Source organism: Narcine bancroftii, chromosome 4, assembly GCF_036971445.1.
Source record: "Narcine bancroftii isolate sNarBan1 chromosome 4, sNarBan1.hap1, whole genome shotgun sequence".
Lineage (NCBI taxonomy): Eukaryota > Metazoa > Chordata > Chondrichthyes > Torpediniformes > Narcinidae > Narcine > Narcine bancroftii.
Genome location: NC_091472.1, coordinates 91,290,016 through 91,434,194, shown reverse-complemented (window position 1 = coordinate 91,434,194; position 144,179 = coordinate 91,290,016). Strand labels below are relative to the sequence as shown.

The 144,179-nt window shown below is 44.5% G+C and overlaps 1 protein-coding gene across 6 annotated transcripts; it reads left to right on the top strand.

Moving 5' to 3' along the window:
* Window positions 1–25,760: 25,760 nt before the first annotated feature.
* Window positions 25,761–141,321, top strand: LOC138760821 (ribosome-binding protein 1-like). Of its 6 annotated transcripts, none has more exons than XM_069931989.1 (25): window positions 25,762–25,977; window positions 41,232–41,364; window positions 52,434–53,165; window positions 84,409–84,566; window positions 88,248–88,370; window positions 90,571–90,723; window positions 95,238–95,356; window positions 95,709–95,862; window positions 97,133–97,283; window positions 105,533–105,720; window positions 109,099–109,136; window positions 109,243–109,333; window positions 119,112–119,204; window positions 122,611–122,703; window positions 125,775–125,849; window positions 126,272–126,361; window positions 126,448–126,540; window positions 127,927–127,998; window positions 128,876–128,971; window positions 129,769–129,852; window positions 130,834–130,926; window positions 131,245–131,319; window positions 134,423–134,512; window positions 136,509–136,658; window positions 141,010–141,321. In XM_069931989.1, the coding sequence occupies exons 3-25, from the start codon at window positions 52,463–52,465 to the stop codon at window positions 141,106–141,108; spliced, it is 3,081 nt and encodes a 1,026-aa protein (XP_069788090.1). In that variant the 5' UTR covers window positions 25,762–25,977; window positions 41,232–41,364; window positions 52,434–52,462; the 3' UTR covers window positions 141,109–141,321. The 6 variants fall into 6 exon arrangements, with proteins under 6 accessions (XP_069788094.1, XP_069788090.1, XP_069788091.1 ...); XM_069931990.1 differs by lacking the exon at window positions 41,232–41,364 and adding an exon at window positions 40,125–40,162; XM_069931988.1 differs by lacking the exon at window positions 41,232–41,364.
* Window positions 141,322–144,179: the final 2,858 nt, after the last annotated feature.

The following is a 144,179-nucleotide window of genomic DNA, read 5'->3' as shown; positions in this document are numbered from 1 at the left end:
GGCAGAGCAGTTAATACTGCTGCCTTACATCCCCAGAGACTAAGATTTGTTCTGGGTGCTCTACTTTTCTCCAACATCTTGATGACATGCTGGTAGGTTAATTGGCTTTTGTAAATTAGTGTAGGTAAGAGTTAAAAGAATGAAGGGCATGGGAGAGAGAATAAGTTGCAATGGTACAGGAGAAAGAGAATGGAGAGATGGGAATGCTTCCCTCGAAGTTATTATTGTTGTCCTTCGAATCGAAGAAGAAACGTTGTTGTGCAGTTCACCTTTGGACACGAAAGTCACTCTGCAGACCCAGTCTGGAAGCGCAGCATCTCGCACAATGGGGGCACTGGAAGTCTGTTGTTGTAATAGCTGTGGCTGCTGCTTTGTAATGCTGTTCATGGTTTTCCAGCAGTTTTTGGCAATGCCTGACTTCAAAACTGGTGTAGGCTTCATGGCACAGGGCTCACCAGTGGGTTCTGTCAGCAGCCCCAGCTTCTAGTTCTCTTGGCTGGATGTCACAGTAGCGTAGGGTTTCCTTCACAGTGTCTTTATAGCACTTACGTGGATGACCTTGAGGCTCCTTCCAGTCTCCAGTTCACCACAGAACAGCTGGCAAGGCAAATGATGTTCATCCATTCTGATGACATGTCCTTGGAAGCTAGTAAGGACCTAATAGGCTGAATGACCACCTCCTGTCTCTTAATAGATCATGTTTCTTTAGTTCAGTGAGGAGATGGAGGTCTACAACTGTGTTAAAATGATAACCAAAGGATGTATTTTAATTAAAGGCTGCCTTGCAGTAGTTCTTTAAACTATTCTCAAGTTGTCTCGTTGCTTTTGCTTTGGTATTGAACGAGAACAGGATACATGTCAATACTGCAAGATATTCACAGAACGTAATTTTTAAAACTAGTGTTATTTGCTTTGGTTGGTGGTGTTCTGCATAAAGTGATCCTCACTTTATAAATATATATTGTGTGTGTGTGTGTGTGTGTGTGTGTGTGTGTGTGTGTGTGTGTGTGTGTGTGTGTGTGTGTGTGTGTGTGTGTGTGTGTGTGTGTGTGTGTGTGTGTGTGTGTGTGTGTTCCTCAATCAAGTTCATTGAGTTCTCAATGCATTTCCTGGAGTCGTGAATCCTCGGTCTGAAGCATTGAATCAACAAGATAATGAGTTATGTTTTTTGCTGTCGTCATTCAGATTAAAACTTGGGGGCCTTTGCAACAATATATCTCAGTGAGTTGGATGTAGAAACCAATTGTACCATCGCCAGATTTGCTGATGATACAAGCTTTGAGGATGACACTGAGCCAGCCGAAAGGTAGTGAGAAGTTGGAAGTTGGTTTATAACATGAGAAAACTACTTTGGAAGAAAGAACAAATCTCAAATTATTATTGAGAGTGAGACAAAAATTTTTGTACATACAGATTTGGTAATCTTAGTACCTGAAACACAAAAAGAAATAGTGTTCAGGTACAAGAAGTTATTGGGAAAGCGAATGGAACATTTGTCTTCATTACATGGCCTATAGAGTATATAAAGTAGGGACGTGCTAATGCAGGGGTTGGCCCACTTAGTGTAGCAGTTAGGGGAATGATATTACAGTGTGAACAATCAAGATTCAACTCCACCTCTGTCTGTAAGAAGTTTGTAAGTTCTCCCTATAACCAGGTGGTCTAGTTTTCTCCAATGTTCCCAAGACGTATGGGTTAGTATGGGTTAGTATGGGTTAGTATGGATTAGTATGGGTTAGTATGGGTTAGTAGGGTTAGTATGGGTTTGTATGGGTTAGTATGGGTTAGTATGGGTTAGTATGGGTTAGTATGGGTTAGTAGGGTTAGTATGGGTTAGTAGGGTTAGTGTGGGTTAGTGTGGGTTAGTGTGGGTTAGTATGGGTTAGTATGGGTTAGTATGGATTAGTATGGGTTAGTATGGGTTAGTATGGGTTAGTAGGGTTAGTATGGGTTAGTATGGGTTAGTATGGGCTAGTATGGATTAGTATGGATTAGATGGGTTAGTATGGGTTAGTATGGGTTAGTAGGGTTAGTATAGGTTAGTATGGGTTAGTATGGGTTAGTAGGGTTAGTATGGGTTAGTATGGGTTAGTATGGATTAGATGGGTTAGTATGGGTTAGTATGGGTTAGTATGGGTTAGTATGGATTTGTATGGGTTAGTATGGGTTAGTATGGGTTAGTATGGATTAGTATTCATTAGTATGGGTTAGTATGGATTAGTATGGGTTAGTATGGGTTAGTATGGATTAGTATGGGTTAGTATGGATTAGTATGGGTTAGTATGGGTTAGTATGGATTAGTATGGGTTAGTATGGGTTAGTATGGGTTAGTAGGGTTAGTATGGGTTAGTGTGGGTTAGTGTGGGTTAATGTGGGTTAGAATGGATAAGTATGGGTTAGTATGGATTAGTATGGGTTAGTATGGTTTAGTATGGGTTAGTATGGGTTAGTATGGGTTAGTATGGATTAATATGGGTTAGTAGGGTTAGTATGGGTTAGTATGGGTTAGTATGGGTTAGTATGGGTTAGTATGGGTTAGTAGGGTTAGTATGGGTTAGTATGGGTTAGTATGGGTTAGTATGGGTTAGTAGGGTTAGTATGGGTTAGTATGGGTTAGTATGGATTAATATGGGTTAGTAGGGTTAGTATGGGTTAGTATGGGTTAGTATGGGTTAGTAGGGTTAGTATGGGTTAGTAGGGTTAGTATGACTTAGTATGGGTTAGTAGGTGCACGTGGGTGTAATTCGGCACCATAGGTTTGTGGGCTGGAAGGGCCTGTTACTGTGCTGTATCTCTCAATTTCAATTAAAACAAAATTAAACCTTACAGGATAATATGAGATTGCACCTGGAGCATTCTGTACAATTCTGGTTTTAGTATTTAAGAAAGGATATACTTGTATTTGAGGCATTGCAGAGAATGTTGGCTCTGTTGATTCATGGAAAGAAAGGGAACAGAAGGGCTTTGTGGAGCAAAATGACTTTAGATTCCCTGAAACGAACTGCCTCATCTTCATGATGGATGTCCAATCCCTTTATACCTCTATCCCCCACACAGAAGATCTGAAAGCACTTCGCTTCTCTCTGGACCAAAGACCATCCAGTCACCCTCTACCACCACCCTCCTCCACCTGGAAGAACTTGTCCTCACTCTAAGAAACTTCTTCTTTAACTCATCTCGCTTCTTCCAAATTAAAGGAGTAACCATGGGTTCCCTCAGGGGCCCCAGCTACACCTGCCTGTTTTTGTAGGCTTTGTGGACCAATCCATGCAGCAAGTTTACGCAGGCAAAGCCCCTCAACTCTTTCTCTGGTATATTGATGACTACATTGCCTCATACTCCCATGATGAGCTTGTCAACTTCATCTACTTTGCAGCCAGCTTCCACTCTGATCTCAAACTCACCTGGTCCATCTCCAACAACACTTCCTGGATCTCTCTGTCTCCATCTTGGGAGACAAGCTGGCCACCAACATATACTACAAACCCTCCAACTCCCAAAACTACCTGGACTACACTTCCTCACACCCTGTCCCCTCCAAGGATTCCATCCCCTTCTTTCAATTTATCTGTCTTCACTACATCTGTTCCTAAGATGAGGTCTTCCAGTCCAGATCTTCCAAAATGCCTGCCTTCTTTCACAAACATGGCTTCCCCTCCACCACTATTGACAGCCTTCACCCACATCTCCTCCATTTTCCGCTCATCTCCCCTGCCCCTCTGCCCCCAGATGCAACAAACATAGAATTCCCCTCATCCTCACCTACCACCCCACCATCCTCAGCACCCAACACATTATCCGCTGGATTTCCAGCACTTACTACAGGATCCCACCACCAAACACATTTTTCCCTCTCCTCCCCTTTCGCCTTCCACAGGAACCACTCCCTCTATGATTCCCTTGTGCAATCATCCCTCCCCACCCATCACACCTCTGGCACCTTCCCCTGTCCCCGCAGGAGGTGCAACACTTATGTCCATACCTCCTCCCTCACCACATCCCAGAGCCCGATCAGGCCTTTCACGTGAAGCAGCACTTCACTTGTACATCCAGAGGACTTATTTATTACATCTGGTGCACCCTTTGTGGCATTCTCTACATCAGAGAAACCGTTCGCAGATTGGATTACTTTGCTCAACACCTCCGGTCCGTTTGCAACCACAGCAACCTCCCAGTGGCCAAACATTTCAATTCCAAGGCACATTCCCACACTCACATGTCTGTCCATGGCCTTGTGTACTATTCCAGCCTGACCACCCTCAGATTGGTGGAACAATACCTGGAACCAAGACTATTTCGGATTACAAGTCAACCTTGCGATTAAGGAATATGACGCCTCCCCTCCTAACAGACTGAATACCTTCTATACATAGTTTGATGAGAAGACAGGATGACATCAGTGTCCCCCTGATGAATGGGTGCCCTGCTTAGTCATGGCTGAGGTGAGAAGAACCCACACAAGTCAGTGAGACCAGACAAGATACTTGGTCGGGTACTGAGGGACTGCTCAAATCAATTGGCAGATATTTTCATGGACATTTTCAACACTTCACTGCAGCAGTCTATTGTTCCCAAAGGGTTCAAGATGACCACCATCATCCCAGTACCCAAAAGGGTGAAATTAACAGGCCTCAATGACTACCACCCAGTGGCACTGATCTCCACCATTATGAAATGCTTCGAGCGCCTGGGGATGGAACACATGAAATCACACCTCCCAGAGACACTGGACCCATTTCATTTCATTTATAGAAGAAACTGTTCCACAGACGGTGCCATAGCCTTGTTGTTTCACCTGCCCCACCTGAAAAATAATGCCTCATATGCCAGGTTGCTGTTCATTGATATCAACTCAGTGTTTAATATGATCATTTTCCAGAGGCTGGTGGAGAAGCTGTCCTCGCTGGGATTCAACACCCCTCTTTGTAACTGGATCCTGGTCTTCCTAACAGAAAGACCACAGATTGTGTGTGTCGGTAGCAGAATATCGAACAATGTCATGCTGACCACGGGTGCATCTCTGGGCCATATGCTCAGTTCACTCCTGTTTACACTACTGACATGACTGCATCGCCAGATCCAGTTCCAACTGTGTCAACAAGTTTGCAGATGACACAACAGTAGTTGGTCTCATCAGCAACAACAATGAGCCACACTACAGAGAAGAGGTGGAAAATCTTGTGATATGGTGCAAGAGTAACAACCTGAGTCTCAATATGGATAAGATAAAGGAGGTGATCATGGACTTCACAAGGACCAGGAATGACCACTTTACACATCAACAACTCTATAGTAATCAGAGTGAACACCACCAGATTGCTTGGAGTTCACTTAACTAGTGACTTATGGTGGACACTCAACATCTCCTCATTTGTCAGGAAGGCGCAACAGTGGCTGCACTTCCTGAGATGACTGAAGCAGGCAAGTATAGCAGCTACCATTATGTCAACCTTCTATAGGAGCTCTATGGAGAGCATCCTGGCCGGCTGCATTGCATTGTGGTACAGCTGCTGCAGAGAAATGGATTGGACGTCAAACCACAGAAACATAAGAGTGGCAGAGAGGATCACAGGAATCTCCTTCCCCCACATCAATGTAATCTACTGGGGTTGTTGACTGAAAAGAGTGTGCAAAATCATTGAGAACCCCTTCTCTACTGCACACAGCATCTTTCAGCTGCTCCCGTCAGGGAAGGGATACAGGAATATCAGAGCCGGCACCACCAGGCTAAGGAGCAACTTCTTCCCACAGGCAGTGAGAATGCTGAGCAACCAAAGGAACGGCTCACACTAACCACCAGAGACTCTCATATGTATAAAACAAAATATTTATTTGCATAGATAAAATACTTGTCCTGCATATATATTATTTGTCTCTATGTGTGTTATATCTGGTTGTGTGTCTGCGTGATTTTGCACTGAGGACCAGAAAATGCTGTTGCATTGAATTGTACTTATACAATCAGATGATAATAAATTTGACTTGATAATGTTTGGACAAAGACAGTTTTTTTCCTTTATTTGCCCCTGTGCTCTACAGTTTTAAATTTGTAATCAAACAATTTGCTTGTGATTAAAGTGCAAATTCCAGATTTTATTCAGGGGTGTTTGTATACATTTTAGTTTGACCAGGTAGAAATTACAGCACTTTTCATACAAAGTCTCCTCATTTCATGGCACCATAATGTTTGCAACATTTTGCTTCATAGGTGTTTCTGAGAACTCAGGTCTATTCAATTGCTCCATTTTTGCAGGTATAAGAGAGCTAGTCTTGCTTCTAAGCTTTTGGAGTCAGTAGTTGCCATTTTTCAACATGAGGGTCAGAGTTGTGCCAATTAAAGTCAAAGAAGCCATTATGAGGCTGAAAACAAGAATAAAACACTAAGATACATCGCCCAAACCTTAGGATTACAAAAACCAAATGTTTGGAATATTATTAAGAAGAGCATACTGGTGAACTCAGTCATCACAAAGGGACTGGTATTCCAAGGAGGACCCCCACTGCTAATCATAGAATAATTCTCATCATGAAAAACAGATCATTATGATGAGAAACACTCTTCGGGAGGAAGCTGTGGATATATCAATGATTACTGATCGCAGGCGATTTCATTAGCAGAAATACAGAGGCTACTCTGCAAGATGCAAACCACTACTTAGTCACAGAAACAGGATGGGCAGATTACAGTTTGCCAACAAGTATTTAAAAGACCGTGTAGGTCTTGTGGACAGATGAAACCAAGATTAACGTATCAGAGTGATGGCAAGAGCAAAGTGTGGAGGCGTAAAGGAACAGCTGTGAAACATGGTGGTGGGAGTGTTACAGCCTGGGCCTGTATGGCTGCCACAGGTACTGGCACACTTATCTTCATTGATAATTTAACTGCTGATGGCAGTAGCAAAATGAGTTCTAGGGTGTGTAGAAACATCTTATCTGCTCAAGTTCGAGCAAATGCCTCCAAACTCATTGGACATTGCTTCATCCTACAGCAAGACAATTTTCCCAAACAAATTGCTAAAATACAAAGGAATTTTTCTAAGCTAGGAACTGGAAAATTCTTGAAAGGCCAAGTCAGTCACCTGATATAAATCTATTTGAGCATGAAGAGAAAACTTAAGGGGACAATCCCCTGAAATAAGCAGGAGTTGAAGATGGCTGCAGCAGAGGCCTGGCAGAGAAAAATATTCAGCACCTGGTGATGTCTATGAATCACAGACTTCAAGCAGTCATTGCATGCAAGGGATATGCAACAAATTATTAAACATGACAGGAAGTAATTGAGGCTGGTTCCTTGTCATTATTTAAGAGTAAGTTAGATTTGGCCCTTATGGCTAAGGGAATCAAGGGGTATGGGGAGAAGGCAGGAACTGGGTACTGATCAGCCATGATCATATTGAATGGTGGTGTAGGCTTGAAGGGTTAAATGGCCTACTCCTGCACCTATTTTTCTATGTTTCTATGCTTTAATATACATACCATTGCTTTGTCCCAAATACCTGAAATGAGGTAATTATGTATAAAAAGTGCTCCAATTCCTACATGGTCAAATGAAAATGTACACATTTGGCCTTTAATGAAGGTCCACTTTAATCACATGTGAATTGTTTGATTACTAATTTATAACTGTGGAGCACAGGAGCAAATGAAGGAAAAAAGCGTCATTGTCCCAAAGATTATGGAGGGCACTGTATATTTTATGGTGCTATGGTTTTATAATTGCTCCAACTAGAAATAGTTACAGCTCTGCTTTGGAGGAATTCATAAAAAGTCGCTTGAGGATTATGAGTATCAACACAATTTTATGATCTAATTACTGCATTTCTCTGCATTGTGTTGAAGCATTATTCTGTTATTTCAGCCCCAGACAGCAGAGAGAAATACAGGTATACTCTGCTTAATGAATACTCACTTTACAAAAATTCGCTTTTATGAAGAAACCCGCGTTCGGTTTTATGAAAGGATTTGAATGGGTTTTGAAAGGGGATTTTGTTTTTACGAAAAGAGCCTTCAATAGTACTAAATGGTTCTTTGCTTTACACCATTTCATCTCGCGAAAGGTTTCATAAAGTGAGGTTTGCCTGATTCCAATGTGATCACTTCTGGGGACTAACATAATACTGATGATTATTGAGACATGAGGGAATATATGGGGATATATTTTTTGTTAGTGGATTTTTTAATCAATCAAAATTAATGAATTTGCTGTGCTTAGCAATCAATTTGCCAGCTTTGGTGCTGATATTATTTGCTTTTAAGAATCAATGACAAAAGAGGGAGAGGACACATTGATGCTGATGTAAATAGAGCCAATCCATTTGCCTAATCCTTGTAACCTTGGTGAGTACACAGGAAAAAAGTTTTATCAAGAATGCTGGTGCTGCTCCAGGGGTTTAAACTAGTTTGGCAAGGAGATGGGAACCAGGAGATGGAGCATACGGTGGAAAGGTTAATGCAATGTGAGGAAGGACAGGCCATGTAGGGAGCATTAATGTAATCAGTTGGAGAGTTTGAAATACATGTATCAACGTAAAAAGTATTTGCAATAAGGTCGATGAACTGAGAGCGTGGGTCATTTTGCGGAATTACAATGTTGTGGCCTTTACAAAGAATTGGAATACATAAGGGCAGGATAGGCTGCTGCAGGTTTCTGGGTTGAGTTATGTTAAAAGGAATAGGATGGGAGGGGGAGGTAAAGAGGGGGAGTGGCATGACTAATCAGGGTTAGTGTTACTGGCTGCAGAAAGGAGAATGATGTGGAGAGATTGTTTATTGTGTCAGTATGGGTGGAAGTCAAAAACAGGAAGGGCATCATTACTGTATTGGGAGTAGTCTATAGGTCACCAATTAGCCTTCAGGACTCTGAAGATTTTGTAATGGTGCAGAAATAACAGGGTAGTTGTTATGGAAGACTTCAATTTCCAAATTATTGACTGATACCTCCTTGCTGCAAGAAGTCTGGTGTGTCCAAGGAAGATTCTTAACACAGTATATGGACAAGACGATCAAGGACTGGGTAACGAACCTCATCAGATGTTCAACTTCTCACTGGGGGAGCATTTTGGAGATAGTGACCACAAATCTCTGAGCTTTAGCATTACTAAGAACAAGGATAGGAGTAGGCCAATAGTAAAGTGTTTAACTGGGATGGGATTAGGCAGGAATTGGGGAAAGTAAATTGGAAATCGATGATTTAGGGAGAAAAACACGGAAGTAACGTGGAGAATATTTAGGGACCATCTGTGTGGGGTTCTGGATCAACTTGTCCCACTGAGACAGGAGTAAACTGGAAGGATAAGATAACTGTGTTCGGCAAAAGAGGTGAGACAGCTAGTTAAGAGGAAGAAGGAAGCATAAAGAAGGTTTAGGAAGCAAAAGAAAGGAAAGGCTCATGAGAATTATACTGTAGCCAGGAAGCAATTTAAGAAAGGACTTAGATGAGCTAGAAGAGGGCACAAGAAGGTCTCAGCAAGTAGGATTAAGGAAAACCTAAGGTGTCTATATACATGAAGAGCAAAAGGATGATGGGAGGGAAGATAGGGCTATTTAAGAATAAAGGAGGCAACATGTGCCTGGAGGTATAGGTGGTGGGAGAGGTCCTAAATGAATACTTTGCTTCAGAGTTCACCAGAGAGAGGGACCTTGGTCAATGTGAGGTCAGTATAGAACAAGCTTGTGCGCTGGACCATGTTGTGGTTAAGAAAGAGAAACTGCTGGATCTTCTTAATAACATGAGGGTTGATAAGTGCCCAGGCCCAGATGAGATATACAAACATTGTGTGAGTTAAATATGTGTGAGGAGTGGGATCAGTACACAGGAGGATGCTTCCTTACCAGCACAGTCACAGTCTTAAAAACTAGCATTATTCAAAAGAACAAGCCATTTTCTTGTCAGAAAAACAAATTCCGCAGTTTCAATGTGTTCTGTTTTTATCTATTCACTCTTTCAACCATTCCCTCCTTATTATCCACTTTATTTTTCCATCCTGTTACAAATTCATGGCATAATTTTTTTTTTTAATTATTCCTGGCAGTTCTGTGAGTTGCTTGGGAAGAGTTTTCATGTTTCTGATTCAGTTGATTGTTTTCTTCATCTTCAAACAATAAACTTTATTCTCAATAAGTTATTCACAAAAAAGAAAACTCTTTTCACATTCTTAGTGTCATATCCATGTATCTTCATCAATGTACATGGTTATAAACGCACTCTATTTACACAATTGTCACCACTGTGGCACCTTTTCATTACTCCCCCTTCTGTTTTTATGAGGGACTTCCCCTTGGTCTCAACCCCGCAATGCATGGTAATGGAAGGACTCTAGACTGTAGTCCTGACCCATAGGTTCATCGTGTTGGCTGCGCCAACCCTCAGCATATACTCCTGCAGCCTGAAATGTGACAGTCAACAGCATTCCCATACCAACATCTCAATGTGCTGGAAGACCAATAGGATTCAGGTAGACCAAAGTGTCTTTCACCAAGTTGATGATCCTCTTGTAGCTCTGGATGTTTGACTCTGTGCCCGGGAACAGCCCTTAAATCAGAGAGTTCTCTGTCATACTGCAGCTGGGGATGAACTGTGACAAGAACCCTTGCATCATTCCCCACACACTCTTCGCAAAATATGCATTCTGCATTCTGCGAAGAGGTGGATAACTGTCTCCACTTCATCACAGTCATCTCGGGGATAATTTCCATTCCTATTGAACAGGGAGGATGTGACTGGAAGGGTTCCTCTCACCACCAGCTTGGCCAAGTCCTGGTACTTGTTCATGAGCATTGGTGAAGAGGCATTCTGCCAGATGACCTGGACAGTCTGCTTAGGGAACCACCCCACGATGTCCATTGTGTCCTTGACCCTCAGTGTCTACAGAATGTTTTGTGCTGACTACTGCCTGATGGACTTGTGGTCAAAGGTGTTTGACTGGGAAAACTTTTCCACATAGGATAGGTGGTATGGCAAAGTCCAGCTGACTGGGACATTGCACGGCAGCAGAGCCAGGCTCATCCTTTGCAACACCTGGGACAGGTAGAAGCTTAGCACACAGCAACCCTCTTAATTTGGTTTCGCACAGAGCTGATGCAGCCACACATGAAGGTGGTCATTACGATGAAAGACATGATGAGTACACCCTTTCCCCCTTTGTCTGGTGACTTGTACATGGCAATTCTTCAGACCCTTTTCAATTTGGATACGCTTACAAACCGGAAGACTACTCTGGTGACTGCCAGGGTGGAGGTGCAGGGGATGGGCCACACCTGGTACAGCATTTCTGAGAACACTTTGTACCTGATGACCAGGTTCTTTTCAGTTATTTAGAGGTAGCCACATAGCCACAGACCAAAATTTCTGGTGGACCTCTTCTGGTGGAAGAGGTGACTAGGAATGAAGATGAGGGTAGCGCAGTGGATGTTGTCCATATGGACTTCAGTAAGGCCTTCGATAAGGTACCACATGGAAGGTTAGTTAGGAAGGTGCAGTCTTTAGGTATAAATTTTGAGATAGTCAAATGGATTGAACATTGGCTGAAAGGGAGAGGCCAGAGAGTGGTAGTGGAAAATTGTCTATCAGGTTGGAGGCCAGTGATCAGTGGTGTGCCTCAGGGATCAGGGCCCATTGTTGTTCGTTATATACATTAATGATCTAGATGATGGGGTGGTGAATTGGATTAGTAAATATGCAGACGATACTAAGATAGGTTGAATAGTGGATAATGAAGAAGGTTTTCAAGGATTGCAGAGGGATTTGGGTTGCTTAGAAAAGTGGGCTGAAAAATGGCAGATGGAATTTAATGCTGATAAGTGTGAGATGCTTAATTTTGGTAAGAAGAATCAGAACAGGACATACGTAGTAAATGAGAGAGCATTGATGAATACAGAAGAGCAGAAGGATTTAGGAGTAACGGTACATCGTTCCCTGAAGGTAGAAACTCATGTGAATAGGGTGGTGAAGAAGGCTTTTAGTATGCTGGCCTTTATCAATCATTACATGGAATATAGGAGTTGGGAAGTGATGTTGAGATTGTATAAGGCGTTGGTGCGGCCTAATTTAGGAAGTTCTGGTCGCCTAATTATAGGAAGGATATAAACAGAGTGGAGAGAGTGCAGAGAAGATTTACCAGAATGTTACCTGGGTTTAAGCATCTAGAGTACAGGGAGAGATTGGGCAGATTAGGTCTTTATTCTTTGGAGCGTAGAAGATTGAGAGGGGATTTGATAGAGGTATTTAAGATTATGAAAGGGATGTGGATGTGGATAGACTATTTCCGTTAAGAGTAGGAGAGATTGAAACAAGAGGACATGAGTTAAGAGTTAAGGGGCAGAGGTTTAGAGGTAACATGAGGGGGAACTTCTTTACTCAGAGAGTGGTAGCGGTGTGGAATGAGCTTCCGGGAGAAATAGTGGCGGCAGAGTCAATTTTATTAATTAAGAAAAAGCTGGACAGGTATATGGATGAGAAGAAGGTGGAGGGTTATGGTCATTGTGCAGGTAGGTGGGACTAGAGAGGAAGGTTTGGTTCGGTGCGGACTAGAAGGGCCTAATGGCCTGTTTCCGTGCTGTAATTGTTATGTTATGTTACGTTATGTTATCTGCCCCGACCGATTTTTGTTGCATGACTCAGCCCCTTCAAACCAGATCCTCAATAGCTTCAGGTAGATCTGTCTGTGAAGGGGTTGGTGGACCTGTCAAACCAGTTACTGAAGAGAATTGCCTTGTTCTTTTTTCGGTTTACCCTGGCTCCCAATGGCAACTCAAATTGGCCGCAGATGATGAGTAGTGGAGACCGATCATGTGTCAGAGCAGAATAGGGTGACACTGACCACGTATTGGGAGGCTTTGACCTGAGTACCTCCACTGCCTCGCAACAGCACTCCCTCTTACACCCTCAACATTCCTAATGGATTCAGCAAAGGGCTCTATGGAACACACAAATAAGACTGGAGAGGGCAGCCAACCTTGCCTGACTCCAAACCTGATAGGGAAGTTATCTGTTTCCCACCCATTGATTTGAACTGCACCACGGTTGTCCATGTAGACCAATTTAATCCAATTTTGGATTCCCTCCCCAAAGTCCAATTTGGAAAGCACATCCATCATGTACCGTATGTGTGCAATATCTGGTCAAAAGCCTTCTCCTGGTCTAAGCTGACCAGGCAGGTGTCCACCTTACGTCTTGCACATTGACGATAGTATCTCTGAGCAGCATGAGGCTGTCAAAGATTTTGCTGCCCAGAACTGTGCAGGTTTAGTCTGGGTGGATCACCTGCCCTCAATTAGTGATGGTCTGGACAGGATCTTGTAATCAATGTTTAACAATGATGTGGGCCTCCAATTCCTGTTATCTTCTTCTTCCCCTTTTGTTGGAAGATGAGGGTAATGATGGGCTTTCTCATGCTATCTGACATGCTGCTTGCCAGGAGCAGGAGTTTTACTCAACCAAAAGGAATGGATGGAGTCTGTCAACTCCCCCAGGGACCAGACTGACTCACTTACTGACGTCGAAGTTGTGGGAAGTTATTCTGTCTGTGGCCTTTTAACAGCACTGAGTTACCCCAGTTTACAAACAAATAATGAATACACTTACTCTTTTCTTTCAACACACTATAGAGTCGACTTTCTTTATTCTCTGTAGATACAACATTGCATTCTTCAACTCCCCAAACACCACCCAGCCAAACCCCTCTCACCTGCCACATGGGTAATCCTGACGCTCTCACTCTCCTCCTCCTATGTCCAAGATCCATCACTCATATACTGAAACTTAACAAACCCACACATGCGCACTATTACTTCTACATGTCGCTTCGCTTGCATCATCAGTGGTGACCAATGAAGGCAGGTTATGCGACCATGACAGCCTTATTGTTCAACAGTCACAGACCAGCATAAAAGGAACTATTGAACCTCTTCATTAAGGCAGTAGATCACAGTACTCCCTCTGTGAACTTTTTGGAAGTAGCAGTATGATCACATCTCATCCTCTTCCACTGTGTGGGCTCTGGATCAGAAAATGATCTTGGAGGACTCCGAGGTGAATAGTGTGGCTTGCCAGCTCTTCAACTTCCAGAGTTCCTCTCTCACATCCACCCTTCTTGACAGCAAAAGGAAGAGTTTCTGGAGGTTAGTCTGGAGTTGGCACCGTTCTCTCTGCCTCTGTCTTGCTCTCCAAATACCTTCATCGCTTCCTACCACTTCACTGGGGAACCAAAGAAGGGCTTCACAGTTCTCCAGTCTGGTGATCCTCTTTAGTTCCTCGATGTTCTCTGGGGTCAGCAGCTTCACGTTGAGTTTCCACATTCCCCTCCGCACTTTCTGGTCCTTCTGTAGGTGGCAGAAGGTGCAAAGGAGACAGTGGTCAAAGAAGAACACCAGCATAATGTCAGTAGTTCTGACCATGATGGTCATCGACTTGAAAATGAAGTCTATCCGAGACTGGGTTGAGCCATCCGATCCTGACCAGGTGGGCTGCTGCTGTATTCCATCTGCAGGGTTGCTAAAGTTGTCGCAAGGCTGTGTGACCCTTACCTCTTCCATCAGGTGTCTGGAGGAGATGTCCAGTCTGCTGTCGGCACTGCCAGATTATCCAGCCGCATCTTTGATGCAGTTTAAGTCACCAGCCAGAATGTTGCCAGCAATGGTGGAAGTTGCTGGAAGACGGCCAGCCTCTTGTGCTGCATGTGCGAGGCATACACATTTATCAGCTGGAGCGGGGTGTTGCGGTACATTAGATCCAACACAACTAGACACTCCCCCAACCACCTCCTTAATCTCGGTGATTACAAAGTTGCCTTCCCGCAGCAAGGTACTCAGACTGGAGACTTAACAATCTCCTCCCCCTCCAACCCCCCGTCCCCACTCCCCCACCCCAACCATACCAGCAAGCCAAAGGGCCATTTTTGCAAACACCTCCGATAATTTCTGAGGTGTGGTAGCCACACTTCTTTGTGGGTATCACATCTACCTTGACTTTGGCAAGGTATTGCAGGACGCTTTAAACATTGTGCAGTGCATATGACAGTGTACACATTGAAGGTTGCTATTTTAATCCCCATTGTGGTTTATTGGAATCTCCAGTTCACAATCCTACAGTCCAGTGTCAATCAGCCTGAACCCTTTTGGCCACCACTTTGGTGAACTGCAGCATTGATTTCAGACTCAGGAACAGGGAGTGATCTTCTTCTGAGAGTGGGGTCTCCTCAGATGTTCTCAGGAGCTAATGCAGATATTGCAAGTTTTCTCAAAAAAACCTTGACCATCTCCTTGAAATTTTTCCTCTGTCCACTCAGTGATCTCTTTCTGTGGTGAAGACCAGGTATTGTTGAATTATTAGAAGTCAGTTGGAATGTAGCACCTCACATGTAACCCTACCTCACCTTATATTGACGTGGAAAGGACTGATCTTTTCATTGCAAAGGAAAGAACATTTTGTAAATAGAAGAATAAGCCACATTGCCCTAAGGCTGCCCCACTATTCACTTTGATCATGATTGATCTATCCCAAGACTCAACTCCTCATCTGTGCCAGTTCCCTAAAGCCCTCACTTACTTAATCATTTAAGAAAATATCTACCTCCTCTTTAAATACATCTGATTTTCTAACCTTCACAACTCTCATGGGTAGAGAATTCCAGAATTTGACCACCTTCTGTCAAAATGTGCTCCGTGATCGGTTAGCATGGCAGGTAGTGCAAAGAGTTACAGCGGCAGTGACCAGGACTTTGATTCGAATCCAGCGCTCTCTGAAAGGAGTTTGTATGTTTTTCCCATGTCTACAAGGTTTCCCTTTGGGTGCTTCAGTTTCCTCCCACCATTCAAAACGTACTGGGGGTTTGAAGGTCATTTGGGTATAATGTTGTAGGTCAATTTGTAGGCCATGGGGGCATAGGCTCATGGACCAAAGGGGCCTCATACTGTGCTGTATGTCTACATTTAAACATTTAACACATTCTGTGGATCCCATACTTCCAAGGATCTGGTTGATCTCATCCTATGGCCACCCAATGCTCTGCCTCACACCCATCTTATTGGTTGTCTGATGCATTCATCCATATAAAGGTAAAGGTAAAGCTTCCATTATTGTAACATAATACTAAATTCAGAATGTAACATACATTAAATTCTGTCTACCACAAGTAAGGACGACAGAGAGAGACGTCATTTTGTCCAGCGCCACTCACAGAAATCTACAGCACCTAGTGTTCCAAGGCAGTCACTCCTCCCAGTACTGACCAGCCCTGAGCCTGCTTAGGTTCTGAGATCAGACAATCTTAGGCAGATTATGCCCATGTCTTAACTGATCGGACAGGTCCTAATAGCTAATTGAATGGCTTTTCTTCTCCAACATCAATATGCTTTAATGACAAAAGAGTCCAAAAGCAGCAAAAAAACACTTTTTCTACATTTTTTTCTACTGGTTCCTTGTGACACACTTGGATGGATTAATCTTTATTCTTGGAGACTGCTGTCCCCAAATACCTCAGTAGAAGCCTAAGAAAACAAGGGTTTTCCACATCCCTTTCAGGATATTGCAAGGCCAATGATCCGAGATGTAATTGCTGTGGAAAAATGACAGTCAATTTGCACTCTGCAACTCCTACAAAAACCAATGTGGCAATGAATGGATAATCTCATTTGAGGGATAAATATTGTCCAATACAAGAGGAGTAACTACTTTGTTCGGCTTCATGTAATTTCAGCAATTTGTTTTGCTTGAGAAAATTGGTGAGGCCTCAGATTACCATAATCATCAATTAATTCAGCATGGAAACAACCCCTATGGTCCAACTTGTCCATGCTGATGAAGTTGTTTACCTAAGTTAGTCCATTGCCTGTGTTTGGCCCCTATCCCTCTGAACAGTTCCTCTGTAAATGTCTTAAATATTACAATTATGCCCACATCTCCTGCTTATTTTGGAGCATCTCATTTGGAAAGTGGAGTCTTCAACACTTCCTCTAAAGTCAAACTAAGTAAGTGTGTTCCAGTCTCTGGAGTGGGATATAAGTCTTCAAAAACAAGACCATCTCAGAAGTAGCAGAAGATGCTCTAAAATGGATCTTTAAAACTATGAAAGTTTTTCAAGGGATGATATGAGAAAAATGGTGCCCAAGGATATAAATACAAGATAGTTAATAAAAGGCTAAGTTTTCAGGGGCATTACTCCCAGAAATTCATTGAACATGCTACCCTTTTTCATCAATCAGTTAAAGCTGCCAGCACTGATGAATGCAAGTGGGATCTCTAAGCATAATAAGAGGAAAGGAAATAGAGATATCAAAGCAAACTGGGAAGAGTGAATTGTTCAATATAAACAGTGTCCTTGATTGTGGATAGAGTGACCAATTTATGTGCTGAATATTGCCTGAATAGAGCAGACACAGAGAACGTGTTTTCAGTAGTGAGAGAGTCTCGGACCAGATGGCAAGGCTTCAGAATAAAAGGACATCCCTTCAGAGGAAACATTTCTTCAACCAAAGGGTGGTGAATCTGTGGAATTCGTTGTCGCGGACAACTGTGAAGGCCAAGTTATTAGGTACATTTAAAGCAGAGGTTCATAGTTTTTTGATGAATAAGGAGCGTCAAAGATTATGGGAAAAAAGCAGGAGAAAGTGGTCGAGGGAAAAGTAGCCTGATTTGAATGGCGGAGCAGACTCAATGGGCTGAATTGCCCAATTCTGTTTTTCATTTTAAAATATTTTTATTGAGTTTAACATATAATTCCTACATACATAGTCTTTAATAAAACAAATAAAAGGTCATATCATATACATATGGATAGAAAATAAGTAAAACTACATTAGACAATCCCTTGATCTAAACAAAGAGTAAATTCTGTCTGATGTAATGATATGATCTATGACAACCATATTAAACCCATATTTAACAAGTTCATCTAAAAAAGGATGAAAAAAAAGCATTGCCCAATTCTGCTCTGATGTTTTAGGCCTCATCATCTCATGTGCTGTAGGTACATAATTCCATGTATTTGTTTAGTACACAGTATATTCCTGGGGCATTGATTCCACTGGCAAGACTGCCATTGATCCTCAAAATAAAGTGGCCCATTTTTAAGCTGTATTGATGTGAAACTGGTGAGATATTTGGAAGACCAGATTCTCTTCCTCAAAGGACCATTTGGATTATCATTTTGGTCACTTGCAGTGATTAATTTCTTTTACTTCAAAAAATTACCCCCTAAATTGAAGAACAAGTGTTCTCACTGCCCACTTTGGCAGTTCTTCAAGCTCTCCCACTGCTGGGCACAGTTTCTCCTTTCTAAGTTTTTGACTGATGAATTAATGTGAGGAATCCAAATAAAGTATTGAGTACAAGAGTTGGGATGTAATGGTGAAGAGATGTCACATGTAGATAGGGTTGTAAAGAGAATTTTGGCACATCAGACTCCATAAATCAAAGTATTGAACAGGAATTAGGATGTTATAGTGAAGTTGTATAAGACCTGGTTAAGGCCAATTTTGGAGTATTGTGTGCAGTATTTGTCACCTACCTAAGAGCAAGATATCAATAAGATTGAATGAGTTCAGAGAAGATTTTCAGGACTTGGGGAAAAACACACTGAAAGGCTGGAGGAACTCAGCTAGTCTTTTCAGTGATTATAGGAGACAAAGATATCTTGCCAATGTTTCGGGCCTGAACCTTTACTTAAGGAATAAGCAGAATGAGCCAGGACGAGGAAATCTCAGAAAGTCTCAGAATTCAAACAATGCTGGTTGGGGGAGGAATCAAAACCAACAAAAGGTGTTAATTGGACATGATAAAGGATGAAGTAAGAATTGATCATGTCTGTGCAAAAGTAGATGGAAGGGATAGACAAAGCTGGGGGAAAGTGATGGGGAAAGAAGCGAGGGGGGTCTTAACGAAAGTCAGATAGGTCGATATTACCGGAATGACATCCAGTGTAGGATGCCCAGTAGGAAGTGGAGGTGTTGTTCATCCAATTTGCAGGTTATCTCAATCTGGCAGTGTATGACACCATGGACAGACATGTCAGCAAGGAAATGGGATGGGGAATTGAAATGGCAATAGCAGCGGACAGAGCCAGATGCTCAACAAGGCGATCTCCCAGTCTGCGTTCATTCTCTCCGATGTAGAGGAGATCTGAATGTGGAATCAGGCCACTTCTACAGGGCCTACCCAAAATGTGTAGCTACTTATGCACAGGCAACAAGGGGGAAAATGGACAACACCACCACCCCAATGAAGTCAACACCCCCTCAATCTCAGCTGTGACCGAAACTCACAGAGTTTCACAGACTGTGAAAGAGATCAAGATTGGGGAAGAGAGGAGACCTCAAGTATATCCAACCCTCAAACCCAAACCACGCCTGGAGGCCCCTCCTGAGGACCAGAGGCAATGGAGGATGGAGCTGTGAGGGAAAATGGTGGATAGTAGGAAAAAGAAAGAAAATGCAAGATACCTGCAACGGACATTGCTAGCAGGGGGAAGAAAAGGGTCAAGGCCAAGCAGAAGCCAGCAGCCTTTTGGCATCGGAGGAGGAAGCCAGTACAAATGCTGGATGCAAACACAGGATGTGTAAGGACGGAGAGGAAAGAAAGGAAGAAAACAGATTATAATTAAGCCTGACGGTGGGTGATTCAGCACTCAGCGACCCCCAGCTTCAGGAGGTCATGAGCAAGGCAGAGTCCTGTGACTCCTGACTCTGGGAGACCAGGAGCAGTGCAGAAGCAGTCACACCACCCCCCCCCCCAGCTCCGGGAGAGACCAGGGGCAATGGAGAGGTGGTCGCTCCCAGCTCCGTGAGACCAAGAGCAGACTAGATGCCGTGGCTCCCCAGCTACGGGAGAAGAATACAAACCAGCCAAGAGACGGAGGAGCAGAAGCCTGGTCAGATTTTCCCCCAATGACACCACCAGCGTTGCCTGAGGAGACTCTGCTCCCAGAGAAGAATTACCCCCTGTTCTTGAACCCACAATCAGTACAGAAGCTCACAAAAGTGGTGGGCATGTGGATTCAGGCTGTTGGACACTGACTGGACTGAAAGAATTACGAACTGGGGACTCTTATGAACAAAATTGGAGATTAAATTCGAAAATCTAAATGTGCGCAGTGTTAAACGCACTATGCGATGTGTTAATGCTTTACCATACCTTGGTAAAGTCAAAGCTGATGCAATTTTCTTACAGGAGTGTGGGTCGCCACATGTCTGAAACTATCAGGAGTTGCTGTGGTGGTGGCCCCATGGATTGTCGTATGGTTGGGTTGGAAACGATTGTCACACCTCCGGTCTGGGCATCTTGCTGTGGAGAGGCAACTTTGCAATCACCGAGATTAATGAGGTGGACCTGAAGTATCTTGACACCCTGCTCCAGCTGATCAATGTGTATGCCTTGCCTGTGTGGAGCGAGAGGCTGGCCATCTTCCAGCAGCTCCCACCATTAACTGGCAATGTTCAGGCTGGTGACTTCAATTGATTCATCGATGCAGCCAGACAATCTGGCGGGCCCGACAGCAGACTGGACAGCTCCTTTAGACTCCTGATGGAGACAGTAAAGAATGCACAGCTGTGCGATGCTTTCAGCAACCCTGCAGGTGGAACACAGCCACAAGCCACCTGGCCAAGATCGGAAGGCTCACCCAGTCCTGGAAAGACTTGTCTTCGTATTGATGACTGTCACAGTCAGAACCGCTGACATTCTTCCCTGGCCACTTCCTCCTTTGTGCCTCCTGTCACCTTTTGGAGGACCAGAAGACAGGCAGGGGAACATGGAACCTGAAAGTAAAGTTTCTGACCCCGGAGAATATACAGGAACTAAAGAAGGAGTACACTGGTTGGAGAACCGTGAAACCCTTCTTTGACTCTCCAGTGACCTGGTGGGAAGCAACCAAAGAGAACATCAAAGTATTTTTTTATCTTCAGAGGGCAAAACAGAGACAGCGGGAACTGAGCCAGCTCCAGACTGACCTGCAGCAACTCCTCCTTCTGCAGTCTAGAGGGGTGAATGAGAGGGAGGAACTTCAAACGATGAAGAGTTGGCAAGCCTTGCTATTCACCTCGGAGCCTCCAAGATCATCTTCCGATCCAGAGGCTGCACAGTGGAGCAGAATGAGATGTGCTCATGTTTCCTCTTCCAAAAGGTTCACAGAGGGAGCTCTGTGATCTACAGCTTTAAGGAAGAGGATGGCTCAGTCACATCCTCTCAGATGGGCATTTAGAGGATCATCAGATCCTTTTATGCCAGTCTGTATGACACTAAGACTACAGACAGAATAGCCTCCCAAAACGTTCTGTCCTCCATCACAGAGGTCTTAGATGACAGCAAGAGGGAATGTCTGGATCAGCCAATTACTCTGAGGGAGCTGACGGACTCTCCTTTGGGTTGAGTAAGACACCTGGAAGTGATGGCCTACCAACTGAGTTGTACACAGCTCTGTAGCACTGGGTGCACCTGGACCTGCTGGAAGTGTTCAACACTATGCTCCTGTCAGGAAGCATGTCAGACTCCATGAGGAAGAGCATCATCTCCCTTATCTCCAAACAGAAGGGGAAGATGGAGGATACCAGGAATTGGAGACACATTTCATTGCTAAACATTGACAAGAAAATTCTGTCCAAGGCCATTGTCAATTGAGTCAGGTCTGCCCTGGGGCAGGCGATTCACCCAGAACAGACCTGCTTGGTTCTGGGCAGGAAGCTCTTTAACAGCCTCATGCTGATCAGAGATACCATCACCTATGTGCAGGACAGGGGGGTGGACACTTGCCTGGTCACCTTAGACCAGGAGAAGACTTTCGACTGGATATCACACACGTACATGATGGATGTGCTCTCCAAAATGGATTTTGGGGAGAGAATCTGAAATTGGATTAAACTGCTCTATACAGACATCTGTAGTGAAGTCCAAATCATGGGTTGGAAACAGATAGCTTCCTCATGAAGTCTGGAGTCAGCAAGGCTGCCCACCACCTCCAATCTTATTTGTGTGCTACATAGAGCTCTTTGCCGAATCCATCAGGAAGGACGAGGGCATAAGAGGAGTGTTATTGCCAGGCAGCAGAGGCACTCAGATCAAACCCAATCTGTACATGGACAACATTGCCATTTTTGGAGAATGACCACCATATGCGGACATTTTGAGTCAACGAGAAGAAGAGTGAGGCATTGTTCTTCGGTAACTGGCCCAACCAGTTCACCATCCTTTTTACAGTCAGATTTGACTACCTGAAGTTGGTGGGGATCTGGTTTGGAGGAGCTGAGGCATACAACAAGAAATGGTCGGAGTGGATCGCAAAAGTCCATGAAAAATTGGGATGGGGAGCATGGTGGCTCCTCTCGAAAATGGGGAATAATCTGATCATCAGGTGCAAGATACTCTCGGTGCTGCTATACGTGGCACAGGTGTGGCTCATCCCCCGCACCTCTGCCCTGGCGGTTAGCAGAGCAGTTTTCAGATTCATTTTGGAGTTCCAAAATAGATAGGGACTGAATGTACCATTTGCCAGAAAATGGGGGCAAGGGCATACGCAACATGGCCCTCATCCTGATGATCACCTTCGTGTTTGGCTGCATCAGGCTAGATGCATGGAACCAAAGTACAAGGGCACCAAGTGCTGCTACATACTGAGGTGCTACCCATCCCAGGTGTTGCAAAGGTTAGGCCTGGTCCCATTGCCGCACGATGTCCCAGTTAGCTGGACTTCACGCCTATCCTTCATTGAAATGTTTTTCCAGTACACCTTTGACCATGACCATCAGGCAATGGTCAGCATGGAATGTCCTGCATAAACTGAGGATGATTCTCTGGACAGACCATCCAGGTCATCTGGCAAAGTGCCTCATCACCAGGGCTCACAAGCACAAGGACTTGGCCTGGCTGGCAGTGAGAGGTCCCTCCCAGTGAGATCCTTCTTGCACAACTGAAACATCATTCTCCACATCCATTGTCATTGGATGGTTGCAGTGGAGTGGAGACTGTTGCCCACTTCTTTGCTGAATTTAGATTTTCAAAAAGTGTGTGGAGAAGGATGCATGGGGTGGTTCTGACAGTGAGCGATGGCCAATACCATATGGGGGATTCAGCACTTCACTTGGGGGTGGGGGGGGGGAAATGCCTGCAGATGCCACCCTTGGTGCTGATCCTGTCCACTCCTCCATTCCCACCAATTGTCTCCTTTGCACCTACCCCGTGACCACAGAAGATGCTCCACCTGTGCCCACACCTCCTCCCTCACCACCATTCAGGGTCCCTTAAAAGTGAAGCAACTCTTCTCTTGTGAGTCTTCAGGGACCCTCTACTTGCTGCATCTGGTCCTCTAGTTGTTGTCTCCTCTAGATCAGAGAAACTGGACACAGACTGGGAGATCATTTTGTTGAGTACCTTGTCTTTGTTCGGCAGGTTTTTCAATGCAGTAAAGTAAATGGAGTTTAGTTTCCTAATAGCCCGGAATACGAGCCCGGGACTGAATGACATATCACTGGGGATCTCCCAGTGGCCACCCATTTCAATTCCCCATCCTATTACCTTACTGACATGTCTATCCATGCTCTGCCAGAATGGCCACCTGCAAATTGGGGGAACGACATCTCATCTTCCGATCTGCACCCTCCCACCAGATGGCATCAACGTTGACTTTTCTGATTTCTGTTAAAAATCCCAAATCCCACCTTCCTCCCCATGTCTCCTTTCCTCTAGTTCTGTCTCCCCTTTTCCTTCAGTTTCCTTTCATAGACCCCAAATCAATCCTCATCTTTCCTCTTATCACATCCAATTAACTTTTGTTTGTTGGCTGGACTCCCACCACTCCTATTCGTCCACCTTTCTCTCCCAGTCTTGAGACAACTGCATGCTTTTTGTTAATACTTTGAAGAAGGGCTCAGACCCGAAGCGTCTTTACCTCCTCTGGACGCCGCGAGACCAGCTCAGATCCTCCCAGCATTTACTGTGGTTACAACAATCACACTGTCTGCAGACTTCCGTGTGTCACTCCTGGTTAACACGCACCTCTGATTTCTGATACCGACAAAGATCCTTTTTCAGCAGCTTTGCTGTTTGTAAGGGTTATTAGCCATTGAAAATATTGCAAGCAGACTGACCAAAGCTGTAACCGACTGCGATTTAAAAAAAGGCACTTTGCATATGGGTTTAATATTAAGCAACATAGAGAAATGTCAAATTAGAACTTTCAGATGCTAAGAATAGTACACGTAATTAAAAAGGGAGAATCGTGTTGTTGAATAAGGTGCAGTATGAAAAATACTTGGGGATGCCTGTTAGCTGTGTGTTAACATTTTTTAGCATTAGTGCCCACCAGTTATTGCCAAGGCAAATGGAATACACGAGTATGTCGTTGTCAATTGGGATATATATTCAAAGAGTAAATTGTGATCCAATTTTGATCTGCTGCAAAGTTACATTGTATATTTAATATTTAAAAATCACATAAAACGAATGCATTCTTTCTTGGTCTAATAGGACAAAGGATTGTAGGTTCTCGCGAAAAGGGCAAGTGGTTTGTGTAGATAAAGAAAAATCTAGGTGCAGTCTTCGGTTCGCGACAATTATTCTTTCAAATGATGTTTTGGCTTTGGAAGTCATAGGGGACAAATTAATTGGACAGGCTATCAAATGATTTGAAGCTAACAGTTGCTTCTACATTAACTGCACTCCCCTGAAGCGAGAAGGTTGCGTTGCGCTCTGATCAAGCGATATAAAGCGATACAGCTTTTAACAGATACTCCCTTCCCCAATAATGTCATCAGAAGCCTTCCTGACAGAGATTTGTAGATTTTTGTTCGGCAGGTTTATCAATGCAGTAAAGTAAATGGAGTTTAGTTTCCTAATAGCCCGGAATACGAGCCCGGGACTGAATGACATATCAGTGCATCAATTGACATTGTGTAATCCGGATCTACCTTTACACAAATATTTATGTGCAATCGTCCTTTCATTGATACACCATGGCTGTTAAATTATTTCACTCTACTTGCGCCAAAGCTATCTACGATAAATTGCAGTAATTCATTTTGATGAAACTGTATTTCCCACTTCAGTCACAACGATTCATTATCCCAGCACCAAGCCAAGAATGATCGTGATTCAAACTTAATATTGCTTTTTTTTTGCAACTGAAATGTTTGCACGAGTAAAATTAGCCACTACACCTAGTCGGAACCACTCGCTAATTTTAGCCAGTAGTCAGTATCAGATTAATATGTTGCAAGCGGCTGCAACCCTTTAAGAAAATCTGTAGAGATGTCAATTGTTGGTAAACATTAGGGCCAACGCTTATGATCAACAGGAGATTAAATTTGTCTGCACTGCCATTAAAAAAAACCCGAGATGTGTTTGAGAGCCATGCATTCATTCACAACTCGAGATTCTTAAACCTGGGCAGCCATCCGTCATTCCGTCCGAGTGACAGTTTCAAAGTCTGGCTCTGAATTTTGCCTATTCATTTTGGACAGAATATATCAATACCAGAATAGTTAAAGGCTGAACATGACACGTAAGATCCTTGGTATCGGTTGTTATTTGCCCCTTTTTTGCCTGCTGCTGGAGAGGTTCCAAGCTCCGAGCTGGGAAATGTAGTATAGCAGCGTGCGGCGCGCGAGTGAATCCGGGCTGCGTTCCATTCCTGGAGCTGGACGACCGGAAACTACATCTCCCATGATGCAAAGAGACACATTGCCTCCTTCTGGCCTTCTATTGGCCAAGACTTCATTTCAGGGCCCGGTAGGACCAATAGTAGATGGCGATGGATCGGCGGGTTGGGCTACAATCGGCCGGCTGCCAGCGTTGGGGAGAGAAGTGCCACGACTCCAAGGCGTAGGGGCTCACTTCGTTCTGTGCATCGGCGGGGAGGGCGAACAGCTGGAAGAGGAAAGGGGCAAGAAGGACACCAACTAGGAAAGCATTTGTTGCACGGTCTGTGCTGCACAACAGTTGCATTTAACTCCCCCGAGAGAGGCAGAGGGAGATCCAAGCTTTGGCTCACGTTTGAGGTAAGGAGGCTCCATTGAGAATAATGCAGGGCATTGTGCCCTCACCACGGGGTTAGAGCGTTTAGCTTCCATGGGGCACTGTTGCCCCCCCCCCCCAACCACCTCTCTCTTCACACCTATTGCCTTGTTACTGGCTGTATTCATTATGATTATGACACCCCCCCCCCCCCTTTCGTTCAAGTAAAATACGATGCATACGTGTTCAACTCGAGGAAAGGTAGGCAGAGTAAAGTGTGCCTGAGTGTTGGGAGGGGAAATTTAAAATGAAAAAGTCTTTATTTTTATGGGGGGGGGGGGAAACTTGGCTTAAATGTGTTGGTAAGGGGGAGACTTGTCAGATGATTGGATTAACTGTGAGGCAGTTTTAAGTAACTGTTTTTTTTGTAGTGGTGGGAAATTCTGGGCAGATTTTTTTTAAATTGAGCTGATTATTTGTCAAAACGGGGCTTTGATTCTTTTATTAATACAAAATAAACAAACATGTTTGTGAGGATTTGTATTGCAGTTCTTTATATTGAAGAATTTAAAACGAGACTTTTCAGAACAAGTAAAACTTACCCTTTGAAGTTGTGATTTTGATACAGGACTTTTCTTCCATTCAGGCCATTAGTTAGTGTTTACGTTGCAAAAAGGTACTTGTGCAATGTGACGTTCTGCATATGTATTACAGAGAAATGCTATGAAGCACGATTGAAAATTTCAGTTTCAATTTATTTTTAGGCTGGCATAAATATTTAGTAATATAGTTAAATATCTAGAGGAGAATATTGGGGTGATGGGGAAGAGGTTTGAAAACGCAAGCAACTTTTACTGACAAAGATCTCTTTTGAGAAAATCTGTCAAAAGTTGAGAGATTGCATTGGCCAGAGCTTTTCACTGTAATAAAAATGGTTATCCATCTAGAAAATGTAGAGGGATTGAGGCTGAACATGGAGTCTAAAAGCATACATCTGTCTGACATTCCTAAAAATAACCTATTGAAAATAGTATTTTATTTCTGTTGCCTCGTTTAAAAAGTATTTTTGTTATTCCCCTTCCCTTGCACTATGCATTTGGATTTTGCTAAATGATCTCCTTATTCTTTTTTAAAAAAGGGCAGATTGAGCAGAGATTATTTTCAGCAGCTAACGGTTTGCGAGGGGCAGATTGAGGAATGTGTGTACACGTTGGCCCTGTGAAATACGGAGGATCTGGCACTGAAATCTGACCACTCATGAACTGCCTCATATTACTTAATACAGTGTCACCAGGATCTGACGGATGAAGGAAGGGAGGGGGAAAAAGAGGGGGAGGGTGGGTATTTGAAGCTTTAAAGATATGTTTATTGATGGATATTTTGCATAATTTGAACAGATTACTGCTAAATTTAACTTGCTCAAATTTCAATTCTTTGGATACTTGCAAGTCTGGCATTTTCTTGAATTGTGTCTCTAATTTTCCCAAGAGAATCTGAATCAAATGTTGTAGATGAGTTTTTTTAGCTTCATTCTTTCTTGTAAAGATCTAATTATTTATGAGAAATTTTGCAAGTTAAAATCAAAAATGCTTGGGAACAGGATTTAAATTTGACTGTCAGATGTGGATTGGGACACAATTCTTGTTGGATAATAGCTCTTTGTCTATTACAATTCAAAGTAGTACATGGAGCACATAGGCTAAATTGTCTTGTTTTATTCTGATATGACTCCCTGATGTGACAGGTGTAAGAGTGGAGGAGAGTCATTAATTCATATGTTCTGGACATCCTAGTCTTAAAAAAAACCGGAGAGAGGTTTTCCACAATTTATCAAAAATTTTCACCGAATCCTTTGTTAGCCCTCTTTGGCACAATGGGAGTGAACGATTCTTCTTTATCTCTGGTTCAGAGTTGTGCTATTCCTTTTGCCTCTCTTTTAGTGAGGTGTGCGATTTTACTTAAAAGGGAGGATGTTGCCCCACCTACTCATGATCAGTATTTGTGTGACATCATGTCTTGTTTGAACATGGAAAAGATTTGTTTTTCAATTAATAGTTCAGATATAAGATTCCAGAAGTTATGGGGGTCATTTATGACTCACTATCTTTCTTTATCATTTTACTCCAATGTAATTAAATTGTCTGACTTGTGTCCTCTACTATTTTCTTTTTAAAAATATTATTAGTTTATTTCCCCCCAAAAAAGGATATATACTATTTATGAATTATGGATATTTGCAATTTATGTATGTTCGTGATGATACAGAATATCTTATTTAGTTTATGTAACTGTCCATAGTATCCTATTGAATTGTACCCTTTTTGTTTGTATAAGTTCTTTATTAAAATAAATAAAAATATTTTAAAAAGAAAGCTATATCAGCATTTAACTCAGAATGTGCTTCCTGGTTGAGTTACTGGAGAGTATTCTCGTCTATTCTCACAAGTATTAGCATGGAATCACGCCCTTCAGCTCTGAACCTGTGCTGATCTTCAACCATTCAGTTACACTTAACTCACTTTAGTTCCCTAACATTCTTGTCTATGCTGCCGGCTTGTGCCTTTGAGGCCATTTTTAAAATTTAATTAATTTTTAAAAAAATGTAAAATTTAGACATACAACACGGGTAAAGACTACAAGAGTTTGCAAACTCCACACAGAGCACCAGAGGTTGAGATTGAACCTCAGTCACTGAAGCTGTGAGAAAACTGCACCAATTGCTGTGCCACTATATCCTGTTTGATAACAGACAGACGAGACTGAGAATAACTCCTCCCTCATCTTGGCTACTTTAGAAAATGGCAGTTAAGATTTTCTCCTTCCTGGTTCAGATTCATGCTATTTCATATTGAATGGTGGTGTAGGCTTGAAGGGCCAAATGGCCTACTCCTGCACCTAATTTCTATGTTTCTATGATCTTGTGCTGAATAACGTAGTTCAAAAATTAAATCTGTCCCCTTGTTCATTAAAGTTTATAAAGAACCCCTTTCTGGCATTTCCAGGCCATTTTTCAGGCCATCAGATATTTTTGAAATGAAGTTGCTGTTGTGAAGAAAGAAAATATTTTCTCTTCCCTTCCCCCAATCTCATTCTAAACCTGCACTGAAAAGAAACCTAGAGTCAATGCAGTGGGGACAGAGGAGTGAGATAGGTGACTGGGTGGAGTTACTGCAACTGGTAGCCCTGTGGTCAGAGTATAGTTTAGCTGGCAACTGCTTGATAGTCAAAGCCTAAACTGCTCCCCGTGCCGTGGAGTGGAGGAAAGGGCCTTCTTGCAAAAGCTCTGTGAAACCACTGCTGTATTTTCCAGACTGGAGCATTCCTCTGGGAATTCTGCTTGCATTACAAAATAACAAATCTGTGTGGCAGTCAAATCTCCAGACAGATTTTGTAGAACTTGCAAAATGTCTTTGGAACTTGAAAAGTAAGTTCTCTGCTTCACATGGAAAACTTCACTGAATGGTGTACGAACAACAACCTCACACTCAATCCCACCAAAATCAAGGAGCTGATTGAGGACTTTAGGAAGGGAAAACTAGAGGTGTACAATCCAGTGATCGTTGTGGAATCAGAGCAGGAGAGGGTGAGCAAATTTAAATTCCTGGGTGTCACTATCCCAGAGGACCTTTACTGGACCCAAACCATGAACATCATCATGAAGAAAACACATCAGGGCTGTAACTTCCTCAGGAGTTTGCAGAAGTTTGGTATGACATTGGAAATCTTGGCATACTTCTCTAGGTGTGTAGAGGAAAGTGTGCCGTCTGGCTGCATCACAACCTGAATGGTGGCATCAAAGCCCTCCATCTAGCCTTCACCCACGTGGAAAACAAGGACTCATATGTTTGAATGCTGTTTATTGACTTTAGTTCAGCATTCAACACTATCTCACCTCAGTACCTGATAAGGAAGTTGGGCCTGCTGGATCTAAAGCCCTCCTTCTGCATTTGGATTCTCGACTTCATATCGGTGACGCGCCCGACCCAGGGCTGCTTGCGGAGTCCACTGCTGTTCACTCTGCTGACCCATGATTGTGCAGCAAAACACAGCTTGAACCACATCACCAAGTTCAATGAAGGCACGAGCATGGTGGGCCTTGTTAGTCAGAATGAGGAGTCAGTGTACAGAGATGAGGTGCAGGCACTAACAGACTGGTGCAGAGCCAACAACCTGTATCTGAATGTTAAGAAAACAAAAGAGATGGTTGTCAACTTCAGGAGGGCCCCGGGGGAACCATGCTTCACTGATCATTGATGACTCGACCACTGAGGTCATCAAGAGTATAAATTCCTTGGAGTGCACTTGGCTGAGAATCTCACCTGGTCCCTTAACACCAGCTCCATAGTCAAGAAATCTCCGAACCTCCTCTACTTCCTGCAAAGGCTGAGGAAAGTTCATCTCCCACCCTCACTACATTCTATAGAGGATGTATTGAGGGCATCCTGTGCATCTGCATCACCGCCTGGTTTGGAAGCTGTTCCAACTTGGACTGCAAGACTCCTGAAGAGGATAATGAAGTCAGCGGAAAAGATCGTTGGGGACTCTCATCCTACCATGAAGGACACCTACAACACTCAATGCAGGTGAAAGGCAATAGACATTGTGAAAGACTCCACACACCCCTCATGTAAACTGTTCTCCCTTCTGCCATCTGGTAGGAGGTACTGTAGCACGTGGGCTCTGTGTCCAGAACAGTTTTTTTTCCCCCCCAAAGCCAACTTGCTTCTGAATTCCCAGAACACATACTTTTACTGTATGTCTTAATATTTTAAAGTGTTTAACTTGTATTTATGTAAATATCCTAGAGAAAAGCTATATTTATTGTGTCAGCAAGGGATGAACGATAAATAAAGGTGACTTGAGTGGAAAGCCCTGCAAATGGTAGTACATCATATGAAAAGCTCTCTCCACCATTGTGGAAATGTATATGGAATACTGACATCAGAGAGCAGCAGCAATCATCAGTGATCCTCACTACCTAGGACATGCTCTGTTCTTGCTGTTGCCATCAGGAAAGAGGTATAGGTGCCACAGGACTTGCACCACCAGGTTTAGGAACAGTTGTTACCCTTCCACCATCAGACTCCTCAACAGCAAATTAAATCATAGACTTGTTTAAGGACTCTTACTTTGTACATTATTTATTATTTTCTGTATTGCAGTCAATTTGTTTGTATTTCTTTCTTTGTTAACATTCCTCTCCATTGTTCACATACCTATACTTGAGCACTGTTTTGTTTTGCACTACTAATAAGTAGAAATTCTGCCTGGTTCGCAGGAAAAAGGGAATCTCGGGGTTGTACGTGATGTGATGTATGTACTCTGACAATAAATCTGAACTTTGAATACTTGGATTTGAATGAAGTAATTTGGGTTCTTTGGACTTTGAATTGAAATTTCAGACAAGAAGTATTTTTGTAATTCAGTACTGATGTCGTGCATGGAAACACAGCAAACTTCCATAAAGGGCGATATGATGATGTGGTTTGAAAAGTTGATGCTGAGACACTAGGTGGAAATCCTCTGTTCAGTAGTGTTGTGCCTATAATTTGCGGGCAGAGTTGGGGACAGGGGGTGGGGGGGTTATGCTGAGGACTACTGGTTCATCCTCCAGCAGTGTGGCACTACTTCGACACTACAGCCTGGATGCCTGTGAACTCTGCAGCAGGTACTGTATACGGAAAGGTTGTCCAAAACTCTGATAATGCTTCTGTATCATTAACAGACTGGGACAAATATTGCAGGTCTATCTACACTTCCCCACGTCAGTTTAAAAGTGGTTGCAGTTGGCTGGAAGCCAAATTGTGCAACTCCGCTATCAGCTTGTTTGACCAAATAAATTTCAAAGTTACTTTATGCCCGTTTGCTAAACCACAGCAATGGTGTCTGCAACTTAATATAGTAGATTTTAAATTAAAAGCTAATTGCAATCATGGCTGGGTATTTAGAAACCAGGGGTCACCATCTCAACAGTAATGAGTTGTTCATTTGGATGGAAGTGAGAAGAAATGTCTTCACTCAGAGGGCCTTTTCACACTGCATTGTAAAATGTAGATTTCCCAGAAATTTTCCCAGGAACCCTCCTGTGAGTCTGTGGTGTGAAAAGGTTGGCCTGGGAATTTTGAACAGGTCCATGGCCCTTCCTCAAAGGTAGGGCTGTGGCCCCAAGAAATTTTCCCAGACCACCCTCTCCCTGTGGTGTGTAATGCCAAATGGCCAAGCAGGGAAGCCTCATGACATTAGTGCTTGCCTGCTGCGTCACATAGGTGGTTAAAATTAAAAGAAACCTACCACTAGAGAACAGTGGGCTGCTTCGGCCCGTTGCACAATGAGGGATGAATAACCATCTTTGTTAACCATAATCCCTCCTGTATTTCCCAGAGCGGTTCTAGCTGCGTGAGGGATTATGGGAAACTAAGTCGGCCATTCATTTCACTTTGTGTTGTCTTCGCAACATGCTGAAGAATGGGTTGGGGCCTGGGGGAGGGTGGGAGTTGCAGGCGATGGGAGGCAGGTGGGGGGGGGGGGGAAGAGCGACCAACAGACAGGGGGAGAACTTGCATAACGAGTTATTGGTTGGGGGTGGGACCTCCCTAAATTGCCGGGGAGGACAAATTCCTGGAAGTTTCACCGGGATGAAGTAAGGTCACCTCTGTGGTATGAAAATGGCTAGAAACTGGTGAATATTTAGAATTGTCTCTTTCTAGTCACTGAGTACAAGCAGGATAGAAATTGCTAGGTTTTGGAAATCTAGGGAATTGGGGTTAGTAAGGAAAAGTGACACAGAGCCATGATCTGTGGAATGGTGCAGCAGTCGAGAGGGGCTACTATTTGCGGACTTCTCATTTACTAGCTTGTTTAGTGTTTGCAGTTTGAAATTAATGGTTTGGTTGAATATCTGTTGCATCAACTTCCATCAGAAATAAATGCACAAGAGAGCATTGGGCATAATAGGAGGCAATTCAGATCCTTGCACTGGTTCACTCTTTTGGTTGCATAACGGATCTGTTCTTAAGAGCTGTTCATGAGCTGATTTCTCCGTAAAATGGAAATGTCCATTTTTTTCATCTAACCGTGTCCTATCACTCTACGTGCACTTGCTAAAATCTTCCATTTCATTTCACTACCCATAATTAAACTGATAGAAAATGTACTATATCCAGCCATTACTAAATATAGTTAACATTATTACTCTCTTTAAATATGTTTTAAAAATGTGAGAATTTTCATAAAGTTGCATTTCTAGAAATCACATTATTTGTTACACTGGGAGCCTCTGTGCTTATGATTCCTTACTCCTTAATATTGTATCTTGTTTAACCAAATTTTCATCATTCTCTATTTTAGAGTATTGGACTTGCACAGTTGCAACAGATTTTGGGAGGAAATCCCACAAATTGGTTGCAGCGCATCCTAAAATTATCCTTGAGTAATTTAAAGTTTGCGCCTCTTAGTACTGGGCTTCTTGATGCTCCACAAAGAGCAGATACGACCTACGAGAAGCCATCTCCAGGGTGAAGTGGAGATACCAGATGAGCTGACAGCTGTAGCAGGGCCTAAATAACGTAACCTGCAACAAATGCAAATCCGGTGCAGTAGAAGACAGCAAAGCTTCACTCCCAGATAGACTCAATGCCTTCTATGCCTGATTTGAGCACCACAGCAAGGAAGAACCACTGCGCACTCCTATGTTCCCTGATGATCCTCTAATGTTAGTGTCCAAGGATGAAGTGCAGGCTGCCATCAGGTGAATTTTTTTTTTAGACCATTGACCCCCTTCATGGAATAATTGATTCCTCATCAACCCCCCAGGCATGGAATCCCAATGCTGGACAACTCCCTTTTTATCCCCTGGCATTTATCAACCCCTTGGGTAGTTCCATTGACCCCTAGGGTTGATATTGACTACTTTATTGACTACTGGTCTAACCTATTAGCATCTTTGAACATTTTAACCAACACCCTTGGACTAATCTTGAAGCTTCTAAACTTGAAAAATTCTCAAATCAAAATTGTATTCATCTGATTGAACAAGTACAACCTGACGAAACAACATTCTCAGTGCAAAACATATAGATGTACAACCAGACTTAACACAAATATAGACAAACAATACACATACAGGACAAGTATTTTATCTGTAAAAATAAATAAATTAAATTTTGTTTTGTTTAAATGAGCATCTCGGATGATTACCACACTGTGATGCAGTTGGCCAGGATGCTATTGATAGAGGCCCTATAGAAGGTTGACATGATGGTGGCCGGTAGCTTTGCCTGCTTCATTGTTCTCAGGAAGTGCAGTCGCACTTGCACTTTCTTGACAAGTGAGGAGATGTTGAGTGTCCACGATAGGTCACCAATTGAGTGAACTCCAAGGAACTTGGTGCTCTCCACTCTACTACAGAATTGATGTAGTGTAGTGGAGGATGGTTTTTCCTGGTCCTCCTGAAGTCCACAATCATCTCCTTCATCTTGTCCTCTTTAAGTCGCGAGTTGTTACTTCCACACCATTTCATGAGATTTTTCATCTCTTCTCTGTAGTGCGACTTTTGTTTCATCTGCAAACTTGATGACACTGTTGGAACTGGATCTGGCGAACAGCAGTGGGCTGAGCACACAGCCCTGAGGTGCACCAGTGCTCAGCATGATGGTGCTTGATATTCTGTTGCCAACCCAGATGGACTGTGGTCATTCCATTAGGAAGTCCAGGATCCAATTACAGAGAGGGTGGTTGAGTCCCAGTGAGGATCGCTTCTCCACCAGCCTCTGGGGAATGATTGTATCAAACGCTGAGCTGAAGTTGATGAATAGCAGCCTGACATATGAGGCATTGTTCTAAAGTGGGCCAGGACCAAATGAAGCGATGAGGCAAAAACAGTTTCTTCTATAGGTGAATTGAAATGGGTTCAGCATCTCTAGGAGGGTGCTCTTTGATGCATTCCATCACCAGGAGCTCAAAGCATTTCATAATGGTGGATGTCAATGCCAAAGGTCATTGAGGCCGTCTTGAACCCTGCTGGAATGATGGACTGCTGGAGTGAGATGTCTGTGAAGACCTCTGCCATTTAGTCTGCGTAGCCTTTCAGTACCCAACCATGTATGTTGTCTGGTCCTGCCGCTTTGTGTGGGTACACTTTGGATAGGGTTCTCCTTAGTTAATCTTGCAAGGCAACTCTTTTTTTCTCAGAATGGAGTTCCAAATTAATATAAAATTTGGGAGCAAGAGGAGAGCACTTGATTCTTCAGTTGTGCTTTGCCGTTCAATAAGATCATGGCTGGTTTGATTGCAATTGTCTAGCCCAGCGTTTTATTTTGAAACAAACTGCTTTAAGAGAATGCCTTAAACTGTTTGTGATCAAGAGTCTTGAGAGAAGCCAATACAAACTGGGGGTCAGAGAACCTTGCGGCAAAATTCAATTTTTTTGAAGAATTTTCAATGTTGTAATGTAGAGATTGTGGTGTATTCCATTCTCGTGTATTCCTGAGTGAATCATAGGAAGAACTCCCATCCACTCAAGGGGACCAGATGAAGTCTCTGCTTCAGTAAATTGCCGAAAAGATGCCACCTCTGGGTTATGGTTTCTTGATTATCCTGCACACAATATTATTTTGTTTGTAAAGACACACAAAGAAGTGCCTCTAGTCACAGTGGTTCTCAGCCTTTTTCTTTCCACTCACATACCACTTTAAGTATTCCCTATACCATCGGAGCTTTGTGATTAGTAAGAGATTACTTAAAAGTGATATGTGGGTGGAAAGAAAAAGTTCGAAAACCACTATTTTAATCGTACCTAATTGACTCGTTATTTGGACGAATTCAGAACTCTAAAGGAAATGGACCAGTGAGAATTTTTCTCAAGCAAAATATTTCTATATCAATTGGATCTAGAGCAGTGATTCTCAACCTTCCTTCTCACTCACATGCCACCTTGAGCAATACCTTACAGAGCACCGATAGCATAAGGAATACTTAAAGTGATATGTGAGTGGAAAGAAAAAGGTTGAGAACCACTGCTTTAGTCCGACTCCCCATCAAGAAAGGAAAAGGAGAGCCCATTCAGAGATAATGAGTGTCCGTTGATCCCACCATTTCCTTTGATGCTGTCACCTCCTGTGCCCCCTCAACCTCCGTATTCCAGTGGTGAACCTGAGCTCCAGGTATCTGAGGCACTCTTCTTGGCCCTGGTTCTGAGCTGAAGCTGTTAACACCTGAGGTACTTTGGGAGCCCTGATCAACATCAGAATCCTCATAAATCTTGGTCCCAAGGTCTGTTTCCCACAGGCTAGTGCCTTGGCCTGATGCATATCCTTTGGCCACCGAGCCCTTCGCTGGGATCTCCTTCCAATAGGGTCCTCTGCCAGGCTTCTCCTTTGGAGTGAGGATGTCCTGCTCTGGTCCTTCAGAGCTCCATCAGTTCTGCACTGGCACATTAGCCAAGGTTATGTGTACATTCCCATGATGTGAATTTAACTGGGTGATAGTAACTGAATGAAACAAGAAATTCTGCAGACACTGGGTTGAATGCAATGGACAAAAGTGCTGGAGATATTCAGATACTGTGTGACCTTTTATTGGAAGTAGCAGAGCGTTTCGGTGCTCAGCCCTTCGTCAAAGTATGAGCTGAAAGTAAGCAGGTGGAGGGAGGAAGTGGCAGCGGGTGGAGCACAAGCTAACAGGTGAGAGGTCATGGATGGAGACTGATGGGAGGGTAAATTTAAACATACAGCATGGTAACAGGGCCTTTCAGCCCACGAGCCAGTGCTGCCCAATTACACCCAATTGACCTACAACCCCAGTACATTTTGACACCATGGGAGGACACTGGAGCCCCTGGGGAAAATCCAAGCAAAGATTGGAGGAACGTACGAACTCCTTACAGACAGTATGGGATTCGAACCCTTATCCCAATCACTGGGTGCTGTTACAGTGTTGTGCTAACTGCTACACTAACCATGCTGCCTGAGAAGAGAAAAATACTGAGAAGTGATGGAGGGAGGGGATAGCTCCCTGATTGAAGAGGAAACGGGGTAGAGAGCTGGAGGAAATGAGTAGGGAAAGAGAGGGACTCTGGGGAAGGTTTTAATAGAAATTGGAGGTCGACATTAATGCCATCTGATTGGAAGATGTAACTGGTTCAGTTGTATCACTAATGGTGGAGAGTTAAATAATTTGTTCATGCTGTGCCACCTATTTACTTCTGTGCTGAACTAGTCCAGACAGGCTCTTTTCACCTCTGGACTTTGACTTCAATGTTATAATCTATTGGTGAGTTACTGTCATTGAACCAAAGTGCTCACTTCAGTCAGCTGAGATAGCTGTGATTGTTTGGACTCCAACTCTTAGATCTGCAGATACCTCAGGGGTGGGGGTGGGGGGGGTGATGCAACAGGGTAGATGGCAATGTCAGAGGGTCTTGGCTGATGGGTTTATCACTAATTACTGAGAAGCTGGAGAGGCTCAGCAGATCGGGGATTGGGAAAGTGGACAGTGAACATTTTGGTGGCATCCTTTTCTTGAGAGTAGGATGGGAAGGGGAGATTACCTGACCTGCTGAGTCCTTGCAGGTTTGCATTGTTTGCTGAAGATTCCAGCATCTGCAGTTCTTGAATCACCTCTAAAACAGCCTTCAACACTATTATTCCCTCAGTGCTGGTCAAGAAGTTTCAAACACTGGGCCTCTGCAACCCCATCAGCAACTGGACCCTTGACTTCCTCATTGGAAGGCCACAGTCAGTATGAATTGGAAACAACATCTCATCACTGACTCTCAACACAGGTGCACCTCAAGGATGTGTGCTTAGCCCACTGTGGCCAGGCACAATTCCAGTGCTATCAATTTGCCGATGGCAATGAGGAAGTGTACAGAAGGAAGATAGATCAGCTCATTGAGTGGTGTCACTCCATCAATACTAGAAAAACCAAGGAAATGATTGTGAACTTCAGGAGAAAATCAGGAGAACACCACCCAGTCCTCATTGAGGATATGGTAGCAGAGGGAGTCAAGAACTTCAAATTCCTGGGTGTCAACATCTCCGAGAATCTGTCCTAGAGCCTGCATGTTGATGCATCATTAAGAAGGCTCGCCAACGGCTATACTTGGTGAGTGTTTGAGGAGATTTGGTATGTAACTGAAGTCTCTTGATATCTACAAGGGTACTTTGGAGAACATTCTGGCTGGTTGCGTCATAGTCTGGTATGGAAGTGCCAATGTCCAGAACAAGAAAATACTCCAGAAGGTTGTTAACTCGTCCTCCAACATCACAGGCACCAGACTTCACTCCATTGAGGACATCTATATGAGGCGGTGTCTTAAGAAAGCGGTCTCTCAACTTAAGGATCCCCACCACCCAGGCCATGCCCTCTTCACTCTGCTACCATCGAGAAAAAAGTACAGGAGCCTAAAGTCATGCACTCAGTGGCACAAGGACAGCTTCTTTCCCACTGCCATCAGATTCCTGAATGATCAATGAACCAAAGACATTGCTTCACTTTGATTTTTCGTGCACTATTTTTATTTATTTTTTTGTAAGTTGGTTTATACAAATATTTGGACTGTGATGCTGCAAAACAACCAATTTTATGACTCGTTCACGTCAATAAATTTTGATTCTGATAGTGTTTCTCTAGTTTAATTTAAATTGGAAACATCTTAACATGTGGAACAGTGTCTAGTAACTGGAAAAGAGGTCTGGCCTAAAGTTGTTTATGCTTCTAGGCATAAAGGTGGTTAGTTAACAGCAGAAGGGGTTGAAAAAGGTTTGGATTTGCACCAGGCATTGCACAATCCCAGGATTTCCCAAAGCACTTCCTAGCAAATAAAGCCCGACTGTGGGGGTGCATCAGTGGACGTCTGAACTGTGTGTGTGTGTGTGTGTGTGTGTGTGTGTGTGTGTGTGTGTGTGTGTGTGTGTGTGTGTGTGTGTGTGTGTGTGTGTGTGTGTGTGTGTGTGTGTGTGTGTGTGTGTGTGTGTGTGTGTGTGTGTGTGTGTGTGAGAGAGAGAGAGAGGAGGGATGTTTTTCACCAGCACCCCTGACCAAGCAAGAACTAAACACATTATGCTACCAATAATAAATCCAGCAAGCTTCATGTGTGACCACACCTCTCTATTTAACGTATTGTAAGCAAGGGGCCATCACCAGCTTGGTCTCTGACAAATCACTGTTGATGTAGATAAAAGGGCTTGCATTTGTATTATAATTTGTCGCCCAGAAGCCTCAAAATGCTATGCAACGTTTGGAAGTGTAGTTGCAAGTTGTACTACAGCAGTCAATTGCGCCACAGATGGCTACTACAAACACCAGTGGGATTATGCCCTTTGATTTTTAGTGGTGTAGACTGAAGGGAAAGCTTTGGCCTGGAATCTGAGTGCCTTACAATCAGACAGTGTCATTTCTGTCCAGCTGGGGAAGTAGAGGGAGCTGTGGTTTGCAATCCCATCCCAATGTGAAGTAATGAAGGAGGAGTTTCCTTTCACTGTAAACTCTGCAATTAGTGGGTGCTTATGCAAGATCTCAAGTTCAATGCAAGCAGAGTATGGGCAGCCATTTGAGAATAATGACAAGAGTATTCACTGGTTCAGCGTACCAATGTGTAAGTCACTGATAAAATCAGAACAAATTATTTAAATTGACAACATTAATGATACAACTGTATCCAGTAAGAAGTCCATCTGTGGATTTTAAAAATTAGACGTACAGCACGGTAACAGGCCTTTTTAGCCCACAAACCCATGTCGTCCAATTACACCCAATTGACCTACAGCCCCCAATACATTTTGGAGGGTGGGAGGAAACTGGAGCACTTGGTAGAAACCCACACAGACACAGTAGAATTACCAACTCCTTACAGACAGCGCTGGACTCAAACCCTGGTCGCTAACACTGTAACAGCATTGTGTGAACCATGCCGCATATCAACTGTTCACAGATGCTGCCTGACCTGCTGAGTTCTTCCAGCAGCTAGTCTTTCCGAGAGAAATACAGAGTGGAAGAATAGAAGCAATAAGCGTGGGAACAATTAATGGGAGGGTGTTACTGCAGGTCATTAGTCTCTGGTTTCCCGAGCCTACAAAATTAATGTGCACCTACTTTGCTGACCTTTATAAATGTTAATCTGAGGCTGTACAACGATTGTATGAAATCATCCCAGGACACACTTGCTCTTTATCTACTTGCTTAACTTTTGCAGGTTATTTCTGTAACTTCAACCAATTTGGAATCTTTCAGGTAAGAAGCTTCTGGATTTGCATTTTGATGAGGTAACTGGTAAATATACAAAGACCTTTAGTTGTTAATTTTAGCAATTCCTGCTGTATTAGAGCAGCTCATTCATTGGCTGAAGTTAAAGTAATCAGAAACTGTAGGTACCTTGTCCAGAATTCCAGTGTTTTAAATCAATTTAAAACTGATGTTGTGCAATCTCCACTTTTGTGATGTGTATAAACTTGTCTCGAAGTTTATAGAGAAAGGGAAAATTTTGCAATTTTTAATAGTGTACTGCCCTGAAATTGTTTTTAAACTCCCAAGGCTTCAGAAAAAGCTAGGATGCATATTACTTGTGCTTAGTTGGTCTGTGATGGCAATGGTACTCATTGCAGTCCAGCAACCTAATGAGTACGGTGTGACTTGATCATTTGCTTGAGGAGAGTTGAGAGTTAACCTACTCGGATCAGACAGGCTGAGGAATGGGAAAGGGTCTGGTAGATTGAGTACAATGTTGGAAAATTAGTACAGTGGTAGTTGAGACTAGAATTAAGATTCAGGGGAGTAGATAAGATGAAGATGAGGAAGTACAGCTGTCTTCAAAGATTAATGAAGCTGAGGAATTATTTTCCAAGAAAGCAGTGAGTCTGCCCCATTAAATGTATTTAAGGCACAGATTTTTGCACAGAAGGGGATTTAGGGGTTGTGAGGAAAAGGCAGGTAGGTGGATAGCCCACATCCGGATCAGCCCTGATCTTACAAATAACGGAGCAGGCTTGGCAGGCCTTAGTGGCTGACTCCTGCTCCTCTTTCTTTTGTTTTTGTGGAACTGAAGTTTTCTTAAGGTTCAGGACAAACGTACTGATTAAGAGCAAGAGTAGGCTCTTGAGGTTGCTGCATCACCCAACTAAGCTGATCTGATTGAAGCCTCAAATCTTTTCCCCTTGTTCAGCATGAATCCATCTACCTCTGACAAATTCAAAAACTCTATTTCCACATCCTTTTAAGGAAGATGTGACCTTCAAAGATGAACCAAGATAGCTTGTCACTATCTTAAATGGATGACCCCTTACTTTGAAACCCATTTTTCTAGATTCTTACAAGAGGGATTATCTCCATATCTGCCCTGAATGCAGCTCACAACATCGGCATGGTTGATGTAGCAGTTAACACAATGCTGTTACAACGCCAGTGATCGGGACTTGGATTCGAATCCCACGCTGTCTGTAAGGAGTTTGTATGTTCTCCCCATGTCTGTGTTAGTTTTTCCTGGGGACGCTGGTTTCCTCCCACCCTTCAAAATGTTCTGGGGGTTGGACGTCAATTGGGTGTAAATTGGGCTGCACGGGCTCATGAGCTGAAAGAGCCTGTTACTGTGCTACATGTCTAAATTTTTTTTTAAAATCGCACAAACCTCCCTCTCCCTTCATCCATCCCATCCCCCATTACCTAGGAAAGGCAACCAATGTACTGAAGGACCAATCCTCCCATCATGGAGAGGTTCCAAAGTGTGAAATTACATACCAGTTAAAGTGTTTCTTCTCCGAAGTCATCAGGTTCCTGAGTGAACCCCAAAACAGTGTTATTGTGTTGCCCTTGCTATGTACTAATTGATCTTTTTAACTGTCTACATTTGTGCTCTTGCTCCTCTACTTTGTATGGCTGTATGAATGTTGGAGTTTACCTGTTAAATTGAAGAGCCCTTCTCACTCTACCAGGTATAGTCCAACAATAAATTTGTAGTCGACCTGAGGTCACTCAGGATCACTGGGCACCCAGTTGGATTTTTTTACAGCAACTTGCAAGCTTAGCATTTACTTTAAACCCCTTGCTGGAAATCGTTGGAATATTTGACATGGGAAGGTGTGGGTTTGAACACCATATCCATTGGAATGTGCACTGATGTGTGGTGAAGGAGCACTGACAGGTGGCTGAGAGATGTAATTATGTCCAGGCCCTCTGGTTGCTCAGACCTGTGTTGGGACGAGGGGGAAATGAAGGGTTGGAAAGGTCAAGAATGTTAAGGAGCTGAGGATCCCCACCAAAGACCAGTTTCCATGATGTTCACCTACCCCATGACATTCAATCCTATAACCACGGCCAAGTCCTCAACCATTGACAATCTTGTGAGGGGGTGGGGGGTGGGGGGGGGGAGGGGGCGGAAGGAACGGTTTCACCATTGATCAGAAACTCAACTGGTCCAAACACGTGTACCATGGCACGAGAGCAGATCAGAGACTGATACATGGCTATAAGTTGTGCCTCATATCCTGCTCAGCTGCTAGAAGTGCGTCACCAATATATGGCAGCACTATTTGCAAATTAGTTTTATTCCACTTGTGGAGTATTGTATTTAATTTGTATTTCTTGTTTGTTCTGTATCTTCAGCAAACAGAAATTTCATTGCATCTGTGCATCGTCCTTGTGTGTAAGATAATAAACTCTCATCTCCTAACCCAAAGCCCTTCCACCATCCACAAGGTACAGAGAAGGAATATAATGGATGTTCTCCACTTTACTGCATGTATACAACTCCCAACAATTCACATGAAGCTCGGTGCCTTCCAAAACAAAGCAATCTGCTTGGTTGCTTCTATACCCCCCGCCCCCTACTGCTCACCCTTCACCATCAGTGCACGTTGGTTGCCCAGACCCTTTTAGACAACACCTCCAAAGCCCATGGGCCTTATGCCTGGAGGCAGAGGGCCCAAGGAACACCACCATCTGCAGGTTCCCCTTCAAGTCGTTCACCATCCTGACTTGAAAATGTATTGCCACCCCCTTGTCGCTGAGTGGAAATCTTGGAACTTGGCCCAGTAACCCCATGGGATTGGCTTCAGCAGAAGGTCTGCAATGATTCATGCAAGCAGCTCCCCACCACGTTCTGGAGGACAAGTTGGTAAGGCAATAAATGTTGGCCTTCCTCATATTAGTGACCAGTAATTTATGAATACCCCTTTTACCCAAATGGTGGTAAAGTCTGAAGCTCTGCACATAAGTAATTGAATTTGGCTCAGCAAGGCAAGAAGGGTAAAGCTAGAGATATGTGTTGATGGAATAGATAGAGGTTTTTGAAGCATATAAAGAACAGCAGAGATGTAGGACAAGTACAATCTTGCAGTACATTCCATGTAATAGAGAAAGAAATCTGGGGCTGACATTCTTACCACAACATGGGTGGAATTTGCCATGCTACTAGCAAATGCTCAATCATTGGAGAATAAAATTGATGACCTCAGGGCAAGCATGGCTGCTTTATCAGAGACTGGTGAGACAAATCTCAGTTGTTTGCTGCACTGACACAATGTAGACACCGAACACGGTGATCTGACCAGAGGGTTTCACATTTCACAGACTGGATCGGAACTCAGATTCTAGCGAAGAGAGGGGCAATGTGTGCCTTTTAGTTAATACTGGGTGGTGCATGAATATTGGGGTCATGCCAACTTCCTGTTCCACTATCTTAGAGCAAATCTCGATTAAATGAAGACCCTCTATCTACCTCAAGAATTCTCTTCAGTGATACTCAACAGAGTTTATATTCCCTCCTGATGCCAATTACAAACAGGCACTTGCAGAATTGCATGATGTCAGTAGACAAGAGACTGTCCCCCCCAATGCACTACAAATATATTTGGTGATGTTAACCATGCCCATCTTAAGAAAACCCTGCTCAACTATCACCAGCATGTAACCTACTGTCCCAGAGGTCCCAGCATACTTGCTCCCTGCTACACCAAGATAAAGAAGGGCAACCATTCTTTTCGTAGACTGCATTTTGTCAAGTCTGATCACCTGGCTCTGCCCCTTCTGCCTGCATATAGACAGGGTTTAAAAATAGAGGCTCTAATGATCAAGACAGTGGGCACAGGAGGCTGAAGAACGGTCGCAGGATTGCCTCAAGTCAGTGGATTGGGCAGTGTTCAAGAACCCAGCTACAGATCTGAATGATTGCACCAGGGCTGCTATGGACTTTATCAAAGCAACAGTGGATGAGTGTGTTCCCACTGAACCTTTTGGAGTTTTCCTCAACTAGATGCCCTGGATCAACAATGAAATCCAGAACCTGCTGAGAGCCAGATCACAGACATTTAGTCTGGAGATCCAGATCAGTATGGCAGGAGCAGGTATGACCTATAAAAAGCCATTTCCTTGGTGAATCGTACCTGCGCTCAAGAAGAGTCTGGTAACTTGGCTCAATGTCTATTGACCAGTGGGACTTGCATCCACAATAATGAAGAGTTTTGAGAGGCTGGTGATGAAGCATATCTGCTCCTGTCTGAGTGGTGACATGGAACCATTCCAGTTCACCAATCGTAGCAACAGGCCTATGGCAGTTTCTATCCCACTGACTACACAATGTCCTGCAGTACCTAGGTAGCAAAGACAGACATCAGGATGATATATTTTGTCTCTAGTTTGCCATTCAACACCATCATCCCCCTCAAAATTAATCCGCAAACTCCAAGCCCTGAGCCTCAACACCCCACTGTGTAATTGGATCCTGGTTTTCTCATCTCCAGTCCACAATCCATGCATATTGGCAAGAACATCTCCTCCTCAATCTCCATAAGCACCAGAGCACCACTGGGGCTGAGTTCTTAGCCCCTGCTCTACTCACTTTACACCTATGACTGTGTGGCTTGGTATGACAATAACACCATCTACAAATTTGCTGACAATACCATGCTAGTGGGTTCTATTAAAAAATGGGCAATGAGTCAGCATGCAGGAGGGAGATTGATAATTTGGTTGAATGGTGCACCAACCTTGCACTCATTGTCACCAAAACCAAGAAGCTGACTTTAGGTAGGGAAAACCAGAGGTGTAGGATCCAGTGATTGTTGGGAGATCAGAGGTGGAAAGGGTGAGCACATTTAAATTCCTGGGAGTCACTGTTTCGGAGAACCTTTCATGGCCCCAACATACAAATGTGATCGTGAAGAAAGCACATTAGGGCCTCTACTTCCTCAGGAAATTATGGATGTGCAGTATGACATCAGAAACCTTGGCGGATTCCACAGATGCCTAGTGGAAGGTGTGCTGAATGGCTACATATGGCCTAATATGGGGCATCAATACCTCTGAGCAGAAACCCCTGCAAAAGGTAATGGACACAGTCTAGTACATCACAGGCAAAACTCTCCCCACCATCTACAGGGAACACTGCCATTGGAGAGGAACTGCACCACACTACTCGTCTCTCTGCTGCCATCAGGAAGGAGGTATAGGTGTCATAAGACTTGTACCATCAGGTTCAGGAACAGTTGCTACCTCCCCACCATCAGACTCCCAAACAACAAACTCGATTAGAGATTCATTTAAAGACTCTTATTTTGCATGTTATTTATTACTGAACATTTCTCTTTTTTTCTGTATTGCACAGTCAGTTTTTTATATTTCTTTCTTTATGACATTTCTCTCTTTTACATACTTATCTATTTTCTTGAGGACAGTCTACAGTTACTGATAAGTGGAAATTCTGCTTGGCCTATAGGAAAAGGAATCTCAGGGTTGTATGTGATGTCTTGCATGCACTCTGACAATAAATCTGGAGATTATAGATGGTAGAATCTGGAGCAAAAAAATAATCTATAGGAGGAACTTGATGGGGCGAGTATCAGAAAGAAAGAAGTTGAAGCAATGGACCCCTTCATGAAGACTAACTGTATTGTATTATCTGTTTTCATTATAATGTTATCTTTGTAAACATTAGCCATGTGACATGGTGTCAGTATCTCTGATCACCAAATGTTAAGCAGTTACGTTTCCAGTCTGTCTAGCACTTTGAGTGCTGTTGACAGAATTTATTCTGTTGCTCATATGTTATGATATAGGACAACTGATGTATGTGAGGAGCGTCCTCCTGTATTAAACCTGTAACTGCATTGCCACATAAAATGTGCATTAACAATAAAACAACATGTCAGCAAATATGAGAAAAGGAGTTAATGAATGTTTATACAGCTTCTTCAATGTGAAAAGCATGGTGTGGCAGTTCAGAGCCAAGTGATCACAAAATGGAAGAGATGTTGGCATGAATTATGAAATGCTTGGATAAAGACATGGGCCTCAAGGAGAAATGCACCATTGGAAGAGAGCTTTCAGACTTGACGCTGCATGACAGTTCCCTTAATAGATTTCAGTAAAGTGTAAACGTAAGGATAAGTGACAGCACACATATGGCCAAAGACTGGCAAAATAGTCAGGTTTGTGGGCAGGAAATGTGTGCCCCGCACAAGGTGTAAAGTGTGCTTCCTGTTTATTAAATGTGGTGCCCCATATTTCAAAGCAGACTGAGGGTCCCTGCACAGGGACACAGCTCTTTGTTGGGCTCTAACTGCACCAACAGATCAGCTCTGAGCATTCAGCCGTTTATCCAGATGGCTTCGATCAGGTGCTGTTCCCCTGCTGCTCTTACCCAGCCAGGTTACCAGTGGTGTTTTCCACCTGGAGATTTGATTTGTGACATGCAAAGTAACTCTCAGTGCCATCTGAGTGGAACGCAGATACTTGTTGGTGAGGGAATGGGAGAGACGAGGGATGGGGGCATTAGCCTGTGATTGATGATTTTTGTGGGGCTGTGGATTTTAATTGGGGAGAAGGAAGTGATAGAGCACAGAACCTGGCATTTATTGGGGGGTGGGGGTAGGGTGTTGTATCAGAAGGTGGAACCTGTTTGGAGTGGGCCATTAGGGGAGAGACTCAGCAAAACAGGCAGCATCCATGGATAGAAATAGTCAACGTTTCGGGTCCAGACCCTTGCATTGGGACTGATGTTGGAAGGCAGAGCAAGCTTTTTGTTTGGACAGGGGAATGGTGCTGTAGAATTATTTTGAGGAGGATGAATAATATGAAGTTAAAATCTGAAGCTAGCTTGTATCATGTTGATAGCCAGATGAGCAATTTTAATGAAATTGAAAGGTAAATCTTCACCTACTCGTGCCCAGTGGTCACATGAAGTAATGTACTATATAAGCTTGGAGAAAATTGGATACAACATTAAAACTGGAAAGTTTCAATTTGAAAAGATGTGGGGATAATGATTGGCAGATTTCATTAATTTAGATGCTCTAGCGATTCTCTTTCTGGTTTCTGAAAGTCGCTATTCGATCCATATTTTTATTTTCTACAAGGTAACCTTGATTAGCGGGAGGGGGTAGATTAGATTTAGTTTTAGTGTTTTATTCCTGTTTTAGGTTAACCAATTTATATATGGGTTTAATTATGGTTGTCCTCGATCATATTATCACATTAGACAGATATTACTCTGTGTTATGACCAAGGCTTGGTATAATGTAACTCGATTGGTTTCTATTCAGAATTATTTGTATCAATTTGTATATGATATGACATGCTTTTTGTTAGTATACTTTGCATGGAGGATTAATATGTTACAATCAATAAAAATATTTAAAAAAAAAGAGACAATCTAAAGCTAACCCAACTTCAGGACGTGTAATATTTCTCACACCCATCCATAATTATGACCTCCAATTGCTTTGCCAGGAAACCCATTCTGGGCCCACAGCCCATACATAGCCGACCCAGCTCTCTGCAGCCTCTTGTGTCTCCCTGTGTTAAAGCTTTGTCCCCGCTGGACTTTAATTTCTCTTACTCAACATGGAGCAGAGCTATCTAGGGATTAGCAAATAGGACCACTCCTTCATTGTCCCAGAGGTGGTCGCACGCAATTCTGCAGGTTGGGGAGAGGTGGGTGAAACACCAGAAGTGAAGCTGGAATGTTGAACAAAGAGAAGTTGGAGGAACTCAACGGGTCAGGCAGCATCCGTGGAGAAAGATGAAACGGTCCACATTTCAAGACTGGAAAAAGGGTCCCGACTTGAAATGTTGACCCTCCATTTCTCTCTGTGGATGCTGCTCAACTTCAATACCCTCTCTCCGCTCAAGTGAAGCTGACTGTTCCTCGATTCAACATTGGGTGAACCTCCCACCACAGAAGCCTGAGCAAAAGGAGGGATTCTCTTTACAGACAGTTGATTGCTTTTGGAACTGTTCTGGACGTTGGAAAGTTTGTGTGGGGCTGACCCAATAAACCTTCTCGAACCCTTTTCCCCACTCTTGCTATTTATCCAGCATTAATGACTGTCTTCCCCACTGGCTTGGGCCTGTGGTCTGGAACTCCCTTCTGCAAGCTCTGCTTAAACCACGCCACTGAAGCCGACCTTCTCAGAGACCAAATGTTCACTCAGTCTGAATGTTGCCAGGCGACCTTTGCTGGAATGGCATTGTGCACAGTCATCTTCTCGGCTGTTTGATTGTGATCCAGCATTGGTAGTGTTGACACATGGTGCTGTCAGTGACTGACCCAGCCAGTTCTACTCTTCCCCTCTGAAGTGGTAGGATTGCTGTACTAGACGCTCTCCAAAGCAGTTAGTTGCCTCGGGTATGAGGTGGATGGTGAGGGTCGGATTGCTCAGCTAGTTTGATTTCTCTCCTAATTGAGGTATGAAGAGAGCAGTACAAGCTAGAGAGATAAATCAGAACCATCGATGGTGGCATCAAGTTGAAGGAACTGTGTGTGCGATAGTGATTCAGGCAGTGAAGCTGGGGATTTTGTCAGTTTTTGGATCTACCTCATGTATTTAATGATCTATTTTGCAATATGTCAGGTGTACTTAAAACAAAGCTGCTTAAATAGCAAACAATGTGTTCACTGTAGGGAGAAGCTTCTCGTGCTCCGATTTACCACATGGGTTGAGCTACACATGGTCAACTGTGGGCCCCAATCTGGGAGTACTTCTCTTCCCTCCTTCCTATCCCTGCAGTCAGGGAGAGTCCTTCTTTCCCTCCCACCTTACTGACAAGGGGAGTGTCATCCCTCTCCTTTCCCTCCCTGCAGACCACATTCAGGGAATGGTCTCCTCCTCCTTTTCCTCCCTGTGGACCCTAGTGGGGAGCATGTGCACGCCCCTTGTTGTCCCTGTGGAACCAGGTCAGGGAGCACCCGCTGCCCTTCCTGTTGCCATAGACTTCTGTCAGAGAGCTCCCCTTTGACACCCACTGCCCAGATCCTGGGTGGGGAACGCTATCCCCGTGTACTCATCTCCATGGTGATGCAATGACAGCAGTCGCCAGGTCACCAATTCTCTGCAGACTTACCAGAATTGATAATTGTTCTTGGCTGAAAAGCCTGGAAATCCAACACCCTCTGCACTGACAGCCTAGGACAGGAAATTAAAAATAAGAGCTCTTTTGAAAACTGGGCTCTGGTAGCATGTTCTTCTTCATCTGCAGTCACGCAATAAAAAGAGCTTTGTGTCTTCATTGCTGTTGCAATTTCTGCCGCCACCTCCAGTTTGACTCCTCACAGGAGCCGGGCAAGGGGGTAACCCATCACGCTGGCAAAGTGGTGTGACACTCATGGTCTCTCTTGATCAATCGTTGGAAGTTGGGGTCAGTGTGAACTGGAATATCCTCTGCAGTGTTCCCAGGCAGATGTCCAACTCTATGCCTGAAGATCTTGGACTTCAGGGAAGATCTTGTGTTAAGGGGACTAGGTTAGAAGGGAAGCGGAGATTGTCTTGCGGGGAGAATGAGATTTAATGCGGGCATTCAGACCTGTTAAGGAGGTCTTTGGTAAAGGAGACAGAGGAGCTGCTTCCCCCTGTCAGGTTTTTGGCTGACAGAAGGTGAGCCAGCAGAGAATTAAGGGGAGTTTGTTCACCTGGGTAATTCTGTTTGCAGATTGAGAATGATGCAATAACTTTCAAAAGGGAATGTGATTTCTCAATGGAAATAGTATCAGCCGAATGGAAATAGCAGAGAAGCAGTACGAGTTGGATGGCACTTTCATAGAGCCAGCACCATCTGTAAGCTGATTCTGTTTGGTACAACATTGTTTGATCACTCCCAGAGATGGTACATTTCCTGCAGCCTTGGCCATCACACCCTGTGGGTACATTTGACCCTTTGAAAATGTACCTCGTGTTCAGGCTCAGGCTTAAAACGCTGGTTACACTTTACTTCCTATGGGTGCTGTGTGACCTGCTGAGTCTCTCCAATACAGTTGTGTATTTTAAATGATTGTGTGCGCCAGAGAGAGAGAGAGAGAGAGCGAGCGATACTGCACAAAATATTGAACGGAGACTACTGAAAAGCAGTCATTTGGTCAAAAAGTTGAAAGTAAAGTTTAAAAACCCACTGGCCCTGCTTCCAAGAGAGGCCCACTCCCAGATCTTCTGTAGAAACCTCACGATGCTGTGCTGTAAGTAGCCAGTTAGCTCTTGTTTCCTTTTGCAAAACTTAATCAGTTTCATAAACACATTCACCATTTTTCATTCCTTATTGAGATCTTGTATTTCTGAGGCAATAGAGTTTGTGGGGGACTTGTCCTGTGTTTCTTCACTGAATGCAACAAGAGCTTAAAATTCCAGACTCCTGTGATCAGGTCTGGGAGCTTTAGGTCAGCTTGGCTCTGGCAAGAATAAATATTTACTTTGTTAGCTGTGGGGACAGAGGGTTGTTGAAATGAGTGGAGAAGTGGAGCCTATATGCCAACACTTCGTTAGTGTTTTGAGATGGGAGATTGTGAGGGTTTTTATTTAATAATTTTACCGGATTTCTTCTTCCCAACCCACAACTCTCCCCTCCCTCCCCCCTTTGAAAATGATTCTCTCTTATTGTACAGTGAGAATAATTCCACATCAGCAGAACAGCTTTATATTCAATCAAATTGAAGACTCTTGCGAATTGAAGTCTCACCCACACCCACACACCACCCCTCTTTTTTTTCTTTGGCTTGGCTTCGCGGACGAAGATTTACGGAGGGGGTAAAAAGTCCACGTCAGCTGCAGGCTCGTTTGTGGCTGACAAGTCCGATGCGGGACAGGCAGACACGGTTGCAGCGGCTGCAGGGGAAAATTGGTGGGTTGGGGTTGGGTGTTGGCTTTTTCCTCCTTTGCCTTTTGTCACCCCTCTAAAGGATAGATAAATGACTACGTACAGTTGCAATTTAGTGTAAGAAAAAAAGGATAGATAAATGACTACGTACAGTTGCAATTTAGTGTAAGAAAAAAATGTTTCAACAATTCAAACTAATTTTATAATGGCCCTGGAGTAGCATGGTTAGGCTATGGGGAGGTTCAAGAGCCTTCTAGCTATTGGATAAAAACAATTGGTGCTGGTAGTCAGGCTTCTGTACTTGCTGCTGGAAGGTAGCAGTGAAAGAGATTGTGACCAGGGTGATGGGGGTCCTTTGTGGTATTGACTGCCTTGAAGCAATGCCTTACGTAGATGTCTTCAGTGGATTAGGAGTTATTATAGACTTGACAAAGTTTGCCAATTTCTGCAATCTATGGGTTCCTGTGCATTCGAGTTTCCAAACCAGGCCATGATTCTTCAGTGGACCTGCAGAAGTTCGATAGAGTGAACAGCAATCGTGCAGACCAGCAACCCAAACCAATCGCCACCTGACCATGTCAGCCGTGCCCCTGTTTTCCCATTGGAATGTGAGAACATAGCACCCCTCTCCCACCACCATTGCAGCTTTTCACCCTTTCTTCCATTTTAGCCTCTAAGGACCAGAAGTGGACCATTCTGCCCCACACATTCACCCTGTTAGTCAGCACAACCACTCCTGTCCTTTGACCTTGCCTCTACCTTCCTGTACTATCCCCATACATCTACCCACCTTTGGCATTCAAAGTGTTAATAGTCTGCTTTAACATTATCCAGTGACCTAGACTCCTCAACCCTCTTGGGTAGAGAGTTCCAAAGATTTGCAACCCTTCCAATCGCATAAATCCATCCTGATTTCAGTCCTCAATCAAAAACTCCTGATTCTGACATTATCTCACTGATTTGTATCAGGGTAAAGCTTTGGCCATTTACACTCTCTATTAAGCACCCAATTGTAATGATCTATCCCCATCAATTCACCTCCCTTCCCCCCCCACCCACCCACCCTCTATCTACACACACTTCAGTTCTCCTCACGCCTACCTATACAAGGTAAGCTTCAAAGTCTATTTAGTCTATGAACCAGTATGGGCTTGCAATTGATGTTCGAGGATACCCATGTGAGAAAACGGACAAAACCCAAGTTCAGGATTGAATCTGGATTGCAGAGCTGTGGGAGAGCAGCTCTAAATGGTGCACCACCGCTGCCATCCAGTGTCCGGCCAGTTTCTCCGTCTCATAGCAGTGACTACCCTTCCAAAGCATTAGCCGGAGGGCTATAAATACATGCCTTTCTCCCTACTACCCTTCATTATGTATCCAAACTTTTCTGAGGTTGTGTCTAAAACTACTTTAATCTTATCTTATTTTGCAGGTTTTGTAAGAAGGAAGAATTAACAGAACATGGATATCTACGATCCTCAAACTTTGGGCTTCATGGTGTTTGGAGGCTTCATGGTCATCTCTGCCATTGGAATTTTCCTGGTCTCCACTTTCTCCATGAAAGAAACTTCTTATGAGGAAGCATTGGCAAAGCAGAAGAGGGAGCAGGAGAAAGCCCAGCAGGCCAAGTCTGAGAAGAAGAAGAAGGAGAAATCCATGGAGAAGAAAGGAAAACCAAAGAAGAGGGAGGAAAAGCCTAATGGGAGAATCCCAGAGTCTGAGCCTGTGCCGGAGGTCCCCGAGGCAGAGGTTGAAGTGGGACCCGTCATCGTGCCGAGCAGTGAGGCACCCGTCATGGCTGCTCCACCTCCTCCTCCTCCAGCTGCCCCCGAGTCTTCTCCCCCAACGTTCAAAGAAAAGAGGAGGAAGGAAAGAAAGGTTGCCAAAGTTGAACCAGCGCCTGGCACTGTTCCAACCCCCGCCCTGGCTGGTGGCTCCTCCAGGCAAGCTCCTGCTCCGACAGCCGCTTCCTTGCTGGAGGCAGTTGCCAGGGAAGTGCCGGTGATGGCAGTGCCCCCAGTTGGACCCCAGCAGACTGCCCCCCTCGCTGCTGCCCCTCCCTCTGCAGGTGCCAAAAAGGCGGATTCATCTGCCAGCCAAGACGAGCCAAAGCAAGAAGCCCCAGCAAAGAGAAAAGTGGCACCTAAGAAGAAGTCTGAGCCTGGTGAGTAGCTCTGAAACATTCTCACTCTGGGTTCTGGTTACTCAATGCTAAGTGCATCAAAATGCTGTTTGTTCTCTGAAATGTGGCTGAGAAGGTCTTAAACACTCCCCTCACTTTTCACCTCCCTCCCCAATTGGTTCATCATCCCCACAGTTACATGGCATGGAAGTAGACCAGTTTGCTCACCATATCAAGCACCCATATTTCTTAATCCTACGCCATTCTATTACCTCTCTCCCAATTCTTTCACTCACCGCACCAGGAGCAGTTTACAGCAGCTGACTAACAGGCCAACCCACGCTTGTGTCAAATGAGGTGGAAACCAGAGCAGAGGGAATCCATGTGGATACACAAGAGAATGTTCAAGCACCTTGAGAGCAGGCAGCTCCTGAGGTGGGGATTGAATGTGGGTTGCTGAGGCTGGGAGGCAGTGGAGGGAGCTGCTGTACCATCATTCTGCCTATCTCTCTTACTTGGCTGCATAACAAATGCTGCATGACCTGCTGAGTTGCTCCAGCAATCTTGTGCATTGAAGGACAACTTACATGTGTGTTGCACCTTCTACAACCTGCAAATACCATGGAGGTTCTTGTCCCATGAAATACAGGCAGAAAAGGCACGATCATAGAGCAGGAAAATGCAGCAGTCAAAGGTGCACAGCAAGCTGCCCTCAGCACAAGTGTGACATCAGATTGAGGATTGCTATTGACCAGGGCAACAGAGAGTACCTGGTGGCACTGTGGAGATCACTGAAGATGTAGGGCAGAGCCTTTGTTCAACTCTCATCAGAGGTTGGCAGTTTGGATGGTGCGATACTCCTTCAGCATGACACTGATGCTTTCATGCTGTCTAGAGTGGAACTTGGCACTCCCCCTGTCTCGTACTGAATTGTGCTTGACACCACATTTAACTTTGGCAGTGGAACATTAACAAACATGCTTGAAAAGGTTGATCTACTCTTTTATCTTAAAATTAGGTCCATTGGTAAAAATAAAGGTTCCAGTAATTGTCATGTAATATTACATTTGGAATATAACATGCATGAAATTCTTTAACTTTGTCTACCATAAGGAAGGCAGAGGATCACCACTTTGTCCAGTGCCCTTCACAGAGATGAGACCCCAGCAAGAATCAAACTCTCAACCCCTGGTTTACAAGACCAGTGCTCTAACTGCTGAGCTATTGGATGGGTCTGGTCCATATGATTTTTGATCTATTTCGTACTGGCACTTTAGCCCAGTAATTAACCACCGATTTGCTGGTTAACATACTCGCAAACAGGCACGCAGGTGTCAAATCACCCTAGGGATGAACCGCCAAGGGAGGGTGTATCAATGCCAATTCACTTTGAATCAGCGGACTGGTTAGCACAGTGGAACGGGACAGGGTGTATGCAGGATGTCACTGCTGGAGGGTAGCTGCCCCTTTGCTCTGTGATGCCGGGTAGTGAATGTGAAAGGGTGCAGAGAACTGGTTAACATTGGTCCTGTGTGAACGGCTTTTTGGGAATTTTAAAACAGTTCCTTGAACTGCCAATTTAGCCGTTTGCCAGTGTGGAAGGGTCTAGTGTGATTGAAGCTTAACTGTTCTGTGAAATGGCTAATCAGCCTCATTTCAGGAGTAATGATCAATTTAGGATGTAAAGTAGTGCCACAAATGTTGCTGTGTTTTGCTAAAGATACTCTTCCCAATCTTGTGAGGTTCTCATGCCAGGCAATTTTATGAGACTATGCTGGCTTCTGGCTTTAATGTTTGCTCTGAATTTGAATTCCTTTAATTAACCTCAATATTTTTCAAAAATTATGGTTATTTAATTTTTCAATTAACTAGAAGATGGACCAGAGAAAGCTAATCTGTTTTGAGTAGAAGATTCAGTAGGTCAGTCAGCATCTGTGGAGAACAAAACTAGGGAAACCTTTCCTTGGAAACCAAGGAAAATTGATGACCTTTCAAAACTTTTTTGCCAGATATGCTGCTTGACATACTGGATGTTTTGAGCACTTTATTCTCATTTCAGATTTCTAGCATCTGTATTTTTAAAAAAATATATCTTTTTGAAGTTCCCCGGACATGTTATGAGTGTCCATGGCCATCTGCCCATCTTGATATATTTTAAACCAAGAAAAGAAGTTTGCTAGATCTTGCTGGCTGTAGTTGGCAAATCTGATCTAATTGCTAAAGTTCTATTGGGCACAGTCTTGCCAATTTTTAAAAATTCATTCAAGGGATGTGAACTTCTCAGGTTGTGCCTGCATTTAATTACCCATACCCAATTACCCTTGAGAAGGCAGTAGTGAGCTGCCTTCTTGAATTGCTGAAAACTTCGAGGTGTGAGTATACCCGTACTGCTGTTAGTTTCAGATCTTAACTTAGTGATGAAAGAATGGCAATGTTCTTCCAGATCAGGGTGGTGTGTGGCTTGGAGTGAAACTTCCTGATGTTGCCCCCATGTTTTTGCTCTCTTCATCTTGTAGTTCATTGGTTTGGGAGGTCCTCGTTGTGGTGAGTTGCTGCATCCTATAGATGGTTAGACGGTACAAACTGCTGCTACTGTGCATCAGTGGTGGGGAGTGAATGGCTGTTGACCGGTCCTTTATTGAACTTCTTATTGACGGTGCACTCACCCAAGTAAGTGGAGAGCATTACGTCTCACTCCTGACTTGAGCCTTGTGAATGGTGGAAGGCCTTGGGGTGGGGCTGAATGGCCACCTCCCCCTGCTGACCCTCTTGATGGAGTTGTGTTCGTCTGACAGATTCAGGAGCAGGATACTTGTTGGTTTCCTGAAGTCTTATTAGAGCTCCTTCTCATTGCAATTCCGAGTGCTTTTCCGGGATCCTACCACGAGTTGGATTTCCAAGACTTGATGCCCCTTTAATTTCTAAGGGGGATATGGAAAATCTATTAGGAAGTTTAAGAGAGAGATCAGAGGCAAGTCTTTTTTTTCCCCCACAGGAATGGGTGCCTGGAAGGCATAGCCGGGGTGGTGGTGGAGGCTGGTACAATAGGGACATTTAAAAGACTCTGATAGATGATGTATGAAAAATAGAGGGTGAGGTTGGCAAATTGTTGTGGAGTAGGTTCACATCTGTCAGTACATCATCGTCGTCAGTTGAAGGGTGTTGTAATGTTCTATTTCTAAGGAGAGATCAATTTATTTTGATTTATTTTAATGTTTTTAATTATTTACAGGGGCTTTGTATTAAATTTATACTTTTTAATACTTAATTTTTACAAATTATATATGTTGAGAATATGATGAGAGTTCGAATGACTGTAAAATGGTGTGTGACGATGATCATGAATTTGATGGGCTGAAGGGCCTGTTTCTAAATTTTACTTTTTAAACTAAATTTAAAATTCAAATATAGACATACTGCACGGTAACAGACCCTTTTGGCCCACGAGCCTGTACCACCCAGTTACACCCAATTAATCTACAACCCCTGGTACGTTTCGAGTGGAGGGAGGAAACCAGAACCTCCAGAGGAAATCCCACTCAGACACTGGGAGAACACATAAACTCCATAAAGCGCAGGATTCGAACCCCGGTCCCAATCAATGTGCTGCATCAGTGTTGCGCTAACCGCTATGCGAGCCATGTCACCCGTGTTGTATGACCCCTATTTACTTGAATTTTAAGAGTTTTTAAGTGCATCTTAGTGCCGCAAGACTCGCACCACCAGGTTCAGGAACAGCTGCTTCCCCGCCACTATCAGACTCCTCAACAGCAAACTCAATCAGAGACTCGTTTAAGGACTCTTACTTGGGCACTTTTGTTCTCTCTGTGTTGTACAGTCAGTTTGTTTACATTCATTATCTGTTTAGTTCTTTGTTTACATATTTACACTGTGTACACTTTATTTTTTGCATTACCAATAAGCGGTAATTCTGCCGCTCCCGCAGGATAAAGGAATCTCAGGGTTGTATGTGATGTCATATATGTACTCTGACAATAAATCTGAATGTTAGGGAGACTTAAAAATGGTTAAAATTCCTGTGCAGCTGGTAAAACTCTGCCTCCTCTCCTCACCCTGTAGCCCTGTTGGCTGTCAAGTTCCTCACTTTGTCTCTGGAAGCCTTGTGACCATCCTGACAATGCTTCTGCACTCCAGTATGTGGGGTGTCAGTGAGCCAGAACTTGGCTGTTGGCCAGGAAAGTGGGGATGTGGATGGGTAGGAGCAGCAGCCAGGATGTTGGGGTGGAGAGGTCAGGCCAACCAAGGAACACAACATGATGAAGATGAGAGTTTATTGACATATATGAAAGTGTAAAGTACGCATGCAAAGCAATTCTTGCTTGCAACGGTTGTTCATAAAACACACCAACGAGCAATAGGTATGAATTAAATTAACACAACATGCCACAGGAGAGGACAAAGCTAATGAATATAAAAGGATAAATATTCACAGTTTCATATATAAAACATGCCAAAAAGTTTAGTCCAATCAACTTTGGCTGATTTTCCTCCAAAATTTAAGAAGCCACAAAACTTGCAAGAAATCCAATTCATTCCATCTTTTGAATAATGCCGTGAGGAAGGGCTCAGGCCTGAAACTTCAGTAATGCATTTTTACCTCCTATGGATGCTGTGACACCTACTGAGTTCCTCCAGCATTTGTGTTTCTACTACAATCACGGTGTGTGCAGACTTTCATGTTTCAGACCACAGATGTGAGGCTGATTCCCTGATTTGTGCTCCTTTCCTCTTTCAATGTCGCTCCTTGTTCTTGGGCCAAATTAGCAGAACAGCACATTGCATTCTGGCTGGGGACTCTTCAACCCAATGGGATTAAATTCAACTTCTGTTTTCATTAGCTCCTCTATCCCAATGTCTCTTTGTTTCTTACTCTATTTCTCTTTCCTTTTCTCTCTCTCTTTTCCCCCAGCTCTGCATTCACAGAGCCAAGCCTCACTTTCCCAATCAATTTTCAACCTTCCTCTCTCCTGTCCTCCTCTCCAGATTAAATTAATACTTTTTGTCTGTTGGTCTGCACTCTTCCCATTTCCATTGCTTTTAATTCAGGGCATCTGCCTGCTTTTTACTCATACCTTGAAGAAAAGTTCAGGCCTGAAATGTCAGTTATATTTACCTCCTTGTGGACGTTGCGAGACCAGTTGAGTTCCTCCAGCATTTCTGTGTTTTTACTTGGGCCTTCTGCAGCATTACCCAGAAACAGTGGCTGACTGTACCTCATTGAGCTGCACTTTCTCTGGTTATTTAACCTGGTGGCAGCAAGAGGTTTGTATGAATTTGACTTCCAACCCAAAAGGCTGGATTGCCATGAACAAGCCACTTCTTGAGGTTTGCTAATGCCACAATGTGGAATCAAGGTGCTGGGATGGGGAGCCATAGCAGTGTGGTGGTGACAATGCCTTGCCTTTACTGGTCTTGCTTGAGAAGATGGTGTTGGGGAGGGTGCCTGTAAGAGTTCCCCTGCTCCTCTTTGCAGTTGTGTCATGGGATTTTTTTCTGTTGAAAGAGAGCAGTAGCAGAGAAGGAAGCCACTTCTGCATTCATCAAGTTAAACAATGTAGAAAAGGGTCTTTTGGCCCAACATCCATGCCAGCCATTCTTAGCCATGCACCTTCTAAATGTCCATGAAACATTGTAATTGTACCCATCTCCTCCACTTTGGCATTCCAAATACACACCATCCTCTGTGGAAAGCCTTGCTCCTCATATCTCACTTAAATTCTTTCCCTCTCACCTCAAACCTATGGTTTTAGACTGAAATTTTAGATTCCGCTTGTGAGCTGGGCTCAATTGACATAGAGATACAATGGTAGACGCTGCTTCAAACTTGCGCAAGAGGACCACAACCCAGATGTCCTTGCTCTGGGGACATTCTGGTGCTTATTTCATGTTTGTATTTTTTATGACAAACCATAGTCTCATCGAGCCCATGCTACCCACAAATCCTAACCATCTTATTTCCATGGAACCTTTTTCTTCCTCTCACGATTCCCTGATTCTCCTGCATTGCACCTATATAAGGTGCAGTTTGCAGTGGCCTTGTCTTTGCACGGTGGGAGGAAACCTATTCACTAGGAGAACGTGCAGACAACACCTGAGGTCGGCATTGAACTGGATCGCTGCAGCTACAAAAAAGCAGCTGTCAGCTGCGCCACTCATTTTGGACCGTCCCAAGTTGGTGAAGGCTCTTATTAAATGCAGGCTCTTAGACAACCTGGAAGAGGTGAGCCTGGCCATGTTTTACTTTGGCTTGTTCCCTCAGGAGCAAGTATCTTACACGTGGATTATATTATGTACTGGGCAGCATAGTTAGTGCAGCAGTTAGTGTACCATGATTACAGCATAAGCATCTGGGGTTTGAATCTGGTGCTCTCTTCAAGGTGGTTCTACATTCTTCCTGTTTGTGTGGGTTTCCTCTGGGTGCTCCGTTTTCTTCCCACCCTTCATAAAGGTATGGGGATTGTAGGTTTATTGGTGTATTTGGGGACTCCTGCCCCGTCTTTGTGGGCACCAAGGGCCTGTTACTGAGTCGTATGTCTAAATTTAAAATAATTTTCTCACCACATGGAGAGAGGCTATATTGGCTCATTGCATCTGCTGGCTCGCTGAGCAATCTCATTTCCCCAGTAATTTTATCTGTAATAAATTGTCCCTACATTCCTCTCAACTATCCCAGATTGCACCACTCACATGGACATTAGAGACAATTTACAGTGGACAATTAACCTACCAACCTGCACGTCTTTGGAATGTAGGAGGAAACCAGAGCCCTTGGTCACAGGGAGAATGTGCAAATTCCATTCACAGAGCATCCGAGGTCTGGATCGAACCTCAGTCTCTGGTGCTACAAAGGCAGTGACTCCAAACTGTGCCACTGTGCTGCCCAGTTAGTTGAATTTCTAACTGAGCATGTTGAATTTGGTTTTTTCTATGTTAAAAGAACTACTGTAGAATGGAGAGACCTAGTGGTATAGGTGCTCATCTAATCTCCATGAACATGGTGACTTGGGTGGACAGCGTAGTGAAGAATGTGTTTGGCTTGCTCACCATCATCAAGTATAAAAGTTGGGACCCTGTGATGCAATGTTAAAGGTGTTATTAGGTCTCCCTTGGAGGACTGTGTGCAGATCTGGTCAACCCTCCCTTGGAATGCCATCAATTATTGGAAGCAGGACAAAGGAGATACACCAAGATTTTGCTGGGACCTATGGTGTAGAGAAAGGTTGGGTTTTTATTTCCTAGAGTGTGGAAGGCTGAGGAATGACTATATAAAGGTATAAAAATCATGAGGGGCATGGATAAAGTGAACACCCATAGTCTATCTCTAGGGTAGGTGGTTTGAGAATGGGGGGCACAGTTTTGGGGTGAGAGGAGAGATCTGTAAAGGGGAACATGTTTTTCACTCTGAGGGTGGTTCGTATCTGGAACGAGCTGCCAGAGGATGCTATGGAATCAGGTACAAATACAACACACAAAAGCCACTTGGACAGATACATGGATAGGGAAGGTGTAGAAAGATGTGGACCGAGTGCAGGCACATTGGACCAGCCTAGATTACCAACTTGGCCAACATGGACGAGTTGGGTTGGAGGGACTTTACTATGCTGTATGATGAGAGTCAGTGTGTCACCTTTGGAGGATTGAATGTTGGGGTAACTTTTCATCAGAGTGGAAGAACTGCTCAAGTTAATTCCACTGACCACTGGATTGTACTCTTTGAAGCAGGTGTGATTGGTTAGCATCTGCTCTCACCGTCACAATTGTGTCCTTGACCAGCAGGTTCCCCAATGTAGAAACAACTGAGCAGTAAACTACTTAACAATCCTCAAGGGCACCTGTGGACTTTGACTTCTTCAGATAAGTTTCCAACTTAAAAGGGGTTCTGCGGCCTGGTGCTTAGCTGGAAACCCTAAGGACACAATGCTTCACCTGAGAAAAGGTATGATTTTACTGGGAGTGGGGAGGGGTGAGGTAGTGTTTGAAGAGCTGACACCAGTGACATTAATTGGTTGAGTAATACTTCTTGAGAAAGAAATTGCTTTTACCCCACTCCGCATGAAGCTGTTTTTTTTTAAATGGAAAACCAAACATGACGACTGTGAGGGGAGCAAAAGAAAAACCTATTTCTCCAATTCTGGAATGTTTCATTTGTTTTTCGCCCTTCTCCACCCCAATCACATTACTTGCACAGAGATTCATGAGAATATTTTTCATGGTGACCTATAGAAAAAGAATCATCCCTGAATTAGTGTACAATCTTTATCAACAAAGATAGATTATCTTTTAATGTTTTCTGGGATCGTGTAAAATCAACATCTAGAATGGTCTGCAATGTGATTTGAATAATACTGATGGAGTGCAGTATAAATCCAAGTTTGTACCCATTGCAGTGTGCCCAATAAGGTGTGTTCAGTTTGTCTGACTTGTTTGCAACCACAACCAAGCCTGGTTGCCTAGTGCCAAACTGGTAGGCTCAGACTCCTGAACATTGTTAGCAGAAAACTGTCATAAGACTCTCTTGTTCTGACTTGCTGTCATGTTTTCTTTGAGGGGATGCCTTAGAGTGTCTGAAAGACCCTGCATAAATCCAAGTGACTAATCTGCCTTCTTTTCCCAAATCATCCCTCACTCTGCCTGCAAGCTTGGTGAGAGGAGCTGGTAACCCAGGTTGGTCTTGTCTTAGTCAGTTAGCTTGTCACCTTGATTTCCCCTGAGGGCAGCAGAGACAGCCAGCGAACTGTCAACCAAAAACTAAATTCACCTCCACCTTTCCAGAAATGTTTGTGAGGGGAAGCCTGGGGCAAAATTTCTTTCTCTGGCTGTTGGTGTGCCTTCCGCTGCTTGGGTACTGTCACAGATGATGACCACAAATGGAATGACTCTGCCCCTCCCCCACCCCCAATGTACTACTACTTCAAATCTGTCCCAATGTTCATTATGATCTACGATGGCCTCAATTCCTCTTCTACACAAGTTCCCCATAATCCTCAGTTCCTTGATTTAGTTAAAGTGGAGACAGATAAATACTTGAAAGATCAAGTGATCCTGTCTGCACTGCCTTTGAGCAGAAAATTCCAGAGATTCACGACTTTCGGAGGAGAAATTTCTATGGCCTCTCTTGGTTTTATTATTTGTTTTCTGCTATGTTCCCTCATCTGTGACTTTCCCACTCATGAAACATCTCAGCACCTACCTGTTAAGATCCCTTGGGATTCTGTGCGTCTTAATAAAATCAACCTTCATTCCATTAAGCCCAATATCCTGCACCAGCTCAAACTGTTCAAACAGGGAGAACCTCAGGAGACTCAGCAAGTCAAGTCAGGCAGCATCCATAGAGAGAAATGGTCAGTCAGCATTTTGGGCTGGGACTCCTTTCTGTCAACAAAGGTAGATCAGCTGTAATCATGTTTAATGACTTCTGTTTCTCTTTGATTGTTTACAATGCGAACATCTACAGCATCTGGTGCCCCGAACTATCTATGGCCTCTCCTACTGGGACAAGCCTTCTTTCCCAGGAATTAGCATAGTGAACTCCCAGCCTTGATGCTAAATTAGTCAGGGACCTCTGGTGTATGGGCCACAGGCCCATATTCAATTTTTACAAAGTTCTGAAAAATTATACATTCAAAATCATTGATCCAAAAATCAGGGTTATTCTGACTGTGCTTTAAGCCAGAGTTGTTTGCCTTTGGCAGGATGATAAAGACTAGATGGAGAGAAAGCTGTGCAGAAATGGCTGGAGGCTATGGCTTGATCTTTACCCTCTTGTGTTTATTGAGCAGTGATAGTCATGATAAGCACCCGGATGCTTGCTTCTGCTAACCTTTTAAATGTTTGAACAAGGTGCGATCACGCTGTTTAGAGAAGGATCCTCCTGTCGCGGGGGATGGGCAGGCGGGCTGTGAGCTCCTGGGGATTTTCAAAGGCTGACTTCAGGGGCCCTCTCCCACGTCTGTTTGCTGCCTTGGCCCTGGGCCCAGCGGGGAACCTTCTCCCTCCCACAGTGAGCAGTAGATGGGGTGCAGGCTTGCCGGGTTGACGTCAGCTCCCTCTCGGCCTGCCTCCATGTTTGCTCATGCCTCTATTCGCTGTTCCATCACTCCAGAGGGAAAACTGCGAGTTTGTTTGACTTTGGCAACATCTGGTCAGCAGATTTTAGGCCAAAGTGTGGTGCAGGCTGGTTAACCCTTAAAGCACAACTTTTCTTTGAAGTCAAAGACTAGAATAAAATAAATAGAAAATTATGAGAGGCATAGAGAGGGTAAATAGCCAGAGTCTGTTCCCTATGATAGGGGTGTCTAAAACTAGAGTGCTTGTCCTGGCTATGGAGGCAGTTCAGATTGTTTGTGTGGTTGATTACAGAGATTATGGCGGGGGGGGGGGGCGGGGGGGGCGGGGGCGGCGGGGGGGTGCGGGGGGGCGGGGGCGGGCGGGGGGGGTGGGGGTGGGCGGGGGGGGGGTGGGTGGTTAGCCTAGAGGAGAGATTGTCACCTGAGACTGTACTTGCTGGAATTCAGAATAATGACAGGGGCTATAATAAAAAAAAAAAAATTCTGTAAGAGATAGATAAGATAGAGACAGGAGAGAGGTTTCCACTGAAGGAGAGGCTACAACTATAGGACATAGCCTCAAGATTAGAGAGAGTGGATGAGGATGGAGATGAGGTGGTACAGCTTTTTCCAGAGTGTGATTAATCTCAGGAATTCTCCATCGAAGGAAGCAGTAGAGGCTGCCTCATTAAATAAATTTAAGACATTTTTTTTCATAGTAGGGGAATTAAAGATTATGGGAAATAGCAGGTGGGTGGAACTAAGTCCCTGGTCATAGCAGCCATCATCTAATAAAATGGCAGAAAAGGCTTGGCAGGCCAGATGACTGACCCCTGCACCTATTTCTTTATAGGTTTAAGGAGAGAGGAAGGTTTAAAGAATGTCTAAGGGATAAATTATACACAAAGGATATGCCAAGAGGATGTTTTGGAGGCAGGAACAGTAACAACATTTAAGAGGCACATGGACAGGCCATTGAATTGCAGGGCATAGAGGGATAAGGAATTAAATGCAGGAAAATGGGATTAGTACAGATAGGCCTGATAGTTAGCATAGATGTGCTGGGCTGAATGGTCTGTTTCTATGCTGTATGTGACACCATGACACTGGAAACATTTTCCACAGAAATGACAGCATATGCATTATTGCAAACCTTAGAGTCTATCCAAATATTCCACAGTGAATGAAGCATTGAAGTGTTTTAGTCCTGGAAATGAGGCAGCCATATTTCGAACAATAAGATCCCATACATAGTGATGAGGTAAATGATGGAATTCATTGCTGTTTTGGTTGGAAAATTTTAATATTAGCCAAGATGCTGGTGGAGATCTGCCTTGCTCATAACAGAAACAGGAGTCAGCCACCTGACTTACCGAGTCTATTCTTCCCACTTAATAAGATCCACCTTCCTTCCTTTTTGCTATAACTGTTGATTCTCCTACTGTGCAAAAATTCCATCCAACTGAGTTAAATACATTTAATGAGGCAGCCTCTTCTGTTTCCTTGGGCAGAGAGTTCCACCGATTTAGTACTCTCTGGGAAAAGCAGTTCCTCCTCCATCTCTATCTTGAATCTACTTCACCAAATCCTGAGGCTGGTTCTAGTCTCACCTACCAGTGCAAACAACTTTGCTGTCTTTATCTTATATACCCCTTTCATAATTTTATGTTTCTATAAGACCCTCTCTCTTTCTGAATTTCAGCGAGTACAGTCCCAGACAACTCAATCTCTCCTCAAAAGCTAACTGCCTCATCACTGGAATTAACCTGGCAAACCCCCTCTACACTCCCACCAAAACTAGTATATTCTTCCTCAAGAAAGGAGACCAGAACTGCACACAGTACTCCAGACGTGATCTCACCAGTACCTCATACAAGTTACAGCAGAACCTTCCTGCTCCTAAATTCAGTCCCTCTAACACTGAAAGCCAATATATAATTTGTCTTCTTGAATACCAGTTGCACCAGCAAACCAACCTTTTATGATTCATGCACAAGCACTCCCAAGTCCCTCTGCACAACAGCAGGCTACAATCTTTCACTATTTAAATAATAATCTGATATTTTCCTTCCAAAGTGGATGACCGTGCATTCACCAACTTTGTACACCAACTTTGTACTCCAACTGCCACACCCATGCCTGCTCACTTTAACAATCTATATCTCTTCTGTAGACTCTCCACATCATCTGCACAATTTGCTTTTCCAGTCAATTTAGTGTCATCAGTGAACTTGGATGCATTACAGTTGGTGTCCTCTTCCAAATCATTAATGTACATTGTGAACAGTTGTGACATTCTGGACTCATTGCCAACGAGGGAAACACACATTTATCCCAACTCTCTGCCTTGTATTGGTTAAGTGATCCTCTATTCATGCTAATAGACAACCTCCAACTCTAGGCATCATTATCTAAACTGAAAAGTATTTTATGCAACACCTTTAAAATCATCTTCAGAATAACTCGGGTATACGTTATCTGTCTGGGAAAGGGATAGAGGGCCTCTGCTTTCTGTCCAACACATGGCAATCCAAGAGCATGGCTCTCAAGTATTTGCTGAGGTTTGTTCTCTAATATGATATAGTAGCCCAGTTATTTAACACTGGATTGGTTGCAAGTATCTGATTAACACCAGTCTCGAGAGTGGCGTCACTATCTGACAGTAGTGCCTGGTGCTAGTTAGTGTTTGAATACTGGATATAACTTGCTGCTTCACTTTTCCTGATGCTTCAAAGCTTCCTCTCAGAGAATAAGAGGAAAGTGAGGACAATAATTTCTGCAGGATGCTGGCAGGTGGGGCGACACCTGGTGTTCAAGTAATGAAGTGTAGGCATTGCACCAGATCAGGCCTAATTCCTGCGGTACTTGAGACATACAGGAGCATGCAGAGGCTGCATTCTGAAGCCAAACATGATCAGGCCCTGACAAAATGTCAAAATGGTGTTTTTCTTTCTCCCACTTAGTTCCTCCAGCAGATTGGGCAATAAACAAAAGTGGTGGAAAAACTTAGCAAGTCACACAACATCCATAGGAAGTAAATGGGGACCAACATTTCGGGCCTGAGCCCTTTGTCAAGGTCTGATCAAATAGCAGGCAGGTGCCTGAATTAAAAAATTGTGGGGGGAGGAGAAGGGAGAATGGGCTGGGGGAGGAGTAGAGGCTGACAGGTAACAGGACCTAGGTGGATACAGATGGGAAGATAGAGAAGCTAAGAGAGCCAAGAATGATAGGAGAGGGAAGGGAAGAGGATAGAGAGCTGGAGGAAAGGAGGCAGATGTAGGGAAAGAGAGATTGAGAGAGAACATTCGAAGGAGGAAAAGTCATCCAGTTGGTTATAACAGGATTTGAATAGAAGTCCTGAGAATATTCTCTCTAGGAGTGAATTCAATCTGAGATAGTGTGTTCTTAAATCTGAAGCTGATCAGCATTAGGAAGCATAATGTACAGGAAACATGGAAGTCTTAGAACATTACTTCTCCCCACAATCCAAGGTCCTGTGGCTGAAAAGTCTGTCAACATTTTTGGCCTAAGCCCTTTGTCTGGAAGAAGGAGTTCCTGAGATGGATATTGATGGGAATCCATGCTTGGCTGAGGTTTTCAAATGGTTGGTCTTTGTGGGCCATCCCTAAGCTAACTAACATAGATATGAGGGGTTAAATGGCCTCTTTTCCCTTACTTCACCAGCATCCTGAGTGAGTCATCCCAATGCAAAGCGACTCTAAAATCTTCCCCATGCTGGTGTTCCTCCCTTGTGACAGGGTTAGTTTTGCAGTGGGTGTCGTAATAGCAAGGCAACTTTTCATGTTTGAGCATTTGAAACTAATATTTGAGCCTGTACTGAACTAGAGACTGCAAATGCTGGAAAACTGGAGCAACACACAGAATGCTGGAGCAAAACTCTGATTAGGCAACATCTGTGGAAGGCAATAGAGATCTGTCAGTAGCAGTGAGAGGGGCTCCCACAGCAATCCCATCAAAGAGGGGAAGAATTCTTCAAGGCTCCTGAAATGTCTCCGTAAACACTTGGGTGTATTTCAAGAAATGAAACTCTTTGGTGCAGGTTGAGATCCCCTGCTTGTAAACTACTGGTGAATCCAAATAACATTAATTGGCCAGAAATGTCAGCTATCTGTTGCCTTCCATGGATGCTGTGTGACCCGCTGGGTTTTCCAGCATTTTGACTCTGTTCGCAGATTGGGATTATTGCCATCAGAAAATAATTTGGGTAAAAGATCTCTCAACCAGTAAACTGCCCTCATGACTTCATTGCCAAAGCAGATTATGAGCAGAGAAGTAGGTTTCGGCCGCTTGTGTAGACTGGAAAGTGAAACAGGCAGCTCAGACTCTTAACAGCCAATTACTTATTAGGTGATGATGGTGAGGTGTAAGCATTAGTCCGGGGAGAATGCCAGTGCTCTCCATTGGAGAATCTACCATTGCAATCCTGGGTGCCTCACGGTGCTCTCTCGAAGCTGTATAAATGGCAGCTCAGGTTATATGCTGAGGTCCTGGGGTTTAAACTCGCATCCTTGAGTTACTGCAACCTTGAGTTCTTTCTAAATTTTGTTTTAGTATTAAATAGGAAATTCTGTATAAGCTGGGATTGTAGTGCAATGTACCAAAGTGCAGGACCAGGGTATTAGTTTTTTTTCCATAAAAAGACAATTCAGTTTATTATATTCAGGAAATGGGAAGGTATTTTAAGGTATGGTTTTATAGCTGATGCCTCTTACTGGAGAACTGCTTCATTTTGGCCTGTGACTAAAAGTTGCCTTCTTCAAGGTAACGGTGTATGTGACGCTGTGTGACCGGACGATTGGTTCTGGATGGTCATTTATACTGGTCCTGCTCCTCCACAACCAAGTCTTACTAATAGCAATAATGTCGTAATCCAACGTGTCAAACCATGTCCTAAGATCATCAGCCTTTCCAACAATACTGCTTTTATTAGAATAAATAGACCTGAGAACATTTCTATCACATACAAACCTTCGATTTCTGTCTATACATGCAATCCTCGCATGATCTTTATCCTCCTTCTCAAAATAGTGGAAAGAATTTACTAGCTTGTTAAAGCTATGCCCTTCTGGCTGTCAACATTGTAAAAAAAAAGAATGTTTCTTGCATTCTATTAAAAGCCATTAAAATGTTTATGTATTACAAATTTTAAAATCTTAGACATTTAATCGAATAGTTGTAGTAAAGTAACTGAATGAAGCTGGTTGCAGGGTGGTTGGTACCATAGTCCTGTATTTTTTTTTAAAACGTCAATTTGGAGTCCACAAAGGTTAGTTCCCTTCGTTGTTAAATGTACAAGGTTCTGTCCTCACCAGCACTACTTTATGGGAGTTTTATTTGAGTAAAGGCTCTTATCTTACTGTGTTATTTTAAAAGTGCAATATTAAGCTAACAGACGCGGTAGTGGCTGCCCAACTTGTCGCTACACTAGGTTTGTTTAACCGTTGCTGAATGTCAAGGTGACCCTCATGAAACTTCCACCTCAGGTCCAAGTCTTGTTTCCCAATCTTCACCCATCTCAATTAGGCTCTAATACAAAGTGGGGTCCTTCACTGGGAGCGGAGAACTGAAGTCTTGAAGTCTTCTCTGTCATGGCTGAGGTTCCAGCAGTTAAAGGTCTCCTTATGGGATTGGATGGGGGGGGGGGGGGGGGAAGGGTGAACAGATGCCAACCTTGCACTACTGCTTGAGTGCCACTGAGTAGGGGGTGGCATGTGATGTCAACAACCTCTGCTGTGCTTTTGGGAAGGGTGATTTCTTTCAGAAGTGAACAGTGACTGGTTGGTGCACACAAGGATACTGGGACTTTGCCAAGACTTGGATATTATGACCTCTGGTACAGTTACAGGGAACAGCTCGGGCACTGGTCATTCTATTTTTCCTTTCTCCTCCTCCAGCACCCTTTGTGAGTTGGGATTGGGTCTGTTCCTCATGTACAGTCAAACCAACAGTGCCTCAGTACGGTCACACCAGTGTTGCCTTAGTATGGACACATTTCATGTATGCTCCTTCAATATATGGTCACTCCGGTGCTGCCTCAGTGAGGTTGCACTGGTTATGCCATAGTGTGGACATACAGGTGCTCCTCGCTCTGGACACACTGGTGATCCTTAATCACATGGGTACACTGGTGCTCCTCCTCGGTACGGACACACTGGTGCTTCTCCACCATATAGGTACACTGGTACAGGGACACTGCTGATCCTTGACTGTACAGTCACACTGGTGCTGCAAACTGCTCAACCATGGTAGATCCCCAAGAGAGAAGTGCTGGTCGAAGCGAGGTATCAAGTGACTGACTGGAGGTAGTAGGAGGAGGATGTCGCACAGCATTTTTGCCCCACTGCGATGTTTTATTTTAGTTTTTTAGAAATATGAAATGGTAAAAGGCCCTTCCATTCACTAGCCCATGCCACTCAAATAGACTAATGAGACCAATTAACCTCCTAACCTCATACATTTTTGAAACTTGAGAGGAAAACAGAGCATCTAGAGGAAACCCACACAGACACTGAGAGAATGCACAAACACCTTACAGACAGCGGCAGATTTGAACCTGGGTCACTGGTGCTGTAATAACGTTGTGTTAATCGGAGTGGTAACCATGCTGCCCCAAAGCAGTTCTTCCATACTATTTAGTATCATTGGGATGTTTGCAAGGTCCTTAAACACAATACTCTTTTGTGGAAACAAAGCTTTGAATTTATTTAAAAGTAGAAACAAAGGAGGGCTTTGTGTTAAATACATTGTATTCTGATACATTTTAAATTATGAAATGTGTTACAAATCGATGTGGCGTGGAAACAAGTGGAAAGGAAGCGACATTAAAATTACAAAAATTAAATAATCGCATAATATTAGACAGGGTCATTCAGTCAAATGGATCCAAAAGAAAATTACACAAGTGTTCCATTCCCCTGTGTGGGTACTTCCATTTACAAGTTGTATTGAACCAAACCTTTTATTACAACAAAAACCTACAATAAAATTGTTTTCTTGTATTCTTTCTTTCTTTGGCTTGGCTTCACGGTCGAAGATTTATGGAGGGGGTAAATGTCCATGTCAGCTGCAGGCTCGTTTGTGGCTGACAAGTCTGATGCGGGACAGGCAGACACAGTTGCAGCGGTTGCAGGGGAAAATTGGTTGGTTGGGTGTTGGGTTTTTCCTCCTTTGTCTTTTGTCAGTGAGGTGGGCTCTGCAGTCTTCTTCAAAGGAGGTTGCTGCCTGCCGAACTGTGAGGCGCCAAGATGTACGGTTTGAGGCAATATCAGCCCACTGGCGGTGGTCAATGTGGCAGGCACCAAGAGATTTCTTTAGGCAGTCCTTGTACCTCTTCTTTGGTGCACCTCTGTCACGGTGGCCAGTGGAGAGCTCGCCATATAACACGATCTTGGGAAGGCGATGGTCCTCCATTCTGGAGACGTGACCCACCCAGCGCAGCTGGATCTTCAGCAGCGTGGACTCGATGCTGTCGGCCTCTGCCATCTCGAGTACTTCGATGTTAGGGATGAAGGCGCTCCAATGAATATTGAAGATGGAGCGGAGACAACGCTGGTGGAAGCGTTCTAGGAGCCGTAGGTGATGCCGGTAGAGGACCCATGATTCGGAGCCGAACAGGAGTGTGGGTATGACAACGGCTCTGTATACGCTTATCTTTGTGAGGTTTTTCACTTGGTTGTTTTTCCAGACTCTTTTGTGTAGTCTTCCAAAGGCGCTATTTGCCTTGGTGAGTCTGTTGTCTATCTCGTTGTCGATCCTTGCATCTGATGAAATGGTGCAGCTGAGATAGGTAAACTGGTTGACCGTTTTGAGTTTTGTGTGCCCGATGGAGATGTGGGGGGGTTTGTAGTCATGGTGGGGAGCTGGCTGATGGAGGACCTCCGTTTTCTTCAGGTTGACTTCCAGGCCAAACATTTTGGCAGTTTCCGCAAAACAGGACGTCAAGCGCTGAAGAGCTGGCTCTGAATGGGCAACTAAAGCGGCATCGTCTGCAAAGAGTAGTTCACGGACAAGTTTCTCTTGTGTCTTGGTGTGAGCTTGCAGGCACCTCAGATTGAAGAGACTGCCATCCGTGCGGTACCGGATGTAAACAGCGTCTTCATTGTTGAGGTCTTTCATGGCTTGGTTCAGCATCATGCTGAAGAAGATTGAAAAGAGGGTTGGTGCGAGAACACAGCCTTGCTTCACACCATTCTTAATGGAGAAGGGTTCAGAGAGCTCATTGCTGTATCTGACCCGACCTTGTTGGTTTTCGTGCAGTTGGATAACCATGTTGAGGAACTTTGGGGGGCATCCGATGCGCTCTAGTATTTGCCAAATCCCTTTCCTGCTCACGGTGTCGAAGGCTTTGGTGAGGTCAACAAAGGTGATATAGAGTCCTTTGCTTTGTTCTCTGCACTTTTCTTGGAGCTGTCTGAGGGCAACGACCATGTCAGCAGAAAAACAATGTTCACATAGCTTAACATTTTGCAAAAATGATCTTAATTAAATTCTATTTAATGGAAAAGATAGTTTTAGCCATTATAGTTAAGAAAACGGGTGTGCAACAAATCTGCACTGAAGAGATCCTCACGCCGCCTGAAAAACCGGGAGATCGTTTTCTCCAAAGATTGCCTTGAGGCGTTGATCCATTTCTTAACATGTAGTTCCTGCTGGCAGAAGACCACACAATACTCTTAATCACAATTCACTGCAATTGGCCCATTGCATCTTGTAGTTAATGCAATCCCACAGTTTGTCTCCTTAATCCTCAGAATTTAGCTTCATGTTTCCAAGAAGGTGAAAATGTTAACGATAAGAAAGAGTTACCCTGTCATAAAGGAAACAAATCATTGGAAGGGAGATGTTGAAATCCCAGGAACAGTTTGTTTTGGATCGCACCCAGGCTTGCCATAACAGTGACATTGTGGTCGCGTTTGGAGCTGTTTGTGTGTCAATTGGAGAGATCGCAGGCTGTCGGAGCAGCTGCCCACACCCATTGTTACGACAACTGACTGAGCCCAGACACTGGCAGGAATGAGTTGTAACACAGTGTTGCTCCCTGACACAAAGGCCCCAGTTAACCCAAGACATGATCACTGCATCCACAATCACCAGCGGCACCTGGTTCTGTCCCCTGGGCTCGGCGCACCATCCAATTCCACAGCCTACAATGACCAAGGTGTAGGGACTTCAAGACACGTCCCTTAGCTTGGTGCTGGCTGGGATCATGACCACAAGATGAATTTGATACACTGCCTGCATTGGATAGAACCAATGTAAGTTAGAAGTGCATTGTTTTCTTCTGAAGGAAAATTCATGGCTTGAAACAACCCTTTTACAACCTTTGAATAAATGTGACTCTATTGTTCAGATGCAATGAAAGTCTTACTTGTTGCAGTTATTGAAAACACACCAGCAACTATTTAAGTACAAGTAAAAGGCCAGAAAATTAAAAAAAAAATCATTATATTGTAAAAGGAAGAGAAAGGAAACAATACATATTTGCAGTGAAATGCAAAAGAACATGTTGTGTCAGTAGTAAAGACAGTTTTTTGGTGGTCATGTGGTAGCGTTTTGCTTTGGGTGATATGGGGAGGTTCAAGAGCCTGATAGCTATTAGATTGAAACTGTTCTTGAACCTAGAGGTGCTGGTCTTCAGGCTTCTGTACCTTCTTTCCAAGGGTAGCAATGAGACGAGAGAATGATTAGGGCAATGGGTGTCCTTTATCATGCTGGCTGCTTTCATGAAGCAGCACCTCTGCAGATGTCTTTGGTGGGCAGGAGGTCAGTACCTGCAATGAACCTAACTCTGTCAACCACTTTCTGCAGCCTTCTGCATTCCTGGGCACTCGCGTTTCCAAGCCAGGCTGTGATGCAGCCAGTTCTAAAGTGCATCTGTGCAATAGAATATCTGATGCTACTGAAGTGACTGATGAGGTCAGTGACCAATCTGCAGATTCTTCCACAGGTGGGGCAGGAAGTACATGATGGGGCAGGTGGGTAATTTTGGAGGTGATCTACCCCTCCCATCAAGTGTTCAGGATCTTTGTGTTCTGATATGTGACCTCAAGGTTTTCAATACCATCCCAAATGCACCTTCTGACTTTCAGGGGTTGTGGGCTAGAGACTTGAGTTGACTTGTCAGCCACAAACGAGCCTGCAGCTGATGTGGACAATTACCCCCTCCATAAATCTTCGTCCGCGAAGCCAAGCAAAGAAATAAAACCAGGATATAGTGAAAATCATTGTTTTGCATGTTATCCAGGAAAATCAGCCTATACGGAGGTAAAGCCAGCAGTACAATCATAAAAGAGCCAGATATAGCTTTAAAATTAAATTTAGATATACACCACAGTAATGAGCCCATGTTGCCCAATCACACCCAATTATCCTGCAACCCTGGTGTTTTTGAAAGGTGGGAGGAAACTGGAGCACCCAGAGGAAATCCATGCAGACAGAGGGAGAAGCTACAAACTCCTTGCAGTCACCCCAGATTCGAACCCTGGGCACTGGCGCTGAAACAGTGTGCCACCCTGTGTTTAAAAGGGAGGGTATAGTGGAACCAGGATAAAGTGCAGGTCATACAGGAAAATGTAGTTAAACAGAACAAGGGCATTATAATCTCTAACCAATGAAAGATGTATTCGTGCATCTTAATAGTAGAAAATAAATTGTCCTTGAATCTGTAGGCTTGTGTTTTCAAGCTTGTGTATCTTCTGCCTAATGGAAGGTGAGAGAAGAGAAAGTGACCTGGTGTGGGATGGGTCCTTTAATATGTTTGCAGCTTTTCAGAGACAGCAGGAAGTATAGACGGAGTTGATGGACAGGAGGTTGGTTTGCCTGATGGCCTGAGCTGCTTTTGCAACTGTGCAGATAAACAAGGGGGAAGAACCCAGGCCCAAAACTTTGGTTAGGACATTAGTGCATTGCATTTTGCAACTCTCTGCAGTTTTTGATTATGTGTTGCATCCTTGAATTTTTTAATGTCTGTATTTCAATTCCTTTTGAATGTTGAAGAATGCAGGTTCAGGAAGAGAGTTCAAAGACCAAGTGAGGAAGTGGGACCCTGAATCAGCTATCACACACTGTTCATCATAAGTTTGCCCGACCATCCTGCTGTACCTGGCGGGATGGTAATGTCGCATCACATCAGCCCAGATTGGAAGTTTGCAAAAGCAGAGTAATAATGGGAAATGTGATGTGACCTCCATTTGGTGATCCATAACCACAGAACTTCCTGTCAATATATTTGAACACTCGGCTGTATGAATGTGGAAGGTTGGGACATCAGTCCTAAATTTGGCTGTTCCGGGTTTAGGTCATTACCTTCAGTTTAATTAGTAACTGGATGATTCTTTTTGGTCAATAGTTTGGCTGAGCCCTGCCCGAACATGGATCACTGGGCTCTCTTCCATGGAAGGTGGGACCTGTTCTCAAAGGTCAGTTTGCATCTGAACTGGAGGGGGACTAATATCCTTGTGGGAAGGCTTGCTACTGCTTCTCTGGAGGATTTAAACTAGATTTGCAGGGGGAAGGGAACCAGAGTGCCAGAGCAGATAGAGGCGGGAAAGGATGATGTGAAAATTGCACGTACTGTTGGAGGTCAACAGATTGTATGTGATGGAAATGTTCTCAAGTGAGCCATTTCCATGCAAGGAGTATTGCAGGAAAGGCAGACGAGCTCAGATTGTGGATTGGCATGTGGAATTGTGAATCTTGGTTGCAGGAGGGGAAAGACTGGCAGCTCAGTGTTCCGGGCTTCTGTCATTTTAGGCCCCATAGAACGGGGTGGGGGGGGGGAGGGGGGAGTGTGAAAGGGGGAGGAGTGGCATTGCTCATGAGGGAAAATATCACAGCTGTGCTAAGGCAGGACTGACCAGAGCGCTCATCTTCAGAGGCTATCTGAGTGGTGCTAACGAAACAGGAAAGGTATGACCACACTCATTATAGACTGCCCAATTGTCAACAAGAATTGGAAGAGCAAATCTGTAGAGAGATAGCGGACAGCTGCAGGAAACATAAGGTTATGATAGTATAAGATTTTAATTTTCCATGTATTGACTGGGACTTCCATACTATAAAAGGGCTGGATGGCTTGGATATTGTCAAATGTGTTCAGGAAAGTTTTCTAAATCAAAATACGGGTATACCCCACTTTACAAAGCTAGAGCATTCCTAGGAAACCTTTCGTAAACCAAAATGACCCATTGACCACTATTGAAGGCTATTTTCGTAAAAGTGAAAACCCATTCAAATCCTTCATAAAAGTGAATTTTTGTAATTGGAGTATTCGTAAAGTGGGGTATACCTGTACAGAGGTACCAACTAAAGAGAAGGAAATACTGGATCTCCTTTTAGGGAACAAGACAGGGCAGGCAGCAGAAATATGTGTAAGGGAACATTTTTGGTTCAGTGATCGTTATGGTATTAGTTTCAAGTTAATTATGGAGAAGGATTGGTCTGGGCCTTGGGTTGAGATTCTAAATTGGAAAAAGGCTAATTTTGAGGAAATGAGGTAGGATCTAGAATGCATGAATTGGGATAAGTTGTTTTCAGGCAAGGATGTGCGAGGTAAGTGGAGGAACTTCAAAGGGGAAATTATGAGAGCACAGAGTTTGTATGTTCCTGTAAGGATTAAAGACAAGATTCACAGCCATAGGGAACCTTGGTTTTTGGGGATATTGGGGCTGGTTCAGAAGAAGAAAGATGAAAACAGCAGGTATAGGCAACATGGAGCAAATGAGGTACTTGAGGCATACAAAAAAAAGCAAGAAAAATCTCAAGAAAGAAATCACGAAGGCTTAAAAAAAAGTCATGATAATTGCTTTGGCAGGCAATATGAAGAAAAATTCTAAGTGTTTGTACAGGTATATTAAGAGCTAAAGGAAGTAAGGCACAAAATTGGTCCCTTGAAGATCAGAGTGGTTGGATTTGTATGGAGCAAGAAGAGATGGGGAGATCTTAAATGTTTTTTCATCAGTATTCACTCAGGAAACAGGCACAGAGTTGTGGAAGTAAGGAAAACCACCAGTGAGATCATGGAATCTCTACAGATTAAAGAGGAAGAAATCTTTGCTGTCTTAAAGCAAATAAGGATGGATAAATCCCCAGGGCCTGACAAGATATTCCCTTGGACCTTGAGGGAGGCTAGTGTAGAAACTTCAAGGCCTCTGGCAGAAATATTTAAAATATCCTTAGCCATGGGTGTGGCTAAGGAGGGTAGCTCACGTTGCTCTGTTGTTTAAAAAAAGGCTCCAAAAGTAACCCTGGAAATTGTAGGCCAGTGAATGAATCTGATCAATTTGTAATGCCAGTAGTAGGTAAATTATTGGATTGGACATACAATTATTTGGATAGCCAGAAACTGATTAGGGATAGTTTTGTCTGAAAAAGACATGCAAAATCATTGAAGACCCCTTCCACCCTGCACACAGCAGCTTTCAGCTGCTCCCATCGGGGAAAATATAAGGAGTATCAGAGCCAGCACCACCAGGCTGAGGAATGGCTTCTTCCTGCAGACAGTGAGAAACAACCAAAGGAACTACTCACACTAACCATCTAAGACTCTCATTTCTACAAGACTATTTTTATTTTTATAGATATAATACTTGTCCTGCATAAGTATTATTTGTCTGTATGTGTGTTGTGTCTGGTTGTATAGTATATCTACATGTTTTTGCACTGAGATATGGAGAAAGGTGTTTTGTCAGGTTGTACTTGTACAATTACAATAAAATTGACTTGTTTGAAAAATATTTTTGATTTTTTTCCATAAATATACATAGAAAAACTCTTCAATATTCTAATATATATATCAATCGCTACTCCTCTTGCTTTTGAGCCAAGTAAGAAAATATTACTTGTTCCACCCATCCTCTTTTTTATTTAACGTTCTGATTTCTTGTAGAAAGACTATATCTGCCTTTAATTTTTTTTGTGTGCCAAGACCGGTCTCCTTTTCATGACCCATTTATCCCATTAACATTAGGACTAATAAATTTTAACATTCTATCCATATTGATTTTTCAAACAAATATTGTTTAACACTAAAACCTTTTTTGTTTTTTTGTAAATAATGCAGTGATCTTTCCCATTTAAAAAAAAACATATATAATGTCCCTGCCCTGATAGTGGTGTAAACAGGAAACTCTGAAAGCCCACGGAATCTCTCGAGGAAGAAGAACCCCTCCCTTTTGTGCCATCTTTTATAGACACTCCTCTCTGGGCACCAATATCCCAGAGTCTCCACCATTGCTACTTTTCCCAAGTTTTCTCTCTTTTCTGAGCTCACCGTGAACATTTCAATAAAGTTTACTTTTCAACAATAAATATAAAATGGTGTTTAAAAATATACAACTTTTACTTAGTCCCATTGTAAACATTCTTCACAGTCCTCTTTGGCAGCCTTAGTCTTTTCATAAACCTCGTGTGAAGTCTTCCACCTCGTTTTTAGTCTTGAAAAATCGTTGATTACCTTCTGCTACTTCAACCCTCAGAGTTGCCAGCTATATCATCGAATATTTCAGTCTTTGCTTAATCAAAGTAGGACTAAAATCTTGGAAAAATAGCACTTTTTTATGGTCAATCTCGGGTGGACCATTATGTTGCTCAGAGTATTCCTATGTTGCTCCCAGAATTGTCTCCCATTCCTGGTAGCTCAAAAGTCTTACCAGGATTGCTGGCTCTCTTGGGTTCCAGGGTCCAGTGAGCCCTTTCAATATGCAGTTTTTCTCTAAATTTGTCTTCTCCCAGCACTCAAGTGATCCATAATTTAAAGAAGTTCACCGGATCTCTTCCCTCGATTCCTTCTTTCAGACCAATAATTCGAACATTATTTTGTCTGTTAAAGTTCTCCATGTGGTTGATCTTGTCCAGCTGACTTTGTCTGTCCGACTCTCATTTCTTCACATTTTTCTCCAAAACTTGTGGCTTATCTTGTGTTTTTACCAAGTCTACTTCTGCTTGGGTCATTCTTTCCATTAAATCTTTACTCATCCTTTCAGTCATGTCTCTCATTACATTTTCAACTCCAACAAATCGGTTGCTCAAGTTTTCCATTTTCTCCAGGATAACATTTAGTTCTTGTCCAGACTCGCAGCTCTGCCAGGATCTGCTGGTCCCGAGGTCACTTTTGTGCTGCTCCCTTTCAGGCTTTCCTTCGGTGTCCCTGGCTGCATTTTTTTGTTCTCAGTTGCCTCAGTTTCTTAGTAGTTTATCAAGTTTTTAGCAAAAAAAAGCCTAATTTTAAAGTTTTAACCATCTTTTTAGTACTCTTCACTGAGAGCTTGATCAAAACATGTCTGTCTAGGTCCTTCATGAGGCCATGCCCCAAGCTTTGTACATGGTAGATCCTGTTTAACCAATCTTGGATATTTTTTCAAGGAGGTTACCAGGAAAGTTGTTGAAGGAATTGCTGTGGATGTTGTCTAAATGGACTTTAGTAAGGCCTTTGACAATGTCCCACATAGGATGTTAGTCAGGAAGTTGTGAACTGGATTTGAGAATTGCTGGGTGGGAGGAGCCAGAGAGTAGTGGTAGATGTTGAATCAATCAAGTTTAGTCATCTGATTGTACAAGTACAACCCAACAAAACAGCGATCTCTGTGGCAGATTCTTGAGGACCAACATTACTGGAATGGCAGAAACGAATCTGATCAATTTGTAATGTCAAAATGCCAGAAACTCAGTTTGACCATTGTTGTGACTAGTTGTGTTACTTTTTGGTTCTCTATACATTTTTCAATCTATAATGTTGCTGGGGAGTGGAAATTTTTGGGTGATTCCTGTATAAAAATTAAGATTTTCACTGTATCTTGGTATGCATGATAATATACCGGCCTCAAAAAGGATTTTTCAAAACCCCACCTGGGTTTGCTGCTTGTTGAGAAGGTGTGTGAAAGGTTCCAGGAATCTGTGTGTGTGAGGGGCATGCAGAGGGACTCAGAGGCATGCTCAGTGAACGGGCCAGGAAGTGACCGATGGAATAGAATGTGGCAGAAAGAACGGTCACAATGTTTAAAGTAGAATGTTTTAATCATTGAATCTGGAGAAGTCTGGGTCGACTTGTACACAACTTGCCACAGGTTAATTTGTGAGCATTGCGGGCAAATTGTAGGAAAGCTAATAGTTCATTGCTCTTAAATGGCAGAGGATTTGAATTAGAGTTAGACATCTTTCTCCAATTACATTGGGCCTGGTGAGGTGGAATGTGAAATATCCATTTGCTAATCTACTTCCTCCAAGATATAATGAGCTTTTATCATGTTCTCAGACTCTTATATGGTTTCTTTTCAAATGCCTTTTGGACATCTAAATATACTTCATCTCCAGGTTCCCCTCTATCAACTCTCCTTGATTATCCTCAAAGAAATTGAACAAATTGGTCAAACATGATGTGCTTTTCATAAAACCACATTGATAAAGTTTGATTATGTTCAGCATTCCTTAAACTGCTGCTTTTATTTTGGTTTTAAATATTAGGATTGACCATGAAATTTGTTTAATTACTGCTGTATTCAAGAAAATGTTCCTTAAATTGTGAAGTGTTTTGCAATGACCTGGAAGTATTTATGGAAGTTCTTCTGCCTCTTAGACTGAAAGAATTCTCCCCCACCACCCCCATCAATTATTTTTATAAAATATGAAGAAATTAAAGGAAAAGAACAATGCATTTCTCATTAGAAATAATGATCTGTTTCTGACATTAACATTCCCCTTTCCCCTAATTAATTCCTGCCTTGTAGGTGTTGCCACTGGGTTAGGCTTTACAATTGGTCTCTGCTGCCTTATCCTGTTGGGCAATTCTTTAACAGTTTGGGCTACAATTAATTCACAGAGCAACCAGAGCCACACTTGATCAGGAACAATCTGCAAATGATAGATAAACATTTCTCTGTTTGCAGTGAAGAAGTTAGTGTCTGACTACAGCTGTTTACCACCCAGATTAGGGAACGAGACAGAGATGGGGGAGCTCATGGTTGGGCGAAGGAGGGTTTCTGGCCAATGAGCCTTTGTTCTGTAAATGGACCATAGCCCAGAACTTGCTGTTAGCAATGACACTGCTGTGTTTGCTGTTGATCCTGAACCCAACCAATAGGCATGTAGCCAGAACCTAAGTTCCCATGTAACACAGGCCATTTACACCATCAAGTCCATATTGGCCTCCAAAGCAATCCCATTCCCCACCTGTGTTCCATGTAACCTCTTCTCGCCACTGTCCCATCAACGATCTATCATGTGCAAGCAGTGGAGTTTTAGTTTGATTTGGACATTATGTTCAGGGCAGTCATGAGGGCCAAAGGGCTTGTTCATGTGCTGTACTGTTCCATGCTCTGTGTTAATAATTAGCCATCTCTTATTTGGTTACTGAATTTAGCACACTAAACTAACTGGCCTGTAGTTTCCTACCTTCTTGATGAGAGTCACATTTCATGTTCAAGTTCATTATCATCTGACTATATATATCTAGAACTCAACAAAACTGCATTTGACTGCACCACGATCCATATATATGCACACGTAGACATTTGCTATTTTCCCATCTGTAGCTACCCTCCTGAAATTCATTGAGTTTTGGAAAAACTTCACCCTTTGGGTCCATAATCTCTGCAGCCACTTCCTTGAAAACTGTGTGTGCAGTCTATCAAGACCTGATGATTTGGGGAGAGGAGAGGATGACAGGAAGATTAGCTTGGGAGGTGATGGCATCAGGAGTGACCTGGGTAGATTCAGCATTAAAGACACTCAGGCCATTACAGATGCTGGAATCTGGAGCAACAACAAAGAATCTGCTGGAGGAACTCAGCGAGGCAACCAGCAGCAGTGGGAGAAGAAGGTAAACAATTTGGGCTGGAACCCTTCATGAAGGGTCCCAGCCTGAAAAGGTGACTATTACCTTTCTCCCAACAGCTGAACCCGCTGAGTTCCTCCTACAAATTGTTTGTAGGTTCAGTGCTGAGGTTAGCGGTGGGTTAACTATAATAGCCGTGGTTACTAAACTTCAGCTTGGATCGTTGGAGTGGGTTGAAATCCCACTCCATGTGCCAGGGAGTTCAGACTCGAGTAATGAATGAAAATATACAATTAGAGGTCAGTTTGGTGATTGTCGTTAAACCCTGACTATGTTCGGAAAAACTCTTCAGGCAAGGACTTCTGTTGTTGCCCAGTGCAGATGCTGCTGAACCTGCTGTGATCCTCTAGCAGTTGGCCTTTTTCTCTATATTCCTCCATCTGCAGTCTCTTGTGCCTCCTGACAGCAGCCGTAACTCTGTCCCCACACCTCTCTGTGGGAACCTTTCATCTCCAGAGTTTATAATTGGCTCTGCCTTAAAATTGTTTGAAGACTGTTTCCATCGCACCATCCCATTGGGGAATGTTCCAAAGACACACTGCCCTTTGACTAAAAAAGAATTTGACTGACAACAGCCTTATAATGGTGACCCTTCCATTTTCAAACAGAGACCCTTTGTTTTTGATTCTTCCACAAGAAAAAAAATACCTTCTCCACATCCTGTTACATCCCCTCCAGACCACATCTCTTCTAATTGGGACCATTCTCATTCCAATGCACTCCTGCAGATTCAAGCCTAGCCTGCCACCCTAACCTCATGGGACAGACCCCCCATCCGAGGTAATATATCACAGAATACAGTGCATTGACTTAAATAATGAGATCAGTACTGTTTACATCAATGTCCCAAGGCATAATCTCTCTAGTTTTGCATTCAAAATATCACTCAGCACCATGGATCATTTGCACACCTTTCAGCTCAACCAAGTCACTGGACAGCTGGACTGATGCAGGCCTTTCTGGACAAGGCCAACTCATCGGCATCCTATTTGACTGTCACGTGTCTGGCAAAGTACCACATTAAGTGAAAAGAGTAATTTTAATTATGTGGTTCTTTTTGCACCCTTGAGGTGTTCCACTTTCAACTGAGGAATTTAGTGTAACCATTGCAGCAAAGAAGGGAAGCCAGTGCCCACTCACCAGTGAAGTCATATTCCTGTGATGGTGGTATTGATCAGGGCACCAGCAAACCCTCCCTGATCTTTGCTGCAGTGTGGTGGGGTGTTTGAATAACCCCTGATTCATCTATGGCTCGCGTATCTGTAAAAACTATAGGTATATAAATTATTTCTGAGCCCCTTTACGTAATGTGAGCATTTTAACGGCAAGATAGAGTGTATGGATTTAAGGGCACATCGCAACCACCGTGTGATGAATGTTTGCCAACTTGGTTTCAAGTCAGACCATACTCTTTCCTGGTGAATTGCAACTATAAATTAGTGGGAGTGCTCCTTACAGCTGCTTCCTTCATGAGGCCTTTGGAGGTTATTTCTAATATCGTGATATGTGTCTTGGTGCCCAACGTTTCACTGATTGGGTTCCAGATAGGGCTATTTCACTGGGTGGAAGGCATTGTGTGAAGAGTGCTTGTTGTGGTGGGGTCGTCGTCGTTTTCCAGGAAACCCAGCTGCCCACGATTATGCTTTGTTTGCTCTGTCAGGCACTGACCGTGATCCTCTGCTCCTCCCTTAGATTTAGCCCAGCTTGACATGGATGTTTTCAGCTCCTGGCAAAATATGGGTTCTGTTTACATTGATCTTTTTGAGGAACGTGTTCAATAAATTCCCAGAAAAGCACTAGTTGAATGGTGATTGATCCTTAATTCTGGCCAAATTGTTCAACATTGGCATAACTTTGGCATAACGTTGGCATACTTTTGGAGGTAGAGCAAAGCCCACACCCCTCTCCACAGCAATGGTGTGGGTGAAAACAGTAAAGAGCTTTGAATTCCTGGAAGTAAGTATTCCCAGTGACCTGACCTGGATCATCCATGTTGATGCAATGGTCAAGAAAGCTCACCAATGCCTCCACTTTCTTGGAAGATGAAGCATGTCCTCTCAACAGCAAATGCACCATCAAAAGCATCCTGGCTGAATACGTTCAGCAAGGGGCCAGATCTGCTCTGTCCAAGATGGGAAGAAGCTGCAGAAAGTGGTGAGTGCAGTTCAGAACATCATTCTAACCTTCTCTGTCAACTCCCATCTGCACGTCCCACTGCCTTAGCAATCATCCTGCTGCGCTCTCTTCTCCCTCCTCCTCCTTCATTCAGAGAGAAGGTCCAAGAGTGGGAAAGCATGCACCAACGGGCTTAACAACAGTTTTCACACAGCAACCACAAGGTCTCAAGCTGTTATTGTTACGTACTAATTGACATTTCACTGTGACACTGTAGTTTGGAATCGTGCTCTTGCTCTTTACCTTGTATGGCTAAGCTGCTAACAGAAGGACCTTCCTTGACCGCTGCATCAATATGGATGATCTAGGTCAGGTCATTGGGAAAATTTACTTTCAGGAACTTAAAAGCTGTCTACTGTCTCCACCCACACCATTGCTGTGAATAGAAATGGTTGTACTAAATTCCTTGGTTGTAAGTGAATCACCTCAAGGATGCAAAAAGCACGAGTGACAGATGAAGTTGTGTTTTACCCTGTATCATTTATTGGAAATGTTAATAGTGGTGCAGCATTTATCCAGAACTTTCTTGTAGTATTCAAAACTCAGTACCAAATGCAAAATATTGCTGCTTGTCTGGTGTGGCTTTCTGCCTACTGTTGAATGCTTACACGGGCAGGTTGCACAGCCACTAATGATCTCTATCTCAGAAGGATGTGCTCTGGAGTGGATGGAATGATTTCCATAATGGAGAGGCAAGTTGTCCAGATGTACACTGATTGTTCTAAATCTATGCCAGTTCATCCCTGTCCTTCAGAAGCTGATTGATAATATCAAGGGACTTCAGGGAATCTCTGAGGGTTGGGAACATGCAAAGTGATTTCAATTCTCTCTCTCTGTTCTCTTTCCTCACTGTTCAGAGTAGAGAATAGCCATTTCCCAATTAACACTCTCTGAATTTGACCACTAATACACTGCACTAGTTGCATCTTAAGACTCTTTAAACCAATGCACCCTGAATTTTACACCTTCCCTGTTATTAACTGTGCAGCCTTGAGCCCAGACAAGCACCAGACTTACTTGTGATCACCCTATACTAGTTAAAATCAGGGGTTGCATTTGGGCAGCCTGGTAGATGGTAACTGATCTGTGATGAACACTAAAGTTAATGGTGAGGAACATGTTGAAAAGCTCATAAAGGAACAGTTCACAGCCCCTGCCCCCTGTGTTCTAACTCTGAATTGTTCCACTTTCCCAGTGACGGTTCCCGATGGCTCCTTGGACGACCCTCTCTACATTCCTTTCAAAACTCTGCTTTCCACAGTGAGCAGCATGGATTTCAGCGAGGGTGAGGCCCATCGACTCATCGAGCTCCTGATGGACAAGGCTGGCATTGTGCAGGATACCTGGCACACGGTAGGCTGCAGCCTGTTGGCGCCAAGCCTTGCATTGACAGTAGATTTGACCTCTTCCTCGTTGTGTTTGGGAGGTGGGTGGGGTGGTGGGTAGGGAGCGGAAAGGAAGGTGGTTTCCTGAACCACCACCTACAGATATTGACAGTTAAACTTGAGTGGCTGGATTTAATGTTCATAGGTTTCTCCATCAGGTGCCTATGTTCCAGAGAAGATGGGGACCATAAGGGAAGGGGATCTTGCTGCCTCCGAGTTCCCACCTCTGGGGCCATTAGTGAATGGTCAGAAAAGCCATTCCTATCTCCAGGCAGATGATGGATGCTGACAAAGGGAGGGTGAAACTTTCTGTCTCCATCTAGTCCTCACCTCTGGTGCCGAAAGTGGGTAGGGACATGATCACAATACTCTGAGAGATTCTTTTATGTCGCTGTGGGATCTTTCTTTATCTTAGGCCAGAGAAGGTGAAGGAGAAGTTCAAGAGAGTTGTTGAAAATTGTAATAATCATTTTTGGGTGAGATAATTTGTAAGCCACTTTCACACTTGCAAGTGATCCCAGGAATTAACCACCAATTGGCCTTTAAAGTGCCTAGTGTGAAAGCAAAAATCAGCTCAACGCTGGCATCAGATGACATCATTCTCACACTGGGGATTGATGGTCTGGACCCTCTAGTACAATCAGCGGCATCTGCAGACACCGGTGTTGCAATCAGGCAAGTGTGTAACGGGTAATTGCATTGCGGGATTGAAATGACCCAAGTTTTTTGCGTGAGTGCAGGAACTTGAAGGAAGAAAAGATTAAAATTGGAAGGTTATAAACTTTGGTGTGGGAAAGTTGCAGAGGAAGACAGAGAACAAGGAAATAAAAAGCAATAAATAGCAATAGAGGACAATTTTTAAACAGCGTGAGAAATTTGGTAGTGCTATAGCGCACAATTTATAAAGAGCGCAGGAAAGAGCAATGGCGGACCTGACTTCCCAGAATGCCATGTAGCAGAGAAACCCCTTCATGAATGCTGTGTGCCTGCAGCCTGGCATATGGCACTTTCTCTGCCACATGGCATTCTGGGAGGACAGGTCCGCCATTGCTTTTCCCCATGGTATTTATAAATTGTACATGATAGTGCTACTAACTTTCCCACCCTGTTGAAAAATTGTCCTCTATTGGTATTTATTGATCGCACTTTCCCACAGTCCCTTATAAAGGTTTATATAGGTCAGCACAACAACACTAGGGGCTGAAGGGCTCATGCTGGGCTGTACATAAAGCTTAATTATGTTAAAAGTAGAGATGATTAATTTTGTTCAAATATAAGATCATAATACATTGATCAGAATTTAGGGCAGGTCCACCATCACTCAAGACGACATTATGGGACTGGTAGAAGATAGAACAGTCCTAATCCTGGGGATGGCTCCTTGTAGGTGTGAAAGTGTTCACTGCCCCAGTTAGGAGTGGTCAAGTGTGAAAAGCCAAACCCCCAATCCTATCCCAGGACACTGAATGGCCAATTTGGTGGGATACAAGTGTGAAAGGGGCTATAGATTTCTAATGCCAGAAGAGTGGATAGACAGAGGATTTAAGATGATAAGCAAAAGATCTGGGGTGGGTGAGATGGTTTTAACCCTGCCAGCTATGTTCTGGCAGAAAGGATAGTAGAGGTAGGTTCTGGAGGGGCTGTCGGAAGGATTTTGGGAAACTTCTGTGAGGAAAGAAGAAGGGATGAGTGTTTTGGGATGGACGGGATGAATGGTTTGGTTATTTCAGAATTGCACGGGTGCCATGAGTCCTGATCACAAGATCAAGGAACAGAAAGTAGGCCGTTTGGCCCATCGAGTCTGCTCCGTAGCTTCACCCTGAGCTAAACCATTCTCACATCTGGTTCCAAATTCTGACCTTTTCCCCATATCCCTTGATAGTTTGACTAATTAGATACCTGTCAATCTCCTCCCAATGATCAGGCCTCCCCAGCTGTATATGGCAACGAGCTCTACAAATCCATGACCCTCTGGCTAAAGAAATTTCTCCTACTGAACTGTATTCTCCATGATCCACAGGGGATCAGGGTGAAATAACTGATCAGTAGGAGATTGACCTTGGATTCTCTGACCAGCTTGATGGACTGAGTGGTCTCTCTGGCCAGTTGTCAGAGTTATCTCATCAGTCCCGTTTCCCCCTCTAATTTCCCTGTAAACCCCAATCTCCCTCACATGCTCTTCTCCCCCATGATTCTCCTACCACCACCTGCACTTCAGGCCAGATTACAGCGACCAGTTAACTTATCAGCAAGATGTGTCCCTGGAGATGACAATTGAACCAGGGTTGCAGGAGCTGTATTGCAGCTACATGACCGACCGGCGTCAGTGTGCCACCCACTGTGGAGTTCGGCAAGGATGGCGAAGAGAACAGTGTGGCTGGGGCTATTCTTGGCTCCTTCAGCTGCCATCTCCACGGCCCAGTTCAGCACTGAAGCTAATTAGCATGCCCCCTCTGCCACGCTGGATGGAGGCATGCCCTTCGTTAACATTGGATATGACAGGGCAACTATGTAGAAGTGGAGCAGGCCAGGAGTGCACTTAAAATATCCCTCCATTATCTACTTGGATTGCATGGAGCTAAAGGGCGCATTTGATGACTCTTTTGGCATCCCAATATTTGTAAGGATGGGTGATATTAGAACTGAACCATTTGCATGTGATAGGAATTGGTGAACAATATCAGGCATTGTCCAATTAAAAAAGTGATCTTGCTACTCCATGGGCTTGCAAAGGATTTCTTGGCTGGTGACATGAAATCAGTGTTGCAATGAAGCTGCCAATTTGCAGTCTGCACGCTTCCCTAGTTGGCAGTGAGACCAGTGACCAGATGATGAGGGCAGGGGGCTAATCATTGGCTTTGGACTGGGAGACCCCATTAATATAATGCCATAGAATTGTTTCCATCTGGGGGAAAAAAGTGGGATGAGGTTGGGTTTAATATTTCATCCGAAAGATGGCACCTCACCTCGAACAGACCAACTCTGTCAGAATGTCATAGATTGTATTTTCAGGTGTAGGAAGTAGGGATCGAACTCAGCTGACTTTGATGTAAGGGTGCTACCAACCTAGGCAGGTTTGAAAGGGAAAACATCATGGCTAAAATTAGGAAGCATAGATTCAGAATTAAGGGTGGCTGGTTAAGACCATGAAGAGGAGGAATTTCTTCTGAGGCTGTGAAATCATTTTGGGGTGCTTTCTGTCAAAAGTGGTGCCATGAAATGTCAGGCAGAGATTGAAGGGCATTTAAACCATAAGGGGGGGTCGATGGATGTGGGGAGAGAGTGGCAGAGTGGTGTTGAATCCAAGATTAGATCAGCCACAATCTTACTGAATGGTCCAGCAGAATGAAAGGGCCAAATGTTCTTACAGGAGGTAAAGGTTCCACTGCTGAGATCACATCCTTTTCATTCCTGAAGGGAAAATTGCCGAATGTTGGCAACTGGTTGCCCTAATATCATTGAGGAAGCAAATCTCCTCAAGTTGTCAGCAAGCCAAATTCTACCAATGTCATGATAATCCTGGGCTGATACCACTGACGAAGACCCCCTTGAGTTTTGTGCTAGCTTCCCCCATTGGGAGAGCGGAACCTTGGAGGTCTGCAGTCTCTGTGTTGCTAATCTGTTTTAACTCTTGGTTCGTGGCTGCCAGGCCACTCAGAAAGGAGACCCGGTGACAGCCCTCAAGCGCCAGTTGGAGGAGAAAGAGAAGCAACTCACGGCTGAACAGGAAGACTCCAGCGCAGCCAGAAGCAAGCTTCGAGAGGTCAGCAAGGTAAGGCCATGGACTCCCCAGGAACCCGTCACCAATCAGCTTCACCTCCAAAAGGCAAATTGCTCCAACTTGCGGATGAATGTTGTCAACTGGATTGACGAAGTCTTTTTTTAAAAAAGCTTCAATATGCTTTTTTCTCTCAAATGATAAAAGGCAGGTGTAAATTTTCAGATTCCCACTTCTCTCACTGTGCTGCCATTGCTCTTTGCGCTCTCACTCTTTATTTTTTCATTCCTTTTTGCTTTCTCTCATTTGCCTCCTCTTGTCCCTCTCACACTTTGACTTCCATGCTCCCCTTTGCATCTGCCCATTTTCTTCCCTCAGCTCTCTGTAGGATGAAGACTCCTCTTTTGGTTCCGTCCCGTCTACCACTATCTCCTTTCAGCTTATCCAGTCTGTGTTGAACTATTATTCTGCCTTGTCCCATGGACCTGCATCCAGACCATAGATCTCCTGACCCCACTCATCCATGTACCTATCCAAATCTTTTTTTAATATCAAAATTGAGCCTGCGTTTACCACTACAGCTGGCAGCTTGTTCCACACTCTCACCACTCTCTGTGAAGTTTCCCTTGCGTTTCTTTTAAATATCTCACCTTTCACCCTTAACCTATGTCCTCCAGTTCTTGTCTTAACCTCAGTGGAAAAAGCCTGCTTGCATTTTCTCTATCTATACCCCTCAAAATTTTGTCTATTTGTTCTTCCAGCACTTCAGGGAATAAAGTCCAAACCTGTTTAACCTTGTAAATCAGCTCTTCAAGTCCTTGTAAATCTTCTCTGCACTCTTTCATTCCTATTGATGTCCTTCCTATAGATAGGTGACCAAACCTTGCACATAATACACCATATATGGCCTCACTAATGTATTCTACAACTTCACCATAAAATCAAAGGTCTTTAATTTATGAAGTCTGATGTGCCAAAATTCTCTTTACAACCCTATCTACTTGTAACATCACTCAGAGAATTATGTATCGGAATTCCCAGGTCCTCTGTTTTATCTCATTCCTCACTGCCCTGCCATTTACTGTGTATGTCCTACCTTGGTTAATCCTCCCAAAGTGTAACACCTCACACTTGTCCGCATGAAATTCCGTTTTGCAGCCCATTTTCCCCAGCTGGTCCAGATTCTGCTGCAAGGTTTGAAAACCTTCGTCACTGTTCACTACACCCCAACCTTGGTGTCATCATCCAACCCATTAATATGGATGTCAAACAACAATGGACCCAGCATAGACCCCTGAGACACCACTAGTCACAGGCTTGATGTCCTGAATTCCTCCAGCAAATTGTGTTTAGCTACAGATTCCAGCATGTGCAGTCTCTTGAAGACTCATTTTAGCTGTCAAGGAACACATTTTTAAAATATATACAGTACATTACATCAGACTTGTGTACTCACACTGCTGTTGGGGAGAGAGTTGCAGGATTTGCATCCATTAATTATGAAAGGCTGGCAATACATTTCAAATTAGGATGATGCACAGCCAAAGGGAAACGTTCTTCCAAGCCATCTGTTGCCCTGGTTGTTGGCCTTGTGGAAAATGGGTTTGGGAGATGCTGTGAGAGTGGCCTGGGTGAGTAGTTGACACACACTTCAGCCACTTGATGCTAGTGGTGGAGGAAATAATGGGGAGCCAACCAAGCAGCTGCTGGATGCTGTAGAGACTCTTCAAAGATGTTGGGAGCCGAACTCATTCAGGCAGGAGGAGTGCATTCACCATGCACTGGACCAGAGAGTGGAGGGAAGACCTGGATGCGTCAGGAGGTAAGTCATTCCTACAGGATTCCCAGCCTCCAATCTGCTCCTGGAGCTGTGGTATCTATGCATCTGGCCCAGATGCTGGGTAGTCCCCAGCACCTCGGTAGGTCATCTGGTAAAGATAATGCCATTGAACATCAAAGGTTGGACCTTCCTAGTTCGAGACGTCCACGGCTCTCATTCTAGTTGCTCTCTCAGCTTCTGCTACTGCTCGTGGGCTGTTCCTCTGAAGTCTGCTATTGAGGATTCTTTCAGGCAGTTATAACAAGGTTATTTACCAGTGTACCAGTTAGTGCATATGCTGCATGATAAACTTCAAACACGCAATGTTGTAGACCCTCCGTCCACATTCCAGGTTGATGAGAGAAGGGAGGAGGGCACCGGGCAAGGGGTGGATACTGCCTGTCTGTAATATTTGTACCTTGTTGCCCATTGCAGGAGCTTACGGCTGAGAAGGCCAAAGCCTGCGCCAATGAGACCAAACTGAAGGAACAGCTGACCATGAAGGAGGAGGAGTTAAAGGCCATGCAGAGTCGTATGCAGGCCAGCTATCAGGACCATGTGGCTGAGTCCCAGAAGCTTCAGGCTAAGGTACCACCACTCACACCCCTACCCCTTTTCCATGTCTGCAAGCTCTTGAGTCTGGGCACCGGTGGCTGGAGGAGATGAGGTTCCTCTGCGAGGTGGGACACCGCAAGGTGGAGCCCTGGCTTGGCCATTGCTGGCAGGTTGTATAGTTCACACATTGGGCAGGGTATCTAACAAAATGGCTGCCAGTCAATGTAGCCAGGCATACCGTAGAATGCTCCCAACGCTTCCATGGTCATTCTTCTGGACTGGCGGGGTCTCATTGGGCATGATACAGAGACTACCACCTCCCTTGCATGAGATGAGTACTGTGGGTGAGACAGTCACAAAATACATGGGGTAAGTCATGAACTGTGAAGGATCCAGGCAGAGGCTCAAGATCAGCATCATGGGAGGGGGTGGCAATTGTGGGCCATGCCCCATAAATGAATTATTGTGCCCCCTCCCCACCCGAACACAAGCGGCAGGAACAGCACATGAAACTGCCACATGAACAGCAGTTTGTACCTCTGGGCGATTACCCTAATGCCCCTGATTAGATTTGTTCTGACACCGACTCTGCAGAGGCTACGTTGCACTGGCTCTGAGATATGCCACCCTGCCCTGACAGTGTATTTCCATGTGACGCCATCTGAGGTGGAGAGTAGTGGAGCAAGGACCACTGTTATGCACCTGTGCTAGGGTTAACCTGACCGACTGATCTGTACCATCTTGTCCAGCAGCTCAGCTGATGACACAGAAGGACTCTGAATTCTAAATGTGTTCCAAGACTGTGCCCAATTACAGGAACTTCATGATCGGTATCACACTTTGCATGTTTCAGTTTGCCATCTGATTGATATCCTTGGGCAGTTATGTGGATTGTTGGAGAGGGGATGGATCACTGGAGAAAAGGTTTGCCCAAAAAGAGATGGAGGGGAGGAGAAAAGGACTACAGCTGTTTGACTCTCGCCAGCTCAACCTCAGAGGCTGTGCTCCTTGCTTCCATTTCCTTGCCCTCTGTTTCATGCCTTTTATTAACTTTGGCTAACTAACAAGTATCCATTCCAATTCTCTCTCTACCTCCTCCCCCACCATCAACATCAGATTAGTTGATGGGGGTGGGGAGTGCCTGAAGAGAGCAGGTGTACCCTGAACAGAAATAAAAACTGAAAACACTGGAACTGCTCAGCAGGTTAATCAGCATATATGGACGGAGAAACTGCATTAACAAAGGGTTTGAGGATGAAACAAGGTCCTCAGTCTGAAACATGAAATGTTTCTCTCTCCACAGCTCCTTCCTGACCTGCAGAGACCTTACAACATTTTTTGTTTAATTTATTTCAGATTGCATGGAACATAGTTAGTTCAGTGCAGTTATAGCCCCTTCTGTTCACGTATCTACACTGAACGTGATGCCCATTTAAAATTGCATGCCTGCTTGTCTATGGTCTATATCCCTCTATTCCTTGTCTGGTTACATGCCTGTCTAAATGTCTCTTAAAATATTGCTGGTATATCTTCTTCAACCACAGCACGGTACCAGGGATCTACCACTCTATGTAAAAATAAATTCTCCATTAAAGTTTCCCCCCTCTCGCCTTGTGTCCTGTAGTATTTGGTATTTTCATTCTGGGGAGAAAGACTCTGCCCTGGAAATGATTCTTATCATTTGGTAAATTTTTATCAGGTCACCACTCCAGCCTCTGGACCTGAGAAAGCAACCCATGTATGATTTAAGGCGACTGCAGGGGTTTTGTTTTATTTTTCTCTCTTGTTCCAATTTATAGCAGCCCCAACTTTTTCTGTATAACCCTGCTGCTGGGGTTATGTAGAAGCCCTCAGTATCCTCCAGGAGAGACAAGGCTGTCATGCCACTTGGCCTGAGTTTCTGTTCCAGAGAGCCAAGGACAGCACAAGCCTGCTGAAGTAGAGTTCCCAGCGCCAAGGGCAGTGGGAACCAAGCCAGAATTTATGTAACGTTAATGGTAAAAGGTAGGGCGAATCCAATGACTGCCCTCATCCCCCCCCCCCCACCCTCTCTCCCACCCCTGCCCATCTCGTTATGGTCATGTTCCTCTAAATACTAATAGTCTGATTAATGTTTTTCCTCTCTCCTTCCTCTATCGTTGATCCTGTTTGTTAATCCCTTTATTTTTCCCCTCCCATCCTGCTCCCCACACTGTGGGTTCTTGCCTTCTTCACAACCCCTTTCAGCTGGGCCACAGCTCGAGCCAGCGGTGCCTCCTTCGTGACTTCCACCGCCATTGTGTGCTCAGTCGACCTTGAGGGAGAGCTCTGGTGGGACGAGACAAACCTCTGGCTTGGCTTTTCATTCCAAAGGGTAAGATACAACTGGAAGACAAGCCTCTGAGGACAGATACCCTGCCAAAGAGCTGTAATCATCCAGAGCACAGCTCCTTTCATCTAACCTGTGGGGTGTGAGCAACTTGCACTTCTGTAACAGGTCTGAAAGTGCTTTTACACTTTTTAATGGCATCCAAAAGCTGGCTATTAACATCACCAAAAGATTGGGGACTTCACGTGAAGTTCACAGGGCGACGTTGTTGGTTTCCCGAGATACGTATGTATTGATATTGCTGCTTGCAACAAGCTATTCTCTCTGACCAATATGGAAGGAATACAGGATTTCAAATCTAGTATTGTGCAATGAGCAATCATGAGTTGACGATCTGGTGGTCAAGGGGCCCCTGGGGAAGAGTGAGCATAACATGATTAAATAGTGTGTGTGGGTGTGGGTGTGTGGTGTGGGTGGGTGGGTGGGTGGGTGTGTGTGTGTGTGTGTGTTTTTTAAAAAAAAATTGAAAGTGATTTAGTTTAACTTGAAACCAGGTGAAACTTGAAACAAACTAAAAAGACATGAGGTACTGGTTTGGTTATATAAGCTGAGAAACTAAATTAAAAGTTGTGACAATGCACAAGGAATAGCAAACATTTAAAGAATGAATAACTATCCTCTTGTGCAAAAACAAGCAAACAGAACAATAGAAAAGACCATGGATTATCAAGAGAAGGTAAAGATACTATTAGATCAAAAAAAATGCGCAGGTTTTTCAGTTAATTGGCAAATGTTAACTGTTCCTACTGTGTTGGTGAGTGGTGTAGTCTGGGGTCATTTAAATTGGATTAGTATAAATAGGTATTTGATGGTGAGCACAGAGTCAGTGAGCTGAAGGGCCTGTTTCTGTGCTCTGAGATTTGAGTTATGGGATGGATCATGGCAACTATCTAGGGCTATAGCCAGACCTTCTGTGATGTTTATGAATAGCAGCACCAGGAGGAAACCTGCAATGCAGGGTAATTCTCATGTCCATTCTGCCTGCTCCTGATGGTTGATGGGGGTAGATGAAGTCTTCTGGAATTCAGACACCAGCTGACCTTCCTTGTATGACACAGCGAGCAGCAAACTAGTAAAATGCGGGCGGCAGGAACCAGCAATGGTTCTATTCCCGAGATTAGAAACCTTTGATCCTGACTTCCGTGGCAAAGCTGACCACATCAAGGGCCATGTGAGGGAGACTTCACTCAGCAAAGGGCTGAGTGCTGGTCCTCTTATCACAGGTGAGTGGGAGCTCGCCACCCTATCAGTGAATCGGGAGCATTGGTTGTCAGACCACTGAGAATGACACCCATGCTGTGCACAATTGCTTTGTGCAAGTGGAACCTGCAGGGGGAAAGTGAAAGCCCATCAGAAAATCAGAGGCTATGTCCTGATGGACACCAGGGCCACCCAGAGAAAATTCCTTCTGGCTACAGATGATCTTAAAGAAAAACTTTATAGTAAACTAATTGAATTAAGTTAAAAGAGACAATAAATATATAAGTTTGGTAATAAATATTCACAGTAATCCTACTGCATTAGAAATGACTTGCAATAGTGCAGACAGTCCTTCTGTGGTGTCAGAGCAGTCTGGTGTCAGTTGAGGTTCAAGAGCCTAATAATTATTGGAAAGAAACTGATCCTGAACCTAGAGGTACTGGTATTCAGGCTCTGTACTCTCTGCCCGAAGGCAGCAGTGAGAAGAGGTTATGACCCGGATGGTGAACACGGTTATAGGCAGACCCTGTCTGACCTGAGGTTTGAGCAGTGCGTTCCAGGCAACTGCAGTGGAGTGACTGCAGTCAGAGATGTGCCAGTGTTTGGAAGTGGAGGACAGTAGTGTACAAGAAGAACTGAGAGATCATAGGAGGTTGTAGTGTTAAAAACAGGATGGGGGGGGGGGCTTTGCAAAGAAGGGTGAGCATTTTAAGTTTGAGACATTGTTCTTGGGGGAGCCAGTATGTTTGCTTGGCATCAGCTGCGATGGAGTGTGTACCTTGTTCCCTTAGCACATAGTGACTCTCCTGGGTAGGTTCTGAAGGATTATTTTGCAATCAAAGGATTAGTCGGCTGGTATTTGCAATGTTTTCTCGATTATGCTCAAGTTTTAATGCAGTTTAGGGCACCTTGGATAAATGCAGAGTAGTTTTCATTTAAAAAAACGTCATTACAGCTTTGAACAATGTTTCATTTCTAGATCCGGGGTCTCCAGGAGCAGCTGGACAATGGACCCACAGCACAAATAGCTCGGCTGCAGCAGGAGAATTCCATCCTGAGGGATGCCCTCAATCAGGCCACAAGCCAGACCGAGAGCAAGTAAGGACAGCTGCAGTGCTTCCCTGTCCTTTGCTGTCTGATCTCTGGACTGGATCAGCTCAACGTTAAATCCAATGAGAGATTGGAAAGTGGGAAGTCATCACATGATATCAATGAGGGGAATTGGCCAGGAGCAAATGCTTCCTGTGTGAAGCATTGTCAAGAGAGGAGGGCAAACTGGGGGGTGGGGGTGGCTCAGGGGAGAGTGAGGGCATAAACTAGGGGGAATGGGGGCAGACTGATGGGTAAATAAGGAGGACTCGGGGCTGACGGTGGTGCATATGGTGGCTGTGCTTTCTCTTGGATCTGTTTGTCCCCCTTGGACACTGAATTCGATTGCCCTTTTCCCCAGGCAGAATGCTGAGCTAGCCAAGCTGCGGCAGGAGTGTACCAAGCTGAGCAAGGAGCTGAGCGAGAAGTCGGAGTGCCTGCAACAGGATGAGCAGCAGAGGAAGGCACTGGAGGGAAAGATCAGCAAATATGAGCAGCAGCTGGCCCAGCTACAGGTGAGCAACACTGGCCCCACACCTCCTCCCCCTTCATTGACAGCAAGGAAACAGGCCTTCAGCCCATCTTGTCTATGCTGACCAAGTGGTTCCATTTTCCTGCATTTGCCCCATGTCCCTCTCAACCTTTCCTATCCATGTACCTATCTAAATGTCTTTTAAACATTATAGTTGTCACCATTCCCATCACTTTCTCTAGCAACTTCCTCCATGTACCCATCACTATCTGTGAAGAATGTGCCCCTCAGTCCCTTTTAAATCTTGCCCTCTCTTCTTGAATCTAGTTTTAGATTTACCTATTCTGGGCAAATGCCTATAACTGTTTACCTCATCTGTACCCCTCATGATTTTATAAGATTCTGCCACCACCCCCCCCCCCCCCCCCGCCCACCACCCTCCAGAGAGAAAAATTTTATAAGATTCTGCCCTCCAGAGAGAAAAATCCCAGCAAACCCAGCCTTTCTTTATTATTCGAGCCCTTCAATCTTGGTAACATTCTCGTCATTGCTTTCTATGCCCTTTCTAGCTTAATAAGGACTGGTTGACCAGAACTGCGCACAAAGCTGTACGGTCTCACCAACGTCCTGTACAGTTGCATCATGACGCCCCTGCTACTGCACTCAGTGCCCTGACTGATGAAGGCAAGTGTGCCAGACACCTTCTTCACCACCTGTTCGACTGCAGCACCACTATCAAAGCACCATGTACTTGCACCCCCAGTCTCTCTTCTCTACAGCACTCCCCACGGGTCCCACCATCAATTGTGCAAGTTCTGCCCTGGTTTAATCTCACACTTGTCCAGGTTAAATTTCTGGTGACCTTCAACTCCCACCTCCGCCTTCACTTCCATCACCCTGTGTCCTACTTTATGTTCTTCCCTTTTAATCCTTCCGAACACAATGAGACTAACAAGGATATTGCCAAGCGTATCTCATGGAGATGCAGAGGAGAGGACGGGAAGATGTAATTATAGTCTGTGATATGCCCTGTTACAGTGGGCCTACTGCAGAGTTTGGCAGTCTGAGAATTGGAACTACCTGATGTCCAGGGGAGCTTGGGGAAAGAGCCTCAGAGAACTGCAGGTTCGATTTTGGGCTTCTTAGGGAGTTTTGGAGAATCAGTGACTTGGAATTATGGGGAGCTGTGAGTTTGGGGTTGGGATCAGGGCTTCTTGAGGAGCTTGGTGACCGGGCGGGGAGGGGGGGGTGTACGATTATGGCCCCACCCCTTCACTGAAACATGTGTCTTGCTGCTGCTGTGGCCCCTGTAGCTCAGCCAGCAGGAAGCAGAGAGCACACTGCAGAAACGACTGGACGACGTTAGTGAGGAGCTCCGCAAGTCCCAGAGCAGCTGCACCACTCTGCTGGCGGAGATGGAGAGGGCCAGGGGAGAGCAGCGCACTTCCCTCAGTAGCTACACTGGTGAGTCTATGGGCCTGGGTGGGGGTGTTGGGTGCATGCTGCTTGATCCACTGCCATCCTGGAAACTGATTCAGCTAAGCCAATAATGAACTCATGAAATGAGTTCATAACATCAGCATCTTATCATCTTTTGACCCCCTATGCTCAGAGGCCCAGCATTACCGCATCTCAGGAACACTGAAGTTGTAAGCCCTCTGCTCAGGGTCACTGCATTCCCAGGACTCTACCTCCTGCTGCTCCCACCTACCACTACCAAGGTCCCTGCACTTCCAGGACTCTCCCTCATAGAATAAAACACAGTACAGGCCTTTCTGCCATCAATATTGTCCTATAAAAAAACGTTTAAAAGAAGTAAACCCTTCTTACCTCATTACCCTCTATTTTCCTTTCATCCATGTGCCTATCTAAGAGCCCCTTAAATGCCCCCAATGTTTCAGCCTCCATCACCATCCCTGGCAAGGCATTCCAGGCACCCACCACTCTGTTTTTAAAAAAAAAACTTACTCCTGATGTCTTCCTTAAACTTCTCTCCCTTCACTTTGTAGAGATGTCCCCTGGTGTTTGCTATTCCTGCCGTGGGAAACAGGCGCTGACTGTCCATGTTATCAATGCCTCTCAGAATCTTGTAGACCTCTATTAAGTCTCCTCTCATCCTTCTACATGCCAAAAAAAAGTCTCAGCTTGACTAGCCTTGCTTCATAAGACTTATTTTCCAATCTATGTAACATCCTGTTAAATCTCCTCTGATTCTTCTCCAGAGGCATCCACATGCTTTCTATAATGTGGTGACCAGAACTGAACACAATACTCTTAAGTGTGGGCTCACCAGAGATTTGTAGAGTTGCAACATAACCTTTCGACTCTTGAACTCAATCCCCCTATTAATGAAGCCCAACACCCCATAGGCTTTCTTAACTATCCTATCAATCTGCACAGCAACCTTGAGAGTTGTATGGATTTGGACCCCAAGGTCCCCCATTCCTCCATACTGTTAAGTATTCTGGTTTGCCCTTCCAAAGAAAGCATCACCTCACACTTATCCAGATTGAACTCCAAGTGCCACTTTTCCACCCAACTCTGAAACCTGTCTTATATCCTCTTGTAACCTTCAACAACCTTCAGCACCATCTACAACTCCTCCAACCTTTGTATCATCTGCAAACTTACTTTTCTTCCAGGTCATTTATAAAAATCACAAAGAGCAGGGGTTCCAGAACAGATCCCTGGAGAACTCTACTTGTCACTAACCTCCAGGCAGAATACTTTCCTTCCACTGCTACTATCTGCTTTCCACATGCCAGCCAATTTTTAATCCACGCAGCCAAGGCTCGGAGAATTGCATACTTCATGACTTTCTGAATGAGTCTTTCATGGGGGACTTTGTCAAGTGGCATATAAATGACATCTACCACCCTACCCTCATCAATTTCTTTTGTTACCTCTTCAAATAATGCAATTAGGCTCGTGAGGCATGACCTACCCTTCACAAAGCCATGCTGACTATCTTTGAGTAAACTGTATTTCTCCAAATGCTCATAGATCTTAGTCTTAAGAATCCTCTCCATTAGTTTGCATAACACTATCATCAGTCTATAATTCACAGGATTCTCTATTACTGTATGCTTCTCAAACAAGGGGACCACATTTGCCATTCTTCAATCTATTGGCTCCTCCCCTGTGGCCAAAGAAGACTCAAAATCATAGCTAATGCACTAGTTATCTCTTCCCTCAGCACTCTCGGGTGTATCCCATCTGTCTCCAGGGACCTAACCATCTTAATGTTTTTAAGAAGATCCAATACTACTTCTTCCTTAATATCAACATCAGCACACAAGCCTGTTCTATTCTGACCTCACCCTAAGCAAGGTCCTTTTCTCTTGTGAATACTGGTGCAAAGTATTCATTTAGAACATCCCCAGCCTCCTCTGCTTACAGGCACAAGTTGCCTCCTTTGTCCTTAAGTGGCCCCACCTTCATTCTCATTATCCTTCTGTTCTTCACATATGCACAGAACACCTTAGGGTTCTCCTTATTCCTATTTTCCAAGGCCTTCTCATGGCCCCTTTCCAAGTCCTTTAGTTCTTTCCTGGCTACCATATAATTCTTATGAGCACTTCCTGTTTCCTGCCTTCTAAATCTAACGTTTGCTTCCTTCTTCTTCATAGCAAGTTGCCTCACCTGTCTTGTCAACCACGGTTCCCTTTTCCAACTCTCCTTTCCCTGTCCCAGTGAGACAAACCTATCCAGAACTCAGCGCAAATGGTCCCTAAACTTCCTTCACGTAATTCTAATAGCTTTCACCCTTGAACATGTTTCCAATTTGTGGGAGTCACAGGCCAACTTGGCCCTTCTAGTTCATGCCGAACATTTTCTCCCACCTAACCCCACTGACCTATACTCAACCCGTAACCCTCCATTCCATTCCTATCCATATACATATCTAACTTCTCCTTAAATGCTAAGTGCCTCCACCACTTCATCAGGAAGCTTGTTCCACGCACCCACCACTATATGAGTAAAGAAGACCCCCTCGTGTTTCCTCTAAACTTTTGCCCCCTAACTCTCAACTCATCTCCTACCGTTTGTATCTCCCCTTAAAGGAAAAAGCCTCTCCACGTCAACTCTATCCACACCCCTAATAATTTTAAACACCTCAGTAAAATCCCCTCTCAATCTTCTACAATCCAAAGAAAAAAGGCCTAACATTTAACCTTTCCCTATAATTTAGACCCTGTAACCCCAGCAACATTCTAGTAAATCTTCTCTGCACTCTCTCCAATTTGTTGATATCTTTCCTTTCCTTTGGTGACCAAAATTATACACAATACTCCAAGTTTGGCCTCACCAATGCCTTGTACAATTTTAACATAACATCCTAGCTCCTATACTCAGTGATTTATAAAGGACAACATACCATAAGCTTTCTTCACCACCCTAACCAGATTTGACTTCAGTTTCAGGGAACTATGTACCATTATTCCTAGATTCTACTGCACTCTTCGATGCCATACCATTCACCATGTATGATCTATTTTGATTAGCCCTTCCAAAATGTAACACCTCACACCTACCTGCATTAAAATCCATCTGCCATCTTTCAGCCCACTTTTCCAACTAGCCTAAATCCATCTACAAGCTTTGAATCCCTTCTTCACTATCCACAGCTCCACCTATCTTAGTATCCGTATACTTACTAATCCAATTTACCATCATCCAGATCATTAATGTATAGGAGAAATAGTAATGGACCCCGAGGCATATCACTAGTCACTGGTTTCCAATTTGACAAACAGTTCCTGCCTCATCCCATCATAATTAGCCCTTCCCCAATTAAACACTTTCCCATTTTGTTTTCCTTTATACTTGTCCATAACTATGTTAAAGCTCAGGGAGTTGTGGTCACTCTCACCAAAATGCACACCCTCAGAGAGGTCTACCGCCTGACCAGATTCATTACCCAGTATTAGATCCAGAATGGTCTCATTGGCTGGTCCACATACTGTGACAGAATCCTTCTTTAACAGACCTGACAAATTCAGCCCCATCTTTCCCTCTTACAGTCAGGAAGAGCCAGTCAGTAGCTGAAGTCTCCCATAACAACAACCCTGTAATTTCTGCACCATTCCTAAATATGCCTGCTTATCTGTTTCTCAGTGTCCCAGGGGCCTATAGACTACTCCCAGCACAGTGATAGTTCCCTGCCTATTTCTGACTTCCACCCACACTGACCTAGTAGTCACTTCCTCTGCAGCCTCCTCCCATCCTATAGCCATGATACTATCCCTGACCAGTAAGGCTACTCCTTCTGCCTTTTACTTTTAAAACACCTAAACACTGATACCTGCATCAGCCAATCCTACCCTTCCACCAGACAAGCCTCTATAATGGCCACAACATCATAGTTCCACATACTGATCCATGCTCTGTTAATCATCTTTATTCCAAATACTCCTAGCATTGAAATAGATAAATTTCAAATCCTTTCCCTGACTATATTTATGGCTTTTGACCTTCTACTCTATTCCCTGCACTCACATTCTGGTTCCCACCCCCCCCCCCCCCCCGCCAAATTAGGTTTAAACTCGACCCAACAGCTCTAGCAAACTTGCCCACCAGGTTATTGGTCCCCCTCCAGTTCAGTTGCAGCTCATCCTTTTTGTACAGGTCAGACCTTCCCCAGAAGAGATTCCAATGATCCAGAAATCTGAACCCTTGCCCTCTGCACCAACTCTTCAGCCACACATTCATCTGCCACAATTTTCTATTCCTATCCTCACTGGTGCGTGGCACAGGCACTCTTGAGGTCCTGCTTTTCAACTTATTTCTTAACTCCCTATATTCCCTCTTCATTTCCACATCACTACTCCTATCTATGTCATTGGTCCCCTTGTGGACCATGACACCTGGGTGCTTGCTCTCCCATTTAAAAATCTGTTGGCTCGATCACAGACATTCCTGACCCTGTCACCTATGAGGCAACATACTATCTAGGAGCCTCGATCTCGTTCACCTAACCAACGAATCCCAATCACTATAGATCTCCTCTAGTCCCCCTTTCCCTTCTGAGCCGAAGAGCCAAAGTCTGTGCCAGAGACGTGACCACCACGACTTGCCCCTGTGGATCATCCCCCCCAACAGTATCCAAAATGTTATTGATGAGGGGAATGGCCACAGAGTACTCTGTACTGTTTGCTTATTCCCATCCTCTCTCCTTACAGTCACCCATCTACCTGCCTCCTGACTTTTGGGAGTGACTGTCACCCTGAAGGTCCTGTCTGTCACTGCCTCTGCCTCCTGAATGATCCGGAGTTCATCCAGCTCCAGCTCCTATTTTCTAACTTGGTGTCCCAGGAGCTGCAGCTGGATGCATCTCTTGCAGGTGTAGTCATCAGGAACAATTGTGCGGTCCCAGATTTCCCACATCCGACGTTCGGAGCATTCCACTTCCAAAGCTACTGTCTCCATTAAGTATTCTATGTTTAAGTTCAAAGATCTTACCTGGCCTTGCCTTTCCTGAAAGAAGCTCATCCTCGACTTCTTCTCATCAAATCCTCGCAAGCCAAAGCCCGAAAGTCCCACTCCAATGCTGGGCCACTCATTCACTGGCTGCTCCAGTTGAGTTTCCCCTCTTTTTATTAGTTCAACTAATTAGCCAATGGAGAATTTAAAAGAGCACCTAACTTCCCCGGTGCTTTTTAAAGCCTTCTGAGCTTACCTTGCCTTTTAAACGTCCTGCAAAGTTCAGCTCCCGACACACACCAGTCTTACTTCTGCTGCGCTCACCTCACCTTTTAAACATTCTGCAAACCTCCTGCTTGCCCAACCTCACCTCCTAGGGTTCCAGCATCCAAACACTCTCCCTCCACTTCTACCTCTCAGGGTGCCTGTGCTCCCAAGACTCACTCCTGCCTCTCCCCCACCTCCCCCTCCCAGGGTACCAGAATCCTAGGACTGCCTTCAGCCTCCCCCACCTCCCCTCCCAGGATGCGTGTGCTCCAAGGAATTGCTCCTGTTTCTCCCCCATTTCCCTCTCCCAGGATCCCTGTACTCCTGGGACTCTTTCAGTTTCCCCCATCCCCCCCACCCCTATCTCTCCCCTCCCAGGGTCCTTGCAGTTCAGTGACCTGTGGGCATCTGCCCCAATGTGGCTTAAAATGTAGAAGGGAGAATGAGAGAGATGTCTCAGCCATTCAGCCCATTGTCCTGTGCTAAGTGTCACACTCCTGTGAGGATGTACCTGCTGTACTATTTAGAGTAGCCATTCTCAACCTCTTTTCAGCCCTCTGAAGATTCTGCTCAGAGTTTTCCTGTGTCGTCAAGTTTTGGTTTCAGCCATACATCTCTCCTACTGACTACATAAAAAATATTTGTTATGTGAGATGAAAAGAAAACAAGGCTTTCACTTAAAACAGAATACAAAGCTTTTCACTGTTTCACTGCTGGTGACAATAAATAATTTAATTCAATTTGGTCATTAGTTCGCAGCATTAACTTAATCACTCTCTCTCTCAGAGATGTTGTCTGACCCACTGAGTATTTGCATTTTGTGTTTCTATTAGCATATATCTAGCATACCTTTGCATCTCCATCTTGTATCTTGTGGCTGGAATTTATATCTTTGCATTTTATACCTTTCCCTTTCTCCTCCTCTGTTCCTATCATCACTTCTGATTTGCAAGCAGATCAGCTGTGATGAACAAGATTCCTTCATTCTCTGTGTCAGTCCCTCTTGATCTCCACTCTGTCGCAGACATTCCCTTTGCTTTCCCTACCCCACCCCACTCTTTCCAACTTCATATATGATTGATTTCTACCTTCAAGTCCTGATGAGGGATTATCAGCCTGAAATGTTAACTCTGTTTCTCTCAGCTGATCTGCTGAATATCTTCAGCATTTTCTTCATTAATTATTCACCAGCTAGTTGTTTTCCTGGAATAAATAATGGTCAAAATACCAAGGAGACCTCCCAGTGTTTCGTTTAAAGCAGTGCAATGGGATCTTTGATAATTACCGTAGAAGGTAAGGGGTGTCTCTCTGGAGAGGCAAAATCTCAGGCAGTGAAGTGACTGCTTGGCACTGTGCTGGAGAGTGAGCCAGGATTGCATTGCTAAGTGAGATTTGAACCCTTGAATTCCAAAGTGAGACTGCTATTTCCTGAGCCACAGATAACACTTGTGAAAAGTTTTAATGAAGAATTGCTTATCGAAGACATTGACAGTGATCTAATGGTATGGAAAAGTACTTTAACCTCCTCTCACACGAACTATACCTTGGCTTTCCCTTTGCCGCTGAGCAGGAATTGGAAAGTTTCTGGGAGTTTTATTGTCATACCCATAAGTACAATGTACAAGTGCAGCAAAATTCGTCTTGCTTGCTGCAGCTGCACAGCATCATAAAATACGTGCATAACCAATGGGTATAAATTAAATGACCATGATTGTGCACTACAGGCAAACCCTTCTGCACGCTACTTCATTCAACACAAAATTCACTTACCGCAATTTGGAAAACTGTTTTACAGGTGTAATTATTATTCAGTTACTGTGAAATCTTTCTAGAAAACTTGAGTTGCAAGTAGATTGTGTGAATGGCCCTCAATAAAATATGCACAAATGGCAGTCTGATTCAGTGTGTGCCCCCTATTAAATATGTATAAAATTAAAATGTGGAAAAGAATCTGACAGTGATATTAAAAGGGAAAAAAAAGCCATTACTTTAGAAGAAAAACTTGTAGATATTAAACAACCCGAAAATGGTGCCTGCAATGTGAAAATCAGACACAATCCTGCTCAGGAGCAAAAGGAGAGCCAGGATATTGTTCGTGTGGGAGGAGGTTAAAGTACTCAACGGTATGCACAATTTTAAGTAAGAAGCACCAACATAAAGAACAAGGTAATGTTGCATCAGTTTCTCTAACCATGCAAATTACTCGAAACAGAAGTCCATTAATGATTGAAATGGAATGGCTACTTCATCTTTGGATTGAAGATTGTAACCAAAAGCGAATACCATTTTGTACAAAAAAACATTCAAACCAAAAGTTTAAACTTTTTATTTTGATGCTTTTTAAAAAAAAAAGATTTCAAGGGGATACAGAAAATTTTGCTGCAAGATTAGGTTGGTTTAACTGCTTTAAACATCAAACAGGATTACACAATGGAAGAATTAAAGGGAATTTGCTTGCACTGATAAAAATGCTGCTACAAAATTTCCAGAAATTTTTCCAAAAGTATTTGAATTTGTTGAAGCTGCCAAGGATTTTTATCTAAATGTCGATCCTAACATGGAAAGAAGCACGGAAGTCCGCAGCACTTTGGAAAAAGCAATTGCTCGCTATAGGAAATAGTATAATGAGGAAAAAAAATCAAAATCTGTGCAGTCAACTTTGGAGAAATATTTTTCTAAGAAATAGTTTAGTTATGATGTGATTATGAAATAAATGAAAAATCTAATTATTTTTATTAACGTTAACATTTTGGCAGCTAAAAGTTGTTTTTAAAACAAATTTTAATGTCTTGATGGACGATCTGAAAGGACAGGGATTAAAGTGAATTTGTCTTACATGGGTAAACATTGGGATGAATTTATCATGTAAAGTGGGGTTTGGCTGTATTTTCAAACCCTGGTGGGCTGGTATTCGAGAATGGGTTCCCATTATGGGGTCTAGCTGTGATTTGGTCTTCCGGGAATGTGGAATGCTTTACACCTGACCTCCAGGAATGTGCAGTAACCCTCAGCTTTCCCTGCAGAACTACAGGCCAAAATGTCGCAGGCTGAGGCAGACCTAAAGAGCAAAGCAGAGGAATCGGAAGAGCTACGTTCTCAGCTGACCGAGGCCAACTCTGAGAAAGAACAGCTGGAGGAGAGGATCCGGTCCATAGAGGCTCTGCTTGAAGCTGATCAGAACAAGGAGACAGAGGAAGACCAGCAGCGACAGGTTAGGGTAGACATGGTTTTTAAACTGAAGAAATTACACCTTAAACTCCTTGTAGTGAGTTAGTAGTGGTGCATTGTCTTGTAACTAAAGATTGGATAGGCTATGCCTGGATCATTTGGAATTTTGGACAGTGAGAGGGGCTTGATTGAAACATATAAAATCATGGGAGATCTTGGCATGGTGGATGTGGAGAGGATGTTTCCTCTTGTGGGAGAAGCAAGAAGCCAAGCATCACTGTTTTTAAAAAAAAAATGACAGCTATACATTTAGGCCAAATATTTAAAAAAAATAATTTTTGGAGGTAAAGCATAATAGCAGACCCTTTTGGCACTTAAATACACCATGTGATCAATTAACCTTTAACTCCATACATCTTTGGAACACGGGAAGAAACTGGAGCACCCGGAGGAAACCCACGTGATCATGGGGAGAACATTCTTAGATACAGTGGCAGATTTGAACCTGGGTCACTGGCACGATAATAGAGCTGAACGAACTGCCACACTAACTGTGCCACCCAAGGATGAGGTGCAATTTGTTTCCCTCTAAGGAAATGAGTCTTTGAATCTCTTAAGGGGCAGTAGAAATAATCTCTGAATATCTTTAAGGTGAGGTGATTGGATCTTTGCTTTTAAGATGCTGGTAAATTGAGCAAAGAAAAACCTGCTGGAGGAACTCAGCATTGGTTCTGTGGTTCAGTCTCAAGAGCAAGGCATTGATTCCGAGCTGCGAATGTCTCTGATAGAGCTTTGGTGCATGTGATGGACAAAGTCTAGTGATAAATCAGGCCTCTTCAATAGAAGGTCTTCAGAACAGAGCAAAGTAATGAATTTCAATTTCAATGCAAAGAGGAAGTGCTTCGATAATACAGGTACACAATCCTTTATCCGGAACCCTTGGAGAACAGTGTGTTCCGAATTTCGGATTTTTCCGGATTTTGGAAAGCCAGATTTAAACCCACCCGAACTGTGCTGCCGTATCCACCACTACCCCCTTCCAGTCGCGCTGCGGTCTACTCCCCCAGCCCGCCCGTCTCGCGCTGCCGGTCTCCCGCCCGCCCGACTCGCTCTGCCGTCTCTCTCCCCACTTGCCGGATTTTGGAGCTTTCCGGATTTTAGATGTCTGGATAAAGGATTGTGTACCTGTACATGGATTTGGGGTGCGTATGAGGAAAAGAGAGCAGCACAGTTAAAGAGAGGTTAAAATGGATTGCCTTCATCGTAATTGTATTAATGGCATTCTTAAAGATTCTCACAACACAAGCATGTAAGCCCATCTTGCGCTAGCTTTTACCAACAGCTCTTTGCTCACCATAGTTCTGGAAGTTTTTCCGCATTAAACTCATTCAGGCTGAAGAAACTATAACTGCCTACCTTTAAGTCTGGGTGAGTTTATGAAACTTTATCCATAAGTGCTTGCACTGGTTTTCCAAAGATGAGTTGCGTTAGCTCCTTTCATGTTGTGAATGTGCAGCTTGAAGACTTAGCTGCCAGCGAGGACAAGCTACAAGAGGTGAATCTTGCGCGTTCTGTTGAACAGGTGATTGTGCGCTGCTGTCATCTATCCCTTGTTCCTGTTCTGCATTTCCCAATAAAAACTTTTCCTATATACTTCTCACTCCATGCAGCAACCACTGCTGCCCATTAATATTGTCCATCCTCAGCCAACAGATGATACTAAAGCCCACACTTATAAACGCACACTGCCTTTTTATTTCTCTCTGACTTATTCCGGGAGTTTTCCACCAGAGGCAGCATAAAATAAACAGCAGCAAGTCTTTACGACCACAATCATTTGCTGAATGTCATTGAGTTGCTCTTCTAGGCTACCATGTAAGAGATGATGGAGGGCCTTGCCTCGATGCAAAGCAAGACCTCTGGCCATGGTTCACTTTTGGCAGAGAGAGAAGCTGTAGAGATCTGTTTGTCCTTTGGGGTGCCCTATTGGGCCAGGTGTCCACGAACGAGGACAAAGAGAGGTGAAGAAGGTTGGAAGCACACTCCCTGGCCCTGGGCATTATTTGATCCTAGCCCTCAGGCAGCTAGAGAGCAGGTCTCACTTCCTTAATTAGATGTGTGCCAATGGCCATCATCCACATCTCCCCTCATAGCACACACTCCTGGCCAATCAGCAAGCGAGGACACTCCTCGTTATCTAATTGCAAGATCTTGAGTGTCAGTTAAAAACCACCTTTCCTTTTTCCGACACCCAACCTTTATATACTTCGTTATTTTGTTTTATCTGGACATCATTGGCAAAGTCAGCATTAATTGTCCATCTGCTATTGGTGGTGAAAGCCAACCTGATCCCTCTACCCCTGCCCCATCTCTGCACTTTAAAGCACGTTTGATTTCTAACGATTTCAGTCTGTCTGCCAGATCAGTGACACAGACCATTGCCTTTGTTTCTGCCTTACTGCTTATATTTCCAGCCTGCGAGCCCAGACAAGGCTGAGGCATTACGAGGGAACAGGTGCAGGAAAAGAGATGGAGAGGGGGGAAGCCAAGGAGAAGCATTTGCAACAGTAGTGTAACCTGGAACAACTGCAGTCATTCTGAGGCCATTCAGCCTATTTGGTTCATAGTGCATCTAACATTAAGGCAGCAACTTCCACTTCCCTGTCCTTTCCACATCATCCTGCAAATTCTTTCCTTTCAGGTTCTCATCTTCTGAACCCTTTTTATCAGAGGGTGAGAGGTGTATGGAATGGGCTACAGAAGCAGGTAGTTAAGGCAGATACTATTGCAACTTTAAATGAATCATTTGGTCCTATTCATGGATAGGATAGATTTAGAGGGATATGATCCAGGCAGTTGGGTCCAGTATGGGTGGGAAATTTTGGGTGGCATGGGCAAGTTGGGCTGAAGGTCCAGTTTTCTTGTTCTATGACTCCCCTGGCATTGCAGTGGAGATCTTGAAGATGTGTGAATCAAAAATCCCTCAACTTTATTACTCAAAGTATTGCTTCAACTTGAGACACAAGGGTGCTTATGCTGGAATCCAGAGCAGAAAGTTGGTAGCTGCAGGGAGCTAAAGTGAGAATGTACATTTTATGGATCTGCGCACCCAGTGTGAAGAGCTCACTATCTGAGGCCAAAAACCAACAAGGTACATGGGGTGCTCTGCTCTGCTCCAGCACCTACTTCTTCGCCAAGATTAGGTCTCTCTTGGCCACTCAGCAAGGAGAAAGGGTCTCGGCCTGAAGCGTCGACTTTCCATTACCATCCACAGATACTGCCTTACCTGCTGAGTTCCTCATTGGTTCAACTTGTTGTCTAATACTTGGGACATTAACTGAGTGTAATGGGAATTATGGAGGGAACCCTTCTGCATGAATCATTGATCATAAACCTGCTTTACTTTCTTTAAACATTTCAGGCCAGCAAACAAGTGGAAATAGAACAGCTGGAGAACAGGTACGGACTATTCAGAAGCATGTCGGACCAACGGGGTGTGGTGATGCAGTGTGTGAGTGTGTGTGTGTTTGATTGATCACTTTTGTCCTTGTCCTTCTGCCTTCAGGCTGAAAGGTAAAGATGCTCAGATTTCTAGCCTAGAACAGGATATGTTGCAGCTTAAAGAATCCATCGAGCAGCAAAAGAAGAAAAACAATGTGAGTATTTTACCACCAGTGTGTGGCTTGTTTGTCTGCAGTGAGGGGGTGGAGGGTGGTGGCTGAGTAGCTCACTGGGGTGCTGAAACTTATTCTATCCACAAAGCTGCCCTGCCCTGGAGACTGTGGCCTGGATCTGGGGAAACTCCTCCCAGCAAAGACCTCTGCATGGGTTTCAGTCTCTGGAAATCTCAGCAGAAATCGAGGAGGTGCTGGAGCAGACCCATCCCGTGTACCCGGTTTGATTTTGCCTTCTGATCCCCGAAGTGCTCTTCGCACTGGGTGCAGCTTCATAAGGTGCATTTCTCACTTCAGTCCTGCAAACAGGATTCACTCATGAGAGTGGACACTACACACCGACTAAGTCGGTGGCTGAGCAATCCTTGCTCCTTGCTAGTGGAGGAATGTTTCAGCAGATAAATCAGTGAGAGGATGATCATTACAAAATATATTTCATCTGCATGAAATCAATACAGTTGCTTCACGAGTCCTTTTGAGACACTTTTATCCTTTTGGTATTGGCCTTGCATCTGTGGGCTTCACCCCAACCATTGTCCTGGAGTTGTGCACATTGAAACAGGCCCTTTAGTGGATCCATGCTGATCACAAGCACCCCTTACACTAAACCCATTTTAATTTCCCTCATTCTCATCACCCCTGCCAGATATTGCCACTCACCCATGCCAGGGGCAACTTACAACGTCCAAATAACCCGCCAGTCCACATATCTGGGATGTTGGGGAAGCTGGAGCACAAGGAGGGAGTCACAGGGAGAACAACAACAGCTGGAGGGTCTCAGCAGGTCAGGCAGCATCTGTGCAGAGAAATGGTCAATGTTTTGGGTTGAGACCCCTGATCAAGACTAAAGTAGGAAGGGGTTATATCCCGTATATCAAGGTAGGAGGGGGTAAAAAGTGTGGGGGGGGGGGCTAGGAGGTGAAAAAAGGTGGGAGAGGTAGAGAGGAGGGAGAAGTGTTAGAAAAGTTTGAGCAGTCATAGGTAAAGAATAATTGGAAACAGTAGAACTAGGAAGAGTTGTGCACCACCTAAAATTGGAAAAAAATAGATGTTCATTCTCTTGACTTGGAAGCTGTCCAGTAGGAACATGATGAGTTGTTCCCCAGGTTTATATTTAACCTCCCCGGGCAATGGGTGAGGCCTGTGTAGGAATAGCAAGGAGAGTTAAAATGGTAGCAGCCAGGAGATCTGGCTTGGACCTACAGACAGATCGCAGGTGCTTGGTGAAGTGGTCACCCTGTTTGCATTTGGTCTCACCAATGCAGAGGAGGCCACAATGGGAGTCACAGACAGAGCGTGCAAACTCGAAACAGCATCTGAGATTAGGATTGAACCTTGGACACTGGAGTCATGAGGCAGCAGCTCCAACAGCTGCCGTGATTTTTACCATGAGCCTTTGGGTATTGCTCTCTGTTTGGAATGCATAAATATAGATCCCATTCTTAAGTGCTCAGGGATCCATTGAGAGCAGAGAGCAGATTGAGATGCAAGTCTTCAAACTTATGAAGGAATTTAATGGGACAGATTTGGGGAAACTGTTTTGTGCTGTTAATGAGATCAGGGAATGCAAGTTTGAGATGATCAGAAGCAGAATTTTGAGGTACTCTGTACACAACATGCTCAGACCATGGGGCATCAAAAGCAATGATAACAATTAGGAGTTAGATGCGTGCCTGCAGGAAAATGAAATATAGGTACAGGACAAGGCAGTGTAATCGGAGCAGGAGAGGGGAAGGCTGCTCCAGACTGGCTGGGATTCTTGGCTTTCTGTTGATATTGTTTATTTTTTGACAGTTTTTGTGAGCAATGAGGTTGCAAAAAATATTAACCACTTCCTGTTCATTCTTCAAATTTCCTACATTTGCATGCGTACATTTTTGTGGGTGACATATAATTAGAACTGAAAGTCAAACCAACTGCAGATGCTAGAAATCTGAAATGAGAACAGAAAATGCTGTAAGCACAATGCAGTGTTTGTGCAATGAGAAACAGGTAACTCTTCAGTCCTGATAAAGAATCTTTGACATGATGAAATGTGAATGATTTCTCTGGAATTAGAACTGTCTCACTAATGCAAATCCAATGAAGAGCATGGCCAGTCCAGGAAGCAAGGGCTTGGGATGTAATTCGGACACCAGAGCCAACGTTCCAGGATAGTTTCCAGAGGTGGGGGTTGTGACATCCTTTATCCTTTCAGAAAATGTTTTTGTGTAGCGGCAACTACGAGGAAAGAGACTCTCCACCACCACATTGAGTTTCAACGGCAGTTTAGTTCAAAACCCGAGCGTGCCCCTTTAAGGGCAGCATGAGCTCTGTCCCTGCATGGATGGTGATGTCATCACGCTGCCTGGGGCCACGCTCAGCTCAAACAATGAGGCAAAGTGGTCCCCCGACGGCGCCCTGTACTCGCAACTGCCCTGCCGGCGCGGCAGGGAGTAGCATAGGAATGGTGTAAGTGTACACAGGTACAAGCAGGGCTGGTTCGTTACAAGTAAGTGCGCCGCCACATTTGCATATTTAAAGCAAACAGTGAGTTGCTAAAGGAACTCAGCAGGCCAGGCAGCATCCATAGGTATACATTTGTAAATATTTGCATATTTAGTTTCTTTTTCACATGGTTTAATCCTATTATAAATTTTGCTTTCATTGAATACTGGTACTTTTTTTATTCTGTGGTTGACTCCAGGCAGATTATAGCATAAAAGAAATTCTCAAAGTACTAAAACAACCCAAATTTTAGGAACCTGTGATCATCAGACGTTCACTGAGTAGGGGAAGAAGTCTGTAGGCCATTTCAAATTCTCCTGTAAAATGGGGTTAACTGGGCAATTTACCCGGTTAGCAACCCAGGGATTGAACAATTTGAAAGGTCTTAACCATGCGAGCCTGATCAAAATAGACCCAGGTCCCAGACCTACCTCGGAGGTGGTCTGGTCCCTGGGAACCTGGGAAAACTTAATGGGGTGTCCTCCACTGATTTGAAAAGACAAAATGGCTTACCCAGTAAATCTGGTGATATCAACGCTGGCATGCATGTGTCATTTCAAAGCAGCACATTGGCAGGAGGTTCGATTGAGTATATATGCTGTTATTTCTCCACTGTTTGTAGCATACAACTGACAATGATGTTCAAAATACTTGCCTGCTTTGTTATTGCACCACATAGTTGCAGGGCCAGCATCCGTACATCCCTCCTGACCTCCATTACAACTATGTGATTTGACTTCTGGTGAGTGCGTGACACGTCATTCACCACGTCTTCACAGGGTGGGATCCCCCTTAAATCACTGGGTTATCAATTTAGCGGGTAAGTTAGCCTGCAGTTGGCCTGACTATCCAGTAACCTCACCCAAGTCCTAGGAGGGCTACCCAGGTGCTGCAGTTTGAAAATTCCATGGTGGCGTAGTTGTGGTTCGATTGCACAAAGCTGACAGATATGCGGGACAGTAAATGATTTGCATCTCATTGAACACAAAAGTTTGGTCCCTGACTAGATTTGCCATTTGACTGGAAGAGCAAGATCTGAAACACCTGTCTGACAGCTTCTCAATCAAACTTCCTCAGGCATGTAGTCAAGAATAGTTCAGAGTTTATTTTGGGGAGGGGGGGGCATGCAAAATCCGCCCCTGGGTTCCAGGAAGCTGCAGCTTCTTGGAACCCAGCTTTAAATTCTGGACGTGAGATTGCTGTCATGTCACTGTATACCAAAGCAAGCTGCTCCTCACACAGCTCCACAGCCCAAGTTGAATCCTGACCTCAGGTGCTGTCTGTGTGGAGTTTGCACCTTCTCCCTCAGACCACGGGGGTACCTCCCACCACCCCCACATTCCAAAGATACACAGGTTAACTTTCCTCCAGTATGTAGGTGAATGTTGGAATCAGAATTGATGGGAATCTGAGAAAAATAAAATGGGAGTAGCATAGTAATGGTGTGGGGGGGAGTAGCGCAGGAATGGCGTGGGAGGGAGTAGCGCAGGAATGGCGCGGGAGTGAGTAGCGCAGGGATGGCGCAAGGAGGGAGTAGCGCAGGAATGGCGCAGGGAGGGAGTAGCGCAGGAATGGCACGGGAGGGAGTAGCGCAGGAATGGCACGGGAGGGAGTAGCGCAGGAATGGCATGGGAGGGAGTAGCGCAGGAATGGCACGGGAGGGAGTAGCGCAGGAATGGCGCAGGGAGGGAGTAGCGCAGGAATGGCGCAGGGAGGGAGTAGCGCAGGAATGGCGCAGGGAGGGAGTAGCGCAGGAATGGCGCAGGGAGGGAGTAGCGCAGGAATGGCGCAGGGAGGGAGTAGCGCAGGAATGGCGCAGGGAGGGAGTAGCGCAGGAATGGCGCAGGGAGGGTGTAGCGCAGGAATGGCACGGGAGGAAATAGCGCAGGAATGGTGCAAGTGTTCAGAAGGAGCTCAGCAGTTTGAAGTGCTTGTTTTGGTGTCCTTTGTCTCTGACCAACTTGGATTTATCTTGAATTTCTCCATGCCCTGTGCATCCCTATTTCTCCTCGTACCCACCCACTGGACTCTCAGGCTGGGCTCTTCAGTCTTTTGCCATCCATCAGCTTCCAGTGGGAGGGGTGGAAGGGGCGCAGTGCTGGCCTAGAATCCCTTCCAGACCACCAATGGGTCATTTGTTTTACAGGTAAATTTTTGTAAGGAATTTTCCTTTTCTTTTAGTCTTTAAATTTGCAACCTTGTGGATATTACTTGTTTTTGAAATTGGGGATATTTTCCATCACTGTGTCACTGTGGGCAGCCGATAACAAAACCACTGGTCTCCAGTGGTTCACAGGCCAAAAGAAACGCTATTTAGAGATGCAGTACTGGCTCAAGGCCCTTCCAGCCCACAAGCCCTCACTGCCCAAACACACCTTCATGACCAATTAACCAACTAACCACGTTTGTCTTTGGAATGTGGGAGGAAAGCCGAGCACCCTGAGGGATCCCATCAGACAGTGCCGGATTTGAACCCGGGTCGCTGGCCCTGTAATAGCGTTGCAATAACTGGTACGCTAACCGGGCTTCCCTGTAATACCATTATACTATAATTGCCTTTCTAAGGCCTTCCTCCAACTCAGATTTCTTGCTCATTCCCACATGGATTACTCCATCATTGTGCAATGTGTCTTAAGCTGTTGGAGCCCTAAGCTCTGGAATACCTCCCTCAACCTTTCCTTTGCCCTCTTCCCAAGGGCCCTCTTCCTTGGCCAAGTATTTGGCCATCTGCTCAAAGACCTGTCCTTTAAAATGCTGCTCAATAGCTTTGTGGTGAAGTGCTCTGGATTATTTTCATTGGCCAGGTTGAGGGGGAGAAACTATATAAATCCTCCTGCTGGGGTTTGACAGGGTGGATTTGAGGCTGATTTCCTCAAGCTGGGGGGACGAGAACCTCTCAGCATTACTACCAGTGCCACGTAGTAGTCCTGGTAGAGTAAGAGCAGCCAAATAATTAATTAAATCATTAACGTTAATTAATCAGTTAAATAGAAATGTAGGAGGGAGAGTTTCAGGTTCCTGGGCATTGGAACCAGTTCTGTGGAAGATGTGTCCAGTACAAACCAGTTGGTCTACATCTGGGCAGGACTGGGCCAATATCCTAGAGAGAGTGTTTGCTTGTGGTGTTGGGGAGTATTTAAACTATTAATATCAGATGAATGGGAATCCAGGCACAAGACCAAGGGAAACAATGCAGAGACGAAAGCAAAAGTTAGAAAAGAGAAAAGGAAGAATGAAGGTCAAAAAAGTCAAATGCAAAAGAGAGAAGTATTACTAAATTCTAAATGACGATGAGTGTTAAGGGCACTTTATCTGACTGCTTGAAGCATTTGATGGGAGGTGAGTGAACTTTTGGCACACATCAGTGCAAATGGTATGAGTTAGTGACTGTTGCAGAAATGTGGCTATAGGTAGAGATGATGGGGAATTAAATATTCCAAGGGTATCGGGTAATTTGGAGGGATAGTGTGAATGGCCCAGAGGACTCCAAAACCCAAAGGCAATAGAAATTCACCGTCAATGGTTACTTAACAAAAGTAACTCTTAATTTTCTTTAAACATGAAAACATGATCAAACTTTAACTTATTACTATTAACTTAACTTCCTCCTAATTCTAAGTGCATGTGTATGCAATGGATGTGCAAGTTCAGAAAAGTTACTTGATTCACATTCCAATCTCACTTCTCACTCCTTCAAGTTCACTGGTATCAGGCAATTTTTATACTGTGCACAAAATTTAACATTTATGAATCTTCACCAGGCTCTGGTGCTTGAAAGGTAGTTACCTCTCAGGAAGGTTCTTGTTGGGTTTCAGAGAGAGATTTGTGGCTCATTGGACACCCACAACTGATTCCTTTAGATTAGCCATGTCAGTGTCTTGCTGAAGAAACTTGCCCCATCAGGGTTTTCCAAATGATAACCTCTTTCTTTTAGGTCATCACAGAGTTCCTTTTCTGTTTCCCTTATCTCAGGTGAAACATTATACTGCCAGCCATCTCCTCTTGTATGGACCACAAGGGCTTTGAACAGGCTGAACTCAGAACTCACAACCCATCTTCAAAATGGGGTTTCAAACAAACTTCCAAAAGCCACTGCAGAAAACCAGCAGTCAGTCTCCCTCTCCCCGCTCCCCGCTCCCCTCTTCCGCCCCCCCTTGCAAAACCACATGACCTTCTTAGAACAGCAAACTGCATTCAGACAGACTATGGCACCAGACTCAATCTTCTGAGTCTTTTCAGATTTTTTTCAAAACAATAATCCATTACTCCATAGCATGTCCAATTAACACCTATTTGCGAAGTCCTTCAGCAAAGCAGTTTTCATTGTCTTTACAAAGGCACTGGGAGCCTGGAGTCTCTGGCTTGAGCAGAGCTCTGACATTTTAAATGAGATCTGTGTTGTGAAGTGGTTTTTTTGTGTGACCTGCACAAAAAAACCCCCACAATTTATCTCCTTTGAAACATATCAATATGCAATATAAAATATAACATAATCCATCACAATAGAAAAGAAGTTAAGGGGGTGGATTAATTAAAGATAAGATCAGGATGATGGAGAAAAATAATATAAGATCTAAGGAGAAGAATGTTGAATGTATCTGGTCGAGATTAGGAATAGTAAAGGAAAAAATCACAGGTGGGAGTTGTCTACAGGCCACTAAATAATAACATTATGGGGCACCAGCAGAAAACCAAGAAATATCTGATGCGTGAAAGAATGTAAGAATTGTCACAGGAAACTTTTAACTTGCACATAGATCAAGTGAGGCAATTGGTTGAGGCAATTTTGAGAAGGAGTTTCATCAAATGGATCTGTGATGGCTTTCTTGAGCAGCATGTTACTGAACTAGAAAGGAACATACTATCTTAGATCTAGACTTGTGCAATGAGACAGGTGAAATGAGTGATCTTGAAGTTAGTGATCCTCTCAGAAAGAGTGATCACAGTGTGATTGAATTTCTCCTACAAATAGAGGGTGCAGTAGTTGAATCTAAAGCCAGTGTATTGTGCCTCAACAAGGGGGATTACAATGGGATGTGGGAGGAGGTGACTAGCATAGACTACAAGCACAGGCTCTTCAGTGGAATCTTTGAGGAGCAGTGAACACTTTCAAAGAGATTTTTTCACAGTGTGTAACTATATTCCAGTTAAAAATAAAGACTTTTAAGTGTACAGAGAGCCAGACCTGGATAACTAGGAAATGAAGGAAGGCTCGTGTGTACAAAGATGCCAAGAGTAGTAAGGAACTGGAAGACCATAAGATAAAGATGTGTGGAGTTGGGGGGTAGTATATGAGCATGGATAGAGAATTGGTTAACCAATAGAAGGCAGACAGTTGTTATAAATGGTGTTTTTCTGGTTGGCAATCAGTGGTGTGTGGAGTGCTGCGGAAGTTGGTGCTGAGCCCACAACTGTTCGCAAAATACATTAACAATTTGGAAGAGGGGACAGAGGGTAGTGCATCTAAGTTTGCTGATGACACTAAACTGAGTAAAAACACAAATTGTACCAAGGATGTGGTGAGTCTGCAGAGAGGTCTAGATAGGTTAAGTGAGTGGGTAAGGGTCTGGCAGATGGAGTAAGTGTGAGCTCATTCATTTGCGAATTAAAAAAAAAAAATAGAAGATCAATTATTTAAATGGTGAAAAATTGCAGCATGCTGTTGTACAGAGAGATTTGGGCGTGCTTGGAAATGAATTGCCTAAGGTTTGCAGGTGCAGCAGGTTATCAAGAAGCCAAATGAGGTGTTGGCCTTGATTGCTAGAGGGATTGAATTTAAGAACAGTTTCGGCAGCGAATGTACAGGTTACTGGTGAGGCTGCACCTGGAGTCCTGTGTGCATTTCTGGTCTCCTTGCTTAAAAGATTTACTGGTTTTGGAGCTAGTGCAGAGGAGGTTTACTGTTGATTCCAAAGATGAGGGGGTTAGCCTGAGACTGTACTCACTGGAATTTAGAAGAATGAGAGAGAAGTGGCAGTAAAAAGTTTGCACTGGTTGGTGAGAGTAGAACTGGGGGACACAGCCTCAACATTCAGGGGAGTCGATTTAGGATGGAGATGAAGAGGAACTGCTTTTCCCAGAGAGTAGTGAATTCTCTGTGCAAGGATCCAGTAGAGACCATCTTATTAAATGTATCTGAGACACAGATTTATTTTTGCTTAATAGGGGAAATAAGGTTTATGGGAGGGAAAAGGCAGCTGCTAGAGTTGAGTCCAAGCCAGATTAGCCATGATCGTATTAAATGGCAGAGCAGGCTCGACAGGCCTAATGGTCAACTCCTGCTCCTATTTCTTATGTTCTTAACCTTTTGGATATTGAGGGAGTTGAAGAATATGCGGTTGGTGGTGCTGAGGTAAAAGATCAGCTATGATCTTGGTATATTAACAAGGAGCTAAATGGCTTTCCCTTGTTCACATTTCTAATGTGCTTATTCCAGTTGCTGTCTAAGTGGAAACTTGTTGCTCAGACAGGGAGAGCGAGGGGGATATTTCATAGTGACATTTCAGATGCTGAGGGGACTTCACTGAGTGAATGGGGAGGAGGCTTTCCACTAGCAGAGGGGCTGACCGTCCAAACCATGGCCTTGAATGATGGGCAAAAGGAGCATCTTTTTGATACTGGTCCAAAAGGCATTGGGATGAGAAATGGATAATTGCCCAAAAAGGGAAACATTTTGCAGGAGTAGATCAGGGAAATTAGATTAATTGGGAATCTCTCGCAAAGAGCCAGCATAGGCCCTGTGAGCCAAAGGGCCTTTTTTTAGCTCGAGAGTGCTTCCCACATAGCTCTTGCTTTGATAGTTGTTACATGCCAGTTCAGCTGATGGTGACCAAGTCAGCAGATAAATTCCAACCTTAGTCACTAGTACTTTCTCAGGCCTCTGCATGTGACATCTAGGGCTCGTTGCCAACACGCTTTGCCTCTAGATCAGAGATTGTGGGTTCAAATCCTGCTCCAGCCTCACAAACACGAGATCCTTGCTGAACCTTTCTTTGGTGCAGCACTGAGGAGCCCAATTAGGTGGGGTATCTTGCGAATAGAAAAACCAGTCACATCACACCCCCTGCCTCCCTGGCCAACAGTCACCTCCCAGCCAACATGATGAAGAAAGGGATTAGCCCACCTTGCTGTTTTAGGGAGCTGATCGTGCACTGGTTGCTACGTGCTTGGTGTATCGGGTTGTTTGAAGATGTCAGAAGTGGCTTCACTAATTGGAGCTTGTTTTGGTGTGGGAAGCTTGCACCGTGTGTCATTCAAAACTGTTTTCAAATAGGAGCTCCGTGAGAAAAACTGGAAGGCCATGGAGGCTTTGGCATCAACCGAAAAAATGTGCGGGGAGAAACTCGGTGCCGCCAGACAAATAAAGGTGCTATGTTCATTTGGGGGGCTGGGGTTAGGGAATGGTATGCAACCAGTACTGGTGTGTGATGTTGAGACAGGGGCCTCCACCCATGGGCTCACCAATCAGCGATCTCTCACACTGGAGCACTAGAGAGCTATAAGGGCAGGCTAGGCGTGCAGTGGGAAATGCTCTCCAACCAGATCCTGCCCATGTCAGTATCTTCATGGGATCCAGCTATTCCCTATCATTCACCACAGCTCTCCCACAAGTGATGCAAGGATCCAGCCTGGACCACACAAAGGTTTGCTTCCAGTAAACCACCCTGAAGTTCTGTTAATCGATATTGCTCGCCTAACTAAAGGAGTAGAACTCCATCTGGCTGTCTAGAGCCAGTAACTTCATGTGTTAAGAGCTCAGTTTCCATGTATGTGCTCAACCTTGACTGAGATGCTGCCCCTTCTCATCATAACCTGAGCTGCACTTTCTTCACCTACATCCACAGAGGGATTCCCTCCGCCTTGTCTATTGTGGGAATGGCCTTCGACATCCCCAGCGAAACCTCAGCTCAAAGTGCAGGCTGACGATATTGAGCTTTATTCCCTTTAACTCCCTCCTCTCTCCCACTGCTCTGGTGTTACCAGATTCAAGTTATGTCCCCATAACTCCTCTCATCTCTCCCACTGCCCCAGTATTGCCAAATACTCCCCTCTTGGATTTGTGCCACCGCTTTCCCTATTAAAATGAAGAACAAAGCCATTGTCTTTTGACTGCTATGAAGTTTGCCTCCTTGCGTCCAGGCCTTGATGTTGGAGAAGTGGTCACGGGGGAAAAGGTATATTTGCACCTGTCTTCACTGTGGAAGACACTGGTGATGTGCCATAAATATGAGAGCTGGGGGCAGAGTGAGTGCACTTGCCATTAAGAAGGAGGTGCTTTGGAGGGTGAAGGTGCATAAGTTACCTGGACTGAACAGACTACATCCCAGGGTTCTAAAAGAGGTGGCTGAAGAGATTGTGAATGCATTCATAGTGATATTTCAAGAATCGCTAGACTCAGGAATCTTGCTGGAGGACTGGAAAAATGCAAATGTCATTCTACTCTTTAGGAAAGAAGACAAAAGAGTGAATTATAAGGCTGTTAGCCTAACTGCTGTGGTTGGCAAGATTCTAGAGTCTATTATTAAGGATACGATTTTGGGGTACTTGAAAGCTCAAGGTAAAAGAGGCCAAAGTCGGCATGGATTTCTTCAGAGGAGATCTTGTCTGACAAATCGGTTAGAGTTCTTTGAGGAAGTAACAAGCAGGACAGACAAAGGAGAGCCTGTGGATGTTGTTTACATGGATTTTCAGAAGATCTTTGAAAAGGTACTGAACATGAGGCTGCTAAACAAGATAGGACTTATGGAATTATGGGAAAGGTACTAGTGTGGGTAGAAGATGGGCTGATGGGCAAAAGGCAAGGGTCTGAATAAAGGGGGCCTTATGCCCATGAGGCTGTTCCATCCATACCCCAATTAACCTACAGCCCCTGTACCTTTTGAAGTGTTGGAGGAAACTGGTGCTCCCAGGGGAAACTCATGCAGACGTGGGCAGAATAGCACTGGATTTGAACCTGGGTCACGGGTGCTGTAAAAACATTGCGCTAATCACTATGGTAACTGACCAGCTGCTGATGACGTGGTGTTGTGCAGGGGTTGATATTCGGTCCATTGCTTTTCAAGTTGCATGTAAATAATTTAGATGATGGAAATTATGGCTTTTTGGCTAAGTTTGCAGATTAAACAAAGATAGGTGGAGGGACAGGTAGTGTTCAGGAAGTAGGGAATCTACTCTGGGACTTTGATAGGTTGGGAGAATGGGTGAAAATGTGGCAGATGGAATACAGCATAGGGAAGTGTATGAACTATTTTCTAAAGGGGGAGAGAATTCAGAAAATGGAGGTCCAAAGGGATTTTGGAGCCCTAGTGCAGGATTCCCCAAAAGGTTAATTTGCAGGTTGAGTCAGTAATAAGGAAGGCAAAACCAGTGTTGCAAAACCAAAGTTACAGTCCTCTTCATTTCAAGATGACTAGAGTATAAAAGCAGAGATGTAATGCTGAAACTTTATAAGGTATTGGTCAGACCATGTTTGGAGAATTGCGAGCAGTTTTGGGCCCCTCATCTCAGTAAGGATGTGCTGGCATTGGAGAGGGTTCAGAAGAAGTTTGAGAGAGAGATCCCAGGGATGAGATGGTTAATGTATGAGGAACATTTGATGGCTCTAGGCCTATATTCACTGGAGTTTAGAAAGATGAGCAGAGATCTCATTGAAACTTATTCATTGTTGAAAGGTCTGGATAGAGTAGGTCTTGAGAAGATGTTTCCAGTAGTGGAAGAGTCTAGGACCAGAGAACACAGCTTTGCAATAAAAGGACATCCCCTTTGAACAGAGATGAGATGTTTCTTCAGCCAGAGGATTATGAATCTGTGCATTTGTTGTCACAGACAGTCCTGGAGGCCACAGTGTTGGGCATTTGTAAAGCAGAGGTTGATTAAATTCTCGATTAGTAAGGGTATCAAAGCTTATGGAGAGAAGGCAGGAGAATGGGGTTGAAAGGAAAAAGTGCATCAGCCATAATTTGAATGGTGGAACAGACTGGATGGGCTGAATGGCCTAATTTGCTTCAAAGCCTTTTGGTCTCCCCTCAATCTCCGACACCCCAGAGAAAACAACCCAAGTTCATCCAACCTTTCCTTCTTGCTTGTGCCTTGATAACCATTCTGGTAAATCTCTTCTGTATCCTTTTCAAAGCTTCCACATCCTTCCTATATTATGAAGGTGGGGTGGGGGGCACAGAATTGCACACAATACTACAAAGTGTAGCCTGATTAAGGTTTTGTATAGCTGCAAAATAATACCTGGATAGAAAGAGTTTAGCAATACCAACCAAACACAACTTGGTCATCATGGATAAGTCAAACACTGAATTTAAGACTCTATTTCATTGGGTTTAACTCTGGGGATTCTCTACCAAGAGCAGTAGGGCAACATCTTAACTTCAAAATACTGGGTCAAGAAGGTGGCTCAGCTTCCATCTTCTCAGAGGGCAATTAGAATGGGTAATACATGTAATTGATGCCCAGACCTTGAAATGAATAAAAGCAAAGTCATTCGCAGGAGGATAGTTTAGCAACTAACGATTCCCAAATCTGGCTTGATAATCCTGATTTCCTGGCACTTTGGGTCTCTGATGTTCCTTACGAATGGGGACAGGAGGGCCAGTCTTGGCTGATCACCAACAGCGTGAGTAATTCTTGCCTCAACACTCCTCCCCCCTCCCCCACCCCTCCATTAGGAGATTAATCCTCTCAGGGGTCCAAATGATTGAAGTGGCCTTGATTTGGAACAGTCAAAAATGAACTAATTTGACCCATTTGTGCAATTTCTTTAGGAAGAGGCAGAGCAGCAGCTGCAGACGATGCACAAACAAACCAAAGAGGTGCTACAGGAACTCTTCCCAGAGGTGTCTATGCCCTCACAACAGGTAGGATGCAGTCCTGTTGGAGCCGAGAACAATGACTTGAGCACTGGGATGTATGTGGAGCAAATGCTGCTTCGCTTCCCTCCGTGTTCTGGCGGGCATGCCTTCTTGGAAAACTGTCCATGGCGCAAACCTGCTTTCCCATTGCAACTCACCTTGTGCCTAGATGAGATCCTGCAGATGTTTTCCTTCTGCATGAAACCACTTTATCTGCGATGACAAGTGACCCACCACTGTTATTTAATGGCCGATGCTTACGTTAGTCTCTCGATGGGTTGTGGGGGGGAGGTTGGTGGGCATGGTTCGTGGATTAGGAAATGGTTTAGGAAGTGACGATATCAGGGAAAAAGGATGGGCTTTGAGAATTAGGGCTCATGGGAGAAAAATGGTAGAGGAGGAGGTCGGGGGTAATGGGTCGAAGTGTGGTGACTTAGTGGAAGCGGAGTGGAGCCTAAGGCACTGCTTTCAAGAGGTGGTCTATTGGAACTGCAGCTTTCCACAATCCAGATGAAATGTGGTAGTACTACCCACTGAAATGCTTGTTCAGGTGTCCTTCCATCAGGGGGCCCTGAGTTGATACCACCAACCCAGTTGATGGAGTGATATGACATCCAAGTCTTATAGCCCGACGGAAAATAAAAATTGAGCAAATTTGTTGTTACTTTTATATGTTTTTTTTAAACATAAATTCCATAAGGTTGAATTTTATTCCCAAAAATCTCAAATTAATTTCCTGAACTGCTAGAAGGCAGTTTAGTATGGGCTAGAGCCACCTGTATATTGAAGAAGAGTCAGATTTTATTGTCATGAACAATTCACCAAACTTGTTGTTTTGTGGCAGCATCACGGTGCAAACATTCATATAAACCACCGTACAAAAATAAATAAAAATAGTGCACGAAAAGTCAAAGTAAGGCAGAGTCTTTGGTTCGTTGGTCATTCAGGAATCTGAGGACAGTGGGGAAATAGCTGTCCTTGTGCCGCAGAGTGCTTGTCTTCAGGGTCCTTTACCTTTATCATGATGGTGGCAGAGTGAAGGGGGTATAGCCTGGGTGGTGGGGGACCATGAGGATAGAGGTTGCTTTCTTAAGACACCACATTTTGTAGATGTTCTTGATGGAATGAAAACTGGTGCCCATGATGTCGCAGGCCGAGTTAACAACCCTCAGGAGTTTTTTCTTGTCTTGAGCGCTGGCATCTTCGTATCATACAGTGTCTCCAATGCTTTGGATCTGCCTTCCTCCAGTCCTCTCCTCTCCAATTACATACTCTCACCTGTTTGGGGGTAATGTATGAACAAACAGATAAAGAGTAGGAGTTTTCCACTTGTCCTTCTCTACTAGTTAATTTGACTATTTGGGTTGGAACCCACCTAACCTCCACAACCTTTCACCACCCTGCGCTTATTTAGGAATTAATCTCCTTAACCTCAAAAAAAGTCCTAAAATCTACTTCCTCTGCCCTTTAAGGGTTCCAGAGACATGCTCTTCTGGGACCTCATCCCTGGAGCCCCTTCCAGGACCCTTTGGGACCCCTCCTGTTGCTATTGCTGCAACAGCAAGCACACTACCGTGCCTCAGGATGGAGGCAATTTTCAGGGATGGGGTGGTGAATGGTGTTGGGCTGATGTTTTCGACTCTGGGTGTTGAATCTCAGGCTTCCTGCTTGCAGTGAGCAGATAGGACATCAGCAGGGTATTATTCACCTTGCAACAGTTACCACATAGAAGAGGTGGTTTTGTGATTCAGACACGACTTGTCTATCATTTCCACTTTTCTACCCCTGTTCCCAGTTCTTCCGATTTCCTTTTTCTTTTTAAAATATTTTTTATTGAGTTCAATATAATAATCTCATGTACATGTTGCATTAATATAACAGAAGGAAATATCAAAATGTATAGATAATATACAATTGGTAAAAATGCTCTAATTAACAGTTTCCCATTTTTGTTATTAATTATTAATTAATATTAAGATTAAAAATGAAAATCACATGAATTGCTTTATAAGCAATCTGCTCATAACTTGGTAAAATATCAATTGATATTATTAATATAGTCTAGGACCATAATATATAAGCCATTTAATCAACTTATAAAAGAAAAAAAAGAAAAAAAATAAACTAACGCTAATCTAGCCCCTCCTTCTAATCAAAGTTACTTATGAAAAAAAGACAAAAAGTTCCAGTTTGAACAGATTAGGGGCCCATTCATAGAATATTATCATGGTTGGTGGTTTTAGGCTGTTGGATTGCTCCGGTGATGCTCTGTCTGGCTTCTGGAGGTAGCAATCTGACCCAGTTTCGTCGTTCTCTTTTTTTCTCTTTGCTTTTATATATATATATATATATATATATATATATATATATATATATATATACAAGTTCTCCCTATTTCCAAGGTGCCCAGTAATCTGTTGCAACCTTGAATGTAGTCTCCACCCAAAGTCCCCTCCACAGTTTCCTGAGGGAGAAATCTTCTCACACCCATGCGGCAGACACTTTAACATCAGGCTGTAGTCCATGGAGCTAGGGAACTGCCCCTCAGCAACTGTCCACCCTGCATTCACTTGGATCCCCTCCCCTCCCGTCCCATGCATCGAGGGAAAAATCCTTCCTCCATAAACAGTACCCCAACACACTGGAAAGTTGACCTGCTGGCAATGTTCAATCCATTTTGAATCCTGTTCATGAGATTTTTTTCAGTTTGTTTAATGATGATTTCAAATGCTGCAGCTTGCCGTTCACTTAGCCAAGTGACCCTAGGTGCATTTTTTATCCCTTCACCAGTTTCAATCCTCACCCGTGGAATCAACATGGCAAAGAGAAACATCTGCAAACTGTATTTGCAGAAAACAAAGTTATGTGGTGAGCTGTACTGGTGCAAGAATGGAGGCAAAATTCCAAAGGGAATTGTTAATATTTGCAGTGAATGTGTAAAGCGAGACCAATTTGTTTAGCGAAGGGCTGGGAGTGGCACAATGGGCTGAAGGGCCTCCTTTATGCTATCTGCTTCTGTGATTCAGCATTGTTTAGTAGTTGGAACCACACACTGATGATTGTACCCTGGCTTTCAGCTCTACAGTGACTGGCTGCAAGAGTTCAGGCAGAAGGCCCAGGAGACCCTGATCCAGAAGTGCACAGACCCCTCAGTGAGTGAATGGCATAAGTACAGATGGTTCTACGCGGTGATGGCGGTGTCCTACATGTTTCACATCTGAATATTTTTCTAGTCTTGTCTGATCTACTCATTCAGCATAGATTGTGGCTGCAGTAGCAGGGCAGAGGCTAAGTGTCTACTGGTGAAAAGTCAGCTGTTGGCAGCTCCAGACCTTTCCACCAGCAATCAGTCACAGGTCGGAAGTGTGATGGGATACTCTCAACTTGCCAGCATAAGCACAGCTTCTACAGCTCTCCACCATGTCAGTCCCATCCGGGACAAAGCAGGCTGCTTGATGCTGGAAGTACTTCATTGGCTGGGAGCCATCACTGGGGTTGCTGTGTCTTGCAACTACCAGTGCAAAGGACATCACTATCGCCATTCATTTTTGTTCTTTCTCACACTTTTTTTCAGGATGTAGTACTTAAGTTAAGAGAAGCAGAAGAAGCCCAAAGCACTTTACAAGCAGACTGTGAACAGTACAGGACGGTTCTCGCCGAGACAGTGAGTGTGTTCAGCTTTCCTCACCCAGGGTTGGCCGGGTGGCTGGTGCCGCTCTTTTCAATCCTGCTCTTTGCTTGGTTTCACAGGAAGGAATGCTGAGGGATCTTCAGAAAAGTGTGGAAGAGGAGGAGCACGTGTGGAAGGCAAAGATAGCAGAATCTGAGGGCCAGGTTCGGCAGGTGAGTGCCTGTGCAACAGGAATGGTCCCCTCCAGCTTCAGTGGAGAAGAGGAAGCATTATCGGTCTCATTAAACAGACCAGAGCTCCGCGTTGACTTGACCAATGTGACCCAAATTACTGTCATCGGGGACTAATTAACCAGGCAAGAATGTAGACCGCTGATTGTGCATAGACTCATGCATCCAGCTACATTGCAGCAGCCATATTGCTGAAGAAGGTAAGGCTGTGCATGGATCACTTGACGATTCTTTAATTGGTTATCCTGGGTCTTGACCATGCACCCCACTGCTCCTGCTACAGAGAGAGAGCGGGAGTAGGATTATTTCAACTTGTGCTTCAAGTTAGTATTTGAAGTAATTGTACAGACTCAGCAATTTAAAAGTCTTGCTTGAAGTTGGCAGTCGATAATATCATCCAGCATTTGATAATCATTATCCATTTGCATTAACATCATGTTTATGTAGAGCTGCAACAAGTTTTCAGAGTTGAACAGTGAACTGTTTGTTTCAGCTGGTCTACTCCAGCCACTCTGTTCTGCACAAGGTTCTTTCCTGTCACACTGTGTACATCCTCCCAGCGTGACTTCCATTCTCTAGTTCACAAGTGTGTTTATACAGTACTTTTCACCCTGTCCCACATTTTCACCCAGGCCTCATTGCCTTTCACCCTGCCCTGAAAAAAATTCTCTTGTTTCTCAGTTTTCCTGCCTCCCTGGCCCTATACTGTGGGGTCTCTGCCTTTATCAGATTCCCAACTCATCTCCCTTCCACTGTTCTTGATGGGGCTATTGATTTTGTCTATCTCACCTGTGGCCTGGCTTCTTTACCCTCTCCCAGAACCTCATACCCTTACAGTCCCCACCCCCAGTCCTCCACTCCTGTCACCATGATGCCTCTACTTCACACACATAATCTTTCCCTCTCCTCCCCTTACAACATTCCAAAGGGATATTTCCCTTTGGAAAACACCTTTTCTCTGTCAGGACACCTTTAACTGCAACTGCAGGAGACACACCGCTTGTCAGTGCACCTCGTCCCTGCCACCCATGGTCCAGAGTCAAACATTTCCACATCCACTTCCACTGTGCAATGTGCTTGATGATCACAATGTAGTGTCTTCAACACTGGAGAAAAATGGGTGACTGCTTTGTGGAACACCCCCATCCCAGGGGGATTCTGAGCTTCCAGCTGCCTTTTGCTTTAATTCCCTGCCCTACCCCTGTTCAAACTTTGTCTTCAGGCTCCAGTTTAGATAAGACTCGTTTCTCTGTGCCCGAGTAAATCCTTCTGTAGCCCACCACACCTTGTAGAGTATTAACACAGCTTCAGAAGTGTGGAACAAGGTCTGCTGCATCTTCGGGAACTTTTATGTTTGATTCTTTACAGGCACAATCTCAAGTAAGAACGTTAGAGGGCATGCTGGAGAAACTGAAGCTAGATTCCCAAAACACAGAGCAGGTGAGTCTTCCAGAGGGCCTGTGAATCCATCCTAATCCCTGGGCCTTCCCACTGGCAGCTGGGTCAGAGCTCTCATTACTCGTCCTGGCTCTGCATCCCCAGAGCGTTAGTTGGCGACAGTCAGTCCTGGTCCCGACAGGTCCAGTTTGGCTCCACCCTGCAAGGTGAGTGTTTTCCCACAATCCACTTTGTGAAATGACTTTCCTAATCTCCCTCTGTGGATGGACTGGTTCTGTTCTTTATTATGTCCCTTTGTTGAACAACTCCTGGAGAAAGTGTCTCTGGTGACCCCTCCGTGAAGTTTTCGCTTCCAGTCAAGAGGCTGATCACTGGGCTTTGGCTGCTTTAATGTTCCAAAGGAGTCCTATCACATCCATGTTGCAGCTCATGGCATACCTCATTGCCTTTTGCAGTGCTGAGGTGTCTGGGATATGTGACGCATGTGGTTACCCTGCCAAGGCTAATGATTGGGAGACATTGACTCAGTTGGCTTGTTTAAATTTAGGTCATTAATTGATGAGGAATTGAAGAATTATCAGTAACAATAGTTATGAAACCACTGGATTGTTGAGGAAACCTGTCAAGTTCACTGATGCCTTTCAGGAGGGTAGATCTTTCTCCATGGTTTCTTTCTCTGGATTGGACCTGAAGTAGGTCCTTGCTGGCCTGGCCCATCCTTCACCTGACTCTATGCCTAATGCCTTGGTCTGGCCTGTACCTGACCCAAGGTGTCAGTGAGGTGGTTGACCTTAACTTTCCTAACAGTCCATTTGCTTGTCATTGCAACCCTTCCAAAGTATTTTTTTTTAAATGTCTGAAACTTCCAGGTAGAGCTCAGCAGTGAATCACTGGATTGACTCTCCCTTCTTTCCTCCAGCTGAAGGAGCTGGTGACTGAATTGGAGGCGCAGTTGAAGCACCAACTAGAATCAGCGCACACACAGTGTCAGAAGTACTCGGAGGAAGTGAAAGAGGTGAGTGTTTCCATGGTCGTGACCTGCTGTAGTCATCTCCAGCTTCAATCCAAGCTGTACTGGGGTGGGCAGTACTCTCTGTATCCCTGGGGAATAGGCCGAGTCCCAATTCCTGGAACCTCACTCTGTACCAGGGTGACGAGTATTCGGTGTAACCCTTGGGAACAGGCCAAGTTCCTGTCTCAGGGATCCCACACTACACCAGGGTGATCAGTATTCAGTGTAAACCAGGGGAACAAGATGAATTCCCCAGGCAGCGTCCCATGGACCTGAAACTTTATCCTTGGGTTGATACACTACCACCCCCTTCTGTGTGGCATCTCCCCATGCACCTTGAGAATGCCCAGATGATGCCTACTACTTTTGAGTCTGGGATATTCCAAACTTGACCTCCAGTTGTAAGGGTCTTCCAATGGGATTGTGTGTATTTCCCAGATGGTGCCCTTCCCAGCACACTTCTCAGCATTATCCCACGGAACTCCCACAAGTGCCACGGTTAACTTGGACACTGACGGGTGCTTGGGCTAGCATCCTGGATGCCTTTGCTCCACATGCTTCGGATAAACTGAGAGGGGTCAATGTGCCTCCAGGGCTTGGCTGATCTGCAGATGGGAGTTCTGAAACTGACAGCAGGGAAAACAATGATCATAGTCATGGGGTTGGGTACTGGGACCAGCCTGTCTACCTCTGTTCCCATTCCATAATGCACCAAGTTTTCAAAGGGCCCACCACTTAATTTATTGGTGCAGTGCATTCTTCTGATATGGCTGATCATTTGTTCCTCTTCTCCTTTGTAGCTGAATAGCCTCTTAATAGACTCACAAATCCAGCTTGAGGCAGCCAACAATGAAGTGCAGAGACACAGTGAGGAGCTCTCACAGGTGAGGACCCTCATTTCTTTCCAGCTCCACCACGTGATATGTTAGTCAGTCAGGTTGGTTGTGGGATTAGATCATGGCTCTCCAAGTGAATGGGAGTGTCTGCCTCCACTCAGCAGGGCAGAGAGCTCCAAACAGCGAGGGAACCTAATATATTGTCAACGCACTCTCCATCCAGACAGCATTAACATTGACCTCCAATTTCTGTTCAACACCTCCTCAGAGTCTCTCTTTTTTATCCTTATGTTTCCTTTCCTCCAACTCCTCTCTCCCTTTCCACCCCTCTCTATTCAGAGAGCTACCTCCTCCTCAATCATTTTTCAGCTTTTTCTCTGCTGCCCTCCCACCCATATCCAACTGTGGCCTCTTACCTGTTAGCCTGTGCTCTTCCCCTTGCCACTTCTTCCCTCCTCTCATCCCCCTCAACCTCAACATTTTTATTGAGGCGCCTGCCAGCTCTCTGCTCACACCTTGACGAAGGGCCCAGTCCGGAAATGTTAGTTACCCTTCACTTACAACAGATGCTGAGTTTCTCCAGCAGGTCTGCGTTCTGCTGCAGACAAGTCCACGGTCCCAGCTAAACTGGAAAGCAGAGCCTTCTGAGTCTCCAGAACAGGACTCTGATTCCAAACCTCAAAAATGAGAAGTGGGGTTGGTGTACACTGCTCCGCACCATGGATCCTGGTCCAGTCACTGCAACAGCAAGTCCCTCAGCTGTCTTGCCTGCATTAGAGGGATGAGGAGAGTGGCACTATGCACCGGGAGAACCATGATCTCCCAGTTGGGTGTCTTGAGCTTGTTGGATTCCATGCCCAGGATTCACCTCGAATCAGGATGGTATTTTGGCCAGCACACCCTGAAGCCCCATCGTCTCAGCAGCATCTGGAGAGGGAAGCGCCGGCTCCTGGCTGTAGACGGGTGGCTGCGCTGGGGCTGCAATGGGTGGGATGGGCCTAATGGCCATGTCTTGTTCCTAAAAAACAGGTGAGGCAGCAGCTGTGTGAGATGGAGATCCACATGCACAATGGGGCTTCTGTTGGTTCGCCCAGTGCTCAAGCTGAACTGGAGCCTGCTGAGGTCAGGGTGGTGAGACTCTTGTGCATGGCTGGGAAGAACAACCCTTCCCCCAGCAATTTATAATGTTCACCACTCACACACGCTTCCTCTCTAACTCCATGTCATGTCTTGCCACCTACTATGTGGATCTATGTGCATGTGTGTGCACACTTGTGTCTGTGCCCCTGTGCGTACATGTGTTTGTATTACCATTGCCTAACACCATCCTCCCTGCTGAAAGTAGAGGTGTTTTTTGGCCCCCATGTTGCCATCTCCATCTTGCACTTTCCTGCCTGCCTTCTGTGTGAGGAATAATTCCAGGTCTTCTGTCCCTCCCAGGTTAAAATCCAGCTGGAAGAAATCGTATGTAGTGAGCAGACTGAGAGGCAGAAGCTGGCAGAAGAATTTGAAAAGGTTTACATTGTTTTGTTTAAATAAAAGCTAAAAATGCTGACTTCTTTTGCAATAGAAACATGCTGGGAACATATGGCAGTTTGTTGCATTGAACAGGGCCATATAACCGCTTCCTGAGTCAGTTCACTGACACCCCGGTCGCCTGTTGCCTCGGGCCGGGAGGAGACGGTGTACCACATCTTCGTGGAGTGTGTGAGGTTGCAGGTGCTGCTCCTCAAGTTCTGGCTGTACTTCAGCCCCGTGCTCCTGATCTACAGTCGACCGGTGCAGAGGCGAGATCCGGTGCTTGGAGGATTTCCTTGTGGGTTTGCTGTTAGGCTTGGCAAAACCGGCTATTCATTAGTCAAGGTGGCAGACATTTGAGGGTGTGGGCGAGCTGACTGCCTGCCCCTCTTTAGAGATACGTACAGGCCTGTGCGGTGTTGGAGCAGGAGCACGTGGTGTCCGACGGGACGGTGGCTGAGTCTGGGAATGGTGGGCTTCCCAGGGGGGTGTGCAATTGATGATGAAAATCGTGTTTTAATTTGATGTGAAATACTGTGTAATATAGAGGCAGTAGTGATTACTGCTTCTCGCAATTTTTGCTACATTAATAGTGGTTTTTAGTTGTAGCTCTGTGTGTTTTGTAATGTTGTAGTTTTAAATAAAGTTTGTATGTTAACAAAAACATGTGACAGGTTGGGTAGTCTGTACGGAAGGCAAAGCAGAGCTCGCATCTCGGGTCAAAGACCCATCAATGTTTTCGGATTTTATTTCAAATTTCCGACATCTCCGTCGCATTGCATGTCGCTGAAATATTTTTATTTGATTGTTTCCCTCCCCGTCTGAAAGTAAATTATTCCTTGATGGTGAGGGTTGGGGAGGGGAGTGCTGTGGCAGGATGCTGTAGGTGATTTCCAAAAGCACTGCCTGCTCTCACTCTAATTAACCTCCTTTAACTCGTCCCATTTCCTCCAAATCAAAGGAGTAGCCATGGGTACCTGCATGGATCCCAGCTGCGCCTGCCTGTTTGTAGGCTTTGTGGAGCAATCCATGCTGCATCTACACAGGCAAGATCCCACAACTCTTCCCCCACTATATCGATGACTACTTCAGGGCTGCTTCATATTCCCGTGATGAGCGTGTCAACTTCATCCACTTCGCGCCCAACTTCCACCATGATCTAAAACTCACCTGGTCCATCTCCGATAACACTCTCCTCTTCCTGGATCTCTGTCTTCTTCTCAGGAGACCAATTTTCCACCGACATGTACTGCAAACCCTCCAACTCCCACAACTACTTGGATTACACCTTCTCACACCCTGTCCCCTGCAAAGATTCCATCCCCTCTCAATTTCTTTGTCTCCACTTCCAGTCCAGATCTTCTGAAACGTCTGCCTTCTTCCACAAATGTGGCTTCCCCTCCACCATTTATCAACTCAGCCCTCACCTGCATCTTCATCTCATCTGCCCTGGCCCCCTCCAGACACAACAAACACCGAATCCCCCTCATTCTCACCTGCCACCCCACCAGACTCCACATCCAACACATTATCCTCTGGAATTTCTGGCATTTACTACAGAATCCCACCATTGGACACATTTTTCCTTCTCCCCTCTTGGCCTTCCACAGGGACCACTCCCTCTGTGATTTCCTCTTACACTCATCCTCCCCACCTACTGCCCCCCCTCCACCAGCATCTTTCCCTGTGGCCGCAGGAGGTGCAACATTTGCGCCCACACCTCCTCCTTCACCACAGCCCAGTGCCCCAATGAATCAACACTTCACTTGAACATCCAGAGGATGACTTATTTACTACATTCAGTGAACCTTTTGCGGCATACTCTACATCAGAAAGACCGGTCGCAGATTGGGGGATCGCTTCGCTCGGCACCTCCACTCTGTCCGCAACCTCAGTGGCCAACCATTTCATTTCTGAGTCTAGCTCCCAGACCCACATGTCTGTTCATGGCCTTTTGCACCATCCCACCCTGACCACCCACAGATTGGAGGACTCTCCAGCCAAATGACATCAACATTGTTTTTTCTGCTTTCTACTAAACTTGTTTCCCTTTTCTTTCCCCTCCTTCTCTTCCTGGTTTTCCAGTTTTCATCTCCTCCTTTACCCACCCAGCTCTCCCTCCTCCCGTTCATTCCTGCTGTCCCCTCCCTCCTTTCTCCACCTATCATCTCCTGCCTTTGCCACCCTTCCTCCCCCTACCCTTTTGTTCAGATGCCTGCCAGCATTCTCTCATACCTTGAAGAAGGGCTCAAGCCTGAAATGTTGGTTATGTATCTTTACCTTTGCTACATAAAGGACACTGTTTGACCTGCTGAGTTTCTCCATCACTTGTGTGTTTTTTCTACCTGGCCACTTCTGGATTCTCTCTTGTTTCCCGATGGAACCACGCCACATCCTCCAAGAGGAGATGATCGGGTGGAAATTAGAATGTTTGCCGGTTACTGTGTAGGCTGGTTCACATCAAAGTGGAAGACCTTAGCTGATGGTTGATTCACAGGAGTCGATCAGACCTTCCTTTCAAAGGATAACAAGGGGGCCAGTGAGGGTTGTTGAGGTCCTGCACCCTGTGTCAAGGAGCATCTCCAGTGCAGCAGTTCTTTCACAGGGAGTTTAACCTGACAAAGTTCTCACTGAACCAAGGAGGGGTTTAAGATAGGTGAGCAAATATTATGGGCAATGTACTCAGGGCTGGAGTAGATGAGGAGGTGAAGCCTGAGGCAGTTCAGCCAGGGTCATTGAGGGGCCTACTTTGGCCCTTCTTGCCTCTTTATATCAGGCCACAGCCAAGGCAAGTGCTGTAGGTTTGGAAATCTGAGCTATAATTAGAGGCAGCTGGCAATGCCCATCAAGTCTGTCAGCATTTGCAGGGACTGGCAGGATTTAGTTTCTGAGCGGAAGAGTTAGGTCCCTCTCTCCCCGCAGGAGCTATCTTACCCTGGACCTTTCCAGTTAAACGCATTCTCTGCTCAAGTGTCATGGTGTTAATGATGTAGGCATATGATTTCTTGCTGGTCTATTCTATGGTATGGATTGTGTGGGACAGGAGGTAAATTGTATAATGTCTGATTCCTGATAGGTTGTGTATATAATCTCTTAATAGGCCCAGCGATCTGCCTTAGACCTGCAGGAAGAGCTAGAGAAGTTGCGGGCCGCAAGGGATGGTGATAATGAGGACATCCTGAAGCTAAAGGTAGACCAGAGTGCTTTTATGGAGTTTGTTTAAGTTCTCTGCAGTGTCCCTCCCCACCCCCTCTCCCACTCCAAGCAGGAATTCCCTTAAGCCAAGAAGAGTTAGACTGGATAAATTCCCATCTCCTTGGGAATTCAAGTTAATGATGGTCTCAGGATTTGTGCAGCTTGTTTGTCTCCCAGTTCCCACAGCACAGACAGGCAACCAGGTCATGCTCTGCCCCCTCCTGTCTCCCTGGGGCATCAGATGGGCACCCATTCTCCACCGACAGGGCCAAAGCTGCCGCCCTCCTTGTGTGCATCATTGCTGCAGCACCCAGGCACAGGAGGAAGCCATTCATCCCCTCAATCTTATTCTACCATGTCTGATCCTCATCCGGGCTTTGCAACAGGCCCAGCATCTCCCAATTTCCCTGTTTACCAGCCTGGGTTTAATTTCATTCAGTACTGGCCAGTTATCTACTTGGGGACACTTTGGTCTTTGGATCATCACCTCAGGAAATAAGTCATCCTTCAGTGTATCTGGAGAACGAGGACACCAGAGCTAGGTTTCCATTTGTTTGTTTCTCTGCAGCTGTGGACTGATGAACATCTGTTTACTGTGCATGTGTAACAGTGAATATTAATCTCATTGCACAGCTGCAACAAAGACAGTGTCTGGTATCACCTTCAAATTTTGTCATCTGTGGTTTATTTCAGTCCAATCAGGATTGTATTGTTTCAGCTCAAAGTGTTTGGGTCTGAGCAATGGAAACCAGTCCAAATGTTGCTGGCATGTATAGTTCATTCCCACCTCATTACCAATGACCCCTGCCTTGGGAGACGGTCAAAGTTGATCCAATGACTTAGTAAGGGTGAAACTGTGCAGCACCCAGCAGGCCATCTTGGACCCTGGTGGCCTTTGTCACAGGAAGTGCCGGGCTAGTCCCGAGCAGTTCCTGCACCGTCCCAGGGAGCCCGTCCACGGGTGAAGTTTTGGCCCGGTGTACCAGCTCCTTGTGCTGTGTGTTTTATGTTACACACAAGATGGAATTTCACTTGGGAAGAGTGCAGACTGTTTAGAATTGTCTTATTTTCACGGATCATCATAAATTGGCTCTTCAATTATGAAGTAGCTGCTGAAAAGACTGATGCATTGTCTCCTTGTCCAGTTTCTGCCATTTTGGTGACGATTAGTTCAAAACTCGCAAGCCTCACCTTGCAGGCCACGCACAACTCTGCCCCCCACTGCAGATGTTACAGGCCACACACAACTCTGCCCCCCCCCCCCCCATTGGTCAAGTTGTGTGTCCTACAGAAGGGGCATTAACTGATGGTTTCCTCTCTGCTCCCCATATCCTCACCCCTCCCTTTCTCAGCCACTTCTTGCAGGTAAACTCCATCTCCCTCATGTCGTCCTTGCTTATCTCGTCCTTCACTCCCATTACTCCAGCTCTTGCACCTTCCACAATGCCAGCTCTGAAACCATCCAGTACTCCAGCTATTAAACCCTTCACAGTATCAGCTCCAGGGCCCTTCATTATGCGAACAGTGCAGTGGTAGAACTCTCCATCATGCAGTCCTCCAACTCCACAATCACTTCAGCTTTTGAACCTTCCATAGCGCCTGCGCTCAACTCGAGAATCGCCTGTGGTGCCAGTGCTCCAGGTCTAGAACCCTCTGTAGCGCCAAATCTCGGGTTCCAGAATGCTTCATTACGCCAGCTCCCTAGCTTGAACCCTATCACGCCTTCCTCTCTGTGAACCGAACCGCGGCCCACCCATCCCCATTATTTGATTTCTGCCCTTTTCTCATGCCAAGGTTTTGTCCCTACATCAGGAGGGGGGTCTGCCTCAGTGACATGGGGGGCGGGATGGTCCCTACGTCAGGGACACCACATTGGGAGGGCTGACTGTAAATCGGGGGGTGGGGGGTTGGAGGGGGGAGTCTGCCTCAGTGAGGGGGGTGTATCTACACACTGAAGAGCCGATGGTTTTTCTTTAATTCCCTGATCATAGGAACGTCTTGACAAAGAAAAGAAAATGACCAAGGACTTGGGCCAAGCTGCCAGTAAACTTCAGCAGATGCTGAAGGTCACCCAGGAACAACTTGACAAAGAAAGGGAGACCGTGGAGAGGCTGCAGGCGCAAGAGCAGGGGGAAGGGGAGGTACGTGTGTGAGCAATTCTGGGCACAGAATGCAAACTCCGCTCACTGGAAACCTTAAATTCTCATGTTTACACCCTCTCCATCCAAGTATATTACATCCTCATCTCTTCGTTATGTATATATCTCAACACAAAACTCTCTGTTCCACTCCTCCACTCTCCCTCCCCTCAACTCTCCTCTGCTCGCTCTCACTCTCTCCACCCCATTCTCTCTCCACCCCATTCTCTCTCCACCCCATTCTCTCTCCACCCCATTCTCTCTCCACCCCATTCTCTCTCCACCCCATTCTCTCTCCACCCCATTCTCTCTCCACCCCATTCTCTCTCCACCCCATTCTCTCTCCACCCCATTCTCTCTCCACCCCATTCTCTCTCCACCCCATTCTCTCTCCACCCCATTCTCTCTCCACCCCATTCTCTCTCCACCCCATTCTCTCTCCACCCCTTTCTCTCTCCACCCCTTTCTCTCTCCACCCCTTTCTCTCTCCACCCCATTCTCTCTCCACCCCATTCTCTCTCCACCCCATTCTCTCTCCACCCCATTCTCTCTCCACCCCATTCTCTCTCCACCCCATTCTCTCTCCACCCCATTCTCTCTCCACCCCATTCTCTCTCCACCCCATTCTCTCTCCACCCCATTCTCTCTCCACCCCATTCTCTCTCCACCCCATTCTCTCTCCACCCCTTTCTCTCTCCACCCCTTTCTCTCTCCACCCCATTCTCTCTCCACCCCTTTCTCTCTCCACCCCTTTCTCTCTCCACCCCTTTCTCTCTCCACCCCTTTCTCTCTCCACCCCTTTCTCTCTCCACCCCTTTCTCTGTCCACCCCTTTCTCTCTCCACCCCTTTCTCTCTCCACCCCTTTCTCTCTCCACCCCTTTCTCTCTCCACCCCTTTCTCTCTCCACCCCTTTCTCTCTCCACCCCTTTCTCTCTCCACCCCTTTCTCTCTCCACCCCTTTCTCTCTCCACCCCTTTCTCTCTCCACCCCTTTCTCTCTCCACCCCTTTCTCTCTCCACCCCTTTCTCTCTCCACCCCTTTCTCTCTCCACCCCTTTCTCTCTCCACCCCTTTCTCTCTCCACCCCTTTCTCTCTCCACCCCTTTCTCTCTCCACCCCTTTCTCTCTCCACCCCTTTCTCTCTCCACCCCTTTCTCTCTCCACCCCTTTCTCTCTCCACCCCTTTCTCTCTCCACCCCATCCCCTCCACCCACTTGCCCTCTCCACCCCCACCCCCTCTCGCCTCTCTTCCTCCCTCTCTCCCCCTTTCCCCCCTCCCCTTTCCCCCCTCTCCCCTTTCCTCCTCTCCACCACCCCCTCCCTCTGCCTCCTCGCTCCCACTCCCCCTCCTCTGCCCCTCTCCCACCCACTCCCTTTCCTCAACCCATCTCTCTTTTCTCTCGTGCCCTCCCCCTTTCTCTTTCATTTAGTTATTCTCCTCGTATGAGAATTGTGAAATCATTGAAAAGAGAAAGAGTTTTGATTTTTTTATTCTGTACACAATATTGTGTTATTAGTCTTGTTCCAGTGCCATTTTCTAACTTTTAAAAGTACCTGAGCTTGTTTGTTATGCAAGCTGCACAGTTAGTGTCTGCCCTGTGAGGTCCATGGTTAGTATTTGGGCTGCAAAGTTTATGGTTAGTTCAATTGTGCATGGGCTGCAAGTTCTACAGTGGGGGGCACAGTTGTGCATGACCTGTAAGGTCTGCAGTGAGGGGCACAGTGGTGCGTGGCCTGCAAGGTCTGCAGTGGTGGGGGGGAGGGGGGCACAGTGAAGCGTGGCCTGCAAGATCTGCATTGGGGACACAGCTGTGCATGGCCTGTAACGTCTGCAGTGGGGGGCACAGTTGTGCGTGGACTGCGAGGTGAGGCTTGCGAGTTTTGAACTAATCATCGCCAAAGTGGCAGAAACTGGTCAAGGAGACAATATTCTGCCCTGAGGCTTGGTTGCTGTGTGATCACCTGCAGTCTGATCTCATCCATGGCCCCTGTTTCATTGTCCTTGTCTCACAGATTTGGGCTATTGTGCTGACGTGGGCTCTGAGGCTTCCCATTCCATTTAGTTATTCTCAGCAGCTATGGGTCATGTGGTGTTGGATCTGGGGCTGGGATCTTTGCCCTCAATGCATCTTGTCATGAGCTCTGGCACTAACTTGCAGACTTGAAGTGAGGAAAGCAGTAGTCACTATGCCGTCACAAGAACACGAGGCAGAGGGAGCAGGGGTAAACTCATCTCCTCAAGCCCAACCCACCAATTAGTCTGATTACAATTGCTTCATACTGGCCTCAGTCCTCTTCTGTGCTAACACCATCAATTCCTTGATCTTTCAAATATTTATCCACCATCTTGTTAAATACATCTGGTGATTGGGCTGCCATCAGATTCCCCATTCTCTATGCACCTCAGTTTTAAATGACCATCTCTTTGTTCATAACTCTCCCGCTAGTGAAAGTGACTCAACGTCTGCTCTTCAGATCTTGCATGCTTGAAGATATTCATCACTTATTCTTCTAAACGCCAAACAACTCAGATCCATCTGTCTTGCCTCTCTCGATAGGACAGTCCTCTCGTCCCAGGAATTAGGCAAATGAACCTTCTTCAGACTGCTACATATCATTAGATTAGAGGACCAAAACTGTGCATGGTGTTGCAAGTGTGGCCTCACCAACACCCTGTGCAACTGTAACAAAACCTCCCTGTTCTTAAACTCCAACTCCTTCATAATGAAGGCCAACCTGGTTGTTGGACCTCCCTGCTAATGCTTTGTGTTTCATGCTCTGGGACACTTGGATCCCTCTGGGATACTTGGCTTCAGTCATTCGCAATGTCTCCACGCTTAGGGAATAATCCTCCTACCCAAAGCACATAGCCTCATACTTCCCCACTTCATTTGCCAGGTTTTCACCCTAATCATTCATCAAGGTTCACGTCGCAGAAGTAAGGCCCTTTGGCCCATCCCATTCATGCCGAGCAAGCTGGCATAAAAGGCTGTTCCTATTTGCTTGCATTCAGCCTTTATCCCTCTAAACCAGCCTTGTTTCAATGCCTTTTAAATCATGTCATTGCATCTACCCTGACAGCTTCCTCTGCTCGTTCCATATACACACCACCCTCTCCATGAAATTGTTGCCCCTCAGGTCCCCATTAAATTTTGTCCCTGTCACCACAAACCTATGCCCTCTAGTTTTGGTCCCCTACCCTGGAAAAAAGGTCACTATTCACCATATCCATGATTTTATGAACCTCTCCAAGGTCACACTTTAGCCCGCTATGCTCCTGGGGGAAAAGCCCCAGACCTTACTCTCTCTCCTGACTAGCCCTCTCATCCTGGTCACATTGTTATGAATTTTTTTCTGCTCCCTTTTTCCTGCTTAATGACATCCAATACTCCAAGCACAATCTCACCAACATCAGTCCATCTATATCCCAATGAAGGGTTTCTGTGTCCCCGTCATGTCACTACACACATTTTTGTATCACTGGCAGAGTTGGAGACTTTGATTTTTGTTCCCTCCTGCAGGCTATTAATGTAACTGTTGATCAATTGAGGCTTAAGAACCAATCCCTGGGATGCTACATCCCTGCAGCAAGACAAGGACCTGCTCATTCAGTTCTCGTCTGTTTGAACATACTAAGTGTTAGTGCACCCACTAGTCTCTTGCACTCCCTACTGGTCCATCAATGGTTTATTGTCATGTGTACTAGGATGCAGTGAAAAGTTTTGTGTCCTATCCAGGCTAGTCAACCCATACTTAACTACAGCACTTCCAATGTGCAGGGCATAGCTTTATGGTAACTCAAAGAGTGCAGTTGGAGAAAAAAATAAAGTTAAACAGTGCGGGGGAATTATCTTGTACAAATGAGAGGCCGATTGAAGAGTCTGATCACAGTAAAAAGAAACTGTCCTTGAATCTGGAGGTTTGCGGTTTTAAGCTCATGTATTTTCTGCCTGGCAATAGGAGAGAGAGGGGAGTGTGAACAGGATGAGCTGCTACCCTGCAGACATTGTGACTGAGTCCAAGTCGGCTGGGGAATTAAGATGGTGGAAACTATGCTCCTGCCTGTGTGTTCACTGGACTCTGTTTGTTCCTAGGGAGAGGAAAAGCTTGGGCCAGAAACAGAGGAGGATGGATTGAAGGAGGGGACATCTGTCTGAAAAACTCTCAGCTACAGTAAACACTACTCAATCTTGCCAGATGCCTTACAGTTATAATAATTATTATGCCATTCCTAAATCACCTGCTCAGTATTGTACTGTAGTTAAATGAGAAGTTAGTGAGCCAAACACAATTTTGAAAAAGTTGCAGCCATCAATTTTTTAAAGCTTTATTTGTTTTTTTTTCCTATTTCAAGACACATTCCTTCATACATGCCTGGACCACCAGTCTGCTGATGCCCTGCTGTCTATTTTGCATAGTAAGCAGAAGGGGCTTGGCTGTTCCACTTATGTGAAAAGGGAACTGAGATGTACTTTGGGGAACGTACTTTGAATTGTGCAATTTATTATTTTTCTTCTCCAAGAAAAAAAAATGGAGGAGGAAGAAGCTCGTGAACTTTATCCAGCAATGAAGTAAACCTCAGCCAGAGGCTTGATCGGGTCTTCAAGAGATTCTTTCCTTTTTTATTTCCAAAGTTGTCCATCAAACCAATAAAACATTGTAACTACTGGTGCGTGGTCCAGTCTTTTCAATAGTGTGTCAAGGCATGTGCTTGTGGCTCAGCAGCTCCCCCCTATGGCCATGTGGCAACTGATCTCATCAGGAGCATGTGTACAGGCTGGTCACAATTTGCCTGTGAACTGGTGGCCCACATGTCTGCACCTCACACCGCAGCTGTATAAATGAGGGAGAAAAGTAGGAACCCCAGCCTATTTGCATGTCAGTTACCACAATTATTACCTTGGACATGGGTCAGGAGATCTGTTGGGAGTTAAACAAGGAAGTCTGCAGATGCTGGGCTCCGGTGCAAATGTGTTGGAGAAACGCAACTGGTCTCACAGAGTCCATAGGAAGTAAAGGTTAGCCAAAGTTTTAGGGATGGGCCCTTCGTCAAGGTATGATAAGCAAAAGGCTGGCAGACAACTGAATAAAATGGAGGAAGGAGAGGAGGGGAGAAGGGGGAGGGCAAGTTAACAGGTAAAGAGATATCATCGGTGTACACAGGTGGGAGGATAGAAGATCAAAAAAAGCAGAGATGTTATTTTGCCCTCCCTGATCCCCAATCAGTGTGGCAGTCCATTTCTGAATGTGTATGAGATTGTATGGTTTCACTGTGACCACCTGGGCAGTCTAATTGGCCACTGTAATTTGTGAGTGGTGGAGATGATGGAGAATGAAATATGATTAGTGTGAATGAGTGCTGATGGTCGGCATAGACTCGGTGGACCTAAGGGCTTAATTCTGTCCTGTGTGACTATGATTGGCCTATACAGGCTGTTTTCTCTGAATCCCAACTTGATCGATCTTGGGTTTAAAATTAAAATGATGTTTCTCAGTTTTGGTCTGAACTACTGCTGCTCTGGTGGGTTTAAACTACATTTGTGGGGGTGTGGGGGAGGGGGTGGTGGAAACCAGAGTGCAAAAGTAGATAGAGGAGTGGAGGAGGGGAACAGATGATGTGAAAATTGCACATACCATTAGAAGTCAATGGGTTGTACATGGTGGAAATGTTCTCAGGTTCATCTATTTCAATGCAAGGAGTATTGTAGGAAAGGCTGACGAGCTTGGAGTGTGGACTTGCACGTGGAATTATGATGTGGCCATTCGTAAATCTTGATTGCAGGACTGGCAGTTCAATGTTCTGCCTTTTGTCACTCGAGATGTAATAGAACGGGGGGATGATAGGGTGAGGAGTGGCATTGCTCAGTTCACCACTGAATTTCTTGGCTACAAGATGGTGTCTGTGTAATACACAGTGAACAATTTGCACATTGGGAACCTTTTCCTTGAGAAAGGCGACGTCCTCAGTAATGGCCATCCATTGCTGCTGCACTGTCAGTAGCCACTGCAGTAATATTCCAGAGGGGAACATTGTGTTTCTTCAAATCATCCTCCAAACATTGAAAAATTATCTCACTTTTGGCAACACTTTTCAGGTACGTGTCAAACAAAAATTCATCAACAGTGCACTTTAGGCTTGCACTATAATACCTCACGTAGGCCATGAGAATATTTGACCTGTCAAAAGTTGCTTCATCGAGTTGGATGGAAAACTTGCAATGTTGAAGCTCAGATGCCGAGGTTTTATCCACATTATCGGTGATCTCATCAATGCGTCGTTTCACTGAATTTGCACTTAATGGCATGCAATATAGAATAGGTTGAGAGTCTTTCTTCATAACATTTTCAATCACATCTTTAATTGCTGGTGTGATGATTTTATCAATGGTTATACGATTTTCCTTTCATTTGTTAAGGGAGATACTGCATGATGTCTTCTGGCAGGTCCTGTAAAAACATTCTTTATATTTGGTCGATTTCTGATTTTTCTTTCAGCGGCTGAAAAAAAAATCAGGATCTTTGTTTTTATCGGCGTGAACCCTTTCGAGATGGTCTTTCATCTTCACAGGTTTCATGGCGTCATTACTGAAAGTATTTCACGTAACTGGCATATGGGCATTGTTTCGTTAGTAAACGAAGGTACGAATCCAAATTTCAAATACTCTTGTGAATATTGTCGGCACTTATTCTTAGCATTAGCGGCTGCCATTGTGCTCACTAGAAGTGTGGCAAATTGACTCAGTAAATGCACATCTATCAGTTCACTGAGCTATGGGTGTTGACACCAGCTGTCTCTGGGTGAGTTGGCGCCATTGGTCAGGCAATGAAGCATCCGGGATACTCCGATTAGCATTACTACAACCCAGATTTTCATTAAATACTTTAAAATAAAGCTACAGCTAAGCTAAAATGTTACAAGACTACAGTGATAATAATGAGTAATATAGTTAATATGTTTATTGATTTTTTTTTAAAAATGAGCATGAGTAAAGAAAATCCAAGTCAATTCATCCATGTGGAAACAGGTATTACAACGGTCCTTTGTGATTTCAACTAACAACAAATTATTATAACTATTATCATTATGTTTCAGTAACAAGAATATAAAATAAATAGACAATAAAAACTAATTATATATAAATCAGAAATGTGTATCAGCAAGACTTCCCGCCAATTTTCTGCTCAATTCCTCAGAGTGTCCGGGCCTCCCAGCAACAACCCATTTTTTTATTTTTTTTTACAACACCCCAATTGTCAAGTAACAAATCTGTAAATTAATTAAGCAAGTGATTATAATAACAGTAAAAAAAAACCTTTGCTTCTGGACAGGAAGATGCCATATGGACCTGGGTCCAAGTCTTCAGCATCAGCTGCAGCCAGAGTCGACAAAGGCAACTCCATTCCCAAAATCGGGTATTGTGTCATCCGCATGGAAGATGTTGCCTTGGGCTCCTGGGCAAAAGGGGGTACCTTGGGGTCTACAATTCTTTTGACCCCCAAAAGTTCAATCGACCCTCTGCCGTT

Coding starts and splice junctions, on each gene's coding strand:
- LOC138760821 (XM_069931988.1), top strand. CDS start 52,463: ATGGATATCTACGATCCTCAAACTTTGGGCTTCATGGTGTTTGGAGGC. Junction 128,972..129,768: donor ACTCGGAGGAAGTGAAAGAG/GTGAGTGTTTCC, acceptor TCTCCTTTGTAG/CTGAATAGCCTCTTAATAGA. Junction 134,513..136,508: donor AGGACATCCTGAAGCTAAAG/GTAGACCAGAGT, acceptor CCCTGATCATAG/GAACGTCTTGACAAAGAAAA.